The following is a 144,179-nucleotide window of genomic DNA, read 5'->3' on the forward strand; positions in this document are numbered from 1 at the left end:
TAGTGCATCACATCAGGCTATAAAAATGGTGAGCAGACCTACCTGTTGCCATCATGCACAATGTGTAGCTCCCAGGGACTCCAACAAAATGGCTTCCACCACATTGGTTATTTTATACCCATCCCCATTGCCTCAGATAGGCGCAATGTAAAGATCATGCCATAATGATGCAAAGAGAACACAAATGAGAGGAGCCATGTCACAAGAAGTACACCATCCCTCCGCCGAGACCACGCCCCACCGAATTAGCCGACGGAAGATGGCTCCACCACATACGGACCCGCCCATTACTCGGTTATGTATGTACTGTGTATATATAGTTTATTAATGTTTTTTCATGTAATAAAAATATATTTTTTATACATAAATTGTGTTATACAGTACGTGTTTGTAGTACTAAACACCTTTAAAGTCCCACACCTCCCAAATATTGCTTTCTATTTATATATAAGGGATGTCGGTGACATTCATTTGACCCTGGTCTTGATTACTTAACCTTTCACACTTGCAAATTGGATGGTGAATCACCCACAATATACAACCCTGTGATCAATATCAGTATCAAGTATTATGAGTATTTTAAATACAAGAATGTTTGTGATAAAATGTTGTTTGAATATAGGGATGAGCTTTATGTTTGGGTCGAACATTGGCTGTTCGCCCATTCACCGAATAACGAACAATTTGGGGTGTTTGCAGCAAATTCGAAAGTGGAACACCCTTTAAAAGTCTATGGGAAAAATCAAAAGTGCTAATTTTAAAGGCTAATATGCAAGTTATTGTCATAAAAAGTGTTTGGGGACCTGGGGCCTGCCCCAAGGGACATGTATCAATGCAAAACAAGTTTTAAAAACTACAGTTTTTTTTGGGAGCAGTGATTTTAATAATGCTTAAAGTGGATGTAAACCCCCAAAAAAATTTTTTTGTTTTTGATGTCACAATGTAGAGTATAAGATTCCCTATCATCTGTGCCCAGTCTTGCCACACAGAGTTAATCCAGCGCTGAGCAATCCTCTTTTAATGTTCAGTGAAAATTAACAGAATTCCAGATAAAAACTTGCCAAATTATAAAGTCTGTTTCTCTGTTCTTGCTTTGTGTTACAGGTTATTTACATATCCTGGTAATATACAATAAACTTTGGATCACCTCATATTATGATAAACATAACATAACATATAATAAACATGTCCAAGCTTTAGATATGTAAATAACCTGTAACACAAAGCAAGAACAGAGAAACGGACTTTATAATTTGGCAAGTTTTTATCTGGAATTCTGTTTATTTTCACTGAACATTAAAAGAGGATTGCTCAGCGCTGGATTAACTCTGTGTGGCAAGACTGGGCACAGATGATAGGGAATCTTATACTCTACATTGTGACATCAAAAACAAAAAAACAATTTTTTGGGTTTACATCCACTTTAAAGTGAAACAATAAAGTGTAACAGTCTCTGCACAAAATTAAATTTCTAAAGGAAAAAAAGTAATTTAAAACTACTCGTGGCTATAGTGAATTGTCAGGTTCTGGCAATACAGATAAAAGTCATGGAAAAAAAACGTCATGGAGGGGGCGTGGCCAGATGGCGAAGAGAGCAGTTGCATAAACACACTGCTCCAGCTCTCAACCGACATCCTTACCTTATCCTGGGTCCATTTTCCTCGCCAAAGGTACCGATCTGTTCCCCACAGAGGTGGGCATCTGGCAGGCTGGCTAAAATGGTAAAATACGGGCCATCCCGGCCCCCATCCACAGCTGAGCAACTGGCTTAGTTCAGGAGACAATATGGTGCTGGGACACATGCAGGGCAGACAGACACGATGCAGGCCTCCTCCTCTGATGACCAGAACCATGCTACAGGGGTGAGTGCTTCAATTCCTGCCCTCTTTCGCTCTCAAGAAGACCCCCTGATGTCCCAAGACTCCCAGCAATTCACTGTGACTGGCCTGTCTGTGGATTCTCTTACCTCTGCTGAACCTACACTGTCCACTATTATGCTAGCTATCCAGGACTGTAAGGCCTCCCTTTCTACTCAGATTTCTACTCCAGTTTCTATTCGCATGGACTTTTCACTACTTAAACAGGATGGCCAGAACCTCCGCTACAGAACCAGAGAGGCAGAGGAACGTATTAGCTCCCTGGAGGACACTGTCAATCCCCTATCAGTTAACGTGCGGGATGTCACTAGCGAGATGGCGGCACTCCGCGCCAAAAATTTGGAAAATCGTTCTCCACGCCAAAAATTTGGAAAACCGTTCTCGCAGGAACAACCTCAGATTTGTAGGGTTCCCAGAAAGGGCTGAGGACCCTCATCCTGAAAAAATTTTGTATTCCTGGTTGCGGGACATTTTTGGTACTGATGCGCCCTCATTCTCCCATGTCATTGAACGCGTGTGTAAGAGAACTGTTACAGTACCTCCCGTCCGAGGCGCTCTCTGGCGCATGTGCGAGGGCACACGGGCGCTCTGAAATACTTTGGTGCACCAATGCGCAGGCGCGCTCCCCTAGCGCCAATTGGCGCCAGACTGCCTATTTAAGGAAGTGCCCTGACCCCAGATCCTTGCTGACTGGTCTTCAGCTATTACCTGATACTTTGAACCCTGTTGTGGTCCTGCTTGTCTTCTGTTGCTGAACCTGGCTTGCCCTGACCCTGTTCCTGAACTCTGCCTATACTCTGACTCCCGGTTCCCGATCCTGGCTACCCATCTGATGCTGCTTCCGCCTGCTGCTTGGTACCTCGCTGCCCGCCTACCACTTGACCCGGCTATCCGTATGACCCTGCATCTGCTTCCTGTGTTGCGCCTTGGCAACCTCCGAGTGTCTGCGACTTTGGTCCTGCGACTCTCTGCGACTTCCTGCTGCAAGTCTTCCAGGAACTACACTTCATCTGACGTCCAGTGTACTGCTATCCTCCGTGGTCTGATGCTCCTCCAACTCATCCCGGCTCGCATCTCCCGCTACTGCTGTCTGGGTCTACATCTGCAGGCACTCGTGTTCCTCCTGTCCCTCGGTGTCCTCTGTTTCACCTCCAGTGGTACCAGGGCTGGAGATACAATAGAGGCTGACCTCGTCACCTCAGTCTCCCATCAGGTACGTGACAGTGTGCATCACACCCCTCCCCGCCTTCCCCCTGAGGGTACCCCACCACACTCCATTATTTCTCGCATCCTCATCTTCCACGATAAAGTCGCTATCCTGCGCCTAGCTAGGGAGAAAGGCCCTCTCAAATTTTATGGGAACTCCATCTCTGTCTATCCTGATTTTTCTGCTGAAGTTTAATGCCAGCGAATCTCCTTTTACTGCAGTGAAATCTCACCTGCACACGGAAGGTCTTTCCTATGCCATGCTTTTCCCTGCCAAACTGTGTATCATTTATGATGGTAAGGCTCATTTCTACACCAGCCCCAAGGAGGCCATGGCGTGGCTGAATGATCGTTTTGGAGCTGCCTAAAGATGCAGAAATGACTGACGGTGTCCATAGTCACAGGACAGCACATACCAACTGCCTTGATATCAGACCTCTGTGCAACACTATGTGCATCCTGTGCCTTTATTGCAATTTACACTGACTGCTGTTTAAGCCACCTTGTCTCCTTTGCTGGGTGCTACCCCTTCCCTGATGTGCCGAATGCTGTGATTTTTTTATACTCATCCCACCAGGCCTTTGTTTCTGGAATCTCTCCCCTATTTGCACTATTTACTATCCTGCCCTGCCTGGATTGGAGGACAATGAATCCTGCACTTTCCCACTGCCGTCAGGACTTTGCACTCTACACCTGGACATGTTTATATATTTTTTTCTGCCACAGGTTGAGAGCCACACCTGACTTCACACTACCCTCACACCAGCTTGTGGTGAGGCCACGGAACAAGTTTTTTTGTGACCTTTGCTGACCCTTTTCGTCAGGAAGGTCTTTCGGTTTGGGATCCAAGGCTCCCTATGTTTGGGATGGCCGAGCGGGGTGGGGGGTGGGGACGAGGGGCGGTTCTTTCTTTTTGGGACTTTTGTTTTTTCCTTTTTTCTAATCTATTTTTTTGCAGCTCGGTTTTGTATTTTCACAGTGATATTGTCTTCTCAGGTTGCTGCCTAAGGCAGGTTGTGACTGTTTTTATTTTTTCCAATGCGGGCTTCTATTCTTCTGCTGGCAGATCCACACAGTTTTTTCTTTATGTGCTTGTACGGGCTTCAGGTGGTGTGGCCTATCCGGTCATTTATGTGTATGTTTCCATGTTATTCTATGCTTACCTATTACTGCACTTAGTACTGTATGTTTTGTAATGGCAAAGCCCCTAAGGATAGTCTCATGGAACACTATAGGTCTAAATGCACCCCAGAAGAGATCTCTGGTCTTTTCGGTTTTGAAAAAATGTCACCCTCATATTTTCTGCCTCCATGAGACTCACCTTACAGGCTCTAAAATAAGGGCCTTAAAACTCCCATGGTTGTCCAACTCCTACCATGCCACTCATACTAATTATTCCAGGGGAGTTTCTAATTACTGGCCAAATATCTCCCAACTGAGACGCTTCAGGGGAGGTTCATTATTCTTACTCTACAGATTTCTAAGGTGACACTTACCCTGGTGAATGTTTATATCCCCCCCTCCCCGTTTTCGGCGGAGCTACTCTCTAAGCTGTCTCTTAATTGCTGACTAGACCTCCTGGCCCCCTACTTTATGTGGGGGACTTTAATGCTATTTTAGATCCAACATTGGACCGACTGGGGGGTGGGGGAAGACCCTTTCCCTCCTTCCTGGATTGGGTCCAGGTTCATGGCCTTACAGAAGTATGGCGCTGGAAACATCCAGATGTGCACCATTTCTCCTGCCATTCGGACTCTTTCCACACCATGTCCCGATTAGATATGGCGTTTGTCCCACCGAGACCCTTCCTGTTGTCTCTTCTGCTTCATATCTGCCCAGGGGAGTTTCAGATCATGCCCCTCTCTCTGTGGATATCCTTCTCCTTCCAGGTTCGGGGCCTGCTATTTGGCGCCCTGAACTCCTACTGGCTGGAGGACAAGATTGTGCAGGGTGAATGTAAGATGGGAATTGCAAACTACTGGAGAGACAACTTGGGGAAGGTGGACCCCCCTACTGAATGGGATGCTTTTAAGACAACCCTGAGGGGCACCTTCATGTCCATCACAGGGGACTTGCGTAAAAATAACCAGAAGCTTACTAAGGAACTTGAGACCGCTATGGTGAGTGCAGAGTCTGAGTATGCCTCTAACCCTGCCTCTGATATGAGAGAGGCATGGTTACAGTGCCGAAGGGAGTATGAACTTCGCCTGCTGGACCTAACGCAAAAACGCATGTTACATGTTGCTCAGAAATCTTTCAAACGTGGTAATAAAGCTGGATGTCTCTTGGCATACTTGAACAGACCTGAACACTCCCCCATCTCTATCCCACATAACGTTACTACCCAAGGCCGTTTCAGTCAAGACCCGGGAGATATCTTGGATTCCTTTTTATGTTTCTATAAATACTTGTATACCTCTAGGGTTGATTATGACGACACCCAACTGACTGATTACCTGGCTGACATATCTCTCCCCTCCTTATCTACTGAGGGGTGGGATATGTTGGAGGCACCTATCTCGGTGGAGGAGATTGCTGCAGCCATTCCACAAATGCCTGCTCATAAGACCCCTGGGCTGTATGATTTCCCGACCGAATGGTATAAACAATTTAAAGACCTTTTGTGCCCCCTCCTGTTGCGGACATATAACAAAGCTCTAGAGGCTCTGATTGTGCTTCTTTTAAAACCCTGTAAGGACCCATTTAAATGCGAATCTTACGTCCCATTTCCCTTATCAATGTGGACGTTAAGATTCTGGCCAAGATTTTAGCTAACCGCCTAAATGATGTAGTAATGTCCCTAGTTCACAGTAATCAAGGGGGCTTTATTCCTGGCAGGTCCACCAGAATGAATATTCGCAGGCTGTTCCACAACCTGCAGTATCCACACGACTGTCCTCCCACCCGTACCATTGTGTCCTTGGACACATGCAAGGCATTCGATAGTGTGGAATGGTCATATCTTTTTCGGGTACTACAAATGTGTGGCTTCGACCCACGGGTGATAGCATGGGTAAAACTTCTTTACACTTCCCCGGTAGCTCGGGTGTGGGTCAACTCCTCTATCACTGAACCCTTTCCGATAACTAGGGGCACGCCACAGGGGTGCCCGTTAACACCCCTCTTGTTTGCCCTTGCCATGGAGCCACTGGCAGTACGTATCCAGTCCTCCCCTTCCATCAGGGGTCTCTCAATTGCCACTATAGAAGAACGCATTTCACTATATGGGGATGACACATTGCTGTATCTGGCTGATACAGATGGGTCACTGCAGACTTTATTGATGGAGATAAACGCCTTTGGTGATTATTCAGGCTTCCGGGTGAATTGGGAAAAGTCCAGTCTTTTTCGTGGCTGTACCCCCTAATTCAGGTGGTGTCCTCCTTTAGGTACCTTGGGGTTGTGGTGCAAACCCCTTTATCTTCATATATCACCAATAACCTATATCCCCTATTGGTCCGCCTTCAGGAGCAGACCAAGCAGTGGATGGACTTGCCATTGGACCTCATAGGAAGGGCCAATGTTTTAAAAATTATTTATTAACCAAGATTACTTTATATCCTTGCTAACTCCCCTTGCAAGGTGCCTAAAGCTATCTTTAAATGCATAGACACAATATGCATGACTTTCCTGTGGAAGGGTGACTCCCCCAAGGTGGCACTTGAAACATTGAGATTATCAGCACACTTGGCGGGCTTGGAATTTCAAATTTCTTTCTCTATTACTTAGCATCCCAGTTGGTGCACATCCATGATTGGCTGTGTTCAGTTCCGGCAACTGCCTGTACCTCCACGGAGAGGGCTATAGCATCCTCTCTGGAGACTCTGCATAATATCATCTACAGAGGATGTGTCCCTGACCACCCCGGAACCTCTCTACTGGCCACCTCCCTTTCATCTTTCCATCACATTGTTAAGAAGGTATCCACACATACCTGGTTGCAGTCCCCTAACAACCCTCTGTGGTTCAACCCTAACCTGCAGGAACTGTACTCTCTTCCTGATCCTAATCGCTGGTACTCTAAGGAGGTCAAATACCTATGTCACTTATATTAAACGCTCAGAGCCTAAAAACTTTCTCTCATCTATGCTTATGCCCCATACAGACGGTCGTTTTTTGTGATGAAAAAAAAATGACGTTTGAAGTGATGAAAAAAAACGACATTTTTGAAACTTCATTTTCAAAAACGATGTAGCATACACACCATCATTTTGAAAAATGATGAACAAAGTGACGGCACTCTAAAGGGGAAGTTCTATTCGCCTTGAGGCTGCTTTTAGCTGGTTACTTGTTAGTAAAAGATGATTCGTGCTTTTTTGTCTGTTAAAGCGTGATGAATGTGCTTACTCCATTATGAATGGTAGTTTTACCTCCCGTCTCAAAACTTGCTTCTGGGCATGTGCGGGTTCAAAAACGTCGTTTTGCCCACACACTATAATTTTCATTGACACAAAAAATGACATTTTGAAAAACAACACAAAAAATTCGAGCATGTTCGAATTTTTTTTTGGTCGTTTTTCTGAAGACATAAAACGACATTTTCCCCACACACTATCATTTTAAATGACGTTTTCAAAAACGTCATTTTTTTTCATCACAAAAAACGACCGTCTGTATGGGGCATTAGACTTTGAGCTACCAAACTCGTACTTATTTTACTACTACCAGCTTTGGCATACTATACAGGCCCAGTTTGGTTCCCTGAAAGACCCCACTGACCTGCCACGATTGGAAAAATTGCTCCGACAACCAGATCCTACTAAACCTATTTCCACTTATTACCCAACCCTGTTGACCGATTCTAACCCCAGATTCCATAGGGCTCAGGACAAATGGATCTCTATGGACATCTCCTTAGAGGCCGAGGACTGATAGAAAATTCAGTGATACCTACAAGACGTCTGTCATTGAGTCCCGAGACCGAGTCATACAAGTTAAGATTTTCCACCAGACTCACCTTACTCCGGCGAGGTTGCATAGGATGGGTCTCCTGTCCTCGGCCGCTTGCTTCCAAGGCCAATTTTTTTAGACTTTTTGGTCATGCCCAATAATTCGGGACTTCTGGGGGAGGTAGGTGCCTTTGTCTACTCGGCGTTGGGCCTCCCAAATATAATTCACCCCAAGAACTGACTACTAGTTTTATGCAATAAAAAACATTCTACTGTCCTGGAAGGGTGCACAGACCTCTTTGAAAGCCCTTTGGTTGAAACTTATCAATGACTCCATCCCGCTATATATTCTTAATTTTGAAATCCGGAAACTGACCAAAACCTTTCATAACATTTGGGGTAGGTGGCTGGCTAGCCCACTTACTCTCTCTCAGCACTAACTGAAGTACATTTGTTTGACCAGTGTTAGACCCTGCCCTAAGGATCTCTAACGTCTAGACTCCCACATTTGCTGTGCCCGCATTGGTCTACATGCACCTTTTCCCGGAGTTCCTACTGTATATCCTTTGTATTAATATCTCTTCATTTGTCTATGTCTGAACATATTGCCTATCGTTTTGGACCAGTCTATCTGGTGCGGTGATTGTATTTTTTTTTTTTGTGTGTATTGTTTTTTTTCTGTTTGTTAGTTTGTTGGAAAACTTTAATAAAAATATCTTTTAAAAAAAAATGGCATGGGTTCCCCCCTTAGTCCATTACCAGGCCCTTTGGGTCTGGTATGAATATTCAGGGGAACCCTGAACCAAAACATTATTAAAGGACTTCTCACAAGCTGTATGTGTTTTTTTCCTTTTTTCTCACTTTTTTGTGAAATGGTAGAAGTACAATGTAGGGTGGCCGGGATCTGGAGGCCCCCCCCGCAGACCCCCACAACCACCAGGAAAGGGTTGTAGGGATGAGGCCCTTGTCCCCATCAACATGGGGATATCTTCCCCATGTTGAGGGCATGTGGCCTGGTCCAGTTCAGGAGGGGGGCACTCTCTAGTCCCCCTATTTTCCTGGCCTGCCAGGTTGCGTGCTCAGATAAGGGTCTGGTATGGATTTTAGGGGGGAACCCCACGCCATTTTTTTTATTTTGGTGCGAGGTTCCCCTTAAAATGCACACCAGACCTGAAGGGTCTGATATGGATTTTTGGGGGCAACCCCACACCATTTTTTTGTATTTGGCGCAGGGTTCCCCTTAATATCCATACTAGACCTGAAGGGCCTGGTAATGGAATTTGGGTGGACCCCATGCATTTTTTTTTTATTTTGGTTCGGAGTTTCCCTTAATATTCATACCAGACCCAAAGGGCCTGGTAATGGACTAAGGGGGGAACCCATGTCGTTTTTTTCAATGACTTTTATCTGTATTGCCGGGACCCGACAATTCATTATAGCCGCAAGTAGTTTTAAATGACTTTTTTCCTTTAGAAATGTCATTTTGTGCAGGGAGTTTTCTAAGCACGGGGAACATGCACTACTTTACAGGCATATGATAGACACCCCCAGGTACACAATTTAAAGGAATATTTCACTTTTACTGTTTCACTTTAAGCATTATTAAAATCACTGCTCCCAAAAAAACTGCAGTTTTTAAAACTTTTTTTGCATTTATACAGGTCACCTGGGGGAGGACCCAGGTCCCCAAACACTTTTTATGACAATAACTTGCATATTAGCCTTTAAAATTAGCACTTTTGATTTTTCATGTTCGTGTCCCATAGACTTTAACAGTGTTCGCGTGTTCGAACACATTTTTTGCCTGTTCGCATTTTCTGCTGTGAACCAAACCGGGGGTGTTCGGCTCACGCTCATCCCTATTTGAATATCATTCTTTGTTTCTTTGCTATATTTTTTATTATGCACATTATGTTTTATGGTGGTCGCCCTGATTGCATTTGTTTGTGGTATTTTAATGATCTCTTAGTTTTCTTACAGAGCAGTTCGTGGAGAGTGATTAAGTAGATATGTCAGACTATTGTGGTAAGGCGTGGGAAGGGTTTGTGACAGAGATTAATACAAGCACGCTTCAAGGATGGTGCTTCAGAAGAAGATACAGACAGGTATTTTCTTGGAAACCAAAGGTTAGCCGAGAAAAAAAACTTGTCTTTTTTGGCATAAGGAATTCTTTAACAAATATATAGAAAACCAAATAGTCCCTTGGGGACTACGCATACAAATCTTTACTAGTATCAAGAAAGTGGAACCTAACGTCTAAAAAGCATGGAAATCCAGTCTGCTGTCTTGCTCTCTTGCTCTACTAAGACAATGCAAATTCTTTGAAATCAATATGACTCTGATATTAATGACATAGTTAAAGAAATACAGGGGTGGCAAGATAACCATCTGAATGTGGTTTCCTTCGCAGGTTATCAGGGCCAGTGCAAGGATTTTTGCCAACTCAGGCGAAGGTGACATTTTCCCCAATCGGCACGCGCCCCCCGGCACGCACAGACTGCGCGCCCCCCGGCACGCACACACACACTGACACTGACAGAGAGTGACTCACACTCACTGCACGCAGGTCAGTGCCACTGCGGGGACCGCGGGGGACTCGTCCTGACTCCGAGACCGAGTCCTCCTTCAGATGCCGCCCGCAGGCACAGCGACAGTTCTGAGGCAAGCCCACAGACTGTCACACACACTGGCCCAGATTCAGGTAGATTTGCCCATTACTTACACATGAGCTGCTCAGCTGAATTTCTCTGCGCTGGGGCAATTTAGCCAAATTGCCACCTGATTCAGGAATCGTTTGTTCAGTTAATTTGCTCCTGTTTAAGGCAAAGCTGAGGGCGCAAGGCCGCGCAAGTGAAAGTGGGTGTGCCCCTATGTAAATGAGCATTTTTCGGCTCAGCAGAGGTTTGCGCCGGGCGCGCGCATGCGCAGTTATGGCGCTTCAGTCTGCGCATGCGTCAAACTGCGCCTATCATACTTTCAGGGCAAATCCTGCTCAGCTGCTTGCACTGAGCAAATAAATAGGAGCAGACTTGCACAGGTTCTTTGCTGAATTTCATCCTGCTTTTTCCAACCCCCCCCCGAGCAAGGAAATTTAGCCCATTTTGAAGAGATGGCACCTCCCAAAGGAACTAAAAAAAGAAAGGCCAACTTCGTGGCTGCGGAGATGGACATCCTAATTGCTGCACTCCAGCACCATAAAGAAGTCCTATATGGTGCCCAGCGGCCAAACACCACCGTTGCCCAAAGGAGGGCTATCTATGAAGCCATAACCCTGGACATCAATGCCCTGGGTAATCAAGAGCGTTCCTGGGATGACATCCAGAAAAAACTAAATGACATGAGGCGCAGGGTCCGGGAGAAACTGGCTCTTATCCGCAAACATACCGGTGGCACGGGAGGTGGACCACGATGTAAGATCCGACTAAATCAGGAGGAGGAGATTATTGCCCAAACTCTAGTGCAGGAGCAGGTGGAGGGACTTGCAGGGTACGACTCCACTGTTGGGAACTTGGGGACTGGTAAGTTATTTTGTTTCATATCTGCTGTGCATCATGGGAGGGGGTAGAAGTGAACATATTTGTGGGTAGAAGTGAACATGGAACTATTATTTTTGTTTCATATCTGCTGTGCATCATGGGAGGGGGTAGAAGTGAACATGTGAGCAGTGTGTTGCACCAGCAAAATTTTTAGTTTTGGTGTCATCCACAGGTGGTGATGAGGATGATGAAGCTGGGCCGTCTTCGGCTGCGGGGCGACCCACACCATTCATACCTGAGCCAGGGGTCCAGTCAGGCCCCATGGACATTATGGCAATGCTGGTACAGGAGGAGATCCTACCGGGGACAAGTATGGTGGAGGAAGTGGCTTTGGAGGAGGAGTCCTTTTTCATCATCCAGGAGGTTTCTGGCTCCCTCCAGGAGGATACCACCATCCCTGATCAACCCACCACCCCCCCGGCCAGCACGTCATCCCCCTCCAGGGCAAGCCCCTCCATTGTGGACCCCTCCCCTTCTCCCTCTGTCCGTGCCCGAGCCTCTCCTCCCAGGAAGGCTCTGTTCAAAACCAGGGATATACCCTACAGCCTCCGTCAGGGTCTGCTGGAGGAGCAGGGCCTGCAGAGCCGCCATATAGGAGCCATGGTGGGAGATGTCAAACGTATGGCGGACAGCATGGCATCCACCTCCACCTCTGTGCAGCATGCCCTCACCCTGCATGCAGACCGGGACAAACATGTCTCACGGAGCCTGGATGAAATAAGTGGCAACTCCAAGGCCATAGTCACCTGCTTGGTGGCTCAGCAGAACGCCCCCGCTTTATTAACCGCTGAGGTCAGCAGGATGGCAGCTGCAGTGAAGCCTAACACCGCTGCTGTGCAGGCCAACACCGCTGCAGTGCGGGAGGAGGGGAGAGTTACCCGCCGTCATCAGCGGAACACCACCACCCGCCAAATGCGGATGTTGGCCCAGACCAACACCATCCTCGCCCGCCTGGCCAACGCCATGGAGGGCATGCAGCCACCACCTGCGAGGAGTCTGGAAGTAGGGGTTGATGCTCCTCCCCCCCTCCATCCCCACCCCATGCCTCCTCCGCACCACGGAGATTGAGGAGCCGGAGCCGGGGCACCCTTGGCCCAAAGAAGAAATAAAAAAATTAATATAATTTGAACAATTATTATATGCTCAGAATATGAGCTAGTTTTGTTTATTATATGCTCAGAATATGAGCTATTTTATTTTATTATATGCTCAGAATATGAGATAGTTTTGTTTATTATATGCTCAGAATATGAGCTATTTTATTTTATTATATGATCAGAATATGAGCTATTTTTTTATTATATATGCTCAGAATATGAGCTTTTATATTTATTTGTAGTCCCTACACACGGTGAGCAGTGTATACTACAGTGTGACTGGTGTGTGAATAGGGGGGGGGGGGTGGCACTCCTGCTGGAAAAGGTGTATGAATGGACAGCAACATAATTGGAGCCTTGACGCGGCGTTGCTGCTCCCTAATACCATGTGGTATTGTTGGGTCTAATCCAATTTGGGGTGCATGTGTCGTGTGTGTGCTAGGGACCACAGTGGTGTGCATACATGCATTATACTTGTGACAAGATCAGGGTGTGTTTAATGTGCATAGAGACGTTCCACAAGACCATTCCGGATTGCTCTTCCCTCAGAAGATCCGGTAGTGTTTATTGGGGGGGGGGATTGCGTGGTTCGGGGGTAAGGTCATTGCGTAGCTCAATGTGCATGCCCCTTCTCTCAGCAAAATTGTGGAGAATACAACATCCCCCGATGATTTGGCACACAAAGTTGGGTGAATACAACAGGGTCCCCCCTGATTTATCCAGACATCTGAATCGAGATTTAAGGATGCCAAATGTGCGCTCCACCACCGCACGGGTACGTGCATGGGCTTCGTTAAATCTTTCCTCTCCTGGTGTTTGAGGGTTACGAAATGGGGTCATCATGTGAGGTCCCAGGGCATATGCTGCGTCACCTGGAAGGGAAAAGACAGGAGGATGTTAGTCGTGCATGTGCCCCTTGTGATGTCTGCATCATGGGGGGGCAGTCATACCTGACACCCATGTCACTCACCAATCAGCCAGCTGTCTCCATACATGTTCTGGTCAAACTCGGTTGGGATGGGGCTGTGTCGGTAAATAAAACTGTCATGGCTTGACCCTGGGTGTTTGGCACGGACATGCCATATGAGGCCATGTGCATCCACAATCACCTGCACATTTATCGAATGCCAATGCTTCCTGTTGCAGTAGATATGCTCAAGGTGCCAGGGGGGGGGCGTAGTGCCACATGGGTACAATCTATTGCACCCACAGTGCGTGGGAATCTGGCTATTTCATAAAAATCACTGATTGCCTTCTGCCGCAGGTCAGCCGTGGTTGGTTTGATAAATTGTGTGCCCATGCGTCTGAGTATTGCAGGGATCACTTGGTGCACACACCTGTTCATGCTGGATTGGGACATCCCCGCCACCATTCCACCTGTGCGCTGAAATGAGCCACTTGCCAAAAAATGAAGGGTTGCCACTACCTTCACCAGTGGCTGCACTGCCTGTCCCCGATGGGTCGGGCTGCTGATGTCATCCTGCAGGATTATTACCAACTCAAGGATGACTTCAGGGCTGAAGCGAAACATGCGATACACCTCATTATCACTCATATCAAAAAGGTTGTAGCGCCCTCTGTAAATCCTCTCCCGTGCCCTCCTACGAGTCGGCTCAGTCAATAGAATATCAAGAACCATAGCTGCCCCTGGCATGTTGGTGCACAGATGTGAGGTCCCGAAAATGTGGGTGCTCTGCTTGTTCAGCTCGTCTGTCTAGGTGCTGCTGAAGTTGCGCGCTCCTGCAGCTGACATGTGGCCATCTGTTGCTAACTTGCCCCTGCTTTTAGAAGGAGCAAGTTTGCGCGGGGAAAAAAGCTTGCGCGCTTCCAGCGCAAGATGCGCATCACACGCGCATGTTTCAGAATCATCGGCAGTACCTAATTTGGATATTAGCTGAGGGAATAACATGAATGCGCAAGTTACACCCCGCGCAAAATTGAGCAATAATTGCGCCGGAGCAGCGAGGCTGCGTGCGCGGGAAAAAGGCAGAATTTCAGGCTTAGCTGGTTTACAGAATCAGCCGCAAATTTGCCTGGGAGCAAATCAGTACTTGCGCGGCGCAAATCACACTTGCTCCCGCGCAAGTGCTTCTTGAATCTGGGCCATTCTCTCTACAGGCGGGTGACTGTCAAGCTGATGAGCGGGCGAAACTGTGGCCATATGCCCTCTCTCCAACACCTTCCTCCATTGATCGCCCATTATGGTTCCCAGATCTTCCTCCCATTTCTTCCTACATTTAAGCTGCTCTGGTCCCTCAATATTCCCTTCACATATATATGGGTAGATTTCAGAGATAAACCCATTCTTTTCTATCCCCCCACCTACTTTATGAGAGACTCGGTTCCTAATCTAGTTTGGTCCCGCTGTATCGAACTGTGCATTTAACGCGTGCCTAATTTGGAGATACTTGTAGAACGTGTAATTAGGGATTTCATATTCCTCTCTTAGGGTAGCGAACGTTTTTAAAGTACTTCCCTCATATAACTGAGCCAGTCTAACTATCCCCTTTCCTGCCCACTCTTTAATTTCTCCCACTGTCTCCAGTTCCCGGAGGTTCCTGTTGTTCCACAATGGTGTGTTCTCTGTCACTCCCACCTGTCCTCCAGCTGCCGTTGCGGCTTTCCATACTTTGACTGCCATCTTAACTGTAGGGGTTAAATTAATGAATGAATTCGCCTCCAGCACCTCTATAATTGTTTTATGGGGGCCCCGTGAATCATTAGGCTTCCGTTTATATCTCCTTCTGGTTCTATTTTAACTCAGAGATGCTGCAATTGTGCTGCCAGAAAATAGCAGCGTGGGTGTGGTACTGCCATTCCCCCTTCCCTCGTTGGCAGCTGCAGAGTCTGCAGCCCTATTCCAGCTTATCCTCCTTTCCAAAATAATTCTCTAAACAGAGTATCTATATTCCTGAACCATTTATTTTGTATCCATATTGGCGCATTGTGTAATACATATAATAATTGAGGCATCCACATCATTTTAATCAGGTTACACCTCCCTGCAACCAATAGTGGGAGGTGCCGCCAGATACCATTTTTTTTTTATTTAAGCAACAGTGGAGCCAAATTATTCTCTATATATTTGTTGAGATCCTGTGCGATGACTATTCCTAGGTACTTCATTTTCCCCACTGTCTCCAGCTGTGGAATCTCGGCCAGGCTCTGGTTCCCCATTTGATCTATCGGCATTAAAGCCGGTTTCTCCCAATTTATTACCAGTCCGGATATACTACCGAACTCACCAAAAATACTCATTGCCTGCCTGATGGAGTGACCCGTATCACCAAGGAAGAGGAGGACATCGTCTGCATACAGAGCAATTCTCTCCTCCCCAGTTGGTCTCACAAATCCCTGCATTATCCTATCCCTTCTTATAGCAGTGGCTAGCGGTTCCTTTGCCAGGGCAAAGAGTAGGGGTGACAAAGGACACCCCTGCCTCGTGCCTCTCTCCAACTTTACTTTGGCTGAATATTCGTTGTTAACTCTATTTTTTGCACTGGGGCCATTATATAATATTTTAATCCATCCAATAAATGTAGGGCCAAACCCAAATGTTTACAATACATGCCAAATGTACCCCCATTCCAAACTATCGAATGCTTTAACCACATCCAAGGACATTACTGCCCTATTACCGCTATTCTCTGTGGGTATTTTCAGGTTAAGGAATACCCTCCTAATGTTTATACTTTGTTGATCTAGCCGGAATAAATCCTGTTTGATCCTGATGTATAAGTCTTGTAATTATTTTATTTAACCTGCTAGCCATTATTTTAGCCAGAATTTTAGCATCTGCACATAGAAGAGAAATGGGCCTATACGAGGTGGTTTCCAATGCATTCTTTTCCTCCTTGTGCAGTACTATTATCGTGGCCTCAGTCATTGAGATGGGCAACTTCCCCTCTACCATGGCTCAGTCATTAAGTACTTTTATAAGTTCTGGGAGCAACACTTTCCCATAGTACTTATATGTCTCTGCCAGAAGCCCGTCCGGTCCCGGGGATTTCTGATTAGCCATCTCTTTGACTGCTAACTGAGCCTCTTCTAGAGTTATTGGGGCCTCCATTTGTTCTTTCTCTATTCCCATGAGAGTTGGTAGTTCTAGGTTCCCGAAGAAGCGTTCCAATTCCTCTCCACCCGCTGTTCTTTGAGACCTATATAGTTTATCATAATATTCCCTAAATGTGTCCGTAATCTCTGTCACATTTGTGGAAATGTCTCCATTACTTCTTTTAATGGCCGGAACAGCGGATGGTGTAGAATTTGTTCTTACTAAATAGGCCAGCATTCTTCCTACCCCCTCCCCTTCCCCATATGCTGCTTGTTTTTGAAACATTCTCTGATTTTCTTAACAACTCTATTTTATATTCCTGTTGCTTATCCAGCCATATTCTTTGCCTCTCCTCCATTGGATTTCCAATATATTCCTTTTCCGTGTCCTCTAATTCTTTTCTAATCCTATTTTCCCATTGTTTTGAAACCTTTTTTACTTTTGCCACTTGTTGGATACATAGACCTCTAAGGAATGCTTTCAATGTGTCCCACATCACCCCCCTCGTTGCAGTTCCCTCATTAAACTCTATGCACTCTTGTATTTTTACCATTGTCTCCTCCGGATCCCCCATTAATTCAAACCATATAGGGTTTATTTTGCATACCGTGGTGGACCTATTCCCCTCTAGATTTACCGTTATTGTTACCAAGGAGTGGTTTGAAACCCCTCGGGGCTGGTATATTTCCCCAATTGTTTGAGCTGCTTCCGCATTGCCTAGGACTAAATCTATCCTGGACAATGTGGAATAGGTACTAGAGCAACAGGAAAACTGCACCTCTTCTGGATTTCTCATCCTCCATATATCAAACAGCCCTGCCTCTTGTAAAAACTGATAAAGCCGGCTCTCTGAGGTATTCTGTACTTTTACCCTTGGGAACCTATCCATTTTCTTGTTTACTACCTCGCTAAAATCCCCCATTGCTATGACAGGAATCCCGGGTCTATCCAGCATAAAATCCATTACCTTTTACATAACCTCAAGTTTAAATGGTGGAGGGATATATATATTGGCAAGAATATATTACCTGTTCTCTATTACGCAGTGAAGGAAAACATAGCGCCCCTCGTCATCAATAATGGCGCGCTTGCAGGTAAACACCACCCCCCTTTTTACCAGGATCGTCATCCCTCTTGAATAGGATGTGTGGACTGAATGATATTGATATTGAAATTTCCTATACTGAGTTTGTTTTTTAATATCATTTGTATAGTGAGTCTCCTGTAAACAGATTAGTCCAACTTTTTGCGCATCTAATATATCAAATACAACTGCTCTTTTAGCAGGGGTACCCATCCCTCGAACATTTCAAGATCCTATTTTTAAAATTCTATCCGACATTAAATCTTACATTTATACCTTCTACAATCAAGGATCCATATATAATCTAATACCTTTAAAGTGGGAGTGGACACCGAAAAAAAAAGAAAAAACTAATTCATAACCAATTCCCACTTTACCCCACATAGTGACCTCATCCTCCTTATTCTCCCTTTTTTCTTGATATAAAGCAAGGCTATTTTTCCTCTAATTTCAATCTAGTGAGCTTACAATACGTGTGTTTTATCTTTTGCATTCTGTGAATTCTTACTTATTCCCCTGTTGACTATTATTTGTATGTTCCTACTATCTACCGTGGTTTGTGCTTGTTGTGTGTATATGTATCTTTCCCTCCCTGTGTTGAATCCCTTTCCTTCCCCCTGATATATCACCCTAGAGTGAATCCTCCTTCCCCCCCAACCCCACCACCCCTCCCCTCCCTCCCCCTCCCATCCCCCTCCCACAACTTCCTAGGTATTCCCCAGGGGCTTGTTGTGTGGCCGGTTCCACTCCTCCCATACCTACATTCACTCCCCCTCCCTCCTCCCCCCCTCGCTTCTCCCTACCACCACCACTTACACCCTCTCTCGTTGAGTTCCAATCAGTGCGAGCCCTCCCCCCTCCCCTTACTTCAAATTGGTCCCCTTGGTCCCCTCCTTCTTCCCCTTAGTTCAGAACTAGGTGTCCCCTCCCTCCCCTGCTGATAATTGACCTTTCTTTTCCTCCAACCATAATGTCACTCCCCCCGGGGTATCAAATAAGAATGTTCTACCCATTGCTGTCACCCGTAGCCGCGCCGGGTATAGTAAGGCGTATGAGAGACTGACTTTCTGCATCTTCCGCTTAACTTCAATGAAACTCGCCCTCCGCCTTTGCAGAAGAGGAGAGAAATCGGAATAAAATGAGACCTTAGACCTCTCAAAGAAAACGTTCCCCATCTCTCTACTCTTTCTCAACAAAGACTCTTTATCACGATAATTAAAAAATTTCAATAGCATCGATCTTGGACGACCTCCGGAGGGGGGTGGTTTAAAAGGAACTCTGTGTGCTCTCTCTATCATAAATGCCTGTGAAAAGCTCTCTTTACCAAATAATTTTACAAACCAATTTTCTAAAAATTCTGTCGGCTTAGGCCCCTCACATTTTTCAGGCAGTCCCACCAATCTAACATTATCCCTCCGAAGTCTATTTTCTATTTCGTCCATTTTTTCTTCAAATTTATCCACTTGGGTCTTCGTATTTTTAACATCTTGTTTAACAGGGTGTAATTCGTTCTCTATTTGGGATATCCTCCCTTCCACCTCTGATACCCTTTCATTGGTTTTCTGTATCTCTTTTCTCACCAACACCAGCTCCTCCTTAATGCCCTTTATTTGGTCACACAATTCCCCTATTGTCTTTTTACATTCATTCACCACCTAAAATACATCTTTTATTGTGGGAATATCTTCTGTTGGGGCAATTACTATTGGATATGTATCTACTACAAGTATATTTTTATTAACAGTTGTTTTATTTAACTGCTGCAACAACTTGACCTTGGCTTCTTCTATCTGTATTTATTTTAGTGGTGACCTGGGATGATGAGCCGCTTTTACTTGAGGTTTGCTCTGTTAAGTGGCCATATTTTTCTGGTTTGGCCGCTGTTACAGCAGCCAACCCCCCCCCCTTTTTCCTTTGCCGACCCTAACGATTGCGGCCCCGGCATTCTCGTTGGAAAAGAAAAAGAAAAAATCAAGGCTTTTATTTCTTGAGAACGGGTTACGGCTAAAGAGTAGTCCTTAAATATTTTCAAAAAGGGACTTGCAGGTATTTAGTACCAAAATATTAACCGTATATTAGTGTTGTTTTCAACTGTCCCAATGCGGCAAAAAAAATAAAAAAAGGGAGCGGACTGGACAAGGCTGCAACAAAACTGCAACAAGACCCCTGTGGTAGCAAAAAAAAAAGAACCCTTTGGCTTTGACCGCGAGTTCCTTATTACTAGACAATCTGGGAGAGAAAAACAGTTCCTTCCTTCTCACCTCCTGGTCTTTGAGGAGTGACAGAGAAACATAAAGTGCTTAATGCCAATTTTTAGTTAACAAATAAAAAAAAGTCAATGTTACTCTGGGTTACTCACTCCATCCTTCTGGCTTTGGGTCTGCTTAGGCCTGCACTCCTCTGCTCATAATACCTCCGCTATGACAGAGTCTTGGGCCCATCAAGAGGTGCTGAGTGCAGTGCAAAACACTGTGGGGGAACAAGGGGGACCCTCCGGGATGCCCCGCCGCCTCCTCCTCCGTCCTCTGTCCTCCGGCGAGGAAACGCCGAGATTCGCTGGGCCGCTCACGTGGTCTGGTCAACTGACCACCACCATCCAATCACAGGGCTCAGATCACGGCTCGGCTCTCGGGCCCGCCGACGAAACCACCGTCAGACCTCCGGACCTCCACTCTCACTGGCTCGCCTCGCGAGGGACACCCACGGATACATGAGCAGGTATGTCCGCTCGGCTTTCTCCTATCAGCAATGGCAACGGCAACAGAATCTGCAGTGTCAGCCTGTTAGCATTAGCGGAGGTCTCAGTAGGGGGGTCAGAGAGTTCAAACATTCATATGCAGTTCAAGCGGGGGGTTAGCAGAGGATTTTTGCACGGCATACTAGGGGGTACTGGAATCGTGGGGGAAACGGCTCGTCCCTCACCACCACATCTCACAGCTCACATGCCTGACTCACTGCCTCACTCCACACCGTCAACCCAGACCCTAAAGTAGTTGGTCCCAACCTCCATTTGGTTGGGGGCTGGAAAACCTATGATATTATCAATCTATCCTCATACCCATTGTCAGAAGATAAGTCCACAGTCTTGCGACTGGGCCTACCTTCTGCCTGAAACAAGAGGCAGATCAATTTGAATTGGTAAAGGACCTACATTTTTTTGCTAGACAACTCATGTACAAGGTCCTATAAGATAAGGGCCATAAAGACAATCAGTTCCCTGTCCATGATAACTCTGTAATGGAAAACATAACATTGGAGGATCTCAGGGCTCTTTAGGATTTGATGGAGCTTTGGGACGAGAGCAATCTAGAGGAAGAAGGATGGACCTTTAATGCATCAGGGAAGTCCCCTGGTGCATACGCCCATCCTCCCATACCTGTCTTTGATCCACCTAAGTCATATAAACCCAGATCCTTTCCCATCTCACAGGGGAATCCCAACATTTGGGCCTCGTCATACACGTTACTAAGGAGAAAGAGGCCACGAACTGGAGGTCGGGACCACAGCCCAACCTCCCATCTCATTTAAAACAGGCTTTAAACTCGCTGAGGTTTAATAACAATATTGTTGGAAAACCCTCAGATAAGGGTGGAAATATTGTCTTCATGAATATAGAGAGCAGTACCAACATCGTACGTGGCACAGAGTAACAAATAGTATAGGGACATTCTCATACAAGCCTACAATGGAGGAATTATTGATGCCAATACATTTACATCTTTGGACACTATAAACCCTCATATCCCAACATTCTACGCACTGCCCAATGTGCATAAGAGTGTACTATCTCCACCAGGGCAACCAATTATATCTGGCTGCAGTTCATTAACTGAAAACTCTAGTCGGATTATAGACGAGTACCTATATCCACATATAAAGAGCTTGTTCTCTCACGTAAAAGACACATTTGAATTACTCAAAATCATTGACAAACTCAATGTCCCAGATGGAGCTTGGCTAGTCACCATAGACATTGAGGCTCTATACAACTCCATTCCACACACACACACACGGAGTAATACATGAATTTCTTGATGAACGTGACCTAGACTCTCGCAAATATAATGATTTCATATCAGAAATTCTTAGTTTCATTCTCACACACACTGTTTTTGTGTTCAAACAATCCCAATACATCCAGATACAGGGGGTGACTATGGGGGCGGGATGTGCTCCCTCCTATGCCAAACTGTACCCGGGGGGTAGGAACGTGATCTCTGAGGAACAGAAAGTCACAGAACTCAGTAACATATTATCCTGGCACCGCTATATATGTTTTTCTGGTATGGGCAGGGTCAAAAGATGAGTTAGTTATAACTAGGAAAGAATCACATTCCTACATTGTATAGGAAACCTTCTGCTGGAAACACATATACTGCCTGCGACTAGTCTGCATCCAGAACAACTTATTAAAAGCATCCCATAAAGTCAGTACCTCAGATTGAAAAGCAATTGTACATTAGATGAAGAATTCCTGAGAGAGGTTAATACAGTATATTGTGAGAGCATCTCCTTGTGAGAGGGTATAGTAGGACATGCCTCAGGAGGGCATACAACAAAGTTAAAGCTCAGGATAGAAATTTGTTGACCTATAAAACGAGAAAGGGGACGCAATCTACATCAACTAGGATAATCACCAAATACAATAGACAACATGCGGAGCATCTATAAGAAGATTTGGTATCTCCTCACTGCTGATCAGAAAATCAATCCATTTATCAAGACCTACCCCAAGATCACAATTAAAAGATCAAGATCCCTCAAAGACACTATGGTAGCAAGCCACCATAGTGGGGACAATACGAGGAAAACATACAAATCAGACACCCATGTGGAAAATGCAACTATTGCTCCTTCATTCTGTGTATCGAGAATGTCCTCCTCCCCAACAACACTACATGGACACCCAGATGCAGAATTATCTGTCAATCTATTGGTGCGGTCTACATAATATAGTGTTGTTGCAGAGCTTTCTATGTGGGTAAAACAAAACGCCCGATTTTTTTGTAGAATTAGGGATCATGTTTCCCTGAATTCTAAATGCAAAATGTAAACCCCTCTTGGTAGACATGTAGGATTTACCATAATCACAACCTTAAAATGATTGGTTTCTTTGCTTTGGAACAGGTATCATCACATGAGAGAGCAGAGGGGACATTGACAAAAAGCTATTACAGCTTGAAATCAAGTGGATCTATTTGCCACAAGCAACTAGATATCCAGGATTGAATGAGGGTATTCGCTATAAGCTCTTATAGTCCCTTGTGCTTCCTCATAGTGGCCTCTCCCCCTTGGGTTCAAAAAGGTCTAACTAAACTCTAACCATTAATTTCTCTTCCCAACTTTCATATGGGGACCATGCTTTGATGTCAATTTGGGCGTATGTTACTATTTTGGCTTTGGTCAAATTTCCATTTTGTCTTTTGCGCAGAGGGATATTTAGAATGTTAACATACAATTTTGTATTTTGTAATAATTGTGTTTATACATGTGTGATTTGTAATGTGTTGTTCTTATATGTAGCTATCTATGGATGCATTCGCATATCTGGCAGGACCCTTTCACTATTTTCCATTATTTTTCTTTCCTTTCCATAATCACCCCTTTTTTTGTGGCTGCTTGTGTGCTGCCTTTATGGAATTTTTGGAGTGATGCCCTTGGTGATGTATTCCTCCTGATCTATCTGACTTAGAGCCGAGTTATGGGCAAAACATGAGGAAGGAGTAAGGTCCGATGGCCCTATGCATCCCGCCGACCCAAGACCTCCCAGATACAGTAACTTATCGCGATATTGTACGTAATCACGGTGAGGCAGCGCGACATTGGCCGCCCCACGACCCCCGTCGCGGGAGCCAGCGCCAGGCTTTTTTCGCTCCTCCCGCTCACTGCCCGCAATACATTTCTATATTATCATTATTATTTTACTAGTAATGGTGGTGATTATTTATCAGGACTGCAACATTATGGCAGACAGATCAGACACTTTTGACACATTTTTTGGGACCATTGACAATTATACAGTGATTAGTGCTAAAAAATGCACTGATTACTGTGTAAATGTCACTAGCAGGGAAGGGGTTAACACTAGAGGGCAATCAATGGGTTAACCATGTTCCCTCATGTGTGCTCTAACTGTAGGGGATGAGACTGACAAGAGGAACTGACAGGTGGTTGTTCCCAGCTAGTAGGGATGAGCTTCGAGTTCGAATCTAAGGCCCCGTACACACGATAGAATCCATCCGCGGATAAATCCGAGCAAATGGGTTTCAGCGGATAGATCCTATGGTGTGTACACTCCAGCGGATCTTTTTCCGCGGATATTTATCCGTCGACTCGCTTTTCAGCAGATCGAATATTTGCTGACATGCTAAACAAATCTATCCGCTGCGAATCTATCCGACGGACAGATCCGTTGGTTAGTACACATTATCCGCGGATAAGAACCACGCGCATGCTCAGACAAAATAAGGGGATGGGAGCACTCGTTCAGGTAAAACTCTCGTTTGTTTGTGATATGGCACATTCGTCCTTTTAACTATATAGTGTGTCGTTTATTTCCTCTTGTTTTTTCAGCGTTCTCTTGCTAGAATAAACCTGTTCTCTTGCTGATGCTATCTATCCAGATGTTTGAACTTTCTTTTTTTCCTCCACATGTCAATGTTTATATTTTTTGGTTTGTAATTTAATGTTGTTTATTTTTTTTTCCCTTTTTTTTTTTTTTTGGCAATTTATGTCACCATTCTTTTTTCTTGCACATATTTTTTTTTTTGTGCAATTTATGTCACCATTCTTTTTTCTTGCACATATTTTTTTTTTTTGTGCAATTTATGTCACCATTATTTTTTCTTGCACATATTTTTTTTTTTTTTTTTTTGTGCAATTTATGTCACCATTCTTTTTTCTTGTACATATTATTTATTTTTATTTATTTTTTGTGCAATTTATGTCACCATTCTTTTTTCTTGCACATTTTTTTTTTTTTTTTTTTTTTTTGCAATTTATGTCACCATTCTTTTTTCTTGCACATATTATTTTTTTTTTTGTTTTGTGCAATTTATGTCACCATTCTTTTTTCTTGCACATTTTTTTTTTTTTTTTTGTGCAATTTATGTCACCATTCTTTTTTCTTGCACATTTTTTTCGTATTTTATTTTTGGTCAAGTTATGTCACCATTTTATTTTGGCGTGTGTTTTTCCTTTTTTGTTTTCCCAAGTTGGTACGCCAAATGTACCCCCCCCCCCAAGGAGTTGGTGTCCTTTCTAAATGACACATATTATTTGCTAAAATGTTTCATGCCTAATCACCACAGTATTAAAACACAATAGACAAGGTATTTCAGTAAATCAAATAACCATTTATTTTGGCCATAAACAAAAATAAATTACCGAGAACGGCAGCACTTGATGAGATAGCAACATACATGCAGACTTGTGTTCCAGACTGCACAGGCAACATAGTCAAGGAGAAAATGGCAAACCTTGAGGACCGCATACCGAGAACTAAAAAAGAACAACCACAAAAACAAAAACCAGGAGCAGCAGCAAGTGAGCCAATGGAGCCCAGGCTGTGGTAGTCCAAAAAACCAAACGTTTTGGGGGGATCAAATGGAAGGCCGGGAATCATCTTCTCCTGTTCCTTGTAACCCTCCTTGCAGCCTGCATTGCAGCAGATCTTCTACGGACCCGTCCACGGCCCCTTGCAGGTCGGGATGATGTGGCAGCAGGAGGAGTTAGCAGGTGTTGGGCAGGATGGGCCGGGTCACTCAGCTCAGTGTCATTGGTCAGCCAGCCCTGGTGCAGCCATAAAAGCACCTGGTTCATCAGGTTCCTGGCACGCCTCTGACCGTCCTCCCCCGCTTGGGACAATTCGTGTGCCACATAGGCACTGTAGGCCTCAGTGGGGTTGAGGGGGGCCCTCATTAAGGCGCTAGCCTCCCGAATCATTTCGAGGCTCTCATCCTCAACCTGCCTCCTGCGCCTCATTAGGCCTGTTTGCCTGACCCTGGGGGGAGGGACTTGCCTGGTGGTGCTGACCGTGGGCCTGGGGCCCTCCTGACTGGTGCTGGGCCCGACCTCCTCCTCCTGGCTGCCAATGACCCCTTCCTCCTGGCTGGCAGGCATCTCAGCATCAGTAGCCGATATTTCATGGCTGCTCCCTTCTTCCTGTGTCCAAAAAAGTGACATATTTTACAATTTGGCACCAGCAAATCACACACATTTTCATGCTCTAGACTGGTTTGTGTTATCTTACTTTAAACTTGAATAGACTCTCCTTCTGATCCCTGCACTTGGCATCCATGACCCCTATTTTTATGCCCATGACTTTTAGAGTCCATTTTTTTATTTGGGATTACAATATCAACTCAATAAACAAACAAGAATTAGCAGGCCAAAAACATTTTGAAAAATACTCTACCTCATCAGAAGTGGAGAGTCGCAGATTTTCATGCCTGCCAGCCAGCCCCTCACCGTCCTCCTCCTGGCTGTGGTGATCCGTGGAAGGTCTGCTGTGATGCCGGCTGGAAGGAAGGCTTGACATTGATTGCCGGCCCTCCATTTGATCCCCCAAAAACTCCAGCTCCTGGTAGTACCACAGACTGGGCTCCGTGGACTCTCTTGCTGCTGCTCCTGATCGTTGCTCCCGTAGTTCTCTTCTTTTTGTTCGGTATGCGGCCCTCAGGTTATTCATTTTCTTCTTGACGATGTCGCCTGTGCAGCCAGGAACCCATGTCTGCATATATGTAGCTATCTCATCAAGTGCTGCCGTTCGTCGGTCCCGCTTAGAATAGTGGGGATGTTTGGAATCCCAAAGTAGGGGCATTTCCCTAAACTTTTCGATGAGTCGAGAAATTATCTCCTTTCCCACGATGGTTTCCATTTTTTAATTTATTGTAGAAATTTCAAGATGAACACTGTTAAACCAAAAAAAAAATCCATTAAAAAATGCACAGCATTCACATTGTATTCATATGTGGCCCCAGATTTATCAAGTACTATGCAAACACAGTGTCTCCTGCAGCTAAAATGCTGGCCAGCTCTGCCCCATTGTTGTGACCAAAAATGAGTTCACATGCAGACCCTTTTTCAAATAAGTTTGCTAAATACGTGTAATCTAGACCCATCCCCAATTAGTCATATTTTGACCATTCCTCAAGGCACTATTTCATGTGTACCTAGCATGCCCCTCATCATTCCTGACATATAAATACACTTCCTAATAACCTCTGGCCAACCAACACAGAACAATACTTGCATGATCACAATACACCTGGCCAAAAATACAAATAGGTAGAGCATTCTTCACATCTAGATTTAAGTGATGTGTGAAAGCATTGTGAGAAGTAAATACCGTTTTGGGGACACAAGAAACATAATAAGTTGCGTTAAAAGGCTGCAAACAACAGACAAAACCACAATCCCATGGCTCTCAAGTTTCTAGGCCTCTGCTGATCCCATGTTGTAATTTTTTACCTTATTATCTCTAGCTCCTCGTGAAGCTCAATGAAATAATCTCCGCGTAATCTACGTCAGCACGTCGGTTCCCTTTTATACACTCCGCGTGTGCGTGACACACCGCTTTCGTCTCCATTGCCATGCCCCCTAATCAATGTTAACTCAAAAAATCTGGCGTTAACTGTGTTACTTCTGTCAAATGTTCTACTAATCTCCGCGTAAGCAACGTAATCACGTAGGTTCCCTTTAACAGACTCCGCGTGTGCATGACACACCGCTTTCGTCACCATTGCCATGCCCCCTAATCAATGTTAGCTTTAAAAATATGGCGTGAACTGTGTTACTTCTGGGAAACGGGCGAATAATCTCTGCGTAACCTACGTAATCACGTCTTATTCATTCTCTACACTCCGCGTATGTATGAACCGCCGCCCTCGTCCCCGCCCATGACGGGACATTTCCTGTTTTCCACGCCCCTAATCTCTGTGGGAAGGAAAGATGGCAATGTCACACAAGCATGCACGGAGCTCTCAGGCCGCAAGTGAGGTGACAGAGGCAGGAACGTCGCGATCCCGGCCAAAACGATATAAGGCCACTAATATGTCTTTCGACGAAATGGTGGAGCTGGTTGAGATTATGCGGAGGAAGGACTATGATGGGCAATATGGCCCATACAAGACCCCCAACCGCAGGAAGGGGAAAATTATGGAGAAGGTGGCAAGGAAAATGCAGAGGATGTTTGGGATCACCAGGTCCAAGGAGCAGCTACGGAAGCGGTGGTCCGACTTAAAGCTCCGTGAGCCACATCAACTGAAGAAAATCAAAAAAATACTTAAAAAAAGTAAGTTCTTTTTTTGTTTGTGGGGTGGGGACAATTTTATTAGTTGAATGTTTGGTCAGGTACATTTCTACATCTGTATCCTTGGCCTGGTTGTACTTCTGAACACATGTTGAAATAATTTTATTTTTCAAAATATCATTTGCTTGGCCAACGACTGTTAATAGGAAACCTTGTTCACATCAGATTGCTTCTCACCAATACGATGTTGGCCCAGGAACAACACACCTGGACATGCCTCTCTGGCCAAAAACATTGTTTGTAAACATTGTGTAAAAATTTATTAATCTAAAATTTTAATCCAAGAATGGGAAATGCAAACAGTGCTACTAAGCAGGTGTTTTCATATCTGTAATCCAGAGCACCTGTGTCTCCCCCTAAATATTACACTAAAATTTGGATGGTCTCAGCTCAAAATTTGAAGGGGGGGGACATCCATGTGTGTCACTTTGCTAAAAAGGGACTGAATCAGAGCTTGGCCTAGAAGTCATCCTAAAATGTAGGTTTGGGGTGATAAGACAACAAAATTCTAACCAAAAAAAGCCTCTATACTTCTATGCAATGTGTGCGATTTCTGCTCTACAATATCTGTGTGCTGATGAGTATACCTTTTTTTTGGTGTTATTTATAGGGGAAAGAAGACGCCAGCAATTCGAGGAGGCAGAGAGGGCCAGACACGCCCGGGATCTGCCATCTGGCCATGTGGAGGAGGAGGATGTGGAGGAGGAGGAAGGAAGAGAGGAGGATGTGGAGGAGGAGGATGTTGAGGAGGAGGAGGAAGGAAGAGATGAGGATGTGGAGGAGGAGGAGGAAGGAAGAGAGGAGGATGGAGTAATTTTAAATCTTGTAGTTGTGGAGGAGGAAGATGAAATTGAAGAAGAAGATTTTGGAGATTTTGAAGATGGTGGATTGGTGGAAGAAGAAGAAGGAGGAGTCGTGGAGGATGAGGGGGAAGTGGTTCAAGAAGGAGGAGTGATTGAAGATGGAGAAGTGGTGGAGGAGGAAATTCGCACAACATCAGGTCAGTGTCACCCCAGCATTATAGGGCAAAACAGATGTAGATGGGGTTGCCACCTCATCCCTTTAATCCCGAACACATATGGATTACACATGTTCTGTGGCTAATGTAATGCAGATATGGCACCAGGTGAGTTAAATTACCACCTTTTAATCAGCCACAGAACCTGTGTAATTAATATGTGTTCTGGTTTAAAGGGATGAGGTGGCAACCCTAGATGTATCTAGGCCGCTAAAATTGCTAATTTTATATTTTGTATTCATTTTGTAGGGGATGAAGATGCTGTTCCGCATTTTTCGCGCGCAAGTGTGGGAATTATTATTCAGCAAGTGATGGAGTGCAGCAGTGAAATGGCGAATATGCGGCAACAGATGGTTCTCATGGAACAGAATGTGAGAAATGTAATTGTCGAGTGCTGCACCGAGCTGGTTCTATAACCACTAAAGAATGGTGGTTATAGAACAGAACTATAAAAACATCATTGACATGATGGGCCGTGTCAAAGACTAAACACACCCCCCCACCCCCCGCCCATCCCCCAACCTGTTTTAATGTATGACTCAGCAACACGCCAAAATTTGAAGATGCACACACAGTGTGTCAACATGTGCTATCTGCCATCACCGAATATAGAATATCTGTGCTTTGTGGGTACAACCCCCTCCTCGATTGTCAATTAGTTTTCGATGAAGGGTTTGCTCCCACAAAACCCAGACATTGTTCACCCATGATGGCAGATAGCACATGTCGCCCTTTTTCTGTCTTTCTATGTTGTAGAACTGACATTTGGCGAATTGCACTGAATGTGTGCATCTTCAAATTTTGGCGTGTTCCGGTGTGAACTCACACCATGACTGTTATTGGGAATGTAAAAGTGACACATTTGTGTTTTCAGTTTTTGGGACATGTTTTATTTTTTGTATTATAAAAATGGCTTCCAATCAACAAGCCATACAAAACAGAAAAAGTAAAAAAAAAATATATAAAATTAAATAAAAACCAAAAAAATTAGTTAACAAAAAAAAGATTGGTTAACACATCTATCCAAAAAAATAGATCAATCTTTTTTTTGGAGTTCCCAAAAAAAAAAAAAAAAATTTTTTAAATATTTTAAAAAAAATTACAAAAAAATGTATTATAAAATATAGAAAAAAATAAAATAAAAATTAAAATTGGGTGAACAAATATATAAAAAAAATGTGAGCAATATTTTAGATAATAATTACCCACAAAAATTATGAAAAAATAAAAAAGATCAAAAATCTCAAAAATATTTTATTGGAAAAAAATAAAAATAATTTTAGGACCCAAAAAATATTTGGTTAAGTTTACACTTGGTAAATACAATATTTGTGTGAAAAATGGTACAATTGTACTACATTGTTTGTGAACACCAAAAAAAATTCGAAAAAATTGTTTGATCAAAAAAACAAAAAATTGAGACGAAAACAAAAAAAAATCAGAAAAAAAGCCTTGCAAACAAAAAATGTTGGCATGTTTATTAATAAAAATCTTCATAAAAATTTTTTTTTTTTGAAAAAGCTGACAATAAAAAAAAGGTTTTACAAAATCATTACAATGAGTGGCTTGATTATTTTATATGCTGAATACACAGTTTTGAGATGAGTGAATAATGTGCAATTGTGTTTATTTACTAAAACCTGAACCCTACATTTGGCACTAGAAGTGCACTATTTTTGGTGAGAAACAGGAAGACAGATAAAAAAAGAAAAAGCAGTAATGACAAACAACTGTATAAAGTCCAATGGTCTAATTATTTATTAGTTCTGTGAATATTCCTTTCTTTTGGGGGCCGAATTAGAAAGAAATATGATCTGGCATAGCAATGGCCCCCCGACCCATGAAGTACTCAACATATTTGTCGCGTACCTCACGAGCAGATTGGGTGCCAATGCCAGCGCGACCAGTGTCCAGCCCAGGGAGAGGATCTGAGAGTAGTCTTGCCTCAGAAACGCAGTCGGGTAGGTACGTCTGGGAGTGCCTGCGTAAAAAGTTGTGCAAAATGCAGCAGGCAAATACAATGGTGTTCAATTTATATTCTGCCAGATGTATCGCTGTCAGGAAAAGGCGGAACCGGTTGGTGAGTATCCCAAAGGCATTCTCGACTACCCTCCGAGCCCTGGACAACCGATAATTGAACACCTTCCTCTCTAAGGTGAGGGTCCTCTGGGGAAAAGGCCGCATTAGGTGAGGTCCAAGCCCGAAAGCCTCGTCCGCTAGGAACACAAACGGAAGTCCTTCCACATTATCTTCATCTGGTGGCAGTGCCAGACCACCAGTTTGTAGGCGATCGTAGAATTCTGTCTGCGAGAACACTCCCCCATCTGACAGCCGGCCATTCTTCCCCACATCCACATAGAGAAACTCATACTGTGCCGACACCACCGCCATCAACACGATACTATGAAAACCCTTGTAGTTATAATAGTAGGACCCCGAGTGGGGTGGGGGCACAATGCGGACGTGCTTCCCATCTATTGCTCCACCGCAGTTCGGAAAATCACAACGCTGGGCAAATTGGGAAGCCACAGACTGCCATTCCTGTGGTGTGGAGGGTAGCTGTGGGGACAAACAAAAAAAGAGATTTAGTACTTTGGCACATAAACATTGCAAACAACATACAAAAACCATCATTGTGCAACATCAACAACAGGATTCACATTTCCTACAAGCATTGTGAAGTGAGTATTTCTTTTTTTAAATATAGGCCCACTTAATTATCAGACTCCACATCCCTCTGATGATAGAGCAAGAAACTATTTTCGGGGGGAGGAGGGGGGAGGGGCAGAGCTACAATGGATTAGCCAAAAAATCACCAAAAAATTGGCTAGGTGGGCTTGGGCCTAGGAAATCATGCTGGACAGGTTTATGGTGGGTAAGGTCAAAATATGCAGGTAGGCCCAAAACAAACATGTAAAGGTTAACAACATGCATGGGGAGAAAAGGGAACATCCAACACACAGCAGATTACAATCTCATGGTTATTAGGGAAGAAAAAAATATTAGACTTTCTCACACATTTAAAAAAAAAACATTGTGATGTTAAAATTTGGGAACTTACCTTAAGATACTCCTCCTGCAGAACATGTATGATGGCAGTACACGTCTCCGGTATGATGACCCCAAGCGACTGGGGAGAGATGCCTGTCGAGAACTTGAGGTCCTGCAGGCTCCTCCCAGTCGCCAGGTACCGCAACGTGGCAATAAGCCTCTGCTTGGCCGTGATGGCTTGGCGCATCACAGTGTCCTGCCTCGTGATATAGGGGGACAGAAGTTCCAGCAGACGGTTGAATACGGGGTCCGTCATGCGGAGAAAATTCCTAAAATCATCAGGATTATTCTCCTGGAGTTCCCTAAGCAGAGGCATATGAGAAAACTGGTCACGCTGGCGTAACCAATTCTTGGTCCAGAAACGCCTCCTCCCACTGTTCCTGGCCAATAAACAGGTTCGCTGGACATGGCCATAAGCAATCCCATAACCAGCACCAATTCGCGAGAATCGACGCTGCTGCTCCATCATGGCTTCAAACCGGCCGGCTGGTCAGTCAAGAACACACTCCAACAGAAAGCACCCCCAAATCCAGCACAACCTGCTAAGCCCGCACGACAAACAGATACGAGCGCACAGTACGCTGAAACGTGCTGAAAGCCTGTGCCCATATGCCAACTGCAAACCCGCAAGCAAATGCACTGAACCAGAGAATACCTACTGTCAAAACGCGGAGACTGAAAAGCACGAATCGGCTCTAACCAAACCTTCACTAGCACGCGGTAACACGGAACTAGCAAAAGCGGAACAGAGGGCGGCACCGTTGACTTTGGTCTTCCCCTTTATAGTGACGTCTTACGTGGTTTACGTTGCATACGTTCTGGTTCGCGGGGATTTTTTGGCGCTAGTGTGTACGTTCCAGCGGAACAACAGATAAATCCGTAGATCCGCTGAAACCGATCCGCGGATAAATTTCAGCGGATGGATTCTATCGTGTGTATGGGGCCAAACTCATGTTCAACTCGAACATTGCCTGTTCGCCTGTTCGGCGAACAACGAACAATTAGGGCTGTTCGCGGCAAATTCGAAAAGCCGCGGAACACCCTGTTAAAGTCTATGGGAGAAATCTAAAGTGTTAATTTTAAAGGCTAATATGCAATTTATTGTCCTAAAAAGTGTTTGGGGACAAACAAAAAAAAAGTTTTAAAAACAACCGTTTTTTCAGGAGCAGTGAATTTAATAATGCTAAAAGTGAAACAATAAAAGTGTAATATTACTTTAAATTTCGTACCTAGGGGGGGTGTAAAGTCAGCATGTGAAAAAGCGCATGTTTCCCGTACATAGAACTGTCCCTGCACAAAGTGTCATTTCTGAAAGAAAAAAAGGCATTTAAAGCAGGCTTTGCGGCTCTAATGAATTGTGGGCTCTGGCAATTCAGAGATGATTCATTCATAAAAAATAAAAATAAAAAAGCTGGGGGTCCCCCCAAATTCCATTAACAGGCCCTTCGGGTCTGATATGGATATTAACCACTTCCCGACCCCCGCATGTACATATACGTCCACAATATGGCACGTACAGGCACATGGGCGTACACGTACGTCCTCGCCTATTAGCGGGTGGGGGGTCCGATCGGGACCCCCCCCCGCTACATGCGGGGGTCGGGTCCGCTCGGGGAGCGATCCGGGACCACGGCGCGGCTATTTGTTTATAGCCGCTCCGTCGCGATCGCTCCCCGGAGCTGAAGAACGAGGAGAGCCGTGTGTAAACACGGCTTCCCCGTCCTTCACTATGGCGGCGCATCGATCGCGTCATTCCCTTTATAGGGAAGACACGATCGATGACGTCATTCCTACAGCCACACCCCCAAACAGTTGTAAACACATACTAGGTGCACCCTAACTCCTACAGCGCCACCTGTGGTTAACTCCCAAACTGCAACTGTCATTTTCACAATAAAGAATGCAATTTAAATGCATTTTTTGCTGTGAAAATGACAATGGTCCCAAAAATGTGTCAAAATTGTCCGAAGTGTCCGCCATAATGTCGCAGTCACGAAAAAAATTGCTGATCGCCGCCATTAGTAGTAAAAAAAAAATAAAAAATAAAAATGCAATAAAACTATCCCCTATTTTGTAAACACTATAAATTTTGCGCAAACCAATCGATAAACGCTTATTGCGATTTTTTTTACTAAAAATAGGTAGAAGAATACGTATCGGCCTAAACTGAGGAAAAAAAATGTTTTTATATATGTTTTTGGGGGATATTTATTACAGCAAAAAGTAAAAAATATTGCTTTTTTTTCAAAATTGTCGCTCTATTTTTGTTTATAGCGCAAAAACTAAAAACCGCAGATGTGATCAAATACCACCAAAAGAAAGCTCTATTTGTGGGGAAAAAAGGACGCCAATTTTGTTTGGGAGCCACGTCGCACGACCGCGCAATTGTCTGTTAAAGCGACGCAGTCCCGAACTGTAAAAACACCTTGGGTCTTTAGGCTGCATATTGGTAGGGGCTTAAGTGGTTAAGGGGAACCCCGCCATCAATTTAAAAAAAAAATGACGTGGGGTTCCCCCCAAATATCCATACCAGACCCTTCAGGTCTGATATGGATATTTGGTATGGTCTAAATAAAACATTTATATACAGTTGTGCTCATAGGTTTACATACCCTGCTAGAATTGATGATTTCTTGGCCATTTTTAAGAGAATATGAATGATAACATTAAAACATTACTTTCACTCATGGTTAGTGTTTGGCTGAAGCCATTTATAATCAAACAATCTTTTTAAATCATAATCACAACAGAAACTACCCAAATTACCCTAATAAAAAGTTTACATACCCCCGTTCTTAATACCCTGTATTGTCCCCTTTAACATGAATGACAGCTTGAAGTCTTTTGCAGTATTTGTGGATGAGGCTCTTTATCTTCTCAGATGGTAAAGCTACCCATTCCTCTTGGCAAAAAGACAGGTTTGAGATCTCCCCAGAATGGCTCAATGACATTGAGGTCAGGGGACTGAGATAACCACTCCAGAACATTCACTTTATTCTGCTGTAGGCAATGACAGGTCAATTTGGCCTTTTGTTTCAGGTCATTGTTATGTTGGAATGTCCAAGTATGTCCCATTGCACAACTTCCAGGTTGATGAATGCAAATGTTCCCCCGGTATTTTTTTTTGTTTCATATGTTTTTATTAGGTTTTAGAAAGTACAAAGAAGAGAGTACATGACACATGGATAGTGCAGACAACTTGTGGACTCAACATTGCATTAATACAAGAGGTATCTAGTGCATTGAATTTCCTGTGCTTTTGTAGCTCACACATCCCCAAAACATCAGCGATCCACCTCTGTACCTTTCATCATAGGCCTTGTTGACTCCTCTTCAAATGGAGTGTATTCAGTTGACTGATAATAACTGTCTTCAGTCAAAGACTAACCATGAGTGAAAGAAAAGTTTTTGTGTTATCATTCATATTCTCTGAAAAATGGCCAAGAATACGTAAATTCTGCCAGGGTATGTAAACCTATGACCACAACTGTACAAATGATCTATGCAATTTCTGTATTAAGTGATGTTCCTCATTCAAAGTCCCACTATTTTCCTTTCCTGTTTTACTTTCATTGCTTCAGCCAGTCAGGATTCCAATGCACTGTTCGGTGGCGCAGTGCATTGTGGTCATTCGACGGGCCCAAACAAATGGTCGAACGCACAACAGTAATTTGTTCCACCAAAAGTCGTGCTTGGGCCGAATCTTTTGCCAATCCCTAGTGTAAATGAATAATTTAAATCTATAGATCCCATACATCCAGCTTTCCTATGTTTCACAAGCTGGTGATGGGATCTTCTAGATCTTCTCTCTTTCTATAGAAAATCATTAAGCAAGGATTGTAACTGTTTAAGATATTTAAAGGGAACTGGAACAGTTCTAAAAAGATACAAGATTTTTGGCAGAATAAGTAATTTAATAAAAGCCAATCTACCAGGATAAGATTTGAAAATGTCGGTCCACCCCTAAATTGAGAATGATTGATTTTGAAAAAATTAACTTTGTAGTAGGAAACAGAGCTGAAAGGGAAAAGATTTGATGGGCTTGTGGTAGAGACGCTTTGTTAGTAGGAGGATATCTTCAAATAGATACATTTTATGCAGCTTTAGTTAGAATGTGAAGCCAGAGATTGCTGGCTGAGACCTAATAGCTTCTGCTAGGGGCTCAATCCCATTCAAGATAGTAAATGTTTTGGACAACATATTTGAGGTATACACATGTGCAGAGGGTTGAGAGTACAGGGCTAAGATGGCCAATGTTCCCAGAGAAGACAAACTTGGTGAGTACTTGTATCCTCCTGCGTAATTCTTTTATTCAGAGAATAGTGAGCAAAGATGGAGATGCTCTGGGCTCAGGTACTGTAAATTATGTTTTATAGAACCGGTGCGGTCATGCACTTACCTGAGTTTCTTTATTTTTATGTTTTTTTTTGTGGGAAACCACTTGCCATTCGGAAATAACAGCAGTATGGGGTACTGTGATGGTGGAGGGACAGTCTGCAAGGATTCCCCAATCCCTCAGTTGACAGAAGCCATCTTCCATAGAGGTGGCTGTTGTAGTTGTATCATTATAAGTGATAATTAGTTTAGATTCAGGGCCCCAATGATAGACAATCTAGTGGTTCCTCAAAGCTTTAGTAACTGTTACAAGGTTACAGAGTTATTGGAGGGTGTGTTGGGAGAGGTCCGAGAACATACGCAGTGTGGCTTACGGTTCTGGGATGAGCTCTGGGCTATGAAAAACCACCAGGATTTTCTTCTTCATGTGGTAGAGATACATTCTTAAAATACATCTCTGGGAACATTTTTAGACAGATAAAAATGTATGGAATATGGGCGGAGCTAGCCGGGAACCGCGATGGACGCCTGAGAGCAGAGCTCCTCACGCAGCAGGCAATCAACGGCTCACAACAGCCCATCCGAGCGGCTAAAACAGCACCCTGCACAGCGGAATCACCACAGAGCAGGCTCCCTACACAGCGGGCATGACTAAGCCCAAAAAGACGGGGAATCGCCCTCAGAAGCTGACGGAGTTCTATCCCCTGGAGGCCAAACAACATGGCGCCGGAGCGACTTCCACGCCGATGGCGGGACCGCGTTCACAGCAGAACCCAGCCAGCAGAAATAACAAACGGAGCAGTCCTCCTAGATCACCCACCTCTCCTCCACCTACACCCTCCTCGGGGAGCCCTGAGAAGTCCAGGTTTAGAGCGGATGCAGCGGATGAAGAGGTGAGCACATTACATGTCTCAGGGGAGGATTCTAGAGAGGACACGAGGGAGCTCCCTGACTCCATTGACACATTTCCCACGGCCAATCAGCCAGTTATGGACACTGTCCTGAAGGAGATGCTGGTCTCCTTGAGGAGCTCTTTGCACACTGACATGGTGTCATGCCTGCACAAGTTTGGCAGAGAACTGAGCTCAGTTACAGAAAGAGTGACACATGTGGAGGTTAAGATGGGGGAGTTTGCTGACACGATAAATGACCTGGTTGATGCCAATGATGGGAGGGAAGATGAACTGGAAACACTTAAAACAAAAATGGCAGATTTAGAAGACAGAAGCAGAAGGAACAACGTTAAGATAAGGGGAATCCCTGAGTCAATTCAACAAGCTGATCTGCGAGTGTATGTATCCCAACTCCTAACTGCTACCCTCCCTGACATGTCGGAGCTGGACTTTAGCGTGGACAGAATCCACCGTCTACCTAAACCCTCGTATCTGTCAGAGAATATACCCAGGGATGTTATTATGAGATTCCATTTTTACTATACCAAGGACAAATTGATGGCAGCATCCAGGGTAAAAGGAAAAATTCCACCGCCATACGACAATCTACAATTTTATGCGGACTTGTCGCAGTTCATGCTGCAAAAGCGCAGGAATTTAAATACAATAACGAAAGCTCTCAGGAACCACAGTCTCAGCTACAAGTGGGGCTTCCCGATAAAATTGATTGTCACTAAGGAGGGAACGGACTATGTGATTGACTCTATGGCAAGGGGGCTGGCCTTCCTGAAATCATGGGGGATTACACCTGACCCTCAGACCCAGGATCCAGTGAAATCCAACCGCTCCACACCACCTCAAAATTGGCACACAGTAAACTCAAGAAATGCCCGCACCCATAAATAGTCCGGATGGGCAAGACATGCCACAATCCACCTGCTGAGGGAGAAGTCTGTGCGGTCCACGCTGCACTTATAGCTCGGACTTTCTTACCCCAGTTTATTTGAGTGGCCATGAGCCACACTCTTGTTCACATTCAACTAGTTGGGCTATTCGCCTATGTTGGTTATTACCTTTTGTTTACGTTCTTGTTTTTCTCCCCACTCGGATCAGAATATCAGCTCCTTGAGTGCATCCAGCTTTCGCCCACAGGACTCTTGACGAACTGCAGGCCTCAACGAACTCCTCAGCATGCACAACCATGGACGATCATTCTTCTGAGAGTGAGTAGAATTTACCCTCCTTGTGTCACCCAATCACCTCATAAAATCAAATGGCGTTAAAACTTTTGTCAATAAATGCCAAGGGCCTAAACCACCCGGCGAAAAGGTGTTCATTGTGGAAAGAAGCTTTGCACCAGCAGTGTGACGTACTGTGCGTCCAGGAGACCCACTTCACCCTGGAATCCCCCACTAAATGCTGTCACCCCAAATTCCAGCACTACTTTTATGCCAACGCTGACAAGGAAAAAAAAGGGGTAATGATAGCCATAAAGGACTCAGTAGAACATCTACGCACCAAACAAGGGACAAATTCGATTCTTTAACAAGGTTATGAAGAAAATAAGGGTTGTGGAGAGGGGTAGAGTTTTATTGTGTGGGGACTTCAACATCACCCCGGACCCATCTGTAGATTCCACGGCGGTGCATAAGAGACCCCCACCGTCATTGGGAGAGTCCCTGAGGTCTCATGAAGTTTTTGATTCCTGGAGATGTCTCAATGAGAATGAGAGGGACTATTCCATTTTTCCAATTGCCATAGAACGTATAGTAGAATTGACCTGTTTCTAGTAGATAAATGCTTACTGTTTGAATGCAAAGTCGCCACTATCAATACCATAACCTGGTCGGACCATGTCTCGATCACGTTGTCTATAGGACACAACATTAATAGCGGAGAAACACGTGTCTGGAGAGCGAATCCCAGATTATTCCAGGATGGTCTGACTAGGTCTCGAATTGATAATCAACTAAGAGAATTCTTCACATTTAACTGTTTATCGGTGTCAGACACCTGTGTGGTATGGAATGCCCATAAGGCATTTGCAAGAGGGATCTTGATACAGCAAGGAGCCAGAAGTAAGAGGTTGAGGCAGAAACATGTGACTAACCTGATCTCAGAAATAGAGGCACTTGATAGACAAAATAAAAGTAAACTATCCCCAATTACTACGGCTAAACTGTCGCAGCTCCGTACTGAGCTGCGTCTGCTGTTTCAGTAGGACTTTGAAAAATCCTCCAGGAGACTAAAGCTACAATATTTTTTCGCAATAAATTTTTTTTATTATTAAATATTTTTAACAAAACCTTAACATTCACATTATCACATTAAAATTTTGACATACACATAACAACATACATGGTCTCACTATAATCCCTTATTTAGGTTATTCTATGGTGGCCTTTTCATGTCTTTCTCCTCAGTTCACTTAAGAAGAGGGAGAGAGCCTCTCACGTATATATATAGATCAGCACGGGATGGTTCCTGATACAGGTACTAATATGATATGTAAAGGCAAGGAGGGCACAGGGGGAAGGGGAAGGGGGGAAAGAGGAGATAAGAGAGAGAGAAGAGGAAACCAAAAAAAAAAAAAGAAAAGAAAGAAACAAAAAAAAAAAAAAAAAGAAGCACCCCTCTAGCTGTGATTAACTCATCCCCCTTATCCAGGGTATCCAAGTGAACTACATTTATTTAAGTTATATTTATATTTCTATGTGATATCCTCCTACCTAAAAAAAACTCTCCCACTCCCCTCTCTCTAGTTAAAGGAGAGATCATAAGAGGGAGGGGAGAGAAAAGTGAGAAAAAAAAAAAAAACCTCTAACTGTGATTAACTCATCCCCCTTATCCAGGGTATCCAAGTGAACAACGTTTATTTAAGTTATATTTATATTTCTATGTGATAACCTCCTACCTAAAAAGTCACCCCCTACCCTCTCTCTGGTTAAAGGAGAGATCATAAGGGGGAGGGGAGAGAGAAGAAAGAAAAAAAAAAAAAACATTTTTAAAGGGGATCCCCTTTCTCTTTCCCCTTTCTTTTCTTTCCTTTCTCTATTTTTTTCTTTATATATATGTATATATATTGTGCTAAACCTCTCGGGGGGCATCAACTGCCCCTAACCTCCACCCCTAGTGATTAGTGTTTGTGTAGCAAAAAACAACAAAAAAAAAAAAAGACACTGACTTATTTATTTATATATTATATTGTGCTAACCCTTCCCAACTCTAAGGGGGCATCGCCTGCCCCTTACCTCCGTCCTCTGGGAAGTATTCATACCTTCCCTTTCTATTTATAGGTGCATAATCCTTATGGATCTAATAATTAAAAACACCCTCCTCCCTACCCCCCCTTAGTGATAGATAAAGAGAAAGAAGGAGAAAAAAAAAAAAAAGAAACACAGATATTACTAAAGTACACCTCCTTTCCTTTTAAAAAAAAATAGAAAAATAGAAAAGTATTTATATTTTTCCCCTTCCCCCTCCCCTAAGGTGTATGGGGGACGGGGGAGGACATTTAGGGGACCTCTCCCACGGCCATACCCACCCCTCCTCCCCTCCCGCTCCCCCCCTCCCTAAACCTCCTCCACCCCTCCCACACCTCCCCCTGACCCCTCCTGAAGTTACCATGGAAAGACCACAGTTCCTCCATCCTTCTGATTCTGTCTATTTCCCGGAACCATTCCTCTATAGTGGGTGCCTCTTTTTTCTTCCAATTCCTGGGGATAAGTATCTTCGCTCCGTTTAATAGATGCGGGACCATAGACCCTCTATATTTTTTCCTAGACATTTCCGAATTATGGAATAGGCACTCCCACGGATCCTGTTTCACCTCAGATCCACTAATCTCCTTTATGTGTGCCAGTACCTCCTTCCAAAATTCCTGGATCAGGGGGCATTGCCACCATATATGGGCATGGGATCCTTCCATCCCGCACTCTCTCCAGCATAGGGGCGATATCTCTCTATCTATCTTATGCATTTTCATTGGAACGTAATACCATTTGCAGAGAAGTTTATAATTCATTTCCTTAATCTTAGCGTCCATTGACGTAGAGTAGACATTTTCGAGTATCTTCCTTTTTTTTTTATACTAATTGTTTGGTTCAATTCTGCTTCCCATTTTTCAACCATTTTAAATGCCTCCACGTTGTCATTAGGTGTCAAGATCTTATATATATTAGAAAGTCCCTGCTTTCCCCTTCCTCCCCGGAGAGTGCATTTTTCCCATTGATTTAAGTTATTTGGGGCTCGTAATGGTTTCGGCAGAGTGTTCATAAAATGTTTAATTTGCCCATATCTCCAAGTGTCCCCTGGGAATACTCCATATCTTTCTCGCAATTCCGGAAGGGAGCATAGGCCTTCCCCATTCATCACGTCCATTAGTTTTTGTGGGCCAGATCCTCAAAAGAGATACGCAGACTTAACTGCTGTTCAGTCTGTGTCTAACTTTGGAAACGATCCTCAAAAGGCTTTTTCCAAAGTTAGGCAGAAGATCAGGCATGTGTAATTGAATTACACTGCCGAATCTTAGGATGCAGTACCGCATCCGCCGCTGGGGGCATTTCGAGTTGAAATGCCGTTGCTAGTATGCAAATTAGCACTTAAGGCGATCCACAAAGCTTTCCAGCTTCGTTTTTTCGCCGTAAGTGTTATTTTGCAAGTGTAAAACTAGGGCTGATGTTACAAAGTGTAAACTAGTCACACCATGTAAAAGCCCATTCCAGCGACGGCATTTGGTATGCATTCCCGAGGGAGAACTCCACGGCAATTTGTAAAGACAAAACCGGCATGGGTTCCCCCCCAGGAGCATACCAGGCCCTTAGGTCTGGTATGGGTTGTAAGGGGACCCCCCTACACCGAAAAATCGACGTAGGGGGTCCCCCTACAATCCATACCAGACCCGTATCCAAAGCACGCTACCCGGCCGGTCAGGAAGGGAGTGGGGACGAGCGAGCGGCCCCCCCTCCTGAGCCGTGCCAGGCCGCATGCCCTCAACATGGGGGGGTTGGGTGCTCTGGGGCAGGGGGGCGCACTACGGGCCCCCCCACCTCAGAGCACCCTGTCCCCATGTTGATGAGGACAGGACCTCTTCCCGACAACCCTTGCCATTGGTTGTCGGGGTCTGCGGGCGGGGGCTTATCGGAATCTGGGAGTCCCCTCAAATAAGGGGGCCCCCAGATACCGGCCCCCCACCCTAAGTGAATGGATATGGGTTACATCGTACCCCTATCCATTCACCTGTAGGCAAAAAGTTAGTTAGTAAACACACAACACAAGGCTTTTTAAAATATTTTATTATTCTGCTCCGGATGCCCCCCCTGTCTTCGTTATTAGCTCAATTAGCAGGGGGGCTTCTTCTTCCGCTCTCCGGGGGTCTTCCGCTCTCCGGGGGTCTTCCGCTCTCCGGGGGGCTTCTCCGCTCTCCGGGGGGGCTTCTCCGCTCTCCGGGGGGGCTTCTCCGCTCTCCGGGGGGCTTCTTCCATCTTCTCCCCTCTTCCGCTGTTGACTCGGCGAACCCCGGTTCTTCTGCAGCTCTCCGGTGCCTTCTTCTTCAGCGCTGGCTGCCTGCTATGTTTGTGTGTTAGCTCGATTTCAAACAGGCAGCCAGCGCGGTCTTCTGTGACGTCAGGGTCTTCTCTTCCCTTCTTCCGATGTTGACTCGTCGCCTGTTGTCGCTGTAATGATGGAAGCGTGCCTTGCATCCCATTTATATAGGCATCACCGTCCCATCATGCTCCGGCAGGTACCCACGTGGTGGGTGCACGTGGGTAGGCACCCACCACGTGGGTACCTACCGGAGCATGATGGGACGGTGATGCCTATATAAATGGGATGCAAGGCGCGCTTCCATCATTACAGCGACAAGAGGCGACGAGTCAACATCGGAAGAAGGGAAGAGAAGACCCTGACGTCACAGAAGACCGCGCTGGCTGCCTGTTTGAAATCGAGCTAACACACAAACATAGCAGGCAGCCAGCGCTGAAGAAGAAGGCACCGGAGAGCTGCAGAAGAACCGGGGTTCGCCAAGTCAACAGCGGAAGAGGGGAGAAGATGGAAGAAGCCCCCCTGGAGTCCGGAGAAGCCCCCCCCTGAGAGCGGAGAAGACCCCCGGAGAGCGGAAGACCCCCGGAGAGCGGAAGAAGCCCCCCCTGCTAATTGAGCTAATAACGAAGACAGGGGGGGCATCCGGAGCAGAATAATAAAATATTTTAAAAAGCCTTGTGTTGTGTGTTTACTAACTAACTTTTTGCCTACAGGTGAATGGATAGGGGTACGATGTACCCCATATCCATTCACTTAGGGTGGGGGGCTGGTATCTGGGGGCCCCCTTATTAAAGGGGACTCCCAGATTCCGATAAGCCCCCGCCCGCAGACCCCGACAACCAATGGCAAGGGTTGTCGGGAAGAGGTCCTGTCCTCATCAACATGGGGACAGGGTGCTCTGAGGTGGGGGGGCCCGCAGTGCGCCCCCCTGCCCCAGAGCACCCAACCCCCCCATGTTGAGGGCATGCGGCCCGGCACGGCTCAGGAGGGGGGGGGCGCTCGCTCGTCCCCACTCCCTTCCTGACCGGCCGGGTAGCGTGCTTTGGATACGGGTCTGGTATGGATTGTAGGGGGACCCCCTACGTCAATTTTTCGGCGTGGGGGGGGTCTCCTTACAACCCATACCAGACCTAAGGGCCTGGTATGCTCCTGGGGGGGGAACCCATGCCGGTTTTTTCTTTGAAAATTGGCATGGAGTTCTCCCTCAGGAATGCATGCCGCTGTCATTTTTTTTTTTTCCGACGCAACTTGTTTAAGCCGTCGCGATCCTCAAAACTCGGCGTAACGTAACTTCGCGCATGCGCAGTACGGCCGGCGCGGGAGCGCGCCTCATTTAAATGGGACTCGCCCCATTTGAATAGGAACGCCTTGCGCCGGCGGAATTTTAGTTACACAGCCTGAAATTTCTAGATAAGTGCTTTGTGGATCGGGCACTTAGGTAGAAACTTTAAGGCAGTGTAACTTAAATGGGATTTTTTAAGTTACGCCAGGTTTTTGTGGATCTGGCCCAATGTTCCCAAAGTTCCCCACCTCAGGTATATTCCTCCTTCTTTGCCCGGCTCAAAGTAGTCTGTACCCGTAAGAGGCATCAGTGGGCTATTGTATGGCCATTCTTCCCTTTTACATATTCTATCATAGATTTTATATGTTTCTTTTGTGATCATTGGGGAGTCCTTGGGCAATCTTCTGTACTGTTTCGGTACCCATATTCTTCCTCCTAGTTCATTAGCGCTAAGACTTTGTTCTACTTCTACCCACTTCTTTTTCTCCCTTCCCTCACTCAGAAACCAGTCTGTCATCCTCCTCAGTACCGAGGCCTCATAGTACCGTTTAAAATTGGGCAGTTGGAGTCCTCCTTCCTGTCTCGGTCTATTTAAGGTTTCTACTGCTATACGGGATTTCCTACCCTTCCATATGAATCCCCCAACTATCCTTCCTAAAACTCCAAAAAAAGCTTCTGGGATTCCTATCGGGAGGGTTTGGAAAATATATAAAGCTTTAGGTAATATCATCATTTTTATTGTATTTACTCTTCCTAACCAAGACACTCTACTTATGCTATACCCTTTTAACTCTGATCTTAATTTATTTAATAGGGGTATGTAATTATCTTCATATATGCAGAGCTTTTTTTCTCAAAAAATAGGTGCAGGAACTCAACCACGATCCCCGTCAGATTTCACAAACAGTAGAAGGGTCTTAAAGGGGCATTAAATACCAGGATTGCATTACATACAGAGTGCAGAGTTCAGGGGGGTTACACACAGAGTGCAGAGCTGTCAACCAGACTTCTGTGTTTACAAGTGAATGCAGTGAGCAGGCACCAAAGGGTCTGAGCCAAAGGTGGTGGAACTGAGTTCCCCCAAGTTCCCCCTGAAAAAAAGCCCTGCATATATGTACCTCTCAGTAGTAGATAGGGATATCCCCAGGTATCTCATTCTCCTCTGCTTCCACTTAAAAGGATAAAGAGCCTCAAGATCTCTGCGCTCGCCACGGCCCACCGCGATACTCAAAATCTCTGTTTTTTCTTGGTTGATTTTTAGATTTGAGATCTCTCCATACATCTCATATTCAGCCATTATCTTTGGAAGTGTTTCACTCGGATTAGATACATACAACAGCATGTCGTCCGCGAACGCAGAGATCTTATGCTCCCTCCTACCCACTACTATCCCCTCTATTTCCTGATTCCTTCTTATTGTCTCCATTAGTGGCTCCAATGTCAGAACAAACAAGAGGGGGGAAAGCGGACATCCCTGCCGGGTTCCATTGTACAGTAGGAATCTTTCTGACAGGGAGCCATTTACCCTTACCTGGGCCGAGGGGCTGGAATATAATGCCCCTATCCACCTTAGCATTTTGGGGCCTAGTCCGACATGTGACAGGGTGGCTAGCAAAAATTCCCAGTCCACCCTGTCAAATGCCTTTTCGGCATCCAATGAAAGAAACAGTGTTGATTTCTTACTTTTTTTGGCCTTTTGTATCAAGAACAGGGCTCTCAGGATGTTGTCCCTCGTTTCCCTCCCCGGTACAAAACCCGCCTGATCATTCTCTATCAATTCGGGCAAGAGTGGTCTTATTCTCTCAGCCAGGATTTTTGAGTAGATTTTTATATCCACATTGATCAGGGATATGGTCCTATAACTTGCACATAGTGCGGGATCCTTATCTTCCTTTCCAATCAGGGTTATGTGGGCCCCTAGGGCCTCCTCCCGTATTCTCATACCCCCCCTATGGAATTCACATACTTCTGGAAGAAGGGCCCTAGAGTCTCTCCAAATCTTTTGTAGTAGGCCGACGTATACCTGTCTGGGCCAGGACTTTTTCCCATCTTAATGTTCTTTATTGTTTGACTTATTTCATCTTTTGTGATTTCCCCCTCTAAACTACTAATCACTTCCTCTGATAGACAAGGGATCTTTGCCTTTTCTAGATATTGTTTGATCTTCATTTTCTTATTTTGGGTTTCTATTGTGCCCTGTTCTTGGTTAACCTTGTATAGATTTTGATAATACTCCTGAAATATTCTCATTATTTCCTTCGTAGAGTGTCTCAGTTCTCCCTTTTTATCTTTTATTTTTGATATAAATTTTTTTGAATTTCGTGGTTTGATAGTCCTTGCCAAAAATCTCCCTGGTTTATTCCCCAGAGCATAGAAATTGTTATTCATTTTATTAAATATCCATTTTGTTTCCAATTCTAACAGGTTACATAGGTCCTCTCGCTTCCTGCTTAGTGATTTATACACCTCTTCTCCCTGTGATCTTTTATGTAGCTGTTCTAAACTCCATATTTCTTCTAGTAACCCTTGTTTCTGTGCCTGCCTAATTTTCTTTCTTTTAACTTTTTCCGCAATTAACCTCCCTCTCATGAATACCTTGTGTGTTTCCCATAGCGTCGAGGGGGCAACATTTTCTATATCGTTTTCCTGGAAAAATAGACACATATCTCTTTCCAGATCATCGGCTATAACAACATTATTGAGGAGAGATTCGTCCATTTTCCATATTCTCTGCTCCAGAGGGGCCTCCCCAACCTCTAGAGACATCACCACTGGGGCATGATCTGACAATGTTATAGATTTTATATCTACCCCTCTCAGTCCTTCTAATAACCGATGATCTAGAATGATATGGTCTATTCTTGAATAAGACCTATGAACCGGGGAAAAATATGTAAAATCTTTCTCTCTTGGGTGTAGAATTCTCCAAGCATCTACTAGTTGCATTTGGTGAAGTTTTTGTTTAATTGTCCTAAGGTATTTTCCCTCTGATCTCAGGGACACCGGTTGGGTGTCCAAAAAGGGATCAAAGACAAAATTGAAATCTCCTGTAAGAATCACGTTACCTTCTCTAAATCCTTCTAGTTTGTTCAGAATTTTCTTCAAAAATACAGCTGATCTCACATTAGGACAGTACACGTTTGCTAGTGTATATTTCACATTAAACATAGAACCTTTTATAAATATATATCTACCTTCAGGATCCGTTTCTATAGCTTCTGGGGTAAAATGTGTATTTCTATCAAACCCAATTGCGGTACCTTTTGATTTTTTATTCGGGGAGTAACTATGATACCAAGTAGGGTAGTCTTTTGACTTCAATCTTGTCATAGACGTTGTTTTTAAATGGGTTTCTTGTAGGAACACTACATTGATTGAGAGTCTCCTCACCTCCTGCAGTATCTGATATCGCTTATTTGGGTTATTTAGGCCGCGTACATTGTACGTGGCAATTTTTAATGCTGCCATTTACTATCTTTTTTTTTTTTTTTTCCCATAGCTTAAATCAACCTTCTGCTTAGTATGGAAGAGACTCCCCTTCAATTCTAAGGCCACCAATAATAACCAGTAAAACCTAAAAAACATTCCTTTCTGAGACCACATACATAACATATACCCCCCCCCTCCCCCCCCACCCCCATGCACATTGTTCAACAATATTAAGACACTCTCGGTCTGCGCCCATCCAGGCGGCTTGCTGAGAGGGCCTTTCTAGGGGCCTCTAATATGTCCCCCCCACCCCCGGTTTACGACCCCCACCTAGGGGCGTCCCCCGGGGCAAGGGGTAAAACATATTTACTCTGTGCTCCCCCCCCCCCTGGGCCTGACCGGACCCATTTGACACTTAATTCTTAACACATTCCCTCCTCCCCCTCCCTGGTCCCCTCCCCCCCCAGTAGGAGGGGAGGAGGAGAGGAGCAGGGGAGGGAGAAGGCCCACCGCAAATAAGCCCTAGGACACAAAGGCATACAGGCTTCCTTCAGCCGGCATCCGATTTCACATTTTAACCAAAAAAAAAAAGACAGGGCAGCAGAAGAGTCAGCAAAGATGCCCCCCCCAAAAAAAATAAAATAAATAAATAAAAAAAAAAAAAAAAAAAGGGGGGGGGGTAGTCTCTCGGATTCATTGATTACTTATAGTTCATGCCCTATTTTCTGAGCCCTACGCTCTGTGCCAGTCATGATCCTTCCACCTCTTCCACTCAGGGGGTCTTCTTTCCCAATTGTCCACCTTAATATGCTGTATACTTAGTTTGTCGCAGAATTCCTCTACGTCTTCAGGAAACCGAATATACGCCGACACTCCCTGATTTTTAACCGACAGGCAAGAGGGAAACCCCCATCTATAGGTAATATTTTTTTCCCGGAGATGATTCGTCACCGGTTTCAGTGCCCTTTTGCGTGCCAAAGTTTCTGGGGATAAGTCAGAAAATATAAGCAGCGGTGAACCATTATAGTCCAATGAAACTGAGTTTCTTGTGCTTTGGGACACTAGCTCTTTCTGATCAAAGTCCTGAAATCTCACAATGGTGTCCATTGGTGAGTCCCTCTGGGCAGTATATGACCTTTGTATTCTATGAACCCTTACAAATTGCATCTGGGCAGTTAGCTCTCGTTTAAGCGCTTTGTTGAATATCTCTCTCAGTGTCTTACCCAGTTCACCGTCCTTTACCTCTTCCGAGAGGCCCCTTACCCGCAAGTTCTTCCTCCTGCTGCAGTTCTCTTGGTCCTCCAATCTATATCGTGTATTTCTTATCTCTATCCAATCATTGTCTACTCGGCCTCTCAATTCATTAATTGCATTTTTGTGCTCTTCCAATTGCTCCTCTATTCCTTCTACCCTCTGTAACACACTCTGTATGTCTTTCCTTGTTGCTCCCATCTCCCCTTTTACTGTCCGTTCTAAACTTAATATCATCTCCATCATATCAGTCATATCTTGCTTAGTAGGGGCTTGTGTTCCTTGTGTTCCTTCAGGGGGGCGGTCAGATTGTTGCTGTTTCTCAGGGGATTTTTGATCCTTGCTCGCCCCTTTACCTCCAGGTGTTATACCCTTTTTACCCTTATCCTTATCCTTATTCATTCCCGGAGTCCCTTCTAAAGCGTGGTACACTTCTGGGTCAGTGATATTTTTTACTGGGGAGGTTACAGTCCCTTTTTTCCTTGGGCTCTCTGCCCCCTGACCAGAGCCTTCCGCCACTAGATAAGATGTTATTGTGTTGCCTTTAGCAGCCTTCTTCACCATTCTCCTTTGCTTTATAGTTAAGGCAATTTAATCAATTTTAAACTCGTCAGGTTACAATCGGTTGGTTCGGGTAGATTGGGGTATGCGGGGTGTGGGCAATGCCCGGGGAACTTCCTGGGATGATCAGAGTACACCTCTCTTATGACCTGCCCCCCCCTTAATATGCGCCGTCCTTTGCAAAAAAAAAAAAATAGAGGGTGAAGCAAGGGGACCCAATAGCCAGTGTCCTCAGCCTTTTTCCTCTGTGTTTATTAAATTCAACAATAATTTTTCTGCTTACTCTGCACTTGGATACTTCACTTTACTTAATATAGCGGTACGCAGCATACATGAGAGGACTGAAATAAATAAATAAATAAATAGTAACAGTCTTACCAGCTTCTGCTGCCCTCTCTTACTGTTTTATTGTGGCTGCTGCTATTGCTGGTGAGTTCCTTCAGGTGTCACTGCTGGGTCAATTTTTCATCTCCTACTGTCTTTCCTGGTGGCACTTGTTGGTCACAGGCACCCCTCAGCAGCTCACCGTTCTCCACGGCTCAGCCCAGGGACATCTGCTGCTGTGGGTCCCTCCTCTCCGCTCTCCCACGGCCGCTCGGCATCGTCAGCTCCGACGATCCTCACTATGCACCGCCACAGCACAGGAGAACCGACCCCCCACTCCAGCTGGGGCCGGACGCCGGACGCGGTGAGAGCACCTCAGCTCAGCTCCAGAGTACAGCTCGGGGTCCAGTCCGCCACCACAGGCAACCTCACTCCGTCCACTACGGCAACATGTGCAGGACAGGCTGGATCAAAACAAGCCGCACACAGGTTCCCCAGCGCTCCGGAAGCTGCACACCAACGGACACCGCACGGACGCCGCACTGCAAAACTACTCGTTGTGCCCAGGTTAGTGCTCCTTCTAGCTCACTCAGAGCTTCATTCGTCCGGCCTTCCCAGTCACATCGAGGGGAGTAGTAGTAGGAGCACAGGGCACGCCGCTCTCCTACGGCGCCATGTTAGATGACTCCTCCCCAACCTAAAGCTACAATATTATACGTGTGGCAATAGAGCAGGTAAGATGCTTGCAAATAAGCTTAAAGGGCAGAGACACAAAACACAGATCCCTTTTATTATCCACCCTGTGACAAAGGCTAAACTCTACCACCCACAGGCAATAGGGGACGCTTTTAGCCAATACTACAGTATGTTGTATAACCTTAAGGACGACCCTAGTGTCCCCCAACCGACCACTTCTCTGATAGACTTATTCCTTCAACACATAGATATTCCGGAGCTCACTCCTGAACACCTGGAGGAGTTAAATTCTCCAATCTTAGAGAAAGAGGTAGGTCATGTTATCAAGAACCTCCCAAACAATAAATCCCCAGGTCCAGATGGTTTTACGGGAGAATACTATAAATATTTTCAAGACACTCTAGTCCCGCAGTTGGTGAAACTTTTTAACACAGCAGCTGAGGAGTCCCTTATTCCCTCAGAGATGTTGAAAGCTATGATAGTGGCCCTGCCAAAACCCGGTAAAGACCCTGATACCCCTCAAAATTTTAGGCCGATTTCACTGCTCAATAACGACATAAAAATATATGCCAAGTTACTTGCTAATAGGCTGGTAGACATATTACCCGGATTGATCGATAGGGATCAATCTGGATTTACAAAAGGACGCCAGACATCAGATGCCACGCGTCGTTTGATCAATGTGATTCACATGGCGGGTGGTGGGAGAACGCCTTCTCTGCTCCTGGCGCTGGATGCAGAGAAGGCGTTCGATAGGATTCACTGGCAATTTCTATCAAGAGTACTGTGCAAGTTTGGGTTCAAGGGATTCATCTACTCAGCAATAATGGCACTGTACACCCTCCCCTCTGCACAGGTCTATATAGCAGGGGTATTGTCTACACCATTTGCCATAACCAATGGGACAAGGCAGGGGTGTCCTCTCTCGCCATTGATCTTTAATCTATTAATGGAACCACTTGCCTCCTATCTGCGCAACCACCCTGAGATCTCGGGCATCATGGCGGGGGGGAGGAGCACGTCATCAGCCTTTTCGCAGATGACGTCATCCTGATGCTGTCAAATGCGGACACCTCCTTACCAGCGGTACACAAGGCGTTGCACGTATTTAATACTGTATCGTACTATAAGGTTAACGAATCTAAAATCATATATTCTGAATTTAGGTATTCCAAATGCGGCTGAGGGCTCTCTTAGGAACAAAGTCCCCTACACGTGGAGGCAAGAGGGTATCACTTACCTGGGCATTACTCTGACCCCTAGGACCGGGGATCTTCTACGATCCAACTTTACTCCCTTTCTGGACACATTAAGGTCCAAGCTGAGGGCTCTAGCAAATACTGAACTGTCATGGCTGGGCAGATTGGCAGCCTTTAAAATGCAAATCCTCCCACAGGTGCTATACCTGTTTCGCACACTCCCCATAGTTTTACCTAACTCGTATTTTAAAACTATGCAATCCATGATAAATACCTACTTATGGCAAGGGGGGAGGGCGAGGTGTGCATTTAGCAAACTCATCAAAAATAGAAAGGCAGGTGGGATAGGACACGTCCACATCCAAGATTATTATTTTGCATCCATACTAGCTCCACTTAAGCAATGGTTCTTGCCACATTCTAAGGCTCTATGGAAAGATCTAGAGGAGGCCCAGGTCCCACAAAATAATCTAGTGAACTTTCTGATGACAGCCCCAATTGCAGGCTCACTTACTACTAAACTCGCCCCACCTATTCAAGCCTCGGTCAGGGCATGGCTATACTTGTCTAGAAACACTAGAGGGGATGCAGGCATAACATCTATGGAACTTCCCCTGTCGGCACTAGGACTCTTGATACAAGATATCAACATCTCTACTTGGATAGATAAAGGGATTAAATATGTAGAAGATCAAATCTTTTGCCAGACTTCAGAAAGAAAATAAATTGACAGCCTCTGAACAATACACTTTCATGCAAATAGACCACTTATGGAGGAATACCCCAGGACTACTTACTAATATACCGGGAAAGATCTTGAGGTTCTACAGGGACCCCCAGGGATCAGTTGGAGGAATTTATATTGTGTATAATACCTTGCAAAACAAGTTAATCTGTGAGAAATCTCAACCCATGCTAGCATGGGAAAGAGAATTGGGGGTAGAGTACACAGCCTGGGAATGGGAAAGATCATTTAGACTTACGTACACCTCTACGAGGAGTACCAATTTAAGGGAGATGCAACAAAAAAAAAATCACACTTAGATGGTACCTTACCCCATATAGGTTGTCAAAAAATTTCCCGGGGTCCTCCCCACTCTGTTGGAGAATCTGTGGCGAAAAAGGTTCACTGTGCCACATCCTATGGTCATGCCCCAAACTGCATCAAATTTGGAAGCAGATTGAGAGACTAATGGTGGTGGTGACAGGGGTACACCGAGTGTTGTCACCAAGCATGGCAATAATCTCCCTAGAACTACATAGCATACCAGCTTCACATAGGACCATTATATCGCATATCGTTATGGCTGCACGTCTTGCTATACTGAGACATTGGAAATCAGTAGAGGTACCCACGATTACAGAAATCATACACATCATACATACGCACGGCACGTATGAGGTACTTCATTCCTCAGCCATGGGAAATTATGATAAGACATCTCAAGATTGGAGAAACTGGTTGGACTGGTATAAAGGAGGTGCATGTCTATAGGGGTCAAGTGGGACTGTTAAGTTATAAGAATATTAACTTACTTACATATTAAAATATTATACTATTGTGATGGTAAATTTGATACTGTTACTAACGCTAAGCACTAAATACTCATAGATCTGAATGCGGGATAATTTTATTTTATTTTATTTTATTTTATTTAGTTGTGTGATCCTTGTCCTTTGCAGGGATATTCATTGACTTTAGTTGTCTTTGTTCAACTAGCATCTGGTTACTACTTATGCTTCATATGGTACAAGGTATTAATGTTATAGAAACCTTAACTACGAACAGGAGCTCATATCCATGCGGAGGCGGGAGGTTTGCTGCCTGTGCTCCCTGAAGCGACCATTGAGAGGGATCGCGGGGGGGGGGGCAGGTTGCGTTGTGAGGGTCCCAAACTCGCATGGGTAGCCTGTGACAATGTGTGTATATGATTCTACTGCAAATGTTATGCATGTACCCATTACCTTGCTTACATATTTTCTTCTTGGATGCATGTATGTTTGGAAATAATTTTTCAATAAAAAATATTGAAAGTAAAAATGTATGGAATATGGCAGACTTTGTCTTCCAGTAATTTTGTTTCAATTGCCATAGGGAGTAGAGAGCGGAAAAGGTTGTGAACATAAGTGGAGAGCTGAATTAGTGTTATCGTTTCTGAAATACCTTGGATTTTGAGATTATTGCGGAGGCATCTATCTTTAAGATCCACCACCTTATCCATCAGGCAAGATATTACGTCAGCCTTTTCTTTATGAGAGTCAAGCAGGTTGGTAAAGGATGAGGCAAATTCTCCCATTTTCTGTTCCATATGCACCACTCTCTCCTAAATCTTGTATGTCCCCTTTAAACCAGTTAATGCCAGATAGCAAATCCGACTGGAATGAAATACGTAAGGACAATAGCATATCCTTTAGGGTGGTATCCAATATGGGTTGGTTAGATGTAGGGAAGTATGCTATAGGATCCTGTGTGTGTTTTGAACCCTCCATGCTCCCCTGAGACCCACTAACCTTCATCAGTGGCAGAGCTGGAGTTGTAGTGAGCGCTGGAGCCATTCTGGCCCTAGATTTTACAGGGCTCTGAGTAGTAGAAATGGAAGAGCCTAAGGAGGATGGAAGCTGTGAGGTTTTCAGGTCAGAGGGCCCTGCATCTACAGTGCCCAAGGAGACGGCAGATGAAGCGTGCTTGTGAAGGGAGCAGGCACCGCTGCCATTTTGCTCCCTCAGGGAAACCAATATTGTTAATGCCTTCAGCTGGGGCCACTTGTTATATTTCGGAGGCATGCTGTGGGAGCTCTGGGTGTTGTGTGAGCTGTGGCAGGGTAGACACAATTCAGGAAGCGCTGCTTAAGCTGATTCTTTACTTATTACCTCCTGATATTACCTATGTTGCAGAATTGTTTATCCCTCTGTATCCCTGAGACATTGTATCTCCTCTGTGGTTGACTCCACACTGCTTGAGGGCCGATGATGGTGACCTGTGGGGTATTTTTCATCATGCATCAGTCCCATCGTGGCTGTGATCCACCTCTGTACTGATCTTGTCCCTGCAGAGTTTGGTCCGCAGGAATGGTGGGTACGTGTTTGAAATGTACTTAGGAGTACCCATTATCTCCCTATGTATTTATTCCTATAGAACTATACGTAATAATACTCTCTAGTCACCTTAAGCATTATAAATAACATACATTATCATGACTACTCAGAATCCTCTTTCCTCTCCTCTTTCATTGAAAATGGTCTGCATCAAAGCCTAAACATTCCTGAAAAGCATTCTAATTTTTTTTTAGAGACTTCCATAAACTTAAAGCTAATGTATGCATTCAGGAAACTCATTTTATGTTTGGCAAGACAAAGAATTTCTGTTTGCATACCATGCAACAAACAGAATCCAAGATCAAGTGTGTTTCTATCCTAGTTTCCTTAAGGGAAAGATTGGTCCACGGCCCATCACAATTGCAAATATCTACGCTCCAAACACCAAACAAGTCTCTTTTTTCTGCCAAATCAGAGAATTAGTAACTTCCTTTTCATCAGGTATTCTAATCCTAGGGGGTGATTGCAATGTTCCTCTAAACCAGGGGTAGACAACCTCGACCTTCCAGCTGTGGTGAAACTTCCAGTCACAATAAAGTCACAAGTCACAATATACATTGCAAGACCCTGACAATCACAGGCATTAAGGAATTTGTAGTTTCACCACAGCAGGAGTGCCGGGAATGCCTACCACTGCTCTAAACCAACTCTTGGACATGTCTTCAGGCACTTCGGCCCTGCACTGCAGAGCACCTAAACAAACTAAGCTGCAACTTCAAGGTCTCATGCTTCATGACGTTTGGAAAAAACACTGAATCCCCAAGAAAAAGATTACACAAATTTCTCGCCCCAACAGTGGGGAAAATAATGATTTGATTCCCTGCGGATTTTTTAAGTTTGCCCACTTGCAAAGAAATTCAGGGTTTATAATTTTATCGTAGGTGTATTTTAAATCATAGCGACAGAATATCAACCAAAAATCCAGATAAAATAAATGCTATGGATAAAGTTGCAGTTCAGTGAGTAAAATAAATATTTGATCCCCATGACTCAGTACTTGGTGAGAAACCCTTGTTGTTGATGAGCAGGTTTGTACACATATCAAGAAGGATTTTGGTCTACTCTTCTTTACAGATCTTCTCTAAATCCTTAAGTTTTATTGGCAACTCGAAGTTTCAGCTCCCTCCATAAATTTTCTACAGGATTAAGGTCTGGAGACTGACTAGGCCACCTTATGACCTTAATGTGCTTCTTTTTGAGCCACTCCTTCGTTGCCTTGTTGGTATGTTTTGGGTCATTGTCATACTGGAAGACCCATCCACAAACCATCTTCAGTGTTATGGCTGAGGGAATAAGGTTCTCTGCCAAGATCTTACAATACATGGCCCTGTCTATTGGCCCCTCAATGCAGAAAAGTCAGCCTGTACCTTTAGCAGAGAAACAGTCCAGAAGCATCATGTTTCTACTTCTGTGCTTTACTGTAGGGATGATGTTCTTAGGGTCATAGCCAGCATTTTTCTTTGTTGCTCCACCCGCAACTAAGGCTAATTTCCATTTGACAGTTCTTATATAGGTAGGGGCAGAGCCACCTGGCAATGTCACCTGGAGGCACCGCGCCCTTGTGTTGTCACAAGGGGGTGGTGCCACCAGGTAATGTAACCAGGTGGTGCCACCCTTACCTATATATGGAGACCCGCAGGGCTTGGTATGGACTGGGGGACCCTTACGCATACGAGATTATCATGAATCTCAAGTCTTTAAATACCACTAGTAGTTCCAGACAGATTCCTTTGTCATACAAACTGAAATCCATGTCCTTCCCTGAATTAAGGGGCATTTGTAATACAGGTGTCCAAGACTATTTGGTCTATGAACTGTAATAAGGGCCTATCCCATAATTTTACCCCCACCCAAGGACAAGCCATAATATCTCAAAAAAATCAACACTTAATCATCAAACCCTCTGATAAGGGAGGTAATATTGTAGTCATGAGCAGAGAATGCTACAAACACATGTTACCAGATTATCAACCAAAGTATTTCATGTGTCCGGCATCCTGAAAGGAGCAGGGCACATGAATTGGGTGGGTGGTGGAGGTGTTAGGGGGGCAGCACCTGTGCGCCCTCAATGCACGGTCCGCCACTGCTACTAGACAAGGGATTGTCAAACAAATGGCATGTGGAATGGACACTGCTTCGAAGGACATGAAGCAAAGCAGAAAACTAAAAAGTTAAATTTAGCTGGAAGTATGGATCTTATTAATGCTTAAAGTGAAACATTAAAAATACATGATTCCTTGTATATAACAGCTCCAGGTTGTTTCCTTCTGAAACTTATAGCAGAGAGGGAAATGCCCTCATTGTAAGGTACACTGAGCTAGCCAGCTGCAAGCTTTTCTGTTCTACTTTATTTCTTATAATGGCGGTAGTGAATGGGTTAAATATTAATTGTTATTTAACCACTTCAGCCTCGGACTGTTTTGCTGGTCAAAGGCCAGGCCACTTTTTGCGATTCGGCACTGCATTACTTTAACTAACAATTGCGCGGTTGTGCGACGTGGCTCTGAAACAAAATTGATGTCCTTTTTTTCCCACAAATAGAGATTTATTTTGGAGCTATTTGATCACCTCTGCAGTTTTTATTTTTTGCGCTATAAACAAAAATAGAGCTATAATAAATATCCCCAAAAAATATATAGAAAAAATTAAAAATTGTCCTCAGTTTAGTCGGATACGTATTCTTCTACATATTTTTGTTAAAATGCAATTTGCGCAAAGGTTATAGCGTCTACAAAATAGGGGATAGTTGTATGCCATTTTTTCTTATTAGTAATGGCGGCAATCAGCGATTTTTATTGTGAGTGCGACATTATGGCAGACACATCAGATACTTTTGACACATTTTTGGGACCATTGTCATTTTTACAGCGATCAGTGCTATAAAAATGCACTGTGTTTACTGTGAAAATGACACCGGCAGTGAAGGGGTTAACCACTAGGTGGCGCTGTAGGGGTTAAGTGTGCCCTATTGAGTGATTCTTACTGTATTGGGGATGGGCTATGTGTGACAAGACAGTGATCAACGCTTCCGATTACAGGAAGCGGTGATCACTGTCATTGTCACTAGGCAGAGCGGGGAGATGCTTGTTTCGTTCGTCCCCACCATAAGACGTTCGCGGGTATCCACGCGGCGATCGAGTCCGCAGGACCAGCGGTCGGGGTCATGGAGCTCACGGCAGGCGCGCCGCTGGCGATGCGCACGTCCACAATGCCGCAATCTTAAAGGTGACGTATATATACGTCCTTCTGCCTGTCCGTGCCATGCTGCCGACCTATATAGTCATGCGCTGGTCGGCAAGCAGTTAATTAAATTAACTATAATAAGTTTCTATGATATTTGACGTTTCCAGTAAAACATGTTTTATCAGTAAATGGTTCAAGCTTTATGTATAAGATTGTGGAGGCTTAGCAACCCTGTTAACATCAGTTGATGGCATATAGGGGTTGATTTACTAAAACTGGAGAGTGCAAAATATGGTACAGGTGTGCATGGCAGCCAATCAGCTTCCAGTTTTTTTTTGTCAAAGCTTAACCACTTAAAGACTGAGGGGGTAATCCACAAAGATCCAGCGTAACGTAAATTTTCCCATTTAGGTTACACTGCCTTAAAATTTCTACCTAAGTGCCCGATCCACAAAGCACTTACCTAGAAATTTTTGGCTGTGTAACTTAAATTCCGCCGGCGCAAGGCGTTCCTCTTTTCATGGGGGCGATTCCCATTTAAATTAGGCGCGCTCCCGCGCCGGCCGTACTGCGCATGTCGTGACGTCATTTTCCCGATGTGCATAGCGCAAAATTACGTTACGCCGAGCTTTGTGGATCGCGACGGGTCAATAAAGTTGCGTCGGGAAAAAAAAAAGATACGGCGAAAAAATTTTTTTCAAAAAATTGCGCCGCTGGACAGAAGGGTCTGCTTTTACATGGTGTAAACAGTTTACACTTTCTAAAAGCAGCCCTAATTTTGCATTTGCAAACTAAAACTTACGGAGAAAAAACGAAGCTGAAAAGCCTCGTGGATCTCCGTAAGTGCTAAATTGCATACCCGAGGCGGCATTTCGACACAAAATGCCCCCAGCGGCGGATGCGGTACTGCATCCTAAGATCCGGCAGTGTAAGTCCCTTACACATGTCGGATCTTCTGCCTAACTATGGAAAACTGATTCTGTGGATCAGTTCCATAGTTAGAAACAGGGATACGACGGCGTAACAGCAGTTACGCCGGCGTATCCCTTTTGAGGACCTGGCCCAGAGTCTCTTTCTGAGATTTGGTGTTTACAAGTGAAAAAAAATTTTTTTTGCTCGAAAATAACTTAGAACCCCAAACATTATATATATTTTTTTCTAATACTCTAGAGAATAAAATGGTGGTCGTTGCAATACATTTATCACACCGTATTTGCGCAGCGGCCTTACAAGCACACTTATGCATTCGCTTACGTGTGTGAGAGGGTCGGGACGAGGCGATTGAATTTTTTAGTATTAGTATTTTATTTTATTTATTTTAACACTCTTTTTAAGAATAAAAATAAAAATTTGGATCACTTTTATTCCTATTACAAGGAATGTAAACATCCCTTGTAATAGAAAAAAGCATGACTGGTCCTCTTAAATATGAGATCTGGGGTCAAAATTTGTCATTCTAAAAAATAAATAAAAAAATAAAATTTCCCTTTGACGTCACTTCCACCCTGTAGTGGTATGGAGACGGGTGGGGGCCATCTTCCCCTCACTCGTCTCCATACCCAGTTGGCAAGAGGACGCAATCACCTCCGACAGCTCCGGTAAGCGGTAGAGATAGACTAAAAAGATTTTAACAACTAATATTTTATGGATATCATGATTACATTTTAACTTTTATATTATCACTTCCTATCAATTATGTATGTACTATGCACTTGATGTTAATACCTTCATCTTGTTATACAAATTATTACAGGCTTTTCTTGCTCGTCTCTTATGTGTATATAGGAAGTTTTGCTGTTTACCCTTTATCTATCTGGGATCCATGTATTGCTGAGCATGTTTGTTCATGCTTTGCTGTCCCCAGATATATAATATATAATTTATCCCACTAAATTAGCAATTTGCCTTTTATTATTGGCCACACTGCATATTTGTAATGCCTTTTAAACAAATACTTTTCTTCCCCCCAATATATATTTTGTTTTATAAAAAAGAAAGAGAGAGCGGGACTTTAAATGAAGCATGTGCAGGGATCAAATTACAATGGATAGGGGGAAAATAATAAATCTGGAATAAGTTATTAATTTCAAGACTTTCAAATAATACACCGTCCATGACTATATTGCATTATTAAAGAAATTCGGTAAACATATATATATATATATATATATATATATATACTTGACAGAAAAAGCTGGGGTATTTAATATAGAAAAAAAGGGGGGGGGTTTATTTGGGGCTATAAAATAGATGACAAACTAAAATACAGGTGAAGCAATAAACATTTCTAACCAGGTTCCTCCTTACCATCCAATCAGCAAGCCAAGTTCAACGGTCTAACTATACATATTAAAAGCAGAGGATTGGTCGCACACATTTGCAAATATATGTTTTAAGCTGCAGAGCCATCGCCAAGGCTCCCTGCGATTCTGCAGTCCTAACTACACATTTTTTAAGTCTCCTCAATGGAGGCATGTACAAACTGATGGGTAGATGAAGGACAGGTGATTGGGGGGTGTGTCCCCACCTGCACCTATGCCTGGTAAGAAATGAAAAAAAAACACAAAAAAGAACTGCAGCAATAGATAAAATCAATGCAGACACCTGATTTAAACAATCGAGTCCCACAACTCACATGCTTCCATCCCTCATCAATTTGGAATAAAGGGGGGGGGGTTCAAATATGGGACTTTAAATGAGGTGGTTAGTAAACCACCTCCATCCCTGATTGTATAATAAAAAAGAAAGAGAGAGCGGGACTTTAAATGAAGCATGTGCAGGGATCAAATTACAATGGATAGGGGGAAAATAATAAATCTGGAATAAGTTATTAATTTCAAGACTTTCAAATAATGCACCGTCCATGACTATATTGCATTATTAAAGAAATTCGGTAAACATATATATATATATATACATATATATATACACTTGACAGAAAAAGCTGGGGTATTTAATATAGAAAAAAGGGGGGGGTTTTTATTGGGGGCTATAAAATAGATGACAAACTAAAATACAGGTGAAGCAATAAACATTTCTAACCAGGTTCCTCCTTACCATCCAATCAGCAAGCCAAGTTCAACGGTCTAACTATACATATTAAAAGCAGAGGATTGGTCGCACACATTTGCAAATATATGTTTTAAGCTGCAGAGCCATCGCCAAGGCTCCCTGCGATTCTGCAGTCCTAACTACACATTTTTTAAGTCTCCTCAATGGAGGCATGTACAAACTGATGGATAGATGAAGGACAGGTGATTGGGGGGTGTGTCCCCATCTGCACCTATGCCTGGTAAGAAATGAAAAAAAAAACACAAAAAAGAACTGCAGCAATAGATAAAATCAATGCAGACACCTGATTTAAACAATCGAGTCCCACAACTCACATGCTTCCATCCCTAATCAATTTGGAATAAAGGGGGGGGGTTCAAATATGGGACTTTAAATGAGGTGGTTAGTAAACCACCTCCATCCCTGATTGTATAATAAAAAAGAAAGAGAGAGCGGGACTTTAAATGAAGCATGTGCAGGGATCAAATTACAATGGATAGGGGGAAAATAATAAATCTGGAATAAGTTATTAATTTCAAGACTTTCAAATAATGCACCGTCCATGACTATATTGCATTATTAAAGAAATTCGGTAAACATATATATATATATATATATATATATATACACTTGACAGAAAAAGCTGGGGTATTTAATATAGAAAAAAAGGGGGGGGGGGTTTATTTGGGGCTATAAAATAGATGACAAACTAAAATACAGGTGAAGCAATAAACATTTCTAACCAGGTTCCTCCTTACCATCTGTAGAATTTGCTGTATTTTAGAAGGCTATTTAATATCATCTAAACTACTAATCTCAAGAGATATTCACAGGTTTCCTCTATCTACTGCATAAATGGATTCATTGATCTACGCCTATTAAGACACACACACACGCACTGCTGCTGGTAAAATGAACCTCTGTGTTTATTCCCAAGGAAAATAGGGATAATACGATACCACACATTAAAACATCATAATATACATACATATACAAGAGAAATTCATAGATATTTATCACATCTGTAAGATAAGCTGGTTAGCAGTGAGCCTAGAGCTCCCATGGCCGGTATCAAGAGGGAGAAAGAGCTATAAGGCCTTGGCCTGGCCACATGTCTTATACCCAAGATGGCCACCAGGTTTCCATGAAGCCTTTGGTCAGCCAAGATCCTCACTCACCTAGAATCCAAGAGAATAGAGAGCTCTGCCATCCAGCCCCACTCACTCAATACTCATTCAAAACCCCACCCATATGTGCCTATCCAATCAGCTGCACTTCCAAAACATCCTCTCCTCTAGGGGGGGGAGGTATTGCAGTTGATTATCACAAAACTCTTTGAAGCCTGTAGCACAGCAGTGCAAACTGCAGGGGGCCCACTTCCTCTGTAGCTTCACTTAAACCATGGGATCAAGTGTCATTCCATTGTAAACCCAGATCTCTTTAGCCCAGATTATTTTGACTGTACTCCAACATATGCCGCTTTGCGCCTGAAAGGCGCATATTACCCTTCTTCAGCCACAGCTCCCATTGAACAGTCCATGTGGTCCAAACAGTCCTCAACTGTTTCAATGTGTAGCGTTCTTCAAAATGCGCCTCAGAAACAGTTCCTATGGCACAGTCCATAACTAACTTCAACATGTGATTCCGAAACCAGTACCTCTGGAACAGTCTTTCATTCTTTACCATGTGAAACAGCTCCTATGGAACAGTCCATAAATGTCTTAACGCAGGTGGCTTCCCAACCTGTTTTTCCGGACCAGTACCTATGGAACAGCCCTTAATGGTTTTACCTTATTGCGCCTCTCAACATAGGCTTCTGAACCAGCTCCCATGGAACAGTCCATAACAGTCCTAACAAGCTGTGCTTCTCAACACATGCCGCTTTGCTACTGGGTGACGCACCAACATCATTCTTCCGTGACAGCTTCCCTGTCACCATTCTGTATCTTCTGTATCTTCTTCTTTCTACCATCTTCAGGACAGCGTGCAGTACAGGCAAGGGGTGTCCATTCACTCACCATTCACCAGCACACACTCAGAGCAGCATATTAACCAGCTTTCAGATACAGAGTCTCAAGGAGGGCCTTTTCTTGCCCATCTTACTAGCCTAAAATACACAGTTATCACACTACACCATGACATAAATCAATCCATTACCATAATATCTACGCATATGACCCATCAAATTACATATCCCGCTCCCAACCTTCTATATCTCTTTACTGTAATAACGGGTCGGGATTATGCAGGCTTGCTCACAGTGGTTTTACCTACCGCAACTTGGCCTGTCTGCGGTACCTCAGGGATCTAACTTGGCAGCAAAGTCCCTAATTTGTACGAAGAAACCCCACCGTCAATTCGTCCCTCAACTTGCATAGATAAGCAGGAGAGCTTTCTATAAGTTTTGAGTCTAACAACACATATAAATCTCAAACAATGACACCAAAACCCACACAATTCTATCCCTGTGACTGGATTCCAGTGACCATGCCCAGGGTATCCTGCACCTCTACATACCGTTAGGTTCCAGAAATACCTTTGTTACATGACTGACGTTACCTTGGTATCCTTTAGGACAAGGACGTACTTGTCTATGTCATAAATAATACCCAGGTGCTTCCTTCCCAGCAATGATCTCTCCATCCCGAACACAGAGTACTGTGTATCGACCTGGTATGCAGAGGACATCGTGGTCATGCTTTCGACAGAGGGAAATATAGACCTGCCCCCCGCTTCTGCACTCTCTGACCACATGTGGGTCATTTAGCCACACATGCAACAAGATAGAATCCCCAGTCAGTAAGCCCATTGATGCCACACAATATACAGACCGAGTCTGCACTTCTGTACATGGCTCATACAGCACACCCTTTCACAATCCGAACCAGTACAGCCCATCCAGGCATTCGATTACCACTTTGGATTACTGTAAGAGACATGTTTTGCAAAGTCTTACTGAGCGGTGATGCTAACTCATCAGGCCACTGCCCCTCATAGAGAGACTGTACAATCAGCTTGTTGGTGGTCGATAACTCCGCCTGCCGCTGCGTGCACGCCAGAGCCCCTGACATATCTATCCTATACCATCTCACACTGTCTATCAACCTCTCACCCTGGTTGACAAAATCTTGAGCCACTTTACACTGGGTCCCATTCCCCCCCAATATAGTGCTGAATACATCCCTCCTCCTCTTCTGGTTACTCCTCAGAGATAAGCGCCCTGAACCTCACTCTGTGTCCGCACATCTCTGAGAATAAGCCACAAATATATTGCATATGATTCAGAGTATATTCAGCACATATAGGGTATTAGGACTCTATCAACCACTGCGAGATGCTGAAGCACCATGTGATGACGGCATACTGTACCCTGATAGCCAGCGTTTATTGCTGTCACTGGCATTACTCCTGCAGGGTTTCAACCTCTCAGGTAAGACATCAATTAGGTGTATCTCCCACATGTCCAGTAACCGAGAGCTTCTCTATAGGACTGCTAAGATTGAGACACCGCCCCTACGAGGACGCTTTCACCCCATTGATGTATCACCTGGCACCCTCTAGTCTGGCCCACATACACTGTATTATGCATAAGTGCCAGCCTCCTAGGTACCTGCACCATGTCAATACATCTAAATAAAAAAAAGCATTTCCTTTCCTAATAAACAAAAAACATATTCTGCAACTCTTGTTCTGAAGGATTGGATACGTTATATTCCTTCCCCAACCTCCAACCCATTGCATTTGTATTCAAGTCCGTTTGCATCCATAAATGATAGGAGAGACTTTGGCAAAATGTTTCAAGCATCTCGTTGTTGGGCAAAGTCTTTCAGATTCAGTATTAGTGCAAAAATTGTCCTTAAGAAAAAGAAACCTTATATTTCAAGTATTACTCTGAATCTTTTCTCTCCTGAACGTTTATCAGAACAAATTTTCAGTGTGGTATGGCACCGACGAACTGCCAACCAGATAAACATTCTTCATCTCTGTTCCAGAATCCTCTCCAATTTCGCTCCACCAAGATTCTGGAATTAAAGAACAAGGGCAGAATCAAATTCTTATCGCATAATATCTCATAACACAGTAATTTAGTGTTCCTGACTTCTGAACAAATTATCAAAACAACCATGACTCCTCTCGGATGACCCATTCTAAAACGGATCCCCATGGTACAAGCAAAAATCTAAAATAATAAAAACTGAATGTGAACGTTGCTTCTCAAAAATTCAAAATTGTAAGCATTACTAAAAAACAATGCATTATCTGTACTTTAAGATCTATGCATTACTCGCCCTTTCAGGTGGATAAATCACAAAATATTGGAATTCTTTCCACCTGAATGAAACAAAAAAATAAAATAGATGAAACACTAGTAATAAACAAATGAAGGGAGAAAAAAAATTGAGAGAGAAATTTTTTTTTTTTAAAAATTAATAAAAAAAAATTATAAAAAAAAATAAAAAATGAAAAAATATAAAAATTAATAATGATAAAAAAAAATTTATAATAAAAAAAATGAAAAATTAGGAATAAAATAATAAAAAAATTACAAAATTAATTAAAAAAAAATTATGCTACAAATTATGGAAAAAAATGTATATATATTTTTTTTTAAAAATCTGGCCATCAACACACAACAATAACACGGTAAGACAACCACCATCAAACAATGACAAACACTCAACTTTTAATTAAAGATATCCATGGAATTTCCTCCTGAGAAGAGTAAGCGCTCATTTCTATCTGGAAGAGAATTAGTTACTGGGAAAAACAAAAACAAAAACAAACATCTGTACTTCATCACAATCATTTGTAACCTCACTTGTAACTCTATCATCCATCAATGTCTGACTATTGTTAAAAAAAAAATTCATTGTTTGCAAACAATTACTAATTAATGAGCTCATGGTACCATGTGATAATCGATTATACATTTACAATAACCCAACCCCTTTTCTGTTAAATTTGCCCACTGTTGTCACTTGTAGGATCTGCAAAAAAACAAACATTAGTATCCAAACCAGTTTAACGTCTTCCCTGACTTCTAGAAAAAGGAACACAAAGACAGTTATTATGCACAATTATCACAACAATCGACTTTTTAAGTCCCTCAATCCTTTGGCATTTTGTAATGCAGGGGGAACAATTGCCATATTTTTCTATACTAAGCAGGCAGTATTGTGAAACTTTGCCATATTGCACAGGAAAATTGGCAACGCCATCTGGGTCCAACTACATACGAGCCAGAATGGTAGATTAGCCCAGGGGGCACACATTGGAATGTTCATCCAGTCTTGTTGGCTGTAATTAGGGTGTTGGCTGTCATTTATTATCTCCTCTTGATAACCTTGTGCTCTGTCCTGGCTGCTATCTTTCATATCAGACTTTTGAGGTAGGCTGTTTTTACCCTGGGGGGGGGGGTTTATTGCAGATGCCTGTATTTCTGGCACTTCCTGCTGCATGCCAGCAATCCCAAGGGCTCCACTCCATTTAGAATGTCTGAACTCTCTATGCCTTCCTGTACCTCTGCTTTTTAGGGATAAATCTGCCTTTGACCCATATTCCCTATGACTGGACTCCTGACAGTAGTCTCGCAGGATATTAACAACATTTTGGTAGGATCTAGCATTCCTCAGAGCCATTCTAGCAGGGTAGCTTACATGACATTTATTGGCCATTGAGTATATGAAACTTGCATCATCCTCCAATAAGTCAGGACAGTTGAACACTTTCGTTTACAATGCAAGATACTCACTGCAGAACAATATCGGGTCATTTCCTCTCCTAAATTTCATTCGTTGCAAATCACTCATACCATTATCACGACTGTCTACAATACGTCGCAACTCTCTCCTCCGAACTTCTGCATCTGCTAAGTTATCATTTACCTGTGCCGACAACTTGCCTACCACAGGTCCTGGTAGCCATGCTTTCAGCAGAGAGCATGCATCCTCATTATTCAAGTGGAATTTAAGTACTAGAGCCTCAAATTTATTGGACAGGCTCATTGGTGATTCCAGACTGTTAAATTCACCCAGAACCTGGCATAACGTAAGTCTCTCTTGGATTGTAATCACACTGTTATTCTGTTTTGCAGCTATAGGTGCCATATCTGAGTGTGTTTCAGAACAGCTCTTTTCCTCAGTGACTGTGTAGGTACTGGCCAATTCACATGAGCCTTTGTGCTCATTTAGCGATATTATATATTGCTCTTTAGCAAGAAGCTGGGAGTGCGCCTTCGCTAATTTCCTTTCTAAAGATATGACCAACTTTTCCATCTCCGACAACTTTATTTGCAATGATTTTAAAAGTTTGCTCTTCATCTGACCGTCCGCTCTCTGCATCTGAAGCTGCTCTTCTAGACCCCTATTTATTGCCGACATGCTATCTGCTTTTGTCTGCAATTTCTCTATCTCATTACTGGATGTTGTTGCAATCTTTCGAAGTTGCTCACTGAATCTCCCTACATCTTCCCTATCACGTCTCCTGTCTGCTTCCCATTTCTCTCCCATTTCCTCCGACAGAACCTTTATCCTAATCAGTACTGCAATTTCATTAGCCAATCTCTCCTTTTCCACTTTCTTTATCTGTTTACCCACTAATCTGGCATTATGTTGCTGACACTGAGATAATAGTGCATTACACTGGCTCTTAAGAGGTTCATCCGCATATGAATGATAATTTGCAGAGGCATGCTTTTTAACATATGTATACACAAGTTCCATTTTGCAACTATACAATCCACACGATTGTTTTAGGACTAATGTTCTCACACTTAGCCACCTACACCCTGTAGACAAAACTATTTAACACATACCTTTGATTAAACTGCACTTTCCCCCCACAAAAAAAAAATGTATTCACCATTACATATGTTTTCTTGGCTCAGATCATTTGCATGTCAAAGACCTGGAAAGGGGGGTCATCTGGGCTGTCAGCAGTTGAGAAAACACACATCACCCACACCCACCATTCAATTAACTTGTGTCAAAGACAGAGAGGGGGGGGGTTGCTCTTTAAACATGAGAAATGGTGTTCTATAGTTCAAACTTTAACACAACAGCGCTTTGGGCATGTTAACTCATCTAACACAACATCACAATCCCTGGATCTCACACACTTCCGCACAAACAAACGTACCTCTCACACTGCCCCGAGTAATGAGCCAAACTCAATTCTCTTAGTTATTACAACTCACGTATAAAAATAAAAAAAACACAAACCGCTGTACTAGCCTTTACTATTCTCATTTATTACCACTTTTACCCGATGTCATTCAAAACAAAACAATTAAACCCTTTTGCATATACATAGGAAAGACTCATCACACATACCGTCCTTCTTTCAGCTGCCTTGTATTTTTGAGCACTTCTGTCCTGTAGGTTCTATGTGGATTTTAGGGTTACCACATTCCCGTTGTTGGGTGCCAATTGTAGAATTTGCTGTATTTTACAAGGCTATTTAATATCATCTAAACTACTAATCTCAAGAGATATTCACAGGTTCCCTCTATCTACTGCATAAATGGATTCATTGATCTACGCCTATTAAGACACACACACACGCACTGCTGCTGGTAAAATGAACCTCTGTGTTTATTCCCAAGGAAAATAGGGATAATACGATACCACACATTAAAACATCATAATATACATACACATACAAGAGAAATTCATAGATATTTATCACATCTGTAAGATAAGCTGGTTAGCAGTGAGCCTAGAGCTCCCATGGCCAGTATCAAGAGGGAGAAAGAGCTATAAGGCCTTGGCCTGGCCACATGTCTTATACCCAAGATGGCCACCAGGTTTCCATGAAGCCTTTGGTCAGCCAAGATCCTCACTCACCTAGAATCCAAGAGAATAGAGAGCTCTGCCATCCAGCCCCACTCACTCAATACTCATTCAAAACCCCACCCATATGTGCCTATACAATCAGCTGCACTTCCAAAACATCCTCTCCTCTAGGGGGGGGTATTGCAGTTGATTATCACAAAACTCTTTGAAGCCTGTAGCAGCAGTGCAAACTGCAGGGGGCCCACTTCCTCTGTAGCTTCACTTAAACCATGGGATCAAGTGTCATTCCATTGTAAACCCAGATCTCTTTAGCCCAGATTATTTTGACTGTACTCCAACACCATCCAATCAGCAAGCCAAGTTCAACGGTCTAACTATACATATTAAAAGCAGAGGATTGGTCGCACACATTTGCAAATATATGTTTTAAGCTGCAGAGCCATCGCCAAGGCTCCCTGCGATTCTGCAGTCCTAACTACACATTTTTTAAGTCTCCTCAATGGAGGCATGTACAAACTGATGGGTAGATGAAGGACAGGTGATTGGGGGGTGTGTCCCCACCTGCACCTATGCCTGGTAAGAAATGAAAAAAAAACACAAAAAAGAGAACTGCAGCAATAGATAAAATCAATGCAGACACCTGATTTAAACAATCGAGTCCCACAACTCACATGCTTCCATCCCTCATCAATTTGGAATAAAGGGGGGGGATTCAAATATGGGACTTTAAATGAGGTGGTTAGTAAACCACCTCCATACCTGATTGTATAATAAAAAAGAAAGAGAGAGCGGGACTTTAAATGAAGCATGTGCAGGGATCAAATTACAATGGATAGGGGGAAAATAATAAATCTGGAATAAGTTATTAATTTCAAGACTTTCAAATAATGCACCGTCCATGACTATATTGCATTATTAAAGAAATTCGGTAAACATATATATATATATATATATACTTGACAGAAAAAGCTGGGGTATTTAATATAGAAAAAAGGGGGGGGGGTTTATTTGGGGCTATAAAATAGATGACAAACTAAAATACAGGTGAAGCAATAAACATTTCAAACCAGGTTCCTCCTTACCATCCAATCAGCAAGCCAAGTTCAACGGTCTAACTATACATATTAAAAGCAGAGGATTGGTCGCACACATTTGCAAATATATGTTTTAAGCTGCAGAGCCATCGCCAAGGCTCCCTGCGATTCTGCAGTCCTAACTACACATTTTTTAAGTCTCCTCAATGGAGGCATGTACAAACTGATGGGTAGATGAAGGACAGGTGATTGGGGGGTGTGTCCCCACCTGCACCTATGCCTGGTAAGAAATGAAAAAAAACCACAAAAAAGAAAAAATGTGTAGTTAGGACTGCAGAATCGCAGGGAGCCTTGGCGATGGCTCTGCAGCTTAAAACATATATTTGCAAATGTGTGCGACCAATCCTCTGCTTTTAATATGTATAGTTAGACCATTGAACTTGGCTTGCTGATTGGATGGTAAGGAGGAACCTGGTTAGAAATGTTTATTGCTTCACCTGTATTTTAGTTTGTCATCTATTTTATAGCCCCAAATAAACCCCCCCTTTTTTTTCTATATTAAATACCCCAGCTTTTTCTGTCAAGTATATATATATATGTTTACCGAATTTCTTTAATAATGCAATATAGTCATGGACGGTGCATTATTTGAAAGTCTTGAAATTAATAACTTATTCCAGATTTATTATTTTCCCCCTATCCATTGTAATTTGATCCCTGCACATGCTTCATTTAAAGTCCCGCTCTCTCTTTCTTTTTTATTATACAATCAGGGATGGAGGTGGTTTACTAACCACCTCATTTAAAGTCCCATATTTGAACCCCCCCCTTTATTCCATATATTTTGTTTTGTTTTCCCTTTTAAAGTTATCATTAGTCCCCTTTCATTCTCATATCTTTCCTGTATTATCTAAACCGATCGTAATTCAGGGCATTCTATTGGCTAATAACCACATGTCCTCCTTTTATACCTCCCCAATTTCCTTCCTCCTTACACTTGAGAAAGGAGTGCGCAGTTTTGCTATAGACTAGCGCTAGCTCTGAAACCTCGTTATGTAGCTTCTTGACCCGTGTCAGCCACCGTCCATCTGACGTCACTATTCATCAGACGAGCAGCTTGCCTTTACAGCGCTCACACACAGCCACAAGATTCGGCTCTCCCAGCCTGCAGAATCGAGCTTTCTTCACAGAATACAGGCACGACCCGGTTCCATTCGAAATACCTTCACTTTCACCCCTGTTCCTGCAATTTTTAATGTAAGTGTTGGATATTTGCACCAGTAATTTTAATTAAACCAGATGACTCAGAGGCGCTTTTTCCTGTCCTTCTTTTTACAGGTAAGCGGCAGAGGGCACCGAATAGTGGCGGGCCCTCTCCCACCACCAACAAAAGTGATCTTGCGATGTATCCACCGCAAAGACCACTTTTATCTGAAAGAGGACAGCCCACTCTTGAAGAGGGTACTGGGGTTATGGTGGCTAGCTGCTACCATGACAATAGTTTTCCTCTTCAAAGTAGCAACATATAACGACGGCGGTCGGTTTGTAAGTGGTTAATTGAACAAGCTGAAGTTAGAAGCTGATTGGTTACCACACAGAGCTGCATGAGATTTTGCACTTTCCAGGTTTATTAAATCAACCCCATATTATGTAGTAACCTTATTTATAGTACTGCATATATAGTACATAGTAGGAGCAAAATCTTAGAAAATAGTAATGGTAATTTTCTAGGATAGCAAGGGATTGTTAAGCAATTGGAGGGGGGGGCTGGGCACTGTCTTGGAGAACATGTACCTAACCATAACAATGATGAACATTCCTTTAAATACCAATCTTGGGGGATGCCCTGGGCCTGCCTGTGTATTGGCACATCTTGGTGTGATGTGGACTCATTACTTAATTGATATCCTGATCCAATCTCAGGGTTACCCATACTGCCGGAAGACCCAAATTACTATGGGTGAGACAATGTAATCTAGACAAAACACATCTCACCTCTCCAACGTTCAACGGCCAAGAGAGCGAGCTATGCCCCCACAGCTTTATTAAAAAACATAGAAACACAAAAATGCATTCTCATTCGTCAACCCATTTCACCCACCCCCTTGTGAGTCTGTCATTGGTCAATTCATATAGAAGGGTGGTTCCTTTTTACACGTCCATTTCAGCTCTTCTTGTCATGTGGCATAAAGTTCCCTCGTGTCTTTTTTCAGACTTATACGCCATTTTACATAGAATTCCTTTGGTGGGGGTTGAAGAGGAGATGGGGGGCAAAGTCACAGTTTCTTATTGAAGCTATGGTAAGCTATACAGGAAATGCAGTGGGGGCTGGGAACTTCCTCTCGAAAATCCACAATTGCTTCTCCAAAGTGAAGCGTCCAGGAATTCCTCATAAAGGAGGGGCCGTAATTAGGAGTGAGGAGGGGGGGGAAATAGCTGCTTCTTAATTTGGAAAACAGTTCTGCTTTTCACAAGACACCAAATCCCTTTAAAACAATCTCTGATAGAACTTACCAAGGAAAATAAGCAGTATTGATCATTCTCATACATACATATGCATATACAAAAGGAAATATGGAAATATTAACCGAAATTAAAGAAATATAAACCGAAAAACACTTTACTGGTTCTAATTAATAACATAACATTTTCATTTTAGTTTCAAGTCCATCACAGCCCCCCCTTAAAATGAATATTTTATCAGTACTGTCCCTACATTCTCTTTGTCCCTGGTCTGGCCTCCCTACTGGCAACTCTTTTTATTTTTCGCATTGCTCCCAGACAGGGCTAATCCGTTGTCCTTCTTCAACGAAACTTTAGGAGGCGGTCAAACACTATTCTCTCCCTCACGTGAAAATGGGGTATGTGTTTTTCTTAACAGGTGACTGTAATGGAGGACACGGTCAATATAACAAAACATTATCATAACCAATACAAACAAAATTGCTATACCTGAGCACAAATGTGTTATCACCCAAAATACTGTCCGCAGGTATGATTCCAGATGCACCCCCCTTGTTCACCTAATATCATGTATAAGGCCATAATTTTATACAAAGTCATTTGTGAAGTGGCCTCTAGGTGTTCAGTAATATACTGGAATGCATCCTTGTTTACAGTTAACAAACCTCTGTTGACCATAGCAAACATAATTTATCCAATCTACATTCCCATTACTAAGTTAAATTTCATAAAAGCATCCATTCCCACCTAATTACTATATTTTCCTTCATAAGCATTTTAATTTTGCAGAAGAATATTAATTTTATATTGGGCTCTGTCCTAAATATTTTATTTCCTAAAGGAACTTTATTTATTACATTACACTAGTTTTCAGAACTGATCACACAGCATGAATATTCTTGTCACATGACTGTTTAAACAAACATAGCAGCCTTTGGTTCAGTATTAAAGATTCATTGTGTCTCATAGGGATCCTTCTACAAAAACACAACACCCCTTTGCCACTGAACACATCCGTCACTCCAAAACCTGGAAGATGACCCTTTAATCCATAAATATGGCTGTACCATGTATTCATGTTGTATCTTAATTTTTAGACTATTTTATCTGACCTTTCTTAAGCTATGCAGATTAACACCATATTTCATTCTCTTTGAAATGACACCCTTTAAAGTAAGGTATTCTTCAAAACAAATGGTGCAAAAACCCACAGTTTAGTAACATATGAGAGAAAGAAAGAATGAGAGAGAAAGAAAGAGAGAGAGAGAGAGAGAAAGAGAGAGAGAAAAAGAGAGAGAGAAAAAGAGAGAGAGAGGGAAAGAAAGAAAGAGAGAGAGAGGGAAAGAAAGAAAGAAAGAAAAAAAAGAGAGAGAGAAAAATAATATTTTATTAATAAGGGCTTTCTTTCAGATCTTCAAATGATTGTGTACAAATTACCTTTTATTATTAAAGAAAGATTTACCCTGTAATATGCTTTTATAGTTCACAACACATTTACTTCAGACAAATATATATATATATTTTTCAAACATTGCAAAGAGCCATTTTAAAGCACATCAGCTGAGAATGTTTACCCTGGGTGTCTGATTTCAACGCTAGCACTGACACTGTGTGTCAGGCCATGTAATCTGATCTCCAGCATCTGTTCCTATCTCTTAAGAGGGAACATCTGTCCCCCCCCCCCATGCTTGGAGAAGATTGTACACAATCTATACCATATGCAATACAATCGAATTGTATCGTTTTTCTCATTTTTAACTCTTTTTCAAAAAATTTAAAACATATTTGGTTTGTACATCTGCCAAAAATCATGTACATTTCATTATAACATGACATTTCTTGACTACAGCAGTGACAAAAGATCGCTTAGAGGACAAATCTCACGAAATCCACTGACCAGTCCCTGCGCATGAACCGACCATTGTTTTCTTCCGATAAAGTCACTCATAATTTATATTTTATCCAAAATGTCACATTATAATAACTTTTAACACTTGTTTATTTTTTAATTTTATTTTTACAATTTTTATAATGATATTTTTTATAAAGTTTTTTTAGTTTGAACATAACTTTCATATTTTAATATTTTTCCTGGGGAACCTTATGATAAACCAAACCCAAGTTTAGAATCTGTTGTAAACATTGCTCAAACCTCTACTTATTACTTCTTACAGCCAGATCTGTAGGATTTCAGTTAAATACAAAATACCATGTTGTTTACCATTGACTGAATTGTATACAATTCTTCACACAATCTCAATCAACAATTTTTCTATTAAACCTTTGTTCTAATCCCATGTTTATGCTTTGACATGTCATAATACATTTTCAGTTGTTGGGGTAAACATATTCATAAACATTTACAGGCAGAATTAAACTTAATTATCTCATTAAAGAACTTCTTTACACTCTGACACTAATTAACTAATTACCCTATGTAACCGGGACCCCCTTTGAGATATTCCAACCCACAAACCCCAGTGGTCACAATCCCATGTATTTGAAAAAAGATATATAATTTCATTCAGATATGTGGGCGGCACAGTCCATTGTATCTCATCTCCAGAGAATATTTTCGAAGGAACCTCTTAATCATCACCCAAGGGATATCGGTAATTATCGGTACCTACATCAGAAATGCGAGAAAAAACTTGTACACGGATATTAGTTAACTATTTTTCAAAAGTGGTCACATAATCATAGCTTATAACAAAAAAATAATAATAATGAATTGAATGCTCCCCCCTGGGGCCACTTACCCACTAACCCTGAGGGTGGCATGGCATGTGGAATAAAACCATTTAAATGTACTATGTAAAATGTTCCAATGTTCCAATGTGATACCCAGAATCTCCTCATCCCTCATTTGTGACTTGTGAACACAATGACTGTAGCAAGGAACGCAAGGATTTACACACTTTCAACCACCTTATGGAATCAACACATTGGGGTCAGGGCATCCAGGACAGCATATGAGCGGATTCTACCTTCAGGTAGGTCTGCGTCTCTACATCATTCTCTTGCTTTCGTTCTTGTCCAATGAAACATGGCATCATATCCCCCTGGACAAGCGAAAGAAGAGTAGAAGGAGGACCGGTGGCCCGTAGAGCACAGAATCCAGTATGGGCAGCGGGGAGCGGGCAGGAGGTGACACCATCTGCGTTCAAGACGGGGCAAAGCCTTCAGCAGGGAAGAGCATCCGGGCAGGCCCATGCTTCCTCCAGCCGGGCATACATTCGGGCAGAACATGAGGGGAAGCAAGGGGCAAGGCCTCAAGCAGTTGGGTGGGGCATCGTGGGCAGAACATGAGGGAGATGAAAAGACAATAACAGGCCCTGGGTATCACATTACAACAATCAAACTGGCAAAAAGCCCTCTATGTATCAGGTCATACCATCGTCAGGGTCCCCACAGAACACACAATCTACCCGATAAAAGGATAAAAAACAGGACGGGCTGGTCACCATGTTATCGCTAAACTAAGCCCAGCACCATGAGGCATATAATTTTCCTGAATTAATTCTCTGTAGAAGAAGTTTTAGTGATTGATCAGATGTCGGTAATATGATCGTACTAGATCTCACAATCTTTTCTGTTACTTTAACTGCAAAATAAAGACTTAACAATTGCTTATTATGTGTATCAAATGTCTTTTCCATATTTGTCAAACCTCTGGAGAAATATCCTATTATTTTCTGATTACTGTTTTGTAATTGCGACAAAGTAACTGAAATCGAATTCTCTGATAAATCAGTGTACAATCTAACAGACATAGACGGACCAACTTCAATTGTACTCAATGAATGAGCATTCCATACATCAATACTGAAACAGTTGCAATATCCCAATTCAACCTTTTGTTAAAAAAAAAAAAAAACTTTTTTCTAGGTTGGTTTTCCGTTGTTCCCTGGGGGGGGAAATTCCTGTGTTTCAAATAGACCGGGAACTTTTAGCTATGCTTAAAAGTACTATCGCTCTGAACTAGCTTGTTCTAGAACTGTGCAGACAAACAGAGTAACCTGCAATAAGACATAGAAAGGGTTAACTACGCTGTAAGGGGGGCCAGAAGCACAGCAGTTCTTTGAGGAGAGAAAAAGAAACAAAAAAAAAAAAAACGAGTTGAGTTAGCAGGGAGGGGAGGGGAGGGGGGCCATCACTGCCTGTGTTAACCAGCAGAGAAATCTGAAACTCCAAGAAAAAAGGTCTGCTGAGAAAACTCCACGCAGCCATCTTATAGACTGCTGACAACACTCATACAAAAAAAAAAAAATGCATGTTAAAAAAAACGCATGGCACTTTAAGATACGGCCAAACAAACAAAACAAAACACAAAATACACAGAATACGACTCTTTCAGCCCCCCTGTCTGCAGGGCGCTAATTCTTAACCCCTAACCCCCCCCCAAAAAATCTGTAAAAAAAATACACATAAATGTATCTTGCCTCCATACACCCATGTAAAATGAAAAAAGAAAACCCTCAGTGCCCCCCCAAATTTCTCGCAGCCAACTTCCTTAGTGGCTATATTTCGACTACCCAAGCCAAGATGCAACCCAATGCACCCCACAAACACCAGTCGGCTCACTTAGTCGACCGACGACCAATCTATCTTAGCCGGCCGATTCCGCACACCCCTTACAGACAACCTCTAAAAGAAATGGCTACATTCAGTTGAGCCCAGAATAAAGCCATCTCACCAGGCCCGTCTGCAAGGCACAAATATTGAATCCCTAGTCCCCCCAAAGTAACCCCAATTTAGCTAAACCCCTGAAAAAAACTCCGCCTTGAACTACCTTAGTCAAGGAAACTCAGTCCAGCAACTGTCTAACCCCCAAATCCTCTTCTTTCAGACCAGACATATTGACATGCGCATACTGCCAACCTCACTTAACCCAACACCAGGAAAACACGGATGCTTATATAGGAAGGAGCCCGGTGACAGCATGCGCATATAAACATCTCCCCCCCAAGACACGCCATCGTGCGCCACTGGCTCAGGACCCCTGAAAGAAAAATACTGTCCACCCACCGCCTACAGACATAGACCCCTGAAACAGTCACATTCAAACTAACACAACACGTGAAACATAAAAACACAGATATCAACCCGGCAGACGGGACAAAGGGTTACAAGCTTTGCTCAAGAATTCTCGTCTTTGATTTGAGGAAGCACAAGACGCCTGCACCGAAGTGTAGGTGATCAGCCTGTCTCCACCCACACAGACGCGTTGCATTTCCCAAATAAAGCAAAAAACCCACGTTGGGGCCAATTGATGTGGACTCATTACTTAATTGATATCCTGATCCAATCTCAGGGTTACCCATACTGCCGGAAGACCCAAATTACTATGGGTGAGACAATGTAATCTAGACAAAATGATTTCACATCTCACCTCTCCAACGTTCAACGGCCAAGAGAGCGAGCTATGCCCCCACAGCTTTATTAAAAAACATAGAAACACAAAAATGCATTCTCATTCGTCAACCCATTTCACCCACCCCTTTGTGAGTCTGTCATTGGTCAATTCATATAGAAGGGTGGTTCCTTATTACACGTCCATTTCAGCTCTTCTTGTCATGTGGCATAAAGTTCCCTTGTGTCTTTTTTCAGACTCATAAGCCATTTTACATAGAATTCCTTTGGTGGGGGTTGAAGAGGAGATGGGGGGGGGAGTCACAGTTTCTTATTGAAGCTATGGTAAGCTATACAGGAAATGCAGTGGGGGCTGGGAACTTCCTCTCGAAAATCCACAATTGCTTCTCCAAAGTGAAGCGTCCAGGAATTCCTCATAAAGGAGGGGCCGTAATTAGGAGTGAGGAGGGGGGGGGAAATAGCTGCTTCTTAATTTGGAAAACAGTTCTGCTTTTCACAAGACACCAAATCCCTTTAAAACAATCTCTGATAGAACTTATCAATGAAAATAAGCAGTATTGATCATTCTCATACATACATACATATGCATATACAAAAGGAAATATGGAAATATTAACCGAAATTAAAGAAATATAAACCGAAAAACACTTTAATAGTTCTAATTAATAACATAAAATGATCATTTTAGTTTCAAGTCCATCACAGGTGTATGCAACCTAATATTACAAGACTGACAATTTTAGTGAAAACAATAATTTTAAATTGCCAGTAAATGATAGCTTTGACTATTCTCTTGTTTGTAAATCAAAATCTTTAAATACAAGCCCCCTCCTCCCCATTTGAATAAGTACTATTACTTAGTCACAAATAAAGTAAACAGTGAATAAAAACACTGAAAATTTTAAACAAAACCTTTGTAAAAAAACAAAAAAAAACAATCTGGTATTGAATTTGCAGTTGGCAATTCTTTTGGCAAAAAAGAACAGCCAGGGATGGTCTGGCATGAGTTTTTGGGTGTACCACAGACAATTTTTTACACTATCTCATTACCTTTTTTACATTCACACTGAGGGGGGTGGGTGGGGGTGTCAGCTCCCTAACAGCCAACCTATGTAGGAAGTTGTCACATTTATCAGCAGTTGTAATACTGCTTCTAAATGCACCACTTTATACTGCAGTTGGAGGTTCAGCTTGGCTGAACATACATTTGGTTGCATTGTTCACTGAATGGTTCACACCAAACCAGGAGCTCATCCCTAATACACACTGTAAACAAAAGTAAGGTTCATAAAAAACATCAGAACATGTGATAAGATTATTTATATGAATCTAATCTTTTTAACATGTCTAAAAAAACTAGGAAAAATGTTCCTTTAGTATTGCTAGCCAAAGAAACCCAGCAATAAATATATATATATATATATCTAATGTATATTATACATAATTAGTAGTAGTACTTTGTTTAATATGTGTACCTCACAATGTTCTTTGCAGAGAATTTAACATTTGCTTGATCACATGTAGCTTATAATGCCTCAGTACAGATTGTCTTTGCTGAATTCAGCTTAAAAACTATCCCCCCTCCCACCACCCATTATATCAGCAAGCACGCATAGACCTGCTGACTACAAGAATAAAGATTGCAAGTGTCATACCTTGTCAGCATTACATGGTCTTTGAAATTGATTTTTCCAGAGGGCATAAAAAGAAAACTTACAAATGCATTGGACTTAACTAAGCTGAAAATGCAATATCCAATAGCAAAAATGGAACTGGAGTAACATACACAAATATTTATAGTACAGTTTCCTAATGTTAATCAGTGCACTGTTCTGGGTTCTGAACATTAGATACATAATAGAATATAAAAATGACATTGACCAATATGTGCGTCAATGAGGGATTTGACAAAATTGTAAAACAAAGGGGAGGAGAGATAGAACAATTTCAGATGGTGGGAGGGGAAAGAAATGAAAGCTTATCTCCACCCAAAACTGAAAGCTCTGCTTCTTTGCACCCCCAATCCCCCACTGCCAAATTTGGCACTTTTTGGGGCGAGGAGGGAGCAGATACCTGGTTTTGACAGGTACCTGCTCCCACTTCTGGCTCAGATCACTGCAGTGATTAAACAAGCACGTTCGGCCCCTCCTCCTTCCCCCACAGCCTTCAGTCAAGCAAAGGGGAACTCGGGCATGTACAGTGGGAAACTGGCTGTGAAGTCAGAAGGCATCACTGCCAGTTTTCCCTACTTACAATATCAGCACCTGCACCCGAAGCCGATTGAAGAATCAGCTTGGATATCAACATTGCTGGATCCCAGGAAAGGTAAGTGTCCTTATCAGTGACGGCTGGTGCTCAAAATTTTTGTGGGACGCAAACGGAAAAAAAATTGCAGCCTCCATGTGCCCATCAAATGCAGCCACTGTGCCATCAATTGTCACCACTGTGCCATGCCATCAAACACAGCCACTGTGCCATCAATTGTCACCACTGTGCCATGCCATCAAATGCAGTCACTGTGCCATGCCATCAAACGCAGCCACTGTGGCATCAATTGTCACCACTGTGCCATGCCATCCAACGCAGCCACTGTGCCATCAACTATCACCACTGTGCCATGCCATCAAATGCAGTCACTATGCCATCAATTCGCACCACTGTGCCATGTCATCAAATGCTTTTACTGTGCCATGCCATCAAACACAGCCGCTGTGCCATGCCATCAAACGCAGTCACTGTGCCATGCCATCAAACAGAGCCACTGTGCCCCTGAATTGTTGCCACTGTGCCAATTGTCACCACTGTGCCCCTCAATTGTCACCACTGTGCCAATTGTCACCACTGTGCCCTTAAATTGTTGCCACTGTGCCGATTGTTGCCACTGTGCATGTCACTGTGCCCTTTAATTGTTGCCACTGTGCCCATTGTCACCACTGTGCCCATTGATGTCGCTGTGCCCATTGACGCCACTGTGCCCATTGATGCCACTGTGCCCTTTGTCGCCTCTGTGCCCATTGTCGCCACTGTGGCCATTGATGCCACTGTGCCCTTTGTCACCTCTGTGCCCATTGATGCCACTGTGCCCTTTGTTGCCTCTGTGTGTCCATTGTCGCCGCTGTGCCCTGTAAAATGCACTTACCTTAATCCTTCCACGTCCCTCGATGTCTTCTCCCGCCTTGGTGACGCTTCAGCCAATCAGGTTACCAATAACCAGAATCGGCGAACCTGATTGGCTGAGACGGCCGTCAGTTCTATTCAAGGAATGCACCCCATACGTTCCCTGGATAAAGCATCCGGGAGACGAGGGCTGTACTCGGAAAGCCTATCAGAGCCGCTGGCTCTGATAGGCACTTCCGCACAGCCAACCAGCTGAACCGATATTCAGGTGGTCGGCGCTCAATGTCCGGCCACCTAAATAGACCAGCGGCAGCTGGCAACAATAACATACATTCATGCAATGCATGAATGTATGATATTTTCAGTGGCGGTGTCGAGCCAGAGGGGGCGGCGCTCCAGCACCCTCTATGGACGGACCGCCGCTGGTCCTTATATTAAAAGTCAGCAGCCACCATATTGGTAACTGATGACTTTTATTTTTTTTTGTATCTTTATTGAAAATTAGTTGAAACACATATAAAACATTTTATATATGTTAAAGTCAGAGAAATTAAACATAAGAGGAAAGAAAAAGGGAAAATAATAAACCAAAAAAAAAGATATATACTGTATATATATATCTCAATAAAAAACATTTAATAAAGTGGAAACAAAAATATGTTGATCATAACACAGGCAAAGCTACTGAAAAAGGCTATAGCCAATGACATTTGGGTGTTAGCTGGGTGTATGCCGGGGACATAGACCCAGGAGTAGGGATGAACCGAACACCCCATGGTTCCGTTTGCAGCAGAACATGCGAACAGGTCAAAAATTTGTTCGAACATGCGAACACCGTTAAAGTCTATGGGACACGAACATGAAATTAGAATACCACAAACAAATGCAATCAGGGCGACCACCATAAAACATAATATGCATAATACAAAATATAGCAAAAAAAAAGGTATTCAAATAGGGATGAGCCCGGGGGGGCGTGGCGTCCGAGCTCTGACATGGACGTGTAGTCTGAGAGCTCCGCTCTGCCACTGGAGAGAATGAACGCCAGACACGGCCGCCGGCGACTAACAGCACATCCACCGACACCCTGCATCCCGCGGCACCCGCGGAGATGACCCGCCCGCGAAAGACCCAGCAATCCCTGCAGAAGGTGAAAGACTTCTTTGTGGCACGCGGGCCTCCACAAAATGGCGCCGATGCCAGGGAACCACGCCAGCGCCTGCCTCCCGAGCTTTACAGCCACCTGCACAGCGCGGGTCTCCCTCACACAGCGGCGCATTCCCTGGAGACTCCAGCCCCTCTACAAGGAGCCCTGTCAAACAAAAAATGAGGACAACCTCTCCTGACAGGACGCCCGGGGACCCGGACATGGAGGTAAGCAGACCTCACAGCAACGAGGGGCCGCAGCTGAACAATTTACAGGACCCCATAGCGGCATATCCCACATCAGACAGGCCTGTGTCAGACACGGTGCTCAAAGAGATGCTGATGTCACTTAAGGCATCGCTACAAGCAGACATGACAGCTGGCATTAATCATTGCCAGAGGGAGGTGCAGGCCCTGGGGAACAGGGTGGACCAAGTGGAACACAGCATGAGTAACCTCACAGCATCATTCAATACAATGGTGGATGCCCATAGCAACCATAAGGATGAAATCACCTGGCTTAAGAACAAGGTAGCAGATTTGGAAGACCGTTCCAGAAGGAACAACGTTAAAATAAGGGGGATCCCTGAAACAGTTCCTGATACACAGCTCCTTACCTATGCGCAGGCATTCTTCTCCACCTTACTACCATCCCTGTTGCCACAGGATCTCATTGTGGACCGCATCCATCGTATCCCCAAGCCCTCGTTTCTGCCAGACTCCACTCCCAGGGATGTGCTGCTTAGAGTGCACTTCTACCATGTAAAAGAGCAGATTATTGTAATGTCGCGCAGGGCAGAAAACAGAAACCCACCGTACGCTAACCTTCAGCTGCTCCCAGATCTATCCAGACACACCCTGCAGCAGCGTCGCAACTTGGCGACCATAACGAAGGCGCTGAGGAACCATAATATACTCCACAAATGGAAGTATCCTGCAAAATTGTCGGTTACTCATAACGGAACTTCAGTTCTTATCTCCACTCTGGACGAGGGTCTGACAGTGCTACGCCAGTGGGGCATCTTACCGAACCTAACATCACCGGCTGCGCATGCTCAAGCACCGAGTCCTATACGGGATGACTGGCAGTTGGTCACAAGGAAACGCAATCCCAAGGCCAAATCCGGTGGTACCGTGTGACTATACCGCGGCACTGAGCACAGTGTTCTCTCTGGACGCAGGGGTTTTATGTCTTAATCCCTGCTCTTTCTCCCTCAAAAATGTATGCAGCAGTTACGCCTGCACATGGATCGGTTTATAGATCTTTCTTATTGTACTTTTTGTTCCTACACCTTTTTTTAGTTTTTTTTATGCCACTTATATCTTGTTCCTTCTACGTTTGAGGCCAGAAGACCAGATCTGAACTCTCGTCTCGTTTCAGAAGCATATGGAAATGTCTTCCTTCCCCGAACCAGCGGCCAGGGCCACAGTGAGTACGCACACCACATAGCACAGCAAATGTCCTACACACCGCCATATGCCAATTAACTGTCTTTCCATCAATACACAGGGGTTAAACCACCCTGCCAAAAGACTTTCCATGTGGGCTGAGGCTGGGAGGCACAGGGCGGATATCCTGTGCGTTCAGGAAATGCATTTCCAAGACTCCAAAGCTCCCAAGTGTTCGCACAAGGACTATCCGCATGTCTTCCTGGCATGCACGCCCAATCGTAAAGCAGGAGGAGTCCTTATAGCGCTCAGACATACCCTTTCCTTCCAATTAAAGGAAGTCACTCCGGACTCAAACGGCAGGTACATCATCCTGAAGGGAGACATTAATGGGCATCCGTACACAGTGGTGGCTCTGTATGCCCCCAACTCACATCAGTTACGTTTCCTCCACAGACTGCTGAAAAAGGCTAGATCTCAACAATATGGAAGCCTTGTGGTGTGCGGAGATTTTAATCTCATTGTAGATCCAAAGCTGGACACTTCCATGCAAAATCACAAACGTTCTACGTATTTAGGCAGAACAATCCACGATGAAGAACTCTTTGATGCATGGAGATGCATCCATGCAAGCTCAAGGGATTATACCTTTTTTTCCAACAGACACTGTTCATACTCACGCATCAACCTATTCCTGGTTGACAAATGGTTGCTACAAAAGGTCTCCTCCGCTCAGATCCATGACATCACGTGGTCTGACCACGCAGCTATAACCATGACCATAGCTGACCAGGCTGCCTCCCCCTCCTCTCCCATCTGGCGTAATAATGTTCGTCTCCTACTAGAACCACAGATCTCAGCGAACATTGCACAACACATCACCAAATTTTTTCTACACAATGCAGACTCAGTAGAGGATCCCTTTACTCTCTGGAATGCCCATAAGGTGTACCTCAGGGGTATACTAATCCAAATTGGTGCCAGGGAAAAGAAACGACGCGCAAACAAAATCGACTCTATTCTAACTGATATACACGATCTAGAAATACAGAACAAACAGACGCCTAGTTACACCCTTTCAAATAAACTTTCACAGTTGAGGGAGTCACTAAGAGAGTTACTAATTCAACAATATGACTATCACCTCAGACGTTTCAAATTGAACTCATACGCCAACGCTAATAGAGCGGGTAAATACCTAGCCAGTCGATTAAAAGCGGCACGCACAAAGTCAAGAATTGTCCACTTGGTACATCCCACACTTAGACATAAAATTAGTAACCCTCAGGCCATAGCAGATCAAGTTGCCACCTACTATGGAGGCCTGTACAACATAAAGGATGATCCCTCCACCCATCAACCCACGTCAGCACATATTTCAGAATTCTTGCGGTCAATCGACTTGCCCTCCCTATCAGATGACCAATTACTCTCCCTGAACTCACAATTCACAACGTCGGAGATAGAATGTGTGATATCCACTCTGCCTAGTGGTAAGTCCCCAGGACCTGACGGGTTCTCTAACGAATATTTTAAATTTTTTAGCCCTCTTCTCGCACCGCATCTGCAAAAAGTATTTGCAAAGGCAGCCAGTACGGCCACATTTCCCCCTGACATGCTACAAGCATTTATAATCACCCTCCCCAAGCCGGGCAAAGAACCGAACACTCCCTCCAACTTCCGACCTATCTCTCTTCTAAATTCGGACATCAAAATATACGCCAAGGTACTGGCCAAACGCTTAGCAGATTTCATTCCGTCCCTAGTTAAACGTGACCAGATGGGATTTGTGAGGGGAAGACAGACCTCGGACGCAATGTAACGTTACTGGCGTTGTATTGAACAGGACGAGCGCAGCCTTACCTAATCCTGTTAGCTGCGCTCGTCTCCCTGACTCTGGCGTGTCACTTCCTGTGCGCCGCGGCTTGCGTTCCACGCTGGAACGCGGAAGCGCGCCCCCAGCGAGACTCCTCGTTTCCCGCGCTGTGCGGGCTATTTAAACACGCAGCAATGACGGCAGGGTGTTCCGCTATTTTGTTGTACCCCTGCTGTCACCCAGGACCCGCTCCTCAAGCCCTGTGGACCTGCTATCAGGAGACACTCTCTTCGTCCCTCCAGCACCAGGATCAGCGCTCCCTGCAGCCCTCTGCCCACAGTCTGTCCATCCAGGATTGGGATCAGCTCACCCTTCAGCTTCTCAGGCTTCCCATCTGTACCAGCACTCTGCAGACCTGAATATAGCCATCTCTGTTTCTACCAGCAGTACCGCAAGTATCTCTACACAAATTGTTAAGATCTCCAGCCTATACTGAACTGTGCTTGTCTATCAATTGCATATCTCAATATCCAAGTCCTGCCTGAATATACTTATGCATGGTCTCAGCTTGTGATATATATATATACATATATGTGTTGGCTCTATCTGCACTGCTTACAGTAAGAAACATTAAGTAATACTGCTACCAAAAACCTTATACCTACTTATTCATAGACTGTGACTTTAACTGCATTATAAAGGCTTATGAGTTAATAAGCTTTCTTGATTATGCTGGTGCTCTATCTGAGGTTGTGATGATATAAACCATTAACTCTTAACCATACTATAGAGTGACTTTTGGTTTACACTGAGAAACCTCCGCAGTTGAGATCCAATTAATCAAATATAAAAATAACAAGACAGGATCGTCACATAATAGCGGAACCTTTAACATTATGGATCCAGCGGAGCTAACAAACCATTTAGTGGGCTTGTCACAACGTGTGGATACACTTACTGCTAATTTGACTGATCTCCGTTTAGAAAATGAGACCCTCAGGGATCAGAATTTTGCTCAAGCCAGGGAGCGACCAGAACCTAAGGTCTGCCCCCCAGAATGCTTTTCTGGTGACAGGAAAATTTTTCGTCAATTTATCAGTTCATGTCGATTAATGTTTGATTTACGTCCACGGACTTATTATTCTGAATTTTGACTTTAATTTCATACCTTAAAGGGGAACCCAGAGTCTGGGCAGATGCCTAGAGATGCCTAGAGATGTTGAAGAGCACGGCGATCTACTAGGCGCCCTCAATACCTTCATAGATGAGATGTCTTTACTCTATGAGGACCCTAACAAACAGCTTACAGCTGAAAATACCATCAGAAATTTGAGACAGGGAAAGAGACAAGTGGAGGACTATATTTCAGAGTTCAAATGCTGGTGTCGTGAAACCTTATGGACAGATATAGCTCTCAGGAATCAGTTTCGCATTGGGTTATCCGAATCCGTCAAGGATGAGCTCGCACGTGTGGAAATTCCAGCATCCCTGGAAGATCTCATGCATCTCTCCCTCTCAATTGATAGACGCATCAGAGAAAGAAAGGCTGAACGAGCGAACTACTACCAACCAGCACCAATCAGGAGGTCTAGATCACCTCCCAAAGAGATTCCTATGGAAGTTAGTACAGTTAGGGGCCCACTGACCCCAGCTGAGAGACAGAGACGCAGAAGCAACAATCTATGTCTCTACTGTTCCGCCCCTGACCACATGGTCTCTACCTGCCCCATTCTAAGGAGTAAAACTGAAGGTAACAACTTAAATATTAGTAGTTTAAACTTGACAAAACCCAAAACTCGTCAAAATATTAACCAATACATCTTTCTCACCCTTACTTTACAGTGGGACCAAGATAGGACCACCATTGACGCGATGGTCGACACTGGTGCTTGTGGCAATTTTATTGATTTGAGTTTTGTTAATTTAAATAAAATTCCTTCTGAGTTAAAGCAAAACCCCTCGTCTGTCACTTTCATTGACGGATCCGAATCCTCCTTTGGTCCAGTACTGTCTCAAACCGCCCCATTATTAGTTACATGTGATAATGTACATATGGAGAATCTTGTATTTGACATCATCCCATCCCCCTTATTCCCGGTCGTTCTAGGGTTACCATGGTTGCACATCCATCAACCAACCTTTCATTGGTCCAAAACTTCACTTTGTTTAGATTCTCCTTATTGCAAACATACTTGCTATCCCTCACATAACTCTCTTGTAAATAATGTAAACTTCAATGGTGTTCCATCTTATTTAATGGACTTCTTAGACGTTTTCAGCAAAACCAAAGCTGAGACCCTTCCACCTCATAGAATTTATGATTGTCCTATTGATCTAATCCCAGAGGCTACCATTCCCACTGCGAGAATTTACCCATTATCACAGCCTGAACTGGGTTATCTCAAGGAATACCTGGATGACAACCTTAGAAAGGGTTTCATTAGACCCTCTACCTCTCCAGCTAGTGCTGCCATGTTCTTTGTAAAAAAAAAAGAACTCCTAGCAATCAGAGATGCTCTAGCCAATTGGAGACACCTTCTTGAGGGTTCTACACATCCGATCACTATTTTGACAGATCACCGAAATTTGCAACATCTGAAGGCCTGCAAAACCTTGTCCGCCCGTCAGGTGAGATGGAGCTTGTTCTTTGATCGATTTGATTTTCAAATCTCCTATAGACCGGGTACACAAAACTTAAAAGCGGATTCCTTATCCCGCATGAATGAAGACCGTTCTACCGAGTCACCACCTCATTCTATCATTCCTGATAACCGATTCATAGGAATAACTACTTCCTTTAAACAGTTACTCTCTCAAACCATATCCACAGATACTTCTGAGCTTCCTAATGGTGTTACAAAACAAACAGACGGATTATACACTTATAAAAATAAATTGTATGTCCCTTCAAAATTACGGTTGTTATTACTTAGACAATTACATGATTCTCCATTAGCTGGTCATCCCGGAATCACCAAGACAATACATCTTGTTAAAAGACACTATTGGTGGCCTCAATTAGCTAAAATGGTGCAAGAATATGTTTCTTCCTGCGAGATTTGTGCCAGCAACAAATCTTCTAGGAGACCGCCATTTGGTCTACTTACCTCCCTCCCAATACCCAACAGACCATGGGAGGTTGTATCAATGGACTTTATAGTCGAGCTTCCTAGATCGAATGGGGCTAATACCATTATGGTCACTGTAGACCTATTCACTAAAATGGCACATTTTATTCCCTTAAAGAATCTTCCAACTTCACTAGAGACAGCAACAGCTTTCATAAACAATGTTCTTAAGTTGCATGGGTTACCCACTCAAATTATCTCCGATCGAGGATCTCAGTTCATCTCCAAGTTTTGGAAAGCTTTGTGTAAGGCACTGAAAATTGATCATAGAATGTCCACGGCCTACCATCCTCAAACGAACGGGCAGACAGAACGTATTAACCAAATCTTGGAACAGTATTTACGCTGTTACTGCACTCATCTCCAAGATGACTGGTTTCAACTACTTCCCCATGCAGAATTTGCATACAATAATTCAACCAGCTCTTCGTCACTACTCTCACCATTTTTTGCTAACTATGGGTTTCACCCAAACAGTTTACCGACTTCATTTCTTTCTAACGAAGTACCTGCAGTAGACGATTATCTCACCACCCTAAAAAACACCATTCCAATCATACGGTCAAACCTAGAAAGTGCGCAAACACGACAAAAACGAAATTATGATCTTCATAGGTCAGTACCTCCTTCTTACGACGTTGGTGATCTAGTTTGGCTGTCTACCAGAAATCTACGTCTAAATTTACCATCGAAAAAGTTGGGTCGTCAATTCATAGGTCCATATCCTATTTCTCAAGTAATTAACTCTAATGCAGTAAAACTACGTTTACCCCTTGATTGGAAGATACATCCAGTTTTTCATGTCTCTCTTATAAAACCGTATGTACCCAATCCATTTTCCAACAGGGCTGCCCAACCTCCTCCACCAGTTGAAGTTCTGGGCGAGACAGAATACGAAGTAGAAAAGATTCTGGATTCTAGACAAAGAGGTTCTGGCATTCAATATTTAATACGTTGGAAAGGGTACTCCCAACTTGAAGATTCTTGGGAAAATTCTTCCCACATTCATGCTCCTCGTTTAATTAGACAATTCCATCAGAGGTACCCCACTCGTCCTTCACCTATTATTGGCACTGGTGGTGCCCCATTGAGGAGGGGAGTATGTAACGTTACTGGCGTTGTATTGAACAGGACGAGCGCAGCCTTACCTAATCCTGTTAGCTGCGCTCGTCTCCCTGACTCTGGCGTGTCACTTCCTGTGCGCCGCGGCTTGCGTTCCACGCTGGAACGCGGAAGCGCGCCCCCAGCGAGACTCCTCGTTTCCCGCGCTGTGCGGGCTATTTAAACACGCAGCAATGACGGCAGGGTGTTCCGCTATTTTGTTGTACCCCTGCCGTCACCCAGGACCCGCTCCTCAAGCCCTGTGGACCTGCTATCAGGAGACACTCTCTTCGTCCCTCCAGCACCAGGATCAGCGCTCCCTGCAGCCCTCTGCCCACAGTCTGTCCATCCAGGATTGGGATCAGCTCACCCTTCAGCTTCTCAGGCTTCCCATCTGTACCAGCACTCTGCAGACCTGAATATAGCCATCTCTGTTTCTACCAGCAGTACCGCAAGTATCTCTACACAAATTGTTAAGATCTCCAGCCTATACTGAACTGTGCTTGTCTATCAATTGCATATCTCAATATCCAAGTCCTGCCTGAATATACTTATGCATGGTCTCAGCTTGTGATATATATATATACATATATGTGTTGGCTCTATCTGCACTGCTTTCAGTAAGAAACATTAAGTAATACTGCTACCAAAAACCTTATACCTACTTATTCATAGACTGTGACTTTAACTGCATTATAAAGGCTTATGAGTTAATAAGCTTTCTTGATTATGCTGGTGCTCTATCTGAGGTTGTGATGATATAAACCATTAACTCTTAACCATACTATAGAGTGACTTTTGGTTTACACTGAGAAACCTCCGCAGTTGAGATCCAATTAATCAAATATAAAAATAACAAGACAGGATCGTCACACGCAACCAGGAGGGTCATCAATATCATCCACCATGCGGAGAGTACCCGAACGCCTTCTCTGTTGCTCTCTATAGACGCAGAGAAGGCGTTCGATAGAGTGAATTGGAATTACATGCAAATGACATTGTCTAAATTTGGGTTTGAAGGCACTATCAAGGATGCAATACTTGCTCTGTACTCCTGCCCTTCAGCAAAAGTGTACACATCCAGTATGTTATCTGTTCCCTTTCAAATTATGAATGGGACGCGTCAGGGGTGTCCACTCTCCCCAATGATTTTCAATCTCATGATTGAACCCCTGGCAGAAGCCATTAGGACGCGCAACAACATCACTGGGTTCCGTATTGGTTCAACTCCCCATGTCATAAACTTATTTGCAGATGATGTGATATTAATGCTGACAAATCTGCTCACTTCACTCCCTGCAGTACATGACACACTGATATCCTTTGGTAAGATCTCCTACTACAAGGTTAACTTCTCGAAATCCTTCATACTCAGCCTAGGCATACTGGCTCCTGACCGCTCCCAACTACAAAACTCCCTTCCTTATATATGGAACGACAAACACATAACTTACTTAGGAATCAAAGTGACCAACAGCACTAAATCCCTAGCTGACGACAATATGGGTCCACTTCTACATAAGATAACCACACAAACCAATAATCTGTCAAAAAAGGAATTATTTTGGATGGGGAGATTAGCAGCTTTTAAGATGCTTTTGTTGCCACAAATCTTGTATATGTTCAGGTCGCTCCCTATTGCCATCGCGCCACAGCACATTAAAGCCCTCTCCAATATACAATGGCAATTCCTGTGGGGAGCGAAAAAAGCCAGGTGCACACGCAAAACCTTACTTCCTCACAAGAGTGTGGGGGGGCAGGTCTGGTGGATATACAAGACTACCTATGGGCTACCAGGCTTGACCAACTCAAGCTCTGGTTTTCCTCCAACGACACTCCGATATGGGTAGATATAGAGACATCTCTAGCTCCCACATCTGACCTACTGTCGGTTCTCTTGGGAGACTCATGGATACTGTGGGACATATCTGACACGCCCCAACAATCGCCACATCATTGCAGGCTTGGAGATTCCTCCTAAAAAATCAACTCCCTAATTGTAGAACTATAGATCACAAATTCCCTCTTAGTTGGATTGAAGCTCATGTACCAATGCTATCCCTAAAAGCCCTTACTTCCCATGGGATACACACAATACACGATCTAATGGACAATAAAAGACCTAAGTCGGAGGACCGCATAATGCGGGAATATAACTTGCCGACACATTTGCTTTTCACGTGTACGAGAGTAGTCCACTTTTTAAGGAAACATCCTCCCCCGGTACTTCGCCTACCAATGGCAATATGGCAACACCTGACGGGGGGACAAACACACAACAAAGGTATAGCTCTTTATTACAACACACTACAACTTAAAACAGTTTTCCACAAATCCTCGAAGCACATTAAATGGGAAGAGGACCTGGGGTCCACTTTCACCGAAGCCCAGTGGAAATTTGCATTTCACTCCATCCAAAAGGCATCCCACTGCACTGGTCATTGGGAATTGATGATTAGACTTATCAACCGGTGGCAATATACCCCCTGCAGGCTTGCACTTATGTCCCCCTCCACCTCACCTCTCTGCTTGAGGAATTGTGGGCATAAAGGCCACCTTTTCCACATGCTGTGGGAATGCCCCAGTTTGACCAGTTTTTGGAATCAAACTTTTAAACTTATATCATCCACCACAGGGGTGCTCGTTTCCCCTAGCCCTGCACTGGCTATTCTCCATGTGGGAATGGAAATCATCCCACATGACATGAGACAGGTAGTATCCCACATTTTGCTAGCGGCTAGATCCCTAATACTTCAAAATTGGAAGTACGCTAACACACTCAACATAACTGATCTGACCAAGAGAGTTCAACAAAATTACACCTTTGAACGGCTCCTAGCGACCAACGCACAAAGAGGTAGTTCATTTGACAGACAATGGGAAATCTGGACCACTAAATACAACATTGGATAATTTACATGTATGCTACAGACAATGCTTCTCCTTCCTTTGTCGATTAATATTGATATCTGATATATCTTCATGGCTCTCTCTTGTTCTTTTCTCTTTTTTTCTATATGTGGCATAATTTTTGTTACCTTTATCCTTATGTTTTTGTACATTGTAAACTTCAATAAAAATCTTCTATTGAAACAAAAAAAAAATAGGGATGAGCCCCCGGTTCGGTTCGCAGCAGAACATGCAAACAGGCAAAAAATGTGTTTGTACGCGCGAACACCGTTAGGCCTTGTACACACGAGAGGATTTCCACTGGAAACGGTCCGCCGGGCCATTTCCAGCGGATAAATCCTCTGGCGGATTTTGATCTGATGGCTGTACACACCATCAGATCAAAATCCCTGTGGAATACAACCGCGGTGACGTGCCGCGCCATCGCCGCGACGATGACGCAGCGACGTGCGCGACCCTGGAAGGTAAATACTTCCACGAATGCGTTGAATCATTACGACGCATGCGAGGGATGGGATCAGACGGACTTATCCGGTGAGTCTGTACAGACGACCGGATAAGTCCGGCGGACAGGATTCCAGTCCAGTTTATCCGCTGAAAATCCGTCGGTTGGATTTTTATCTGCCTGAAAATGTCCGCTAGGCCATACACACGACCGGATCTATCTGCTGGAACTGATCCGCGGATCAATCCCAGCAGGTCGATCCGGTCGTGTGTACGGGGCCTTAAAGTCTATGGGACACAAACATGATAAAATCAAAAGTGATGATTTAAAGGCTAATGTGCAAGTTATTGTCATAAAAAGTGTTTGGGGACCTGGGTCCTGCCCCAGGGGACATGTATCAATGCAAAAAAAGTTTTTAAAACTGTATTTTTTTTGGGAGCAGTGATTTTAATAATGCTTAAAGTGAAGCAATAAAAGTCCCTGCACAAAATGACATTTCTAAAGGGAAAAAAGTAATTTAAACTACTCGCGGCTATAATGAATTGTCGGGTCCCAGCAATACAGATAAAAGTCATTGAAAAAAAACAGAATGGGTTCCCCCTTAGTCCATTACCAGGCCCTTTGGGTCTGGTATGAATATTAAGGGGAACCCCGAACCAAAACAATTTTTTTTTAAATGGTGTGGGGTTCCCCCCAAAAATCCATACCAGACCCTTATCCGAGCACGCAACCTGGCAGGCCACAGGGAAAGAGGGGTGGACGAGAGAGAGCGTCCCCCCTCCTGAACCTTACCAGGCAACATGCCCTCAACATGGGCAGGATGACCCCATTTTGATGGGGACAAGGGCCTCATCCCCACAACCCTTGCCCAGTGGTTGTGGGGGTCTGCGGCGGGTGGCTTATCGGAAACTGGAACCCCCTTTTAATAAAGGGGAACTCCAGATCCCAGCTCCCCCTATGTGAATTGGTAAGAGGTACATTGTACCCCTACCATTTCATACAACATGTGTCAAAATGTTAAATACCACAGGAGACAGCTTGGGACAAGTCCTTTATTAAAAAAAATAAAAATAAAGATTCCAACAATGTAATCCAGTCTTGGGCGATACTGAGAAAAATCTATCCCCTATTTTGTAGCCGCTATAACTTTTGCGCAAAACCAATCAATATACGCTTATTACGATTTTTTTTACCAAAAATAAGTAGAAGAACATGTATCGGCCAAAACTGAGAAAAAAATTCGTTTTTTTTTTCAAAAGAGATGATCAAATACCACCAAAATAAAGCTCTATTTGTGGGGAAAAATTTATTAAAATTTCATTTGGGTAAAGTGTTGCATAACCGCGCAATTGTCATTCAAATTGTCACAGCGCTGAAAGCTGAAAAATGGCTTGGGCAGGAAGGGGGTGAAAGTGCCCAGTATTGAGGTGGTTAAACAGCTATTTAGATGTGCCTGTGTGAAAAAGAGATTAGTTACCTAGAGAACAGACGGTGAGGGGAAATCTTCCAATGGGGACCCATATGCTGGTTATACATGTCTAAAAGAGGATTACCCCTCACGTTGAAGAGATTTCTTTCACTTTCTCTTATGCCTCCTGTTCAAAAATAAATCTCTCCAATAATACACGCAAAAAAAAGTTGTAACATAAGTTCTATCCATTCTTTACTGTATAATAAAACAAAAATAAATAAACAAACAAACAAACTTTCGATATACTTTAGTGCACTGATAGAGAATATTGCTTCTGAAAACAAATTTCAAGTAGGAATAAGATAAGCATTAAACAACACATCAAAATGGTCCATCTTGAGTTCCCACTTAAATAACTGTTTTGGATTTCACCATCATTTTCTGTTGTTGTGTCTTAAGACAAGAAAGAGAGTGAGTCTCACCAGCAGGACAAAGACAGCAATAAATTCAGAGAGAAGTCCTAACACTGCAAACTTGGCAAATAGTATTAGATTTAGATGTACCTCACAGATAGCAGAAGCACCCTGATAAAAGAATTGTTGAATATTTATCTGTCCAGCTGTCATTGAGTTCAATATTCACTCTATTGCAGAGCCATAGCACTGCTGCTATCTAACACTTCTAGGTATGGCAGAGAATGTGTCCTCCGCTGCACACTGTGGTTCGACCCACTGGCCTTTATCTTACTACAGGACACAGTATTCACATAACTTAATAAATCATGCTAGTGTAGCACTACCCCTGTAGGAGCTGCTGAGTTGTTTTGAATCCTGCCGTTACCCCACAGTTCACCGTGTCCCAAACTTAGGCCCCATACACACGAGAGGATTTATCCGCAGATACGGTCCAGCGGACCGTATCCGCGGATAAATCCTCTCAAAGATTTCAGAGGATTTCTATGCGATGGCGTGTACACACCATCGCATTGAAATCCGCGCTGAAATCCTCTGCCGATGACGTGTCGCGCCGTCGCCGCTATTATGACGCGGCGACGGGCGCGACGCTGTCATATAAGGAATTCCACGCATGCGTCAAGTCATTACGACGCGTGCGGGGAATCCCTTTAGACGGATGGATCCGGTAAGTCTGTACAGACGAGCGGATCCATCCGTTGGAATGGATTCCAGCAGATGGATTTGTTGAGCATGTCAGCAAATATCCATCTGCTGGAAATCCATCCCAGGGGAGATTTATCTGCGGATAAATATCCCACGGAGTGTACACACCATAGAATCTATCCGCTGAAACCCGTTTGCACGGATTTATCTGCGGATAGATTCTATGGTGTGTATGGGGCCTGAGAGTCTATGATTGGCAAATGTCAGAACAGATGTGCGCTTCAATCTCTTAGTCTTTCCAATGCTTTTTTTATTAAACAACTTGATGAAGTAGAGGGATGGAGGGTTAGGTGGAAGTTTAGGTACCTTGTGCAGATCACTGAGGAACTTATGATCCTGGAGACAAGTATACTCGCTGTCAACGGATCTTGCTCACCCGGATTGGCCTCTCTCACCGGCCTAGCAGCTGGAATGATGCACGGACAAAAGTCTCTGCCACAGACTTGATGATAGTACTAAACTGTTGAACAATCCTCTGCCACAGGATATGGTGAATCAGTATATGACAAGTGAAACACATATAGAACAATGAGACCAAAGTAATTTCAATAACATCGGCTGCTTGAGACCAATGATAGGAAACGGTATGATAAAAAATAACAATATTTATTCAACATAAAACAATTACAATAAAATGACATTTAGGGACAGGCCCCACATTACACATCAGTAAGCAAAAAACCAACTGTGTCAAAATGCAGAGAGTCGGTGACCTCAACCGGTTTCGCGGTATTTACCGCTTCTTCAGGAGGAAGTTTCTAGAGAATATGCATAAAACATATAAATAAACAAGCATAGGATATAATGATTGTATACATTATGCAAAAATCATAACAGCACGCTATATGATGGAGGAATAACTCACCTGGATCGGTCTTGTCATCAAGCGCAGAGCCTGGTTTAAGCCTTCTTTGGCGCATGGAGGGGGATTTTTTGATAGGACAGGCTCTAATGAGGTGAAGGGTATGATCAGTAAAACATACTTAAAAAGGATGTTAACTTTTGTAAGGTGGGTCACCAGTGGGTGGATAAGGGAAAGTGTACATAAGTGACGGGGAGAAGGGGGAGGGAAAGGGAAAAAAGGGGGGGGAGAGAGGGGGGGGTTTGGGAAACCAGGGGAATAGAGGACTGTGGGGGGTTGGGGAAACCAGGGGAATGGAGGACTGTGGGGAAGTGATGGTGAACGGTGACAGAAAAGTGGGGAGGTGGGGTGGGATTTAGGTTTGATTATTGGCATGGGAGAAAAAATTTGTGAAGGAGAAGGAAGGGAGGGGGAAGGGGGGAGATGGGTTAGGTATGGGGAAGAGGGGGGGGAAGCAAAGGGGGGGGGAAGAGGGGGGAGGGGAAGGGAAGGATAATGGGGGAGGGGGGTTATGGTTTGGGTGGGGGGCAAGGTTAGAAGTGGTAGCAAAAATAAAAACAAAAAGTGAAGAACAAGGAACAAGGAAGGTTTGGGTGAGCAGAATGGAAGGGGGAAAATTAATTGAGGAGGGGGAAAAAGATAAGGGGGAGGGGAATATGGGGGGGGTTTGTGAGCAAGGGGGAAGGGAAGGGGTTGGGAGGTGGAGGAGGGGGAGGGGAAAAAGAAAGGGTAATGGGGAGGGTGTGATGGGGAGGGGGAGGGGGGGGAGGGGGGAAGAGGAAGAGTCTGGGGAGGGACAAGGACAAGGGGGTGAGAAAAAAAGAGAGGATAAGAAGGGGGGAGGGGCGGACCGGGAAAAGAAATGGGGGGAATAAAGTGAAAAACCAGGGAGGGAAGGGAAGTAGCTGGGAATACATGGAATTGGGAATGAGGGGAACCAACCACCAAGAGCACTAAACAAGGTTAAAAAGACCCCAAGGGGTCCTTACCATCACTGTAACAAAAGTACATAAGTTTACTGGGGCACAGGAGGTTTCAGCCATACAGATGGTACGTCAGTGACTACAGGCTATGGGTAGTGCTGAGCACTAGTTCCAGCTGAGAGGGATCAGAGGAAAAGGTAGCTTAGTATACAGGTAACATGCAAAGCAAGCATCAGGGGGAGGGAGGGAGGGAATGAGGACTGTGTGGTTAAGCACCAGTCCCGCTTACCATGGTCGTACGACGCCGACGCCGTCCAACGTCCCACCATCCCACACACGTGCGTGTGTGGGTGTGCGGCCTGAGACCCAATGGCATGACGCCAGGTCATAGGCCGCAAATAGAGAGCTCCGATTGGTGCTCTCTACTGGGGACGACACTCCATGCGCCAATGGTCGAAGGGGGAGGCCAGGCATGTGGTTCGATCAGCCAAGCGGGGCGGTTGAGCTCCAAAGACGCGCTGCTTATGGAAAAACATTTTACATGAGACATTTATAATAGCAAATAAAACAATAAGAGTAAACGATACAAAGTACATAGGGATGAAACGGGGGGGTCACCCCATCATCATGCTTGTATTGCTAAAAGAGAGCTAGGTGCTGTTTGGCACTGAAACAGGGAACAGAGATTGCCTGGAACAAATCTACTAAAATGTCAATATATACAGACAGGCCCGGATGACCCCCACATTAGGTCATTCACTAGAGCCTGTCTGCAAAGGAACATGACAATAAGTACATCGGCATGGTAAGGGTGTGGGAAAGAGGCGCGGGAAAGGGGGGGGGGGGGAGAAGGGGGGTGATGATGGGGGAAGGATAAGGGGGCGACCCCTGGGAAAATGAGAAGGGAAAGGAAGGGGAGAGAAAGGGAAGTTAAGACAGATCACATACTTCAATATTATCGCAGAAACGATTTGTATGAATTCATTTCATTTAGCCCTGGGAATGTTGTGGCATTGAGATATTCAATCCACAGGCATTCTTTTTGTAAAATAGACTTGTCCCAATCTCCCCCTCGTGGATGTTGGGGAATAACTTCCAGAATAAGGAAACGTACGGCAGAGAGGTCATATCGGTGGTATAGTCCGACATGACGCCCTACTGTTGTCAATTTACCGACATCTGTATCATATAGGTGATCACCCATACGTTGCCGAAATTCTCTGAAAGTCTTTCCTATATAAAAGGCTCCACAAATACAGGTCATGAGGTAGATAACCCCTCTCGTGCCACAATTGGCAGAGAAGAGGGGGCAGAAATCCTCACCATTGGGCAATATGAAACGTTCACCCTCCAACACCCAGGGGCATCGTGGACAATTGCCACATTGGTAGGTGCCCCTGGGTGTTGTTTGGGCTATACGTTCTGTAGTGTAATGACTCTGTGTTAGTCGGTCTCGTAATGAATTGGCACGACGAAACACCATCTCAGGTTGCTTTTTGACATATTTTTTCAAGGTATTGTCCTCGGCGAGGATGTGCCAATTTCCTTGTAAAATATTGCGCAGCTCATTGTGATGAGCTGAATAGGTTGTAATAAATCGTATTGATTCATAGGTACATTTTGTTTTATTTTTGGAAGGATCATACAGCAGAGAGTGCCTAGATCGAAGGCATGCCCTGTTGTAGGCCTTCTTGAGATTTGTGTGAGTATAGCCTCGGGCGAGAAGTCGTTTTCGTAGTTCGTCGGCTTGTCTTTTAAAGTCTGTTGATAATGTACAATTTCTGCGTAACCGCAGGTATTGGGCAAATGGAATACTTCTGATAAGTGGTTTTGGGTGGGCACTGGAGGCATACAACAAAGTATTTCCCGCTGTGGGTTTTCTGTAGAGGTCGGTATAGAGTGTGCCATCAGTTTGCTTGATGACAATCAGGTCCAAGAAGGGGACCTGGTTCTTATCAAACACAACTGTGAACCTCAGATTAAATTCATTGACATTGAGCATTTGTACAAATTCAAGTAAAGACTCACTTGAACCCGTCCATATAATAAACAGGTCGTCGATGAATCTATACCAAAGCAGAGTCTTATCCATAAAGTTGTTGAACACTTCACTTGCATTAAGAAATCGTTCCCATCCACCTAGATATAGATTTGCGTAGGCCGGGGCACAGGAGGTGCCCATAGCCACGCCCTGGGTTTGTAAAAACAATTCGTCATTAAAAGGTAAAATAATTTTTGGTCAAAATAAATGATAACAACTGTAGAACAAAGTCAACCAGGGGCCAGGAGGTGTTTTCCTGTTCGTAGAGGAAGGAGCCAGCCATTCTGACGCCCTGGTCGTGGGGGGTGCTCGAGTATAAGGCCTCGACATCCAGGGCCACGAGCAGGGCGTCAGGAGGGACTTGGGTCCCCTCAATATGTTTCAACAGATCAGAAGTATCTCTGATAAAGGACGGGAGACTGGTGACATGTGGCATCAGGAAAGCATCAACGAATTTACTCGCATGGTCTGTAAGTGAACCCATGCCGGAAACAATAGGTCGCCCAGGGGGCTTCTGTAGATTTTTGTGGGTTTTTGGGAGGGAATAAAAAGTAGGAAGAAGGGGGAACTTCGGGATAAGATACTCTAAGGTGTCCTTGTCTATTAGGCCTTTGAAATAGGCCTCGGTACATATAGCCTTTAATCCAATAGTAGTGTTGCTCACGAATATTCGTATTGCGAATATTCGGCTCGAATATGGCATATTCGAGTATTCGCGATATATTTCGAATTTCACGGTGAATATTCGCTATTCCGAATATTCACATTTTTTCAATTTTATTTTTAAAACAGATCACATCCTATCGACGTCTAAAAGCATTGCTGGTATGATTAGAGACCCTGGGCCGAGTAGCTAAGCTGAGGCGATCCTTTTATGTTGCCGAATATAAAAAAAAAAAATTGCGAATTTTCGCTAATGCGAATGCGAAAATGATTGCGAATTTTCGATAACTGTGGTAGGAGAACTCTGATTGTCTCTGATGCAAAAGGGGGGGGGCTTTGTGTATGTTTCTGTTATGAATATTTGTATGTTTGATATTATTTTTTTTTGTAAGAAGGAAAAAATTGCGCATACCTTAAAAAAAGGGGAGAATACAGCAGCAACTCAAAAATGTTATACAACATAAATTAATACAAGACAGAAAATGGAGTCGCTCTACAAGAATAAAAAAATATGTCTAGTGACAAGACATGTGGGCAAATTATAAAATAAGCAAGCGCAAAAAACTTGTGAAATACACAGTGAAACAAATATATAAAGAAATATAGTCCCAATAATAGAAAAATAATCTTTCATAAAAATGTCTTTGATATGTGAAGTGAAAAAAAGTCCAAAGCATGCAGCATGAACGTGTTCAATCTTCAAGGTGTTTGATTGACAAACGGCTGTGACAGATGGATAGAGTAAAGAATCACCACCAATGCAAAACACTTTTTATTTTCTATTGTAAAATATCACGAATATTCTGAGCCAATCAGAGTGCTCCTTCCGCATTTGCCGAATATTCGCAATTATTTTGTATTGTAAAATATCAAGAATATTCTGAGCCAATCAGAGTGCTCCTTCCGCATTTGCCGAATATTCGCAATTATTTTGTATTGTAAAATATCAAGAATATTCTGAGCCAATCAGAGTGCTCCTTCCGCATTTGCCGAATATTCGCAATTATTTTGTATTGTAAAATATCAAGAATATTCTGAGCCAATCAGAGTGCTCCTTCCGCATTTGCCGAATATTCGCAATTATTTTGTATTGTAAAATATCACGAATATTCTGAGCCAATCAGAGTGCTCCTAGCGCTGTTGTCGAAATTTCGCCATCAATATCGCATTCGCATTTTGCGAAACTTCGATAAAATATCAAGAATATTCTGAGCCAATCAGAGTGCTCCTACCGCAGTTATCGAAATTTCGCAATTATTTTCGCATTCGCAATAGCGAAAATTCGCAATCATTTCATTTCAATAAAATATCACGAATATTCGAATTTAGCGAATATATCTCGAATATTCGACTATATATTGGAGATATATCGCGAAATCGAATATGGCGTATTCTGCTCAACACTATTCAATAGAAAAAGAGGCAACAAGAGTCGAGGGAATCCGGCAATACCAGTAGTGGTTATTTAATATAGATAGGCACATGTCCTGATAGAACGAATGTGTCATCAAGACAATATTTCCCCCCTTGTCCGATTGTTTAATCACGATTTCGGGGTTCTTTTGTAGATTTTTGAGGGCTTTAATTTGGTTACTGGTTAGGTTTGGAGTAACTTTTTGCCATTCCTGTCGTTTAAGGTCACGTATTGTGGCCTGTACAAAGGACCAGATTGAAGGACAGGTCATTAGGTCAGGGAATCTCCGAGAGGGGAGACGAAAAGGTTTGGGGGAGGGCGGGTGGATGGAGGCTCTTGGGATGGATGGGAATCAAGGTCAACTGGGGACTCTATATGTTCAGGGTTACTCTCGTCGTAGAGGAGCATGAGGTCGCGGAGCGCACGAAACTCTGCAACCGTAAATTGCTTGGTGCGCTCTGCGAGCTCATGCTCCAAGCCTACACGAGTTCGATCTTTATCAAAAATAAATTTATAAGTCAAATTGCGGGCAAAAAGGTATAGATCTTTGATCGTGTGAGTTACTTTGAGGGGGTCGAGAGGGCAAAAGCCCAACCCCAATTGTAAGACTGAGGACTCATCCTCAGAAAGTGTATAGGAAGTGAGATTGATAATGTTTAGGTGGATATTTTGAGAGGAGTGGGCTGTAGTGGGGGTGGTAGAGTTTGAGTTGGTTTGAGAACAAAGGTGTCCAGATTTCCTTGTTGTTGTTTCTTTAGGTCTAAAAAAATCGTCTCATCGTTAATTTTTGTGTATCTATTGGTCATAAGGGCCGTGTTCAGCACTTTTGGAATGGCACCATGTAGTGACGTAGATATTGCTAGGTTATCTGCGGGTAGGTTGGTATCAACCAAATCACCCGCAGTAGGCACACGTTTGTGAATACCCTTAGAAGCTTTTCTGTCTTTTTTGGTTAGAGGTGGTTGGGGAGGGGTAACACCCCCATACCTCAATCTCTTACGGGTAGATTTAGTCCCTGGTGTACCCGGGAGTCTTATACCACTGTTTTGGGAGGCCATTGAGGAAATTGATGAATCAGATTCAACTTCAGTGTTGGGGTTGCCGGGGTATCTATTACGGTTAGGGTTTCTCCTACCATTAGGGCCCGAGGACCACTTGTAGGCATAGCCCTCGGCATAGGCTGCCTTATCTTTGTTAAACTTTGTCTGTTTTTTGCCAATAATTTCTTTGTTTAGGGTTTCTAAACACAGTTTTAATTCCTTCCACTTGTCGGCAAATGTTGAGTTGCCGTTCAAGTGTAGGAATTGTGTGTTAATGTCTTCAATTTCTTTGTCCAAGGTTGTCATATCCTGAGTGTATTGTACCACTAAAGTTTTTATAAGTTCGGTGCTACAATTCAATAGGACCTTTTCCCAATTATTTTTGAATTCTAGTGCAGGGTCTTTGATAGTAGGGAATATTTGTACCCGTAACCCAATGGGGGCAGATATTTTCCAATAGGTAGCGTCTAAAAAATTCTATATGCCAAAACAGGTGTGACTTTCGTTTAAGGAAAGTAAACATTTTCGAAAAGTACATTTTCAAATCATCCTCGAGTTTGTAAGTGTTGAGGCAGGATGTCTGGATGTTAGACATGAAACCGGTCCAATCAGTGCCGAGAACCTCCATCTTACGGGTACAATGAACCCAATTTCAGCATAAAAACAGGGAGCTCAATAATGCAACCAAGCAGTTAAGTGACTGCTCGGAGATTCCCTGACCTAATGACCTGTCCTTCAATCTGGTCCTTTGTACAGGCCACAATACGTGACCTTAAACGACAGGAATGGCAAAAAGTTACTCCAAACCTAACCAGTAACCAAATTAAAGCCCTCAAAAATCTACAAAAGAACCCCGAAATCGTGATTAAACAATCGGACAAGGGGGGAAATATTGTCTTGATGACACATTCGTTCTATCAGGACATGTGCCTATCTATATTAAATAACCACTACTGGTATTGCCGGATTCCCTCGACTCTTGTTGCCTCTTTTTCTATTGAATTAAAGGCTATATGTACCGAGGCCTATTTCAAAGGCCTAATAGACAAGGACACCTTAGAGTATCTTATCCCGAAGTTCCCCCGTCTTCCTACTTTTTATTCCCTCCCAAAAACCCACAAAAATCTACAGAAGCCCCCTGGGCGACCTATTGTTTCCGGCATGGGTTCACTTACAGACCATGCGAGTAAATTCGTTGATGCTTTCCTGATGCCACATGTCACCAGTCTCCCGTCCTTTATCAGAGATACTTCTGATCTGTTGAAACATATTGAGGGGACCCAAGTCCCTCCTGACGCCCTGCTCGTGGCCCTGGATGTCAAGGCCTTATACTCGAGCATCCCCCACGACCAGGGCGTCAGAATGGCTGGCTCCTTCCTCTACGAACAGGAAAACACCTCCTGGCCCCTGGATGACTTTGTTCTACAGTTGTTATCATTTATTTTGACCAAAAATTATTTTACCTTTAATGACAAATTGTTTTTACAAACCCAGGGCGTGGCTATGGGCACCTCCTGTGCCCCGGCCTACGCAAATCTATATCTAGGTGGATGGGAACGATTTCTTAATGCAAGTGAAGTGTTCAACAACTTTATGGATAAGACTCTGCTTTGGTATAGATTCATCGACGACCTGTTTATTATATGGACGGGTTCAAGTGAGTCTTTACTTGAATTTGTACAAATGCTCAATGTCAATGAATTTAATCTGAGGTTCACAGTTGTGTTTGATAAGAACCAGGTCCCCTTCTTGGACCTGATTGTCATCAAGCAAACTGATGGCACACTCTATAACGACCTCTACAGAAAACCCACACTACTTTGTTGTATGCCTCCAGTGCCCACCCAAAACCACTTATCAGAAGTATTCCATTTGCCCAATACCTGCGATTACGCAGAAATTGTACATTATCAACAGACTTTAAAAGGCAAGCCGACGAACTACGAAAACGACTTCTTGCCCGAGGCTATACTCACACAAATCTCAAGAAGGCCTACAACAGGGCGTGCCTTCGATCTAGGCACTCTCTGCTGTATGATCCTTCCAAAAATAAAACAAAATGTACCTATGAATCAATACGATTTATTACAACCTATTCAGCTCATCACAATGAGCTGCGCAATATTTTACAAGGAAATTGGCACATCCTCGCCGAGGACAATACCTTGAAAAAATATGTCAAAAAGCAACCTGAGATGGTGTTTCGTCGTGCCAATTCATTACGAGACCGACTAACACAGAGTCATTTCACTACAGAACGTATAGCCCAAACAACACCCAGGGGCACCTACCAATGTGGCAATTGTCCACGATGCCCCTGGGTGTTGGAGGGTGAACGTTTCATATTGCCCAATGGTGAGGATTTCTGCCCCCTCTTCTCTGCCAATTGTGGCACGAGAGGGGTTATCTACCTCATGACCTGTATTTGTGGAGCCTTTTATATAGGAAAGACTTTCAGAGAATTTCGGCAACGTATGGGTGATCACCTATATGATACAGATGTCGGTAAATTGACAACAGTAGGGCGTCATGTCGGACTATACCACCGATATGACCTCTCTGCCGTACGTTTCCTTATTCTGGAAGTTATTCCCCAACATCCACGAGGGGGAGATTGGGACAAGGCTATTTTACAAAAAGAATGCCTGTGGATTGAATATCTCAATGCCACAACATTCCCAGGGCTAAATGAAATGAATTCATACAAATCGTTTCTGCGATAATATTGAAGTATGTGATCTGTCTTAACTTCCCTTTCTCTCCCCTTCCTTTCCCTTCTCATTTTCCCAGGGGTCGCCCCCTTATCCTTCCCCCATCATCACCCCCTTCTCCCCCCCCCCCCTTTCCCGCGCCCCTTTCCCACACCCTTCCCATGCCGATGTACTTATTGTCATGTTCCTTTGCAGACAGGCTCTAGTGAATGACCTAATGTGGGGGTCATCCGGGCCTGTCTGTATATACTGACATTTTAGTAGATTTGTTCCAGGCAATCTCTGTTCCCTGTTTCAGTGCCAAACAACACCTAGCTCTCTTTTAGCAATACAAGCATGATGATGGGGTGACCCCCCGTTTCATCACTATGTACTTTGTATCGTTTACTCTTATTGCTTTATTTGCTATTATAAATGTCTCATGTAAAATGTTTTTCCATAAGCAGCGCGTCTTTGGAGCTCAACCGCCCTGATTGGCTGATCGAACCACATGCCTGGCCTCCCCCTTTGACCATTGGCGCATGGAGTGTCGTCCCCAGTAGAGAGCACCAATCGGAGCTCTCTATTTGCGGCCTATGACCTGGCGTCATGCCATTGGGTCTCAGGCCGCACACCCACACACGCACGTGTGTGGGATGGTGGGACGTTGGACGGCGTCGGCGTCGCGATTCAATGACGTCAGACGCTGTCCAGGGATTCTTACAAAAACGGCTGCCACAGCCGTCTCTGTGAGTTAGCACAGATGCTCTCCCTGGGGACACACGCCGACTTCATACGACAACGGTAAGCGGGACTGGTGCTTAACCACACAGTCCTCATTCCCTCCCTCCCTCCCCCTGATGCTTGCTTTGGATGTTACCTGTATACTAAGCTACCTTTTCCTCTGATCCCTCTCAGCTGGAACTAGTGCTCAGCACTACCCATAGCCTGTAGTCACTGACGTACCATCTGTATGGCTGAAACCTCCTGTGCCCCAGTAAACTTATGTACTTTTGTTACAGTGATGGTAAGGACCCCTTGGGGTCTTTTTAACCTTGTTTAGTGCTCTTGGTGGTTGGTTTCCCTCATTCCCAATTCCCTGTATTCCCAGCTACTTCCCTTCCCTCCCTGGTTTTTCACTTTATTCCCCCCATTTCTTTTCCCGGTCCGCCCCTCCCCCCTTCTTATCCTCTCTTTTTTTCTCACCCCCTTGTCCTTGTCCCTCCCCAGACTCTTCCTCTTCCCCCCCTCCCCATCACACCCTCCCCATTACCCTTTCTTTTTCCCCTCCTCCACCTCCCAACCCCTTCCCTTCCCCCTTGCTCACAACCCCCCCCATCTCCCCCTCCCCCTTATCTTTTTCCCCCTCCTCAATTCATTTTCCCCCTTCCATTCTGCTCACCCAAACCTTCCTTGTTCCTCGTTCTTCACTTTTTGTTTTTATTTTTGCTACCACTTCTAACCTTGCCCCCCACCCAAACCATACCCCCCCCCTCCCCCCATTATCCTTCCCTTCCCCTCCCCCCTCTCTCCCCCCCCCTCTTCCCCATACCTAACCCATCTCCCCCCTTCCCCCTCCCTTCCTTCTCCTTCACAAATTTTTTCTCCCATGCCCATAATCAAACCAAAAACCCACCCCACCTCCCCACTTTTCTGTCACCGTTCACCATCACTTCCCCACAGTCCTCCATTCCCCTGGTTTCCCCAACCCCCCACAGTCCTCTATTCCCCTGGTTTCCCAAACCCCCCCTCTCTTTCCCCCCCCAACCCCCCCCTTTTTTCCCTTTCCCTCCCCCTTCTCCCCGTCACTTATGTACACTTTCCCCTATCCACCCACTGGTGACCCACCTTACAAAAGTTAACATCCTTTTTAAGTATGTTTTACTGATCATACCCTTCACCTCATTAGAGCCCGTCCTAACAAAAAATCCCCCTCCATGCGCCAAAGAAGGCTTAAACCAGGCTCTGCGCTTGATCACATGACCGATCCGGGTGAGTTATTCCTCCATCATATAGCGTGCTGTTATGATTTTTGCATAATGTATACAATCATTATATCCTATGCTTGTTTATTTATATGTTTTATGCATATTCTCTAGAAACTTCCTCCTGAAGAAGCGGTAAATACCGCGAAACCGGTCGAGGTCACCGACTCTCTGCATTTTGACACAGTTGGTTTTTTGCTTGCTGATGTGTAATGTGGGGCATGTCCCTAAATGTCATTTTATTGTAATTGTTTTATGTTGAATAAATATTGTTATTTTTTATCATACCGTTTCCTATCAGTGCCGTGAAAAGTCCCTACCAAAACCCCCTTTCCTTGTCCCTTTGACCTAACAATTGATACTCATTGGTCTCAAGCAGCCGATGTTATCGAAATTACTTTGGTCTCATTGTTCTATATACCAAATGGGATGTTGGCACATTTTACCTCTTCTATCTTTATTCTAAAAGAGGCTATACTCTGCCCTTTCTACAAGTGAAACACAGCTGCACAGTACCAAGGTCCTTTAAGCCATCCGGCAGTACTGTGAGGTAGATTGGTTAGGATGCATCCTCCAATTCAGTCACCAGGCCCTTCTTGAGATACCAGCCTTCCGCCTGGTTCTCTACAGGAAAGGTCCTCCCCTGGAACTTCCATTTGCACGGCTTCTTCCCGCAGGCAAGACAGCACAGGACCATCTCTGAACCAGTAGGCCCCAGACAGACTTCTGGGCCTACCTGAAGTAACATTAAATCTTAGACATGTGCATTCGTTTTCGTCCGAATGCATTTTCATCCGAATTTCAGGTATTTTCGTTATCGTTTTAACAAACGATAACGAAAGCACAGAAAACGAAAACCGAAAGATCCGACATAAACAAATGCTTTATTTTCGTTTTTGTTGCGGTCGAAATGTGCCTAACCTTAACTCTATTAGTCCAATGTTATTCTACATAAAGAGAAAAGATTTGACATTATAGAGGCATGAAGAAGAGTCGACATAGAGAAAAAAGATTTGACATAGAGAGAAAAGATTCAACATAGAGAGACATGAAGATTCGACGAAGTAGCTAAAAACATATGATCGCAGCAAGCGGACATTTATGGTGAAATGCTCTGCCCATAAGCTATAGAAGAATTCTAATGTTGGTTGACTAGTAATAATAATTAATAAATATAATTATTATTAGTCATTAGGGATGAGCCGAACACCCCCCTGTTTGGTTCGCACCAGAACCTGCGAACACACCAAAGTTTTGTGTGAACTTTAGAACCCCGTTAAAGTCTATGGGACTCGAATGTTTAAATTCTAAAGTGCTAATTTTAAAGGCTAATATGCAAGTTATTGTCCTAAAAAGTGTTTGGGGACCTGGGTCCTGCCCCAGGGGACATGTATCAATGCAAAAAAAGTTTTAAAAACTGAAGTTTTTTCGGGAGCAGTGAATTTAATAATGCTTAAAGTGAAACAATAAAAGTGAAATGTTCCTTTAAATTTCATACCTAGGGGGGGTGTAAAGTATGCCTGTGAAATAGAGCTTGTTTCCCGTGCTTAGAACTGTCTGTGCACAAAGTGTCATTTCTGAAGGAAAAAAAGTCATTTAAAAATCACTCGCAGCTATAATGAATTGTCGGCTCCTGGCAATTCAGAGAGAATTCATTCATAAAAAAAAGCGTGGGGGTCCCCCCAAATTCAATTACCAGGCCCTTCAGGTCTGGTATTAATATTAAGGGGAACCCGGCCGTCAATAAAAAAAAAATGACGTGGGGTTCCCCCCAAATATCCATTCCAGACCCTTCAGGTCTGGTGTGGATTTTAAGGGGAACTCCACCCCAAATTTAAAAAAGAAAAATGGTGTGGAGTTCCCCCAAAAATCCACACCAGACCCCTTATGCAAGCACGCCCCCTCCTGAACCGTACCAGGCCACATGCCCTCAACATGGGGAGGATGTCCCCATGTTGATGGGGACAAGGGCTTCATCCCCACAACCCTTGCCCAGTGGTTGTGGGGGTCTGCGGGCGGGGGGCTTATCAGAATCTGGAAAACCCCTTTAACAAAGGGGACCCCCAGATCCTGGTCCCCCCATGTGAATAGGTAATGGGGTACATTGTACCCCTACCATTTCACTAAGGAAGTGTGAATAATTGTAAAAAAACACACACACACATCGTGGAAAAAAGTCCTTTATTAAAAATAAAAATCCAGAGGTGATAATCCACTCTCGATCCCCGCTCCCCGCTCCAACGTTGTCAGTATCCAGTGACGGGTGATCTCCTCTCCGCCGGGGTCCAGCGATGAGAAGATCATCCTGGTCCAGGATCCAGAGCGCAGCATCGCTGGCGGCCTGTCTCCACTGGAGCCCGGTGAATGATGCAGCTGGCGCTAGTGACAGTTCTTATATAGATGAGGCGGGGCCACCTGTCATGTGACCCCGCCCCCTCTGACGCAAGGGGGAAGCCTGGGCTTCCCCATTGACATAGCAGAGGTGCGTCAGAGAGGGACAGGGTCACGTGACAGGTGGCCCCGCCTCACCTATATAAGAACTGTCACTAGCTCCAGCCGCGTCATTCGCTGTGCTGTCTCTGGTGGAAACAGGCGGCCGGCGATGCTGCGCTGTGGATCCTGGACCTGGACGAAGAGGAGATCACCTGTCGCTGGATACTGACAACGTTGGAGCGGGGAGCGGGGATCGAGAGTGTATTACCACCGCTGGATTTTTAGATTTTTTTTTAATAAAGGGCTTTTCTCCACGATGTGTGTGTGTTTTTTTACAATTCTTTACACTTCCTTAGTGAAATGGTATGGGTACAATGTACCCCACTACCAATTTACATAGGGGGGGCAGGATCTGGGGGTCCCTTTTGTTAAAGGGGTCTTCCAGATTCTGATAAACCCCCTGCCCGCAGACCCCCACAACCACTGGGCAAGGGTTGTGGGGATGAGGCCCTTGTCCCCATCAACGTGGGGACATCCTCCCCATGTTGAGGGCATGTGGCCTGGTACGGTTCAGGAGTGGGGGGGCACTCTCTCGTCCCCCCTCTTTTCTGTGGCCGGCCAAGTTGCGTGCTTGGATAAGGGGTCTGGTGTGGACTTTTGGGGGAACTCCACGCCATTTTTTTTTTACATTTGGTGTGGAGTTCCCCTTAAAATCCATACCAGACCTAAAGGGCCTGGTAATTAAATTTGGGGGGACCCCCACACTTTTTTTTTTAATGAATGAATTCTCTCTGAATTGCCAGGAGCCGACAATTCGGTATAGCCGCGAGTGATTTTTAAATTACTTTTTTTCCTTTCAGAAATGACACTTTGTGCAGAGACAGTTCTAAGTATGGGAAACAAGCGCTATTTAACAGGCATATTTTACACCCCAAACCCCCCCCCCCCCCCGGGTACGAAATTTATAAGGAATATTTCACTTATATTTTTTCACTTTAAGCATTATTAAATTCACTGCTCCCGAAAAAACTTCAGTTTTTAAAACTTTTTTTGCATTGGGCGGAACATTCGACTGGAAATGTACGATTGCGGCATCATACAGTTTCATTGCTTCGTCAAATCTTTTTTTTCTGTCGAATCTTCTTTTTTGTTAGATTCCGTCAAATCTTTTTTATTTTTTTTAAGATTCCGTTGAATCTTCTTAGAGAATTTGACAGACACCATAAGCCTTCAATAGCAGATTCGACCTTAATTAATTTGGATTTTCAGACAAATGCATTTTTTTAATGAAAAAACGAAATAAATAAAAACTAATTTCTGGAGTAACTAAATACATATTTTTTTTGGAGGAAAACGAAATTCCGAAACAAAATATTTCAGTGTGCACATGTTTATTAAATCTGAACTGTACAGTTCAGATAACCCACTAAATTTACATGAGATCGCCTGGTCAACAGAAGCAGGGCGCTACACTAGTTACAATGTCTTTGGGTATGTCACAGTGCTGGATTCAATTCTGGTTCCTTTTTTTTAACCATTTGCTTACTGGGCACTTAAACCCCCCTCCTGCCCAGACCAATTTTCAACTTTCAGCGCTGATGCACTTTGAATGATAAGTGCGCGGTCATACAACACTGTACCCAAATGAAATTTTTAGCATCTTTTTCCCACAAATAGAGTTTTCTTTTGGTGGTATTTGTTCACCTCTGCTGTTTTAATTTTTTGTTTAAAAAAATTAAAAAGACTGAATAAAAAAAAAAATAATAATTTGCAAACAGGTAATTTTTCTCCTTCATTGATGTATGCTGATTAGGCTGCACTGATGGGCACTGATGGGCTGCACTGATGGGCTTCACTGATGGGCACCGATAAGGCGGCACTGGTGGGCACTGATAGGCAGTACTGGTGGGCACTGATAGGCGGCACTGGTGGAAGGCACTGAAGGGCATTTATAGGTGGCACTGGTGGGCATTGAGAAGTGGCACTAATAGGTGGCATTGATAGGTGGCACTGATGGGTGGCAGTATTTGGCACTGATGGGTATCAATAAAGGCCACTGATGGGTGGCAATAATGGGCACTGATAGGCAGCACTGCTAGGTGGCACTGATTGGCACCAATGGTGGTGGGCATTGATAGGTGGCACTTGTGGGCATTGATAGGTGGCACTCGTGGGCATTAATAGGTGGTACTCGTGGGCACTGTGGGCACTGGCAGATGGCACTGGAAGGGGGTTTAGATTGGCATACATGAGGCAGATGTGCCTCCTTCCTCTTCAGGACCGATATCCTTTGCACCTAAGCTGGTGATCGGCTTTTATTTCTCCTCACGCTGTCGGCGTGAGGAGAAAAAAAAAGATTACCGAGCTTTGTTTTCATCACGTGATCAGCTGTCATTGGCTGACAGCTGATCATGTGGTAAGGGGTCGGGACCGGCCCCCTTACTCGGACCTGTGATCACCTGAGTCTCAGTGACTCGGGTGATCACAGCGTGCGCCACACCACGGGTGGGTGCATTTCAGCTATCTAATCAGGAGGTAATAAAGGTTTGCTGGTTAACAGGGCACAATTCTTACTTCAGAAACAGATCAGCAAGAGGGCACTAAAGTTAATGGGCCATGATTTTGGGTAAGACAAGGTAGATAATAAAGCATTGCATTGTGGACAGGTCTACAGAGGGTTAAGCAAAAATAACATGCCAGTATTATTAAATAGACATAAGCAAAGCTGATAGCAGTTTTTCCGTTTTTGGGTTTTAACATAGCAATTTAGACTAGGGAAAACACTTTTCAGTTTTCAATTCTGGGTGGATGGTAATCAGCTGCAAACATACCATAGCGATTTAGACTAGGGAAAACCCTTTTCAGTTTTCAATTCTGGATGGATGGCAGTCAGCTGCAAACATACCATAGCGATTTAGACTAGGGAAAACACTTTTCAGTTTTCAATTTTGGGTGGATGGCAGTCAGCTACAAACATACCATAGCTATTTAGACTAGGTAAAACACTTTTCAGTTTTCAATTCTGGGTGGATGGCAGTCAGCTGCAAACATACCTGTGAAGAGACAGAGAAGAAATCTTCAGATACGTGCAGTCAGAAGTACTTCCACTTATAGAAATAGCCCCACTTGGAGAAAAAGCCCCAGCTGCAAATGTGCCCATCTATTGTGCATGGGAATGATGGAAAATCTTAACACGTATAGTGTGTCGTGATGAGATCACTGCGGTTTTCTCACAAAATTCTGTCCAGTCCTCACCTGAAAGGGAAATGTTCATCGAGGTCCAATTCGCCTGGGCTTTACGAAATCTGAGGTTAGAGTCAATCATTAGGGCAGCATAGTATGTGGAAACAAGTTTAGTGGGATCTGGGTGTCTCAGTAATTTCTTCAATGGAGATAGGGTAGTTTGGTCATTTAGGGAGCCAAACTGGGCATGTATAGCATGTGAAAGCTGATAGTAAAAAAAAACAAATAGGAGCAGGGTAAGTCAAAGTCAAGACGCATTTGAGAGAAGGATTTAAAGCCCTGAGCATTGTATAGGTGACATAAATATTTAACCCCCTTGGAGTACCAGCGGCCAGGGTCAGGCATAGAGTACAGTTCCTGTAAATTGGGATTGAACTACAGGGGGTTATTGGGGGACGTCGACAAAGTATGTGTAGAAAGTTTTGTAACAATGCAACGAAATAGTGAAAAGGAGGTGGCCAATATAGATGGGACCCGGCCTCTGTAGACAATATTGTGCAACATCTCCAGAGAAGATGCAATAGCCCCCTCCGTAGTAGCACAAGCATTTGCTGCAGCCGGGTGCAGCCAGTCATGAATAAACACCAGCTGGGATGCCAAATAATATAGATATAAGTTAGGAAACGCCAAGCCAGCTAGATGTGTTGGCAGTCTTAGCGTCTCAAGTGCTACCTTCGGGGGTTTACCATTCCACAGAAACGCCGCACATATCACATCTATACATTTAAAAATAGACTTAGGGATTTTGCACGGGGAGTTGGCCAGAATATACAGCAGTTTAGGTAGATAAATCATCTTTAGGGTGTTGGCTCTGCCCATAAGGTCCAAAGGAAGGTCCATCCATTGTTTGGTTTGCTATTGCAGCTTAATTGTCAGGGGGTCTAGATTATTAGTAATGTAAGTAGATAAAGGCACCTTCACCACGACTCTGAGATACCGAAAAGAGGACACCATCTGTAGTCTGGACTCCGGGTGGATCTGGGGAATCGCATTTTGATCCAAAGGAAAAAGATTGGATTTGACCCAGTTTACCCAGAAGTCAGAGTAGTCGACACATGTATTAATTTCAGACAGTAAAGTATGGCGTGACTCATTCATGTCAGCCAGATATACTAGGGTATCGTCCACATATAGAGAGACCTGTTCTTCCACGGAGGCAATAGGGAGACCCCTAATTGAGGGGGAGGAGCGAATGTGTACCGCAAGCGGCTCCATGGCCAAGGTGAATAGGAGGGGCAACAGCGGGCACCCCTGCCTAGTGCCCCTAGTGATCAGGAAAGAGTCAGTGACATTTGAATTAACCCGAATGCGGGCCACATGGGAAGTATAAAGGAGTCTTATCCAAGCTATAACGCGGGGGCCAAAGCCATACAGCTGCAACACCTGAAAGAGATATGGCCATTCTACACTATCAAAGGCTTTACAGGGACACAATGGCACGAGTGGAGGGACAGTCATGTGGGTATTGAATATTGTGGAACAATCTACGGATGTTCATTTTGGTAGACCTGTCATGTATAAAGCCTCCCTGGTCACTGTTGACCAAGGTCGCAGCCACAGTATTCAAACGATTTGCCAACACCTTGGCCAGGATTTTAACATCCACATTTATGAGAAATATCGGGCAGTACAAATCACATTTGAGAGGGTCCTTACAGGGTTTCAATATAAGTATGATCAAAGCCTCGTGCATGGTGGGGGGGAAGGGCTCCACCATCCAGTGCCTTGTTATAAGTATGCAAGAGAAATGGGAATAACAAATCTTTAAACTGGGCATACCATTCGGCGGGAAAGACATCTAGGCTTGGGGTCTTATGTTTAGGTAGTTGTGAGATGGCTGCTACAATCTCCTTAACCAAAATAGGTGCCTCCAACTCATCTCTCCTCTCAAGCAATAAGAAGGGCAGAGATATGTCAGCTAGGTAGTCGTTCAGTTGGGATGTGGTGTAGTCAGCTGGAGATGCGTATAGGTCCTTGTAGAAGGGTGTAACTGATGTGGCCCTGAATAGTAAGGATGCATGGGATGAAGATGGGGGAGGTCTAGTTGCCGTGCTGAAATGATTTTTGGGTAGCATGTAACATGCGTTTTTGTGTAGGGTCAAGCAGATGAAGTTCATAGTTTCTGCAACTCTGAAGCCATGCGTCTCTAGTGTCAGAGACAGGATTAGAGGCATAGGCAGACTCTGCCTGCACCATGACCGCTTCCAATTCATCAGTGAGTTGTCGGTTGTTTTTGCGCAGAACCCCAGTAATAGACATAAAAGTACCCCGTGATGTAGTTTTAAAGGCTTCCCACACTGTGGAAGGATTCACCGTGCCCAGATTGTCTCTCCAATATCCTGAGATGCCCATTCTATATTCCCTCTGTACCACCTTGTCCTCCAACCAGTAGGAATTCAGGTGCCAGACAGTAGGGCCCGAGCCAGGAAGGAGGAGTAGGTCCACAGATAGGGGAGCATGATCTGAAACCCCCCATGGCAAATAGGAGACAGCAGAGACAATGGGAAGAGTGTCTGTCGTGTCAAACGCTAGGTCAATTCGAGACATGGCTTGGAATGAATCTGAGTGGCAAGAATACTGGCACACATCAGGATGTTTCCAGTGCCATATCTCTGTGAGACCATGGACCTAAGTCCAATCGACAAAGGAGGGGAAAGGCCTACCTCCACCCCCCAAGCGGTCCATAGCGGGATCCAAAATGGCATAAAATCACCCACATAAAGTAAGGGACCAGGGGGCCTGCATAACAGCTGAAGTGACAATTTGGACAGGACATCCACCGAAAATGGGGGAGGAATATAGATGTTAACAAGGGTAAATGTCACAGAGGAAGTTTGTATGGTGAGTACTATAAATCTCCCATCGGGGTCTGTTTTAACTTGTAGAACTTCAGTGGGGAGAGAACTAGCCATCAGAATAGAGACCACCCTAGAGTAATTAGTGTGGGTAGCATGGTAATATCTGGCCAACCATGGGCGTTTGAGGGCCCTCACCTTAGTGCCAGTAAGGTGAGTTTCTTGGAGGCAAATTATATGGGGGCGACTTGTCTTTAAAACGACCAGGGACAGATTTTGGGGTGCATTCAAACCTCTAGTGTTCCATGAGACTATCCGCAAGGGCTTTGCCATAGGAAATTTTTCAGTACATAATAATCACAGAGGGGGCATAAATACAATCACATACATAACCTGAGAGATCATGCCACCTACAGTATAACACATGCAAGTATGTAAACAGTATAATGTGTACATCTACCACCAGGGTAGTAAGAGCCTTGAAAATAGCAAACACATATACCAATATACTGCAGAAGGCAGCACCCATAAAAAATACAAAAGGAAAAAAAGACGTAGAGGAAAAAAAGCAAAAATAATCCAACAAAAAACCCAAACCACCGACGCTTCTCGGCCATCCCAAACACAGCGAGCCTTGGATCCCTGAACTGTGAAAGGCCTCCTGTCAACAAAAAAAAAACAGTGGAGGTCGAAACTGTTCTGAGGCTTTGTCACTAACCAGAGGGGGGGTAATGTGGAATCCAGTGGGGCTCTCAACATAAAGCAAGAAAGATACAAAGATGTCCTCTTCCAGGATACAGAGCCACCAATGATGTAGGGGAATCAAATGCCACCCCGCTCCTCAGCAAAACAGGTGTAGTAGTCAGCTCAGGCAAAGAGCAATGTTTGAGAAAGATGGTCGGGTGTAATGATAAAATGTTCCCTGCCAGCGTACAAGAGGAGGAAAACAGGATTGTCACGAAGGAAAAGGCATCATGGTGAATGAGGCAGATTCAGATGTTGTAGTTTAGGCACAAATGAGAAGTGATCACTGGATCAGTATTGATGGAGCAGAAGGAAAGTCCAAGGAACTAATGTTGCTGTCAGTCACCCCTGTGCCTGGGTTTATTTCCATACTGGTAATTCAGCCACGCCATGGCTTTCTTGGGGCTGGTGTAGAAGTGGGCCTTACCATCATGAATGACATGCAGCTTGGCAAGGAAAAGCATAGCATAGGTTAGGCTTTCAGTACGCAGACGGTACTTTGCTGCTGCAAATTATATATGTTGGCGCTGAACTTCGGCTGAGAAATCAGGATAAACCGAAATGGTATTTATTGCTGTTAAACTTAAGTGGACCTTTATCTCTTGCCAGGCATAGAATTGCAACTTTGTCCTGAAAATTAAAGATCCGTGGGATAAGGGAGCGTGGGGGAGCTCCCACTGGGGGAGGGTGCAGTGCACATGTTCAATGACATAGGACAATGAAGGAGCATCAGTGCCAAAGATGTCCTGCAGCCAGGAGTACAGAAACTTTTTTTTTTGAAAACTTAAATTTTATTGAATTTTCAACATTTTCCAGGTAAAGGATAAACAAAAGAAGGGACCAGGAAAGAAAAAAAATAAAAATAATAGAAGAAGACATAAAAGGACACATGGCATCATAAAGGGGCAGCACTAGGAGGGACAGACAAAGTTGCCAGTGCAACAACTGGATAATAAGACGGGTCAGTGCAAAATCCAAACTAGTTAACATAGGACCTAGTGTCTATATCATCACAGAATCTAGCCTGCCACAGTGTGTCTTAGCGACCAAGGGAACATAAAGTATAGTGGGGAAGTAAAGGACAGTCAGTGAAAGCGGAGAGAAGTATAGAAAGAGAGGTGAAGAGTGCAGGGGAAAAAGAGAGGAGAAAGGTCCACCATCCGCCCCGAACCCCCCCCCAGCCCGGGATACTCAACCAGGTCGCCCCCCCCAAGACAGGGGTTATCACGTGATCGGGGCCTCTAGCGCATTCCAGAGTTCCCATACCTGGTTGTGGGTGTCAAGAGTGTTATTCAAGGAAGCTGTCATGTATTCCATCCTTTTAACGTCCCTGATTCTAGAGTGTAGTTCAAACAGGGAGGGAGGTTCCTTCTTTTTCCATTTCAGGGCCACTAGGCACCGTGCGGCCGTAAGGACCTGGGCCAGGAGTTTTTTAGAAAGTTTAGAAAACGAGGGGGGTGGGAGGCCCAGAAGGAAAAGTTTAGGACAAAACGGCACCGATGAACCAAATATAGAGTGAATTAGGGAATGGACTGTCTGCCAATAGGGCACGATCAAGGAGCAGGTCCAATAGGTCCAATAGGTATGATCCCCACCGCGTCAAAGCAGCGCCAGCATCGGCGATCAGCTGTAGGGTAGATAGAGTGGAGCAGGTCTGGGGTTTGGTACCAATGAAACATAATTTTATACTGGTTCTCTTTATAGAGCGTACAGATGGAGCTCTTAGAGGCCTGCGACCATATAAGCTGCCATGCCTGCATGTTTATATCTTCACCCAAGGCCCGCTCCCATATAGACATGCCGAGGCCCAGTAGGTGACATGTCCTGTATCAGGAGCCGGTAGGTGCGCGAGATCATACCTTTGGGGGATGACCCTTCCAAACAGATTCTCTCAAACTCAGTTAAAGGGGAGAATTGAAGATTCGTTACTAGAGATTGAGCAAAATGACGGATTTGTAAATAACTAAAAAAAGCCTGTTTGGGCAAATCAAAAGCCTCTTTCAGGTCTTGGAAAGACCGTAGGGTTCTGGTTCTAGTATCCACCAATTGACCGAAGCGAAATAAGGCCCTATCTCTCCAGAAGTGGGACATCTGCCAGGTCAAGCTGTCTGGGATACTAGGTGTAAATAAAAAGGAGGTGACCAGGGAGGCGGAGGAAGTGAGGGGATATTGCCGCCACAAGGTTCGCAATAATACCATAGGTCCTAGGAGTTGTGATGGGCTAGGCGATGTGTCGGGACTCCACAGCATGGAGTTAGGGTGAGTGGGCGCTAGCCACAATTTTTCAATTTGCGTCCATCGATTATAGGCATGGAGGGTACACCAAGAGGCCACTGAGCGCAGCTGGGCGGCTAAGTAGTATTTGGCAACGTTAGGGAAAGCAAGGCCACCCTGGTCGCGAGGGGCATACAGGACTGACCTAGCTATCCGGTGTCTCTTATAGTTCCAAATTTTTTTTAACAAATCGCCCTGGATGTGTCTAAGGTGTGCGGTTGGGACAGGAATGGGGAGCGTTTCATAAAGATAGAGAAGCTTAGGCAGGATCGCCATCTTAATGGTTGCTAAGCGACCAAACAGGGACAGCTTCAGGTTTTTCCATTTGGCCAGGGATGCCCTAATGGAGGTGTATAGTTGGGGAAAATTGGCCTTATATAGAGTGTCATAGGAAGGCGTAAGGTAAACACCAAGGTCTTCCAAGCATATCCGAAGGATTGGGAGAGGGCAGACAGTGTCCGGGGTGGTAGATTGAGGGGGAGGGCTTCCGTCTTAGAGTTATTAATTTTGTACCCCGAAAGTGCACTATAGCGGTCTAACTCTACATGCAAATTCGGGAGGGAGACTTGAGGTTGTGTAAGGGTGAGTAGGACATCGTCCGCAAACAGGGAAATCTTAAAGTCCCTAGTGCGGACTGGGATGCCTCGAATATTTGGGTTTTGTCTGATGTGTGCTGCTAGGGGCTCAATACATAGGGCGTAAAGAAGAGGGGAAAGCGGGCAGCCCTGTCGGGTTCCGTTAGAAATAGGGAAAATTGGGGAGGAGGCAAATTGGGTTCTAACTAGTGCCGAAGGGGACGAGTATAAATGGGCAATAGCTTGTAGGAAGGGGCCCTTCAAGCCAACACGCCGGAGGGTCGCAAACAGGAAAGGCCAACCCAGCCTATCAAAGGCCTTTTCCGCATCCAGGCTGAGTAGCAGTGCCTCAGTCCCAGTCCTGTTTGCCACTTCCACAAGGTCAATAACTCGCCTGGTGTTATCCCCCGCTTGACGGAGGGGAATAAACCCAACCTGGTCCTTGTGGATGAGTGACGGCATGAAGTTGTTCAGCCTAGTCGCCAGCAACTTAGTAAAGATTTTTAAGTCTGCGTTGAGGGGGGCAATTGGTCTGTAATTAGAACAGAGCGTATGGTCTTTTCCCGGTTTGGGGATCAACGTGAGGTAAGAGGTCTGCATGTCTCTCGGGATGGGGGAGTTAGTCATGAAAGCGTTAAACAGTGCGGTGATATGAGGGAGAAGGAGCGGTTGGAAAGTTTTGTAGTAGAGGTACGTTAGACCGTCAGGTCCAGGGGCTTTGTTGTTCGGGAGGGCCTTAATCGTGTCAGTTACTTCCTCTTCAGTGATAGAGGAATTAAGGCTGGCTAGGGCGGAAGGGGCGAGAGCAGGCAGATCACAGTCTGCTAGGTAAGAGTTAATGGCCTGGGTCAGATCAGGGGGTGCAGGGTTGTGCGGCACACTCGGGTCATTATAGAGAGCCGAGTAGTAATCGTGAAACAACTGTGCAATTTTAGAAGGGTGGGATTGCAAGGTTCCAGTTGCGTCCGTAAGAGCAACCGGCGAAGCAGCGGTGGCTCTATCTTGGAGTTGCCTAGCTAAGAGGGTATGCGGCTTGTTAGCTTTATCGTAATAGGTTTGTCGGAGTCGAAGGAGAGCTTTCTCAGTCTTCCCCAAGTCAATGTCTCGCAGTCCTGCTCTAGTGCTTACCAAAGCCCTAAGGGTGGCAAGGGATGGGGAGGGCAGTAAACGGGATTCCAATTGCCGGAGCTTATCTAGTAATAGCTGGCGAGCAGCATTAGCATTCCGTTTCAAGGCAGTGGAAAGTGATATGCACTGACCCCGGAAGACCGCTTTATGTCCTTCCAAGAGGGAGGCAAGAGAGACTTCAGGAGAGCTGTTTTCAGTGAAGTAATACTTCAAGGTTTGCTCGAGCTCCATTTTGGAGGGGTCATGTTTAAGCAAAAATTCGTTTAAGCGCCAATGACAAGCTCTAAAGGATCCTGGTGAAAGTGCTAGGGAAAGTTTAATCGGGGCATGATCAGACCATGATATAGCTTGAATGTCCGAGTCACGACAGGCTCTCAGGGTTGGGGCATTAACAAAAAAATAATCTAAACGGGAATGGGACTTGTGGGGGTGAGAGTAAAAGGTGAATTGCCTGGCGGAGGGGTATGTGGCGCGCCAGGGGTCAAACAGGGCATACTGTCTGGTCAGTTGGCGGAAGAGTCTAGATTTCCTATCGGTGGCCTGGGGGGGCTGTCTACCCCCTGCGGACAGCCTATCCAGGCCAGGGGAATAGTTCAAGTTGAAGTCCCCTCCTATGACCAGATATTGGTGAGGTGCTGCAAATAGGCGTTTATAAACCCTGGAAAGAAAGGAGTTTTGGTTGACATTCGGGGCATAAATGTTACATAGAGTAATGTCAGAGCCTTTCAATTGCCTCGGAGAATGAGAAAGTGGCCCTGAGGGTCTGTGTATAGGGATCGCAATTGGAAGGGGGAACCCTGTCTAAAAAGGATCGCCACGCCTGCTCGCTTTCGTGGGCTAGATGCAAGGTATATTTGGGGAAAGTGTTTGAGAGCAAAGGCCATGTTACCGGATTTGGTGAGGTGTGTCTCCTGGATAAAGATAATGTCTGCCTTAGACCGTTTGAACTCGCGCAGGGCCAGACTTCGCTTAATATTAGAGTTAAGGCCTTTAACATTAAGCGACAGTATGTCAATCATGGTGGATACAGAAGTAAAAAGAACGTCTGCTTACCCGTCGGGGTGGCCAGCGGCCAGACAGTCAGATGATCTGAGGATGAGCTCCTAAGGGTGGCATCATACCGGGAGAGTGGGACCCAGCGGGAGGGGCTGAGACGATCAAGGCAGATGGCGTCCAGAAGATCAGAGGGTGGAGGAGAGAGAGGAGGGGGAAACCAGAAAAGAAGAAGAGGACAAAGAAAAAACAAAACATTTAACAGAAAAAAATCAAACATCAGTAACATCTTGCAATATAACCCGCCTTGGAGAGGTGGGGGGGTGGGAATCTCTGAGGGGCTCCACCTGACATGGGCAGAAAAAAATAACCTGCCAGCAAAAAATAAAGGAAAAAAGGGAGCCTAAGTAGGTAAGGAACCCGTCAGAGCTCCCTTGGGGGAAGAGGCTGGAGGACCAAGGGTGGAGTGAACCGCACCCAGGCCTGCCTGCGGATGTAGTTAGAAATAAACCACTGCACTTCATATAACCAGAACTATAACCGTAATCCAAGGACATCTCAGAGAGCTAGGCGCTCGGAGACATAAGGGAAGGGGGGGCGCCATGTAGACATCTCTAGATACAACATAGATACGTCTCCTGGATCGAGACCCCATGAAGGAGTACCGAGGGAGGAGAGGTCTCAACCGGCTTAAGCCGACCATCTAGTCCATAGCGGGAGTCCTGCTGGCGAGAAAGGTAGGTCCAAAAGTATGGGCTTCCAAAAAGCAACAAAAACAGAACGAGTAAGACCTTAGCAGTTCGATGAGGATGGAACCATCTAGAAACAGCAAGTCAGAGAACCGATCTTGACAGTGAGGAGGGGGTCATCACCGAGAGGGTGGAGGTTCAACCGCGAGGCGGTGGCGGGGTCAGGCCAGAGGGGCGCTGCCAGGGGCGTTTTCTCCGGGGAACCTGGATCCAGGGATCTGGGCGGGGCGGAGGGTCAGGGATGGGATCCCAGCCGGGAGTGGGTGGCACAGGAATGTCTAGGTCTCTACAAAAAGACTGCAGGTCTTCCGGGTATCTCAGCGTGGTGGATCTCCCATCCCTCTTCGCCGTGAGGCTAAAGGGGAATCCCCAGTTAAATCGAAAATCATGCTCTCTCAACAGGGTGAGGAGCGGCTGTAAGGATCGCCGCTGCTGGAGAGTTATCCAGGACAAGTCCGGGAAGAGCTGAATGGGGGCGCCGTCAAAGTCAATAGTGCGCATGTTGCGCGCCTTCCTCATAATTTCCTCTTTGAGGGTATAATTGTGGACCCTGCAAATCACATCTCGGGGTCTGGGCCCTGGCCCTCGGGGACGAAGGGCTCGATGAGCACGGTCCAGCTTGACTTTTTGATGCTCCGGGCGTCCCAGCACGGAGTTAAAAATGGCTTGCAGGGTGACGGGTAGATCTTCGTCCTGGGTAGCCTCCGGGAGGCCACGGACCCTAATGTTGTTGCGCCTCCCCCTATTATCTAGGTCCTCAAGGTGGCGATGAAAGTCTCGGAGGGTGGTAGCTTGGGAGGCTAAACGTGCATGAATTTGTGAGATTTCTTGTTTGGTGTCATCGACATCTTCCGCTATAGATGTAACTCTGGTAGAGAGGTGGTGAAAGTCAGTGCGGAGCATATTGATCTCTGACCTACAGGTCTCACGTACCTCTTGAATGAGCATGCGGAAATCATGTTTTGTGGGCATACAGCGGACATAGTCCCGCCAAGAGGTGCACCCGTCGGGGTCAGTCTCATAGTCCATTGCAGCTTGATCAAAAGGTGCCATTGCTGGGGCTGCAAAGGACAGGGGCAGAGGGTGCCCGGTCTGGGGTGATTGGTGAGGGGTACAGGGCATGAGCGTGGGCTGCATGGAGGATCCATTTTGGTGCTCTGGGCGAGAATGGAGCCCCCTCTGTCCAGGTGCCTGCTGCAAATGAGGGGGCTGTCTGGCGTGGGGTGGAATTCCCTGATGAGGGGAAGGTGATGGCATACCGCTCCTTTGCGGCTGGGATCGCTGTGGGAGTGAGCATGGGTCCCAGTCAGGGGTGGCAGGAGGGTCCCAGGAGGGAGACGGCTGAGCGGTAGGAGCAGCGGTGGACGGCGGTGGCTCCACGAGGCAGGGAGGGAACGGCTGTGAGAGGCTGCCTAGGACATGGCTGACCGAGGGAGCTGGAGCTTCAGCATGTGAGATGACAGGGGGGATGAAGGGACGAGCAGCTGCGACATCCCCTTCTGAGCCATACCTTAGTGGTCCGGCTCCACGTGAGGCATGTGAAGGCGAGAGGGCTGCAGAGGACGAGGCCGGCGCCATCTTGGCCGCGTGATGTCCCGCTGGATCCCTGGGGGTGAAATACTCCGTGATCAGCGGCGGAGGGGCAGAGGAGGATCTCGTGGAGCATCCAAGCAGGTTAGAGTCCTTAGATTTATTGGGTTTACCCATTTTTGCAGCGGTGGGAGCTAGGTAGTGCAGGCAGGCCGGGAGGGGAGCTTCAGCACAGCACGTCCGCTCTCATGGCCATCCAAACCACGCCCCCGTACAGAAACTTTTTAGGGTGTGAACCTTCTGCTCGCTCAGAAAATCCGTTAAAAAGCGGAGATTGTTCTTGCATGAACGATTTTCCAAATAATCGATTTTGACATGGGGGGCGTGTCCAGACGTGAAGCTGAGTGGATGTGGGGAAACAAGGCTCTGCATGTTCAGATACAATCTGCTGCCATCCGCTGTTTAATCCACTTGGGTGAACCCTCAAGATCCCTCTGATCATTGCTGGGTACCTAGCCTAGCTGTCCTAGGGGGGTTTGCGCAGTCCGATGGGCTGTTTCTGCTTCGATCCTGAACCAAGCTCCACATTGCAGTGTCCCTCCGCCATCTTGGGGCCTGCGATCTTCCCAGCCAGAATCGATCTGAGGGAGGCAGACCACGGCCAGTTGGAGGTAAAGACTACCATCCACCATCCCTAACTTGTCAGACCGCTGGGGTCATTAGTGGAGGGCGCGGCCTGGTGCGACCTGGTGTGGGCTGGTGCATCCTCCAGGGCACTGCTGTTTCCTGAGCCGCAATCCCGTGGTAGTGTGCCACGGTGGGACTGCTGAGGGTTACGGTTGTCATCTACCCTCTCTTGCCGGCCTGTCCATCAACCTGATATGTTTTGGAGGCCTGCCCTGGGAGCGTTTGTCGAGGCCGCGGCCTAGTCTGGCCTAGTGCGGCCTCTGGAGCACCGCTGTTTCCTGGACCGTGATCCCACAGGGGTCTCCACGACGGGCCTGGCTGAGCCCCGGAACGCGGATCTTGGGATATTACCCATCCAGCATCTAGGTACGCATCCCTTCCATGGCCTAGTGTGTTGTCCTACAGAACCTGCCCATATACTACAGCTGTGGGGCCTTCCTTCACTTCTGCTCCCCCAATAGGACTCACTCCCTCATTAAATTGCCACTTGGGATCAGCTCCATAATTCCACGGCCCAACATCATTTTGAGCCCTACAGAGTCGGTCACACTTTCCCCTCTTAGGTGCCCCGGTTTGAATTGGTATCGCATACACAGCCCCCCCCCATGGGGAAGCTGACCCACGCATGGTGCTGATGGGATGTGATTGATATGAGCTTCGTCTAGCTTTCGGCCTGAGATATGACTAGCAATGCCATCTAAATGATCCAGTTCCCATTCATCAATAAGTAAACGATCTGCGAGATCTTCAACCTTACATCAAGCCGCTGTGGGGACCATCAAAAGATTCCTAGCTGCAGAACAAGAGAGCCCCAGGTCTAGGTTCAATAAGACCAGAGCCTTGAGATAAATAATTTCACCAGCCTCACACGCCGCCTCCGCCCGTGAAAGCTCAAGGGCCTCTTCCTGCGGTTCGGAGTTGATGGAGGACCTCGGCTCCCCCCCTGGTTGGGAGATGTAATCTCTGGTGAGTGAGCTCAAAAGGGAAATGGCGGGCATGTTTCACAATATGGAAAAATCTCTCAAAAAGGACATTTCCGCGGTCAGGGCTGACATGTCGCATTTTCTCGTCAGATTAGAAGAAACGGAACAGCGCCAAGACTTACAAGATGCTGCTATTGAAGAATTGCAATAGACTGTCACTCAATTAGCGTATGCTCACAGGGCCTCATTATACAAACTTGAGGACCTCGAGAATCGCAACCGTAGAAACAACCCGCGTATTCCGTGGGTTACCGGAAGCGACCAGAGATTAATGATCTAGAACCCTCGATCCGAGGCATCCTTTATACCATCTTAGGTAATCCTGTTACTGATCCTCTCCGATTTGACAGAGTTCATCGTGCCCTGAGACCCAACCTTACCTCTGATCAACCCAGAGATATAATCTGTTGTCTACACTATTTTGAGGATAAAAATGCCATCATGACCAAACTGCGAAACACTCCAAAAATTTTCTTTGACGGTGCCTCCCTCAACATTTATCCAGACATATCTAAGGAGACCCTTGATCACCATAGAGCTTTAAAGCCTCTCTTGGAGCACTTGAGGGGCGATGATACCACTTATCGCTGGGGCTTTCCTGCATGCTTAATCACTACTAAAAATGACTGCTCTTCCACTTTGCAGTTCCATGAGGATCTTCCTACCTTTCTTCAGGATCTGAATTTGCCACGCGTGGAGCTGCCAGGCTGGCAGAATTCAATACCCACTTTTTCTGTTCCCCGATCTCTCCAGTGGCGAAAAACCCCAGCCAAGCAAAGACGTGTCTCTACTCCTGGCTCGTCTCAGAAAAATGGGTGAGATGTCCCACTGCTTCCACTTGATCGTAGCTTAAGCTCTGATGTATAATGCAGCGTACACATGATCATTTTTCAGCATGAAAAAAATTTAGTTTTTAAAAAACATCATTTAAAATGATCATGTGTGGGCTACACAACATTTTTCGGTTTATGAAAAACAACAAAAAAAATTTGAACATACTGCATTTTTTAACGTCGTTTTAAACTATGTCGTTTTTCGGGTTGTAAAAAATGATCGTGTGTGGGCTAAAACGACGTTTTAAACCCGCGCATGCTCAGAAGCAAGTTATAAGATGGGGCTCTCGTTCTGGTAAAACTACTGTTCATAATGGAGTAAGCACATTCATCACGCTGTAACAGACAGAAAAGCGCGAAACGTCTTTTACTAACACGGAATCAGATAAACCAGCCCAAAGGCGAATAGAACTTCCCCTTTGTATTGCCGTCGTACGTGTTGTACGTCACCACGCTTTGTTCATCATTTTTTTTAAATGATGGTGTGTGGGCAACGTCGTTTTTAATGATGAAGTTGGAAAAACGTAATTTTTTTGGACATGCTGAAAAACATTTTTTTTTCATGCCGAAAAATGATCGTGTGTAGGCGGCATAAGGTTCAATTTCTCATGTCAAAGGTTTGACTCCCTTTATTGTTAATTTTCAGGTTTATCCTTTGAGGAACTGTTTTGTTCATTTGTTCATTTGTATTCTTGTTCTAAGCATTGTTTGTTTTCTTTTTATAAATGTTTACTCCTTGTTTACAGGTCGTTAGCTAGTGGGGCTCAGCATTCCTTGTTGATGCCTATAAAAGAGTGTTGGTTCCCTGCCCCTTTCCTCCTGGGGTTGATGGGAGTTGACAGGCTTTTTTTCGCTTTCTTGTATTTTGCCTGAAACTTTTTTTGACCGTTTGCTCCCCTCATCCCCACTGGGACAACCGCAGATTTCTGCGTGATTCTTATACCAATCCCAATTGTTCTAAGGATTGCTACAGTATTGATCTTATGTGTTCCTCTGCCACATTGGTATTATAGACTATCAGATACTAATAAAGCCAAGGGAGTGGCCATTGGATTCAGTAAGAGTACATCATTTCGTTTTACTGACATGTTAGCGGATGATCATGGTCGCTTCCTTTTTGTTAAGGGGTTTATAGGAAATACTAGGTGCACTCTAGCAAATATTTATTGGCCCAATCACAATCAACCTGCTTTTTTTACCCAAACCCTTACAAAACTTTCACGGTTTACTGAGGGTATGATAGTCCTAGCGGGGATATAAATATGCCTTTAGACCCCACTATGGACACCTCCCAAAGTCGTTCCAGCATTCCATTTAAAAGATTAGCTCACGTTAAAAAAAAACTCCTTGATTTTCAACTCATGAATGCTTGGCGTCTTTTGCACCCTAAAGAAAAAGATTACTCCCACTTTTCCAAAACGCACAACTCTTATGCCCCGTACACACGATGAGAATATCGTACGAAAAATGCCGCATTCGGAAAGATCGTTCGATAATCTAATCATTAGTACACGTCCGTCGTATCCGATTTAGGCTGGTCGTACGCAATTTGTAGAAGGAACAAGATTGAAAATTTTCCTCGGATGTGAACACAACGAACGATAAACGTATCAATGGTACGGTATCGTACGGAAAAAAAAATCGGGAGTAGAAGTGCGCATGATCGGGAAACGAAAGAACGACCCGGAAACAAACCCACATAAAGTAAACAAACAATTGCTGTTCTATTATTAATGGAAATAGAGACATGTTGTGAAGACAGTGTTGCACACTGTGCAGGAGATTGTGGGCATTATTCATAGGTGTAGTAGGTGATGTTATGTGTACTCCTGATGTTGTATATCACATAACATAGTGCGTTTTGAATTCTGCAGTACAGATGTGACATGAACATTGTGCAAGCATAAACTTGTTGCACAGCCAAAATCTAGTACACAAAACAACATTTTCAATCCTATTGTTATTTGTCAATTGTCACTCTTGTTCCTCTAAACATAAATACTCCACTGTCTACATCTGCAGGATTGTGGGACTTTTAATATAATGTGACACTTTGACATATGGTGACTGACAGGCGGCTGCCACTGATAGGCACTAATAGATGGTCCTGATAGGTGGCACTCATGGGCACTGATAGATGGCACATATTGCACTGATAGATGGCACTCTTGGGCACTGTGAGGTGGCTGTCACTGAAATGCCGAAAACAATTAAACAAGGAAAGGATTAGACATACTATGCAGCGACGCCCATTATGGTACACCCTGCACTTGGCAGGCATCAGTAGACATCTTGTTATACCCAGGCCAAAGTATATGGGCTGTGTGTGAAAAGATGTCCGCTGTTTGCTTGCTGCAGCTTGCTGCAGCCGAGTGCAGGGTATACCAAGATGGGCGTAGGAATGTTCAGCCGCTGACTTTGAACGCATTTGACAGTACCAATCGTGATGCCTCATACACCTCATACACCCCTGACAGTTTAGCCTGTTCCCCTGCAAGCGAGGACTCGCCCTTTGTCCGCCTACTCAGCACAATGACTCCACCCTTCCACTCTGTCCACCGACTCCGCCCATCCTCTCTGCTCACTGACTCCACTCGCCCACTCCTCCTTTACACTGGCCGGTGACCAGGTATGGGATAAAGCTCTGTGAGCACAGTGTGAGTAAAAGTACTTGTGCAAAAACTATTTATAAGGTCCCGATACCGATACTATTATTGTTATTGTGACAACCCTAGTCCTAATGGTCAAATTATCGATTGAGTGATCCCTTTTATAGGGAGACTCGATCGATGACGTCAGTACTACAGCCACACCCCCCTACAGTTGTAAACACACACTAGGTGTACTCCTACAGCGCCCCCTGTGGTTAACTCACAAACTGCAACTGTCATTTTCACAATAAACAATGCAATTTTAAATGAATACGTATCGGCCTAAACTGAGGGGAAAAAAATGTTATATATGTTTTCGGGGGGATATTTCTCATAGCAAAAATTAAAAAAAAAAAACATCTTTTTCTAAATTGTAGCTCTTTTTTTGTTTATAGCACAAAAATGAACAAACCAAGAGGTGATCAAATAACAGCAAAAGAAAGCTCTATTTGTGGGGTAAAAAAGGACGCCAATTTTATTTTGGAGCCACGTCACACGACCGCGCAATTGTCTGTTAAAGCAACGCAGTGCCGAATCGAAAAACAATTGCCAGGGCATTTATTTGCAAAATGGTCTGGGGCTTGAGAAGTTAATATCCCTAAATCATATAATTCTATATTAAGCACTCCAACAAACAAGTTAAATAATAACATTTTATTCATATTTTAACATTTATGCTTATTTTTTAATAATGTCAGGTGGTATGTAGAAGTGATAAATCGATTATTGAAATATAAAAAAACTAACATATGCAAAAAATGCCACACTATAAACCCAAAAAATTACAAAAAAATAATATATGAAAGCAAGATTGAAAACCACCAAAAAAAGAAAAACAGTCTTATAATTGTGTCACATTGTAGTCATGTGACCACTGGGAAGATGGCATATCCCCGGATGACAGCTGTGAAGCTGGCCTTTCCCCAGCTGAGTAATGAGAAGCTGGCCTTTCCGCAGCCGAATAGTGTGAAACTGGCCTTTCACCTCCATAGTAATGGGAAGATGGCCTTTCCCCAGGGGGATAATGTGGTGTGGCTCGAGCCCACGTGCATGGTTGGGGGATTGGAGAAACTGAAGGTGTAGGTAGAAATGGTTGTTCTTCCTCCAAACGCGTTCTCTCTGTTAAACGCCCATTTACACCTCTGTGTAAGACCTGTAGCAGTAACGATTCAGCCAGCTGTTTCTGCTCAGTGTTCATTTGTTTCAACTTATTTGACACGACAATGGCAAACCCATCATAGTCATCCGGTTTTCGGTTCAAGGCAGCAGCTGCTTGTGCTAAAAATTCGGATGTTCCATCAGAATTTTTTATTTTCTTTGGCCTTGGTTCCGGTCTCGAACCAGCTGAAAAGCTTGCAGTGCTTGCTTCCAAGTTTTCCTGGATGGTATAAAAAAAATATTATTTAATATTATTGTGCACTCCTATATGACCTTGTAACATACAGGCATACCCCACTTTTAAGTACACAATGGGACCAGAGCATGTATGTAAAACGAAAATGTACTTAAAGTGAAACAATACATTTTTTCACTTCTAGGGTGTAGTGGGGGGTCAGAGACTGTAGTGGGGGTGTCAGGGGCTGTAGTTGAGGTCTCAGGGGCTGTAGTGGGGGTGTTAGGGGCACACCGGAACAGGGCGGGCTATGCTCTCGGAGCTTCAGCTCCTTCTACTGCGGCTGCAAAATGTCTGTACAGTACTTGTAAGGCACTTTACATACACTCACGTGTATGTCCTTACTCGCGAGTGTATGTAAAGTGAGTGTACTTAAAGCGGGGTATGCCTGTACATCAATAACCATATGTAGTTACCTGTGTCAATAAGTCCTCTCCGGAGGTTTCTAGATCCATATTCATAACATCGGATCCTGGTGAAGTCACAGAGGAAGATGGCAGAGTACTCACAGAAGCTCTTGCATCGACTTCTTCAGTGAGGAACAGCAAACTGTGATAATACCATAAACGTGGTTCATACACCTCATCCGTTCCTGCCCCTGACTTTTGTGAAGTGCGAATTTTATTGAGTTCTTTCTTGAAGACAGTTCGCAGGTTTGCAATTTTCTTACAAACATAATCCCTGGTAGGATTGGGACAGACTTCTTTGCATAATTCTATTAATTTGTCCAAAGCCTCCTGTCTCTTATTTCTGTTATAATACTCCTTTGATTTGACCATCCATAGGCATGGTAGATCTCTATACATGTCGATACATTTTTCCAGAAAATCCGGCCTTGTAAATTTGTCAGCCATACCTGTTAAAAACAAAAAAATTGATCTGCTTTTAAAATCAAACTTAAAATTATTAAACTACCACAATTTCATGATTTTTTAAGAATTCTATTAATCCTTAATTTATTATAAATAGGCGCTCATCGAGATATTTTTCTATATCTATCTATCTATATATATATATATATATAAATATATTTAGGTTGCTTGAAAAAAAATGGCGCTGTATATTTGCGTGTATACACACTTCTAAGTACACTATATATATATATATATATATATATATATATATATATATATATATATATATTCACATACAGATATATCATAAAAATAATTATCTTTGATAGAAAGCCATGTATCACCAAATCGTTCTGTTCTAGAGATAACATTAGAAAAGCTAAATAATTGTAAAACCAGGGAACTTACCTATTATTTGATAAGATCGTTGGTAATGAAAGTTCGCTGATCCACTTCTGATAGATCGTAACGGCTGTGTCTTATCAGAACGATCCCTGTTTGCACCGATCACGAATTCTCAGAAAGAACGTTCTCAAAGGAAGACACTGTCCGTGTGCTCGTTGCTCCGCCCCTGATTCGCGCACCAGTTAACACGTCATCGAGAAGCGCCAACTGCGACATCACCCAACGAAGAAACACGAGGCAGCATGGCGGACGATGGTGGAAAGAAGAGTGCACAGAAAACGAACAAAAATCGCCAGAGGCTATTACAGATGGACACAGAAGAGCAGAGTCCAGCAGGAAAGAAAGCAAGTGCCATGTCAAGAGCAGAGATGGTAGATATGGTGTTCATGCTGGAGAAATATGATTACGATGGGAAGAGGAAAACCTATGAAAGGCCTAACACCAGGAAGGATATAATTTTAGAGGACATTATTGCTTTTCTGCTAAAAAAACATAATGTAAAACGTTCTAAAGACCAATTAAGGAAGCGCTGGTCCGACTTGAAGTTAAGAGAACACCAGCAATTTCACCAAATACAAGACACCCTGGCTAAAAGTAAGTTACTGTTTTTTCCAGGATCTAACCTACTTATGCAAAGTTGTATGTCATGATAAAATAGTTTTAAAAATATATGCCTTTCTATATTGCATTTTAAACAGCATTGATTTTGTTTTACAGGAAGAAAAATCAAGTTAGCAAAAAAAAAAACTACATTTTCAAAAAGACGAACATACAGAAGAGCAGGTTCAAACAACAACTCATCCAGGTATTTAAACACTGTAAAATTTGCCTGTTTTAATATTTGTCCCCTTTTTTTTTTTATTCACTGTGATGTTTTTTAAGACATTTGTGCTGTTTGTTCAACCGTGCATGGCAAAGATTTTTTTTTTATGACCACAAACATTTTATGAAAATTATATTTCATTATCAAACTGTTTACCAGTTTATTCCCCCAAAAAATATTACATGACTGTCAATTTTATTATATTATTTAAATAATAAAGATACATTTTAACAAAACAAAAACAAAAGTTCTGTGGTCAGTACATGTATAATGGTTTATATTTAAAAATCTGAAGAATGGGTTTTGTAAAAAATGTATGTTTGGAGAACTAATACATATTCTTACATCTGCTCAGAACCTAATTTGAATGAAAGAACTGCTGCAGACGAAGATGTGGTGTTTTGTGAAGTAAGCAAGGGTTCATGTACTACTGTTGAAACAGCCTGCATTGTAGAGGAAGACAGTGGTCATCTGACTATGGACGAATCCTCATTACAGGATCTACCTGAACAAGGTATAGCAATTATTCTTTAGATATAGAATAGTCAAAAAAAAAATATATGTTTACAAATAATAAATAGATTCCAATGTTTTTTTTATATTAACTCCTCTGCACCCTAGGGCCCCTGTCACACTGACCCCTTTCACACTACGGTGGGACGTGGGCTGCCGGTATCACATTTACACGGATGCTTGATTGGATCGTCTGCGACCTTGAATCAACCCCAGCTAATATATACAAATTGATTGACACCCACAGTGTGTCTATGTAATAAAGCAGTTGTGAACCGCATAAACTTTTTTTATCAAACCTGCAACGCCAAAGGCATAATCAGCTAGTATGCACTGCATACTGGCTGATTATGAAATACTTACCTCGGAACGATGTGGAGCAACATGTCATCTTGCTCTGTTGTGTCTTTCGGGTATCGCGGCTACAGCGCTGTGATTGACAGCAGCGTCAATGACATCACTCCTGCGTATTTGTTGCGCCAGATTTAAATTCGGCATGGTCCGTCGGGTGCCGGTCATTTCGACGTGGATTCTCTCCTGCGCATGCGCCACTGCAATGAGCTGCGCATTGAGAGGGGAATAGCTCATAACCTGCACATGTTAACATACATGGTAATACCAAAGTTTTTGTTCATTGTTTTTATTTATGGTTTCAGATGCGACGATATCTCTGATAAATGATCTGGAAATTGAAGAAGACCCAATTTTGAAAAAAACAGAAGATACCTTGAAATGCTCCCCACGTCTAGGTAATGTTCAATGAATAATTATTTTTTTATCATTATGATTTTTGCCTCACGTGCACTAACATGCAAAGCCCACCATGTAAAGTCCACCAAATCAAAACACCCCCCCCTCTCCCTTTCATATTTCACTTTTGCCATCTTGTGTTGGTCAATGTCAGATACTCACTGACAAGGTACTGTTCTCCCTTTACAATGTCCCCACCTGCCCAGATTGACAAACCTAAACTAGAAAAGAGATTTATTTTCCTTCGTTTGTAGTGATGAGAAGATCAATTTTTATTATTGTTGTATATTTCAGGAGATTTAGTGGACTTATCTACAATCGGGAAAATGACTGCAGCATTATTGAAGTGCTGTGCTGATCTTCAAACAATCAGGGATTGTACTTCTTCAATGATTTCAAACATGGAATATGTTATCGATGTGTTAGCCAAAATTGGCCAAGACTTGTATTAGTTATGTTTATTATTTGTCCAAAAGTTTTAAAAAAATTGTGGTGTTTTTTTTTAAGTTGAGTAGTACCACCTTTTTTTTGGTTTAGACTTTTGCTGCACTTGATTATAAAGGGCCATACCATTTTTTTTTTTTTTTTAAATACTAAAGCACTTTTTTCATGCCGATAAGCGTTTGATCTCGGTACAGGCATGGTTCCTGGAACTTGAGGAACAACAACATTCCCCAAAAATGTATACATATTTTTGACCTTTTTTTGATTTTTTTAATTATTCTTCATCTAAATACGCACCTTCTATTGCAGATAAGTGCATTCTTGCATTTTAGGAACACCAAAAAAAAAATATTTTGTAACTATATTTTTTGGGATTACTGATTTTCTTCCTACAGATACGCACCTTGTACTGCACATGAGTGCATTCTGGAATAATAAGTAGAAGAAAAAAGAATACTTGTTTTTCAATTATATATTTTTTTTTGGATTACTATATTCTACATGTAGAGACGCACCTTCTACTCCACTTTAGTGCATTAGGGAAATATAGGAACAGCAAATGTACAAAAATAATACTAATTTTTTTTTTTTATATATATCTTCTATTGTAGGATTACTGTTTTCTACATGTAGATATGCACCTTCTACTGCACTTTAGTGCATTTTTGAATCGTAGGAACACCAAAAGTACCATCAAAATATAGTTTTGTTAACTATATTTTTTGGGGATTACTTTTTTTTTCCTACAGATACGCACCTTCTACTGCACATGAGTGCATTCTGGGATTATAGGAACACCAAAAGTTCTAGAAAAAAGAATAGTTGTTTTTCAATTTTTTTGTTTGTTTTGGATTACTGTTTTCTACATGTAGATACGCACCTTCTACTGCACTTTAGTGCATTTTTGAATCGTAGGAACACCAAAAGTACCATCAAAATATAATTTTGTTAACTATATTTTTTGGGGATTACTTTTTTTTTCCTACAGATACGCACCTTCTACTGCACATGAGTGCATTCTGGGATTATAGGAACACCAAAAGTTCTAGAAAAAAGAATAGTTGTTTTTCAATTTTTTTTTTTTTTTTGATTACTGTTTTCTACATGTAGATACGCACCTTCTACTGCACTTTAGTGCATTTTTGAATCGTAGGAACACCAAAAGTACCATCAAAATATAATTTTGTTAACTATATTTTTTGGGGATTACTTTTTTTTTCCTACAGATACGCACCTTCTACTGCACATGAGTGCATTCTGAAATTATAGGAACACCAAAAGTACAATAAAAAAGAAAAGTTTTTTTAATTTTTTTTTTTGGATTACTGTTTTCTACATGTAGATACAATTGTTGTACTTTTTTCTATTTTATAAGAAAAAAAATAAATAATTATGTATCTATAAACCAAAGAGAGATATTGTTCTATTTGCATAATCATTGTTATATTTTTTTAAGATGTGCACTACTGTTTTTATTCTTGTGCATTAAAACAAAATTTTATAGATATTTTGGCTCGTATCTCCTCTTATTTGACCGGTTTTTCAACTGTTGATTCTTTCGTTTTAATGCAATATCCGTGATTTGTTTAATGATGTTTTTTTAAAATAATAAAAAATTCTACTATGTGCTATCACAACATATGTGGTGGAAAATTGTAAATGTGAAAAAGGTTTACTATGCTCGTGTACAAGAACCAAGAGATCAGGACACCACTGGTGGAGGTTGAGCCCTGTGAGGGTTAAAGGTAATTAAGGTGTAAGTGGAAATAGATATGAGCTATAAACTGATTATAGGGTGGCAGTGTACATCATGTTGACACCTTGACTGTTCCCTTCAAATAAATAATAATTGTAATATTAAGAGAGACACTGTTTAACTTGGTAGAAAAGTCGTTGCCACCATGCATGCACTTTCAATTAGTCCTTCAAATAGTATAACGTTTATTTAATTACAAGTAACGGTTTTCATATTCATTACTATAAACACAAAGGACCTTAAAAATTTCTTATCAGATTCCAGATATACATATTTGTAATACATTCTTATAAAAGAAAACTAATTTTTAGAAAAATGAAATGGGTAAAGCACACAGAAATATTGATGGTGAATGACATTATAATTAACTAAATATCTGACTGCCATGACACTGCCCCAATCCCATTGAAATAGTTCATGTAATCCACTCAGCATTGCCTTGCAGACAACGTAGGTAGTCGTGGATGACCACTGGACAACGATGTAAGGACTTCTGAGCTTTCTTGTACTCCAAAGCTTGGCCCTGCCATTGTCTCAGGATCCCTCGATGATTGGGTACTGTAAGCAGTAGAATGGGTACGCAAATAATTGTGTAGTACACAACAACACAGAACAATGGTATCTATTTTTGACATTGCTATATTGATGCTTGTTAAAAAGATTCTGAATCGGTTCGCGAGAATACCAAAAGCGTTTTCAACTACACGACGTGCCCTTGACAATCGGTAATTATAGATTCTTTGTTCCGGTGTAAGGTTGCGCATGGGGAATGGTTTCATGACGTTGTCACTCAAAGCAAACGCATCATCTGCGACGAATACAAAGTTCATATTTTCAAACGTGTGATCGCGTGTGGGCAGGTTTAGAGTTCCATTTTGGAGACGATTAAAGAACTCCGTCTGCTGGATTACACTGCCATCTGAGTTCCGCCCATTTTTTCCAATATCTAGATAACGAAAATTATACTTGGCATCCACTACTGCCAACATTATGATGCTGTAGAAACCTTTATAATTAAAATAATAAGAACCAGAATTTGATGGGGGAACAATTCGTACATGTTTTCCATCAATAGCTCTTCCACAATTGGGGAAATTCCACACATCTTTAAATGCATTTGCAATATCCATCCACTCCGATGGGTTGCTTGGAAACTGTAACATAAAAAAAAGGTTTTAATATATTTAGTTGTTATTTCATAGTATTTCTTATTTCATACTACATAGTACTGTGATAACTGTATAAAGAAGACTTTAGAGGACGGGGCAGTAGGTGAACAGACACAGAAATGAAAAATGGGGGGGGCGAGGGGTGGGTGGTCCTTTTCGCTTTATTGTCACCTTTCAATAGGTTGCATGAAGGTGAACAAAGTAGTTTTTTAAAAGCCCTTTACAATAGAAAGACCAAACTAAATATCAATCATTATGTGGGAGCATAGGCATGATAGACATATTTTGTGTTTAATAATTTACCTTCACATAATCTTTCTGTAATACATCGATGAGGGCTTGGCAGGTTTCCGGGATTATTCTCCCAAGTGCTTGAGGGGAAATTCCAGTTGAGAATTTTAGGTCTTGGAGACCTCTCCCGGTTGCCCCATACCTCAATGTGGCAATTAGCCTCTGTTCAGGACTTATTGGCTGGCGCATAACAGTGGTTTGTTTTTCAATCGACTGTTTTACCATCTGCAATAAGGCTTGGAAGCAGTTATCATCCATTCTCAAGTAATTATGGAAGTCGTCCGGATTATTTTCTTGCAATTCTCTGAGCAAGCTCATATGAGAATAGCTCTCTCGTCTCTGCAGCCATTGTTTGGACCATGTGCTTCTCTTCTTCTTTTTTTTTAAATCATTTTGGATGGCCATGACTCCTACCATGATCAGGGGCAGTGTTTGGTTTTGCAGGTAAAAGTCCATTGTTTTCAAGAACAATCGTACAATCACGATGAATCGTCGCCCGAACGATTGTACGTATCCCTTTGATCTCCTCGCAACTCCTCAACGGAAGGGCATGGCCTGCAGAAGGTCATGTTCTGACATCAGATCCTCTCCACGCTGACGAACGTTCATACGCACAGAGGACGTTATGGTATATCGTACGGTATTTTTCGGATGCAAAATACGCTGCCGATTCGATTTTACCTGCGCAGACGGGAGAACTTTCGTACGATATTCTTTTCATGAGTACGGGGAGGCCGATTCGATTATAGACATGCATGCGATTACATTTCAAAGAACGTTAGTACGATAATCGTATCGTGTGTACGGGGCATTACTCTAGAATAGATACAATTTTCCTTCCTTTCCTACGTTCGGCCCACATTGGTGTTGCTACCATCTCCGATCATGCACCTGTTTCCATTTGCTTGGCCGTGCCCGATTTTCCTTCTCGCCCCAACAATTGGAGGCTTAATGATTCTCTCATTTCCAATCCAACAGAGAATGCAGCATCGGCTACTTCTCCCTCTGTTTTATGGGAAACACATAAGGCTTCAATGAGAGGTACTTTTATTGAATTGGGCACGAGGAGAAAGAGAGAACATGGTCAACAGCTTAAGCAAGTTCTTCAACAAATTTCTGAGTTGGAGAAGAAGCACAAACTTTCACTACATGTATCACACCTTGAAGCCCTCACTCTTAAGAGAGAGGAACTCAAATCTCTTCTCACGCTTGAAACTAAGCGGAAATTTCTTCAAAACCACCCTCTGCTATTTTGGCCTTGGCCCCAGAATGTTTCACCATATTTCTTCCCTCTACTCAAATCCTATTGCACAAATACGTATTAACGGTTTCTTAAGCAACTTATTTACACTACACAACGGAACCAGACAGGGTTGCCCTTTATCCCCTCTTCTTTTTGCCTTTCTCTAGAACCCTTTTTGTCCACAATTCTCCATAAATACGCTGCTTATGCTGATGATATTTTGTTTTTCTTCAACAACCACACATTTCATTACCAAACACTAACTAATTTTAAAATCTGAAATTCTGAACATTTCGGTACCCCAATTAGTAGCTGATCAGCTCAAGCCCCTATTCCCCTTTCGATTGGAACCCTCACGTATGAAATACCTCGGTATATATCTCACTCCCCATCTTTACTCCCTTTTTAGGCATAATTGTATCCCTCTTCTTAACAGCATCAGAACTGATCTTAGGAAATGGTCATCCCTCTCACACTCATGGCTAGGTAAAGTGAATATAATTAAGATGAACATACTCCCCCACATTATTTTTGTTTTACAAATGATTCCCTTAAAAGTTCCCATAGGCTTCTTCACTTTATTGCAGACCATGATCGCTCGCATTGTTTGGAGAGATAGTCACCCCAGAGTCTCCAGAGAGGTCCTTTTTTGGGCCAAGAGCTCTGGGGGATTGTCTTTACCCAACTTTAAAGCTTACTATCATGCTGTAATATTATCACTTATTGCTGATTGGAAATACGCTTACTCTTCTAAACTATGGGTACAATTAGAATACTCTCTAAGTGACTTGGACCTTTCTACTGCTCCTTGGATACCACGTCCTTTCAGAAACCTTTCTCAAAATATTTCACCCCTCACTGCATCTTCTTTGGACATATGGGATGGACTTCATAGGAAGCTTGCTTGGTCTTATGACTCTCCACTAACCCCTCTCCTACACCATAATTACTCCAAGCCAGGATCCATAGATCCGGGCTTTCAGTCCTGGTCTCCCGGAGGTCTCCTCCTCTTACACCATGTCTTATATCCTAATGCAATTAAACCTCTGTCTGATATTGTTGGCCACAGACCACTCACGTTTATGGATAATTGGAGGTACAACCAACTGAAATGCTTTATCCGATCCCTCCCACAACCATTACGGGAAATACAAGATCTCAATGATATTGAACATGTGTTCCTCCATAATGACCTTCATTGTATCTCCTTATTCTACAAAACGCTTATTGTTGTTATGCAAGGCCCTGCCTTTCTGAACTATCTGTCCAGATGGGAACTCGACCTGGGGGCTGCTATCACAGATAGGAAAAAGGTCAAAGTTCTTCAACTTACACAAGCTTTTTCTATGGCGTCCTTCATGGCAGAATCTAACTTCAAGCTTCTCACTAGATGGCACCATACACCTGCTAAACTGCACCGCATGTTTGCTTGCAACTCCCCTTTATGCTGGAGGAATTGTGCTCAAGTTGCCACCCATGCTCACATCTGGTGGTCTTGCCCAATCATTCACCCCTATTGGTCTGAAGTAATGGACCTGATTCATCAGATCACTGAGGTCAAGTTACCTTTGGACCCTTGGATAATTCTCTTCCACGCTACCTCCATGTCTATCGGTAGATATAAACGATCACTCATCCCACACCTCCCTTTGATGTTTAAGGTTTTGCCTTGCTAAATGTATTAGCCATATATTCATTTGTGTTACCATGTGCGCCAGCTTCCCATCTATTTCCCCTTCTTTCCCACCCCCTCACCCCTCCCCCATTCTCTTTCTCTTTCTTTTCTTCTTTCTCTCTCCTTTCTTTATGCTCTTCGTAAGCACTGTATACCCATGGGATTTTCTTTATTCGCTAACCCATCGATCTGTTTTCACTGTATCTTCATTTGTTTGTTCATCTATATATATATATATATATATATATATATATATATATATACAGTATATATATATATATATATATCAATTTTGCCACGTCACTTTTACCGCCATTTCACTAGGGGTGCACAGGGGTGCACAGTATCTTCCAGGGAGCTGATACGTTCCTCTATGTCCCCAATTCTATCACACAGGTTCTGGACATCCTGTTTTAGGAGAGAGAAGTCCATGCGCATAGAAGCAATCTGCGTGGAGAGTGAGGCCTTGCAGTCCTGCATAGCCAGCATTATAGTGGATATTGTGGGCTCAGGGGGGGGGTGGATCTATGTCCTGGCTGCCCTCATCATGGTGTTGGGAATCCTGAGACAATAAGGGATCCACTGGAGTAGGAGAGATAGCCAGAGTTGAAACACTCACCCCTTTAGCAGAGCTCTGGCCAGCAGAGGAGGATGCCCTGCATGTGTCCCGGCGCCATTTTGCTTCCGGAACTGTCCATCGCAGATGGGGGCCAGGGTGGCCCGTATTGTACCATGTCAACCAGCCTGGTGGGTGCCCACAGCCGTGGGGAAGGATTTGGTACCTTCGGCGAGGAGATAGAACTCAGGATACCAGTAGGATGGATGTTGAGAGCCGAAACAGTGTTTCTATGCGGCCGCTCTCTCCACCATCAAGTCATGACCCCAGATTCTGGTCTCTTTGTTGTCAATCATACGTCTTTGGTTTGGAGAAATTATAATGCATAATTAATGGGGGTTTGTGGGAGGCCTAATCTGTTCAACTCCTGGTGCCCAGCAGGGTACTTTTTTCTAAGGCCACAGGTCTATGTATGTGCAATGGAGGGCACCTGTATTAAAGAATCATTCACAGAAAGGATTTAGTTCCAGACCTATTTTCTATGGAAGAGCCCTGGCATGGAAGCAGCATTAGTATCTCTTATTAGCGCAAAATGCTAAAAATCAACCGAAGCAAAAAGATTTTGGAAAAATGTTTTGTGTTATAATAAGAACTTATGTGTCTAGAAACACTTGCAATTTCTCTCTACGGAAGCCATATCTAGTTTAGTAGTCCAACAATATGGCACAGAATCTGGAATTTGTATAGCTCCTATTATCAGAGTACATCTGTTGGAGACTAGGGATGAGCCCTGGGTTCAGTTAGAACCCTGGTTCTGACAGCATTTCAGTTGTTCAGAGGTTTGAAAAATGGCTAAACTAAATAGGTGTTCAGCCATAGTGAAACATGACCTTTGGGTCTGGTATAGATTTTAAGGGAAACCTCATGCAAAAACAATTAAAAAAAGTGTGGGTTTCCATACCAGCCTCTTATCTATGCATGTAGGATAATATATCCCTACATTATTTCAAACACCTAATCCACTATAATAAAAACCGAAAAGCTGCTTACACCCTTGTTTTAACTCAGAAGTGCTAAACAATAACCAAATCAGAAGTACTAAATTTGACGATGTTTTAAAATATCTGAGGCCGAGTACTCACGGCAGGACATGTCCGATGAAAACGGTCTGCAGACCGTTTCCATTGGACATGTCTGGCCGGGGACTGCCCGGGGACTTCTGTTCGATGGCTATACACACCATCGAACAGAAGCCCGCGCGTAAACATTACGCGGGGCGTGTCCGCGGTGTCGCCGCGTCGATGACGCGGTGTCGCCGCGACAATGACGCGGCGACGTGGGCGGGCCGCCTTAAAAATGCTTCCACGCATGCGTCGAAGTCATTCGACGCATGCGAGGGATGCGGGCGGCAGGACATGTACGGTAGGTCTGTACAGACGACCGTACATGTCCGGGCAGACAGGTTTCCAGCGGACTGTTTTAAAACAAGTCCGGGAAACAGTTGTCCGCTGGAAACCTGTCTGATCCGTCCCAAAATGGTCCGCTCGGGCCAACACACGGCCAAACATGTCTGCTGAAACTGGTCTGCGGACCAGTTTCAGCAGACATGTTTGGTCGTGAGTACGGGGCCTAAGAGGGATAGCAATTTATGAGCATGCCCCTCTCTCTCTTTAACCGTGTTAGGCCACAAGCTCTCAACATGGGGAAGGTACCTTGCCAGTGGGGCAACTAAAATCAAGGTGGCCTCCAGGTATTGCCCCCTATGTGAATAGGTATGGGGTAAGATTAATGTAGTGAACAAACACACACTTTTTGAAAAGTCCTTTATAAAAAAAATCCCCGCCAACACGTTTAATCCCATCTCTCAGTAACCATGCATGACAGCTCTCACTTACAAACACTGATTGTAAACAAAGGAGTGGGGTATCTAAGCAGAAATAATTTACCAAAAATAGACTAATAGACTAATATAATATTTGCTCATTGACATCACAGGAACTCCCCTTTCCTGTCCTACTGTTTTGGATGTATGGTATGGATTTTGGGGGAGACCCCAAGCTTTTTTTATTTTTTTTCTGCTTAGGTTCCCCTTTTGTCGAATTACACCAGTGAAGGAGAGAGGGATTTCTATGGACATAGTAATTTTAACTGTGGACTTCCACAAATTAAGGCTTGTTTTTATTAAGCGACCGATGACAAGACTGGATGGCACCATGGAACTGAAATCAATAAAGATGTTATATGCTCAGCAAATTCTTATGGTATCATAGCAAAAAAATAAATAAAAAAACTCTACTATACTTTTGGTTAGTTTACATATAGGAAATAAATTATACCCATTTCTAATCGATTCTAGGGGGGGAAACTGTTAGGCCGCGTACACACAATCGGTCAAAACCGATGAAAACGGACTGAAGGTCCGTTTTCATCAGTCCAAACCGATCGTGTGTGGGCCCCATCTGTCAGTTATCCTTCGGTCAAAAAAATTAGAACTTGCTTTAAAATGTAACCGATGGACGCCTAACCAATAGGTCAAAACCGATCGTTAGTATGCAAAAGCATCGGTTAAAAACCTGCGCATGCTCAGAATTAAGTCGAAGCATGCTTGTAAGCATTGAACTTCATTTTTTTCAGCACGTCGTTGTGTTTTACGTCACTGCGTTCTGACACGATCGGTTCTTCAACCGATGGTGTGTAGGCACATCAGACCATCAGTCAGCTTCATCGGTTAACCGATGACAACAGTCCTTCGGGCCGTTCTCATCGAATGGACTGATTGTGTGTACGCAACCATAGGTTAAATAACCGATCGTGTCAGAACGCGGTGACGTAAAACACAAAAACGTGCTGAAAAAAAGTTCAATGCTTCCAAGCATGCATCGACTTGATTCTGAGCATGCGCATGTTTTTAACCGATGCTTTTGCATACTAACGATCGGTTTTGACCAATCGGTTAGGCGTCCATCGGTTAAATTTTAAAGCAAGTTCTCATTTTTTTGACCGAAGGTTAACTGACCGATAGGGCCCACACACGATCGGTTTGGACCGATGAAAACGGTCCTTCAGTCCGTTTTGATCGGTTTTGACCGATCGTGTGTACGCGGCCTTACACTTTGTCTTTTCTAATTCCTAGAGAAAATACATACTATACTTTAAAAAATAGTATGGTCTCAGTCAAATGCTAAAGCTTTTCTAACACGTTCCTTCAGTTGTTTAGTTTTCCATTTGCAAAGATTAAGAAAACTTGCAGATTTTCAAATACCTTTGTTTTCTAGGTATATTTAGATAATTCACTATGATAATCAAAAGAAAAGCCTGAAGAAACAAGAAGGTAATATCACAGCACATAATAAAACAGCAGTTTGAATAATATTAGCGTCTTCCTGAACCTCTACTGATACTGAATGATTTCCCTTTACTTAAAGAAAAAAGAGATTATGGATAGAAAAAAAGCAGTGCATAGATCAGAAAAGTCAAGAAACACTTCAAAGTAAAGCAATACAAGAAAGGATTTACAATCTATACAAAAGATGATCTATTAAATCCAGGTTAGCTCATGCCTTCTCTGAAAGGAAAGAAAGTACAGTGCAAGCTTTAGAAAAACACAGTATGAGCCTAATATCAGTTTCATGACATGCTTTTTTACTTTTGTAGTTGTCTCAGTAAACACATTTAGAATTTTCAAAGAAAATACATTATGTATGTACAATAAATACTAGCAATGCCAGAATACAAATCAGCTTTGGATTACCATTGTTACTTAGCCTAATTGGCCGAATATATGCATTTTCTTTTTATT

The sequence above is a fragment of the Rana temporaria genome, chromosome 4, assembly GCF_905171775.1.
Source record: "Rana temporaria chromosome 4, aRanTem1.1, whole genome shotgun sequence".
In the NCBI taxonomy this organism is placed as follows: domain Eukaryota; kingdom Metazoa; phylum Chordata; class Amphibia; order Anura; family Ranidae; genus Rana; species Rana temporaria.